Source organism: Medicago truncatula, chromosome 4 (assembly GCF_003473485.1).
Source record: "Medicago truncatula cultivar Jemalong A17 chromosome 4, MtrunA17r5.0-ANR, whole genome shotgun sequence".
Classification (NCBI taxonomy): Eukaryota; Viridiplantae; Streptophyta; class Magnoliopsida; order Fabales; family Fabaceae; genus Medicago; species Medicago truncatula.
In genome coordinates this window covers 38,231,859-38,359,200 of record NC_053045.1, presented here as the reverse complement: position 1 = coordinate 38,359,200, position 127,342 = coordinate 38,231,859, and the positions used below count along the sequence as shown (strand labels likewise).

At 32.9% G+C, this 127,342-nt stretch overlaps 17 protein-coding genes across 18 annotated transcripts; 12 read left to right on the top strand and 5 right to left on the bottom strand.

The window, feature by feature from the left end:
• Positions 1–16,468: 16,468 nt before the first annotated feature.
• Positions 16,469–17,822, bottom strand: LOC11438176 (zinc finger CCCH domain-containing protein 61). Its single transcript, XM_003607445.4, has one exon. The coding sequence runs from the start codon at positions 17,694–17,696 to the stop codon at positions 16,743–16,745; it is 954 nt and encodes a 317-aa protein (XP_003607493.1). The 5' UTR covers positions 17,697–17,822; the 3' UTR covers positions 16,469–16,742.
• A 6,533-nt stretch (positions 17,823–24,355) lies between these two features.
• On the top strand, positions 24,356–30,849 carry LOC11439257 (pre-rRNA 2'-O-ribose RNA methyltransferase). Its single transcript, XM_003607443.4, has 11 exons — positions 24,356–24,986; positions 25,078–25,125; positions 25,765–25,923; positions 26,002–26,048; positions 26,338–26,494; positions 26,629–26,690; positions 26,835–27,027; positions 27,363–27,449; positions 28,203–28,342; positions 28,708–28,834; positions 29,460–30,849. Exons 1-11 carry the CDS (start codon positions 24,507–24,509, stop codon positions 30,564–30,566), a joined length of 2,607 nt encoding a protein of 868 aa, XP_003607491.2. The 5' UTR covers positions 24,356–24,506; the 3' UTR covers positions 30,567–30,849.
• Positions 30,850–31,629: 780 nt separating this feature from the next.
• Positions 31,630–32,855, bottom strand: LOC11444986 (short-chain dehydrogenase reductase ATA1). The gene is made up of 3 exons (XM_003607442.4): positions 32,745–32,855; positions 32,406–32,665; positions 31,630–32,319 (listed from the first exon to the last, which is right to left on the bottom strand). Exons 1-3 carry the CDS (start codon positions 32,795–32,797, stop codon positions 31,775–31,777), a joined length of 858 nt encoding a protein of 285 aa, XP_003607490.2. The 5' UTR covers positions 32,798–32,855; the 3' UTR covers positions 31,630–31,774.
• A 5,164-nt stretch (positions 32,856–38,019) lies between these two features.
• LOC25492910 (protein TPX2) lies at positions 38,020–43,132 on the top strand. Its single transcript, XM_013601217.3, has 18 exons — positions 38,020–38,328; positions 39,167–39,357; positions 39,460–39,528; positions 39,619–39,912; positions 40,006–40,098; positions 40,213–40,329; positions 40,436–40,588; positions 40,687–40,749; positions 40,831–40,911; positions 40,997–41,152; positions 41,241–41,372; positions 41,519–41,596; positions 41,682–41,801; positions 41,881–42,047; positions 42,199–42,307; positions 42,412–42,471; positions 42,560–42,654; positions 42,748–43,132. The coding sequence occupies exons 1-18, from the start codon at positions 38,166–38,168 to the stop codon at positions 42,848–42,850; spliced, it is 2,244 nt and encodes a 747-aa protein (XP_013456671.1). The 5' UTR covers positions 38,020–38,165; the 3' UTR covers positions 42,851–43,132.
• Positions 43,133–46,855: 3,723 nt separating this feature from the next.
• Positions 46,856–54,073, top strand: LOC25492909 (mitotic checkpoint serine/threonine-protein kinase BUB1). Its single transcript, XM_024782645.2, has 14 exons — positions 46,856–47,008; positions 47,105–47,246; positions 47,885–48,042; positions 49,236–49,326; positions 49,499–49,609; positions 49,699–49,786; positions 50,771–50,874; positions 50,962–51,033; positions 51,116–51,205; positions 51,287–51,444; positions 52,827–52,881; positions 52,962–53,096; positions 53,187–53,308; positions 53,443–54,073. Exons 1-14 carry the CDS (start codon positions 46,935–46,937, stop codon positions 53,630–53,632), a joined length of 1,590 nt encoding a protein of 529 aa, XP_024638413.1. The 5' UTR covers positions 46,856–46,934; the 3' UTR covers positions 53,633–54,073.
• A 1,077-nt stretch (positions 54,074–55,150) lies between these two features.
• Positions 55,151–58,034, top strand: LOC25492908 (ADP,ATP carrier protein 3, mitochondrial). The gene is made up of 4 exons (XM_013601215.3): positions 55,151–55,335; positions 55,918–56,385; positions 56,665–57,036; positions 57,501–58,034. The coding sequence occupies exons 2-4, from the start codon at positions 55,939–55,941 to the stop codon at positions 57,795–57,797; spliced, it is 1,116 nt and encodes a 371-aa protein (XP_013456669.1). The 5' UTR covers positions 55,151–55,335; positions 55,918–55,938; the 3' UTR covers positions 57,798–58,034.
• Positions 58,035–60,705: 2,671 nt separating this feature from the next.
• On the top strand, positions 60,706–62,355 carry LOC25492907 (leucine-rich repeat extensin-like protein 4). The gene has a single exon (XM_013601214.3). The coding sequence runs from the start codon at positions 60,852–60,854 to the stop codon at positions 62,124–62,126; it is 1,275 nt and encodes a 424-aa protein (XP_013456668.1). The 5' UTR covers positions 60,706–60,851; the 3' UTR covers positions 62,127–62,355.
• An 804-nt stretch (positions 62,356–63,159) lies between these two features.
• LOC25492906 (transmembrane E3 ubiquitin-protein ligase FLY2) lies at positions 63,160–69,318 on the bottom strand. The gene is made up of 15 exons (XM_013601213.3): positions 68,740–69,318; positions 67,785–67,857; positions 67,222–67,349; positions 66,812–66,927; positions 66,602–66,662; positions 66,357–66,423; positions 66,177–66,254; positions 65,919–66,076; positions 65,775–65,834; positions 65,532–65,625; positions 64,606–64,773; positions 63,926–64,254; positions 63,718–63,834; positions 63,469–63,635; positions 63,160–63,380 (listed from the first exon to the last, which is right to left on the bottom strand). Exons 1-14 carry the CDS (start codon positions 68,923–68,925, stop codon positions 63,534–63,536), a joined length of 1,737 nt encoding a protein of 578 aa, XP_013456667.1. The 5' UTR covers positions 68,926–69,318; the 3' UTR covers positions 63,160–63,380; positions 63,469–63,533.
• Positions 69,319–71,914: 2,596 nt separating this feature from the next.
• Positions 71,915–77,678, top strand: LOC25492905 (RNA polymerase II subunit 5-mediating protein homolog). The gene is made up of 11 exons (XM_024781125.2): positions 71,915–72,252; positions 72,359–72,418; positions 72,674–72,832; positions 73,710–73,788; positions 75,690–75,901; positions 75,992–76,048; positions 76,161–76,194; positions 76,336–76,436; positions 76,969–77,010; positions 77,107–77,181; positions 77,317–77,678. Exons 1-11 carry the CDS (start codon positions 72,046–72,048, stop codon positions 77,371–77,373), a joined length of 1,083 nt encoding a protein of 360 aa, XP_024636893.1. The 5' UTR covers positions 71,915–72,045; the 3' UTR covers positions 77,374–77,678.
• A 675-nt stretch (positions 77,679–78,353) lies between these two features.
• Positions 78,354–84,445, bottom strand: LOC25492904 (switch 2). Its single transcript, XM_013601211.3, is given in 9 exon segments — positions 78,354–79,077; positions 79,496–79,745; positions 79,829–80,104; positions 80,187–80,313; positions 80,600–80,847; positions 81,731–82,652; positions 83,287–83,393; positions 83,998–84,245; positions 84,248–84,445. Coding segments are annotated over 9 exon segments (2,616 nt in total). The 5' UTR covers positions 84,363–84,445; the 3' UTR covers positions 78,354–78,754.
• A 3,142-nt stretch (positions 84,446–87,587) lies between these two features.
• LOC11437766 (early nodulin-like protein 2) lies at positions 87,588–88,476 on the top strand. Its single transcript, XM_003607427.2, has 2 exons — positions 87,588–87,878; positions 87,994–88,476. The coding sequence occupies exons 1-2, from the start codon at positions 87,710–87,712 to the stop codon at positions 88,386–88,388; spliced, it is 564 nt and encodes a 187-aa protein (XP_003607475.1). The 5' UTR covers positions 87,588–87,709; the 3' UTR covers positions 88,389–88,476.
• A 4,744-nt stretch (positions 88,477–93,220) lies between these two features.
• On the top strand, positions 93,221–94,948 carry LOC25492903 (uncharacterized). The gene is made up of 2 exons (XM_024781216.2): positions 93,221–93,383; positions 93,543–94,948. Exon 2 carries the CDS (start codon positions 93,544–93,546, stop codon positions 93,817–93,819), a length of 276 nt encoding a protein of 91 aa, XP_024636984.1. The 5' UTR covers positions 93,221–93,383; position 93,543; the 3' UTR covers positions 93,820–94,948.
• A 3,159-nt stretch (positions 94,949–98,107) lies between these two features.
• Positions 98,108–101,222, top strand: LOC11442889 (O-acyltransferase WSD1). The gene is made up of 5 exons (XM_003607433.3): positions 98,108–98,338; positions 98,442–99,014; positions 100,150–100,503; positions 100,599–100,736; positions 100,843–101,222. Exons 1-5 carry the CDS (start codon positions 98,159–98,161, stop codon positions 101,005–101,007), a joined length of 1,410 nt encoding a protein of 469 aa, XP_003607481.2. The 5' UTR covers positions 98,108–98,158; the 3' UTR covers positions 101,008–101,222.
• A 285-nt stretch (positions 101,223–101,507) lies between these two features.
• Positions 101,508–103,791, top strand: LOC112421150 (uncharacterized). Of its 2 annotated transcripts, XM_039833343.1 has the most exons (3): positions 101,508–101,782; positions 102,057–102,681; positions 102,865–103,791. In XM_039833343.1, exons 2-3 carry the CDS (start codon positions 102,607–102,609, stop codon positions 103,459–103,461), a joined length of 672 nt encoding a protein of 223 aa, XP_039689277.1. In that variant the 5' UTR covers positions 101,508–101,782; positions 102,057–102,606; the 3' UTR covers positions 103,462–103,791. The 2 variants fall into 2 exon arrangements, with proteins under 2 accessions (XP_039689277.1, XP_024637387.1); XM_024781619.2 differs by lacking the exon at positions 102,057–102,681 and having other exon boundaries at positions 101,511–101,782.
• A 6,685-nt stretch (positions 103,792–110,476) lies between these two features.
• On the bottom strand, positions 110,477–111,602 carry LOC120579970 (uncharacterized). Its single transcript, XM_039832764.1, has 2 exons — positions 111,535–111,602; positions 110,477–111,092 (listed from the first exon to the last, which is right to left on the bottom strand). The coding sequence occupies exons 1-2, from the start codon at positions 111,600–111,602 to the stop codon at positions 110,477–110,479; spliced, it is 684 nt and encodes a 227-aa protein (XP_039688698.1).
• A 1,278-nt stretch (positions 111,603–112,880) lies between these two features.
• Positions 112,881–116,790, top strand: LOC25492902 (O-acyltransferase WSD1). The gene is made up of 5 exons (XM_024781616.2): positions 112,881–113,147; positions 113,277–113,849; positions 114,251–114,604; positions 114,698–114,835; positions 116,298–116,790. The coding sequence occupies exons 1-5, from the start codon at positions 112,965–112,967 to the stop codon at positions 116,445–116,447; spliced, it is 1,398 nt and encodes a 465-aa protein (XP_024637384.2). The 5' UTR covers positions 112,881–112,964; the 3' UTR covers positions 116,448–116,790.
• Positions 116,791–119,634: 2,844 nt separating this feature from the next.
• On the top strand, positions 119,635–125,779 carry LOC25492901 (O-acyltransferase WSD1). The gene is made up of 5 exons (XM_013601207.3): positions 119,635–120,072; positions 120,171–120,743; positions 121,162–121,515; positions 122,350–122,487; positions 125,353–125,779. Exons 1-5 carry the CDS (start codon positions 119,890–119,892, stop codon positions 125,518–125,520), a joined length of 1,416 nt encoding a protein of 471 aa, XP_013456661.2. The 5' UTR covers positions 119,635–119,889; the 3' UTR covers positions 125,521–125,779.
• The last annotated feature ends 1,563 nt before the right edge of the window (positions 125,780–127,342 follow it).

Genomic DNA, 127,342 nt, shown 5'->3' with positions numbered 1-127,342 from the left:
TTTTTCTCACCCTACGACTTTCTCTCGCACCCAATTTTTTATTTTTATTTTATTTTATTTTCTTCATAAAAGTCCCATGAAGTCTATTGATTAGACCCATTTTTCAAGGATCAAGTCTTCCCTAGAAAGGACTTCTTATGGGATTTCGCTCCTCAAAATCCAAAACTCTATTGATTAGACCCATTTTTCATTTTTTAAAATTTTTCATATTCTCAAAGAAATCCAACAAATATTTGCATTAGTTTTATTTGATTTAAAGAAATTTTTTGTGGTACTTTTATATTTTTCAGATTTTATTTGACAGTTTTTATAATTTTCTTACCTTGTTTTTTAGTTGCTTTTAAAAACAATATTCAAAATTGCTGAAATGGAGAGAGATTCTGATTTTTGGTTGCATATAAGCATATTTTATATTATAGAATCTGAAAGCCCATGTGCATTTTTGTTAAAAAAAAATGGACGCACGAGAAACGAATAAGGTGGAAAAAGTAATAGTCAAAGAAAAAACACCTATGGGCTACAAGTGATGTGAGCTTGATTCTCCTATGGAGGGAGCCCGTAATACATTATTGTTTTTTTAGTTACTATGATATTGATATGAAGTTTCCGCCACGCTTAACAGTGATTAGTCTTCGCATGAGAATCTTTTCGGCACATAAGGTGTCCCTCCCAATAGATTTTTTTTTTTCATATGAATAAATAAAAAATTGAACCATTGACCACATGCTTAAATAGCTCAAATCTCTTATCACTTGGACAAATCAATTTTTTTTTCCATAATACAATATTCTATTATTGGTTTATTATCCACAAGTAGATATAACATCTCTATTCTCCCTTACGTTTATGCAACTAATTTTTTGCTAATTTTATTTGGCAGCCAAACAAATTCCAACTTTGAATCATCCCAAATCCCCAATGGAGTTACATTGAAGTTGTTTCAAGTTGTCTTGGGTTAAATCTAGAGAGAGAGGCTCTCCCCCCCCCCCCCCCAAATCTTAGGGTTTGGTGGCCACCCCCCACCTTCATGGTGGGTTTCTTCCCCCACCTCTTTGGTGGTATTTCCCTCCTCTTGTGGTAGGAGCATCGTCATTTCCACTCATCTATCTCTTCATCCTTTTCTAGAATTTTTCTCACTCACCGATGATCTCCTTTCTCCGCCACGAGCCGCCGCTAAGTCTTCCTTTCCGCCTATGTGACCACCACCCGAGCCACCACCACAAAACAATGAAATGGTTGTCTCCCCCATCTCAAATTCGAGAACAGTGTTTCAAGCTCTCTCCCTCATGGCTGCTCCCCCACCTTCATGGTTGACACCCACCCGCCCCCCACCAAAACCACCATGGCTAGGATACGTCCTAGATCTCTTGTTTGCTGATGTTTCTCTGGTCCACTCTTTTAATGGTTTGTTTTGTGTTTTATTGTTAATTTTATTTTGTTTTAAGTATGTCTTCATCATGTTTGATGAAATGTCCCAAGGGAGCTTAACTTGCTGGAACAGAATTTTGATTGCAAAACTACTTGCGGCACCCACTGATCTCAACATCCTCACCACCAAACAAATTGATTCTAGGCATGTGGATACTTTAAACAAATTCGAGACCATTTATAGTCGAACCGTGCTTGCAGAAGTCAAAGAAATGATCTGTAACTGGATAAATTTAAAGACTTTGGACTCTCTTTTCAACTTTGCCATAGATCATATGTGGAAGAATTTGTCATGGTTGTTTGGATCTAAGGATGGGAAAGGAGTTGCATCTTTGTATTTGTGTTATGTGTATCAAATCTTGGTTGACTTAGTTTTCATGTTTAACTTTAGTGTGTGGATGGGGTATGTCCCAACGCATTTGTTTGTTAATACTGCTAGTTATGCTGCTCTTTGTTTCAATGATGGCTGTGTTCCAGCTTCTGTTTAATGAAAGTTGTTTAACTTAAAAAAAAAAAAAATTGTTTCAAGTTTCATATTGCTAAGATTTTTGGGTTGTTGGATATATAAATGTATTTTAACATCTTTATCTTTGAGTTAACTTTTAAAATGAAGTTCAAGCTCACTTAACATAATATCAAAGATGGGTTAAAGATTGCAATATGCTAGGTGCCATGGTGGGTATTGAAGTTGTTTGAAATATGTTTGGAGTCTTATATAGTTGTGTGGACACCATCATCTTTTGAGTTAGATTTTAGGATAAGATCCAAACTCATTTAGCACACTGAACACCATCATCATCTGCGCTACCTTTTGGAATAAGATCCAAATCTAATTAACAAATTACATTTTCCAAATTGACACTTATATCGACAAATTAATGAAAATATGTATTACAGTCTAGTTGTCTAGACTATTATTAACAAACTTTGTTTATTAAAAGTAGCTAGAGGTGTAAAATGTTGCTTCCATATTAGTTGCACCATTTAGCGTGTTGATTATGCGGTGACGAGAATTAGTTTTAATTGACTAAGGTAGTTTAAATGCTAAAATTTATCTAGTAATTTATATTTTCTTTATTACTGCAATTTTTATTTTACCTTTATACTTTTTTCTCTTAATACATTTGAATTTTTACTAATATTTATGACTTGAAGGAGTGCCTTCATTTAAAAATTAATTATAAATAAATGATGTGTATACCTAATTAAATGAATCCATATTAATCGCCATCCATTATAGGTACGAGTTGAATCCTCTTAATTATACTTTTGAGTTTAGGAAAAGGAGTCCTTGTAATTTAAAGTTCGGTTGAGAAATATGTAACGGATGAAAAAAATAATTTCACGCATGAATCTCCTTTATTATTAGTTTATTTTGTACTTCATTATTAAAAAAGTTTCCACACCATTATTGAATGTATATAAAAATTATTTTACACTGTCGGTGTTTCAAATTAAAACGCAAATTAAAACATTTGTTAAAGGAGTGAGAACAAATTTTCCACACCACATGAGAGCTTGTACTATAAATGTAGGGTCTAAATGTAGCTGATACTCAGGGTTGGTTTTAGATTTGTAATGAGTGGATTTTGTTCCTTGGTACAAGCTTTAAGCAATCTGCATGTTTTTTCTTTGGTAGAATGGTTTTAGCATTGAAGATTTTTGCTTATGTTATGCTGCAAATTAAATGTGCATTTTTCTTGGCAACAAGATATTGCCACTCCAAATATTGACATGTGAAATATCGTCATTCTTAGAATACTTAGCTTGGGGATATGTTTAGTCTTGTTTTCTTGGAAATATCCTTCTCTTTATTAACCCAGGATGACAAGTTTTGTACATACAAATCTAATCTATTTGCCTCCTTTCTTGCCTGCATAGTAATTTTGAGATTTTTTATTAAATTGTTAGCTTTTCTTTTGGTACAACATGTGTTTCTCTGGAACATCACAGTTCACACGGAAGGTGTAGACAACATCCATAGGTGACCATATGCTGCTAGTGTTATGTTTATATCAACGATGATGAGCCGTATCATGATATTTTATGTGATAATCGAATATCCAACGGAAAATATACTGTATTGAACTTTATTCCAAAAAAATTGTGGGAACAGTTCAAGTAATCTTTCCATTGATGCCGCTGACTATTCATTATTTATGCACACACATGAAAATCTAGAACCTTTAGGGTTCTCTAGCATGATCTTTCATGTAAGACTACTGCAAAGAAGTTGTATCTTAATGATCTAAAGCCATTAAATGTGATAATCATTCCAATTGTGTTCAACAAAAGCATTGATTAATTTCCTTTACTGAAACTATCTAGCCGCATTTTTTGATAGCTGAAAGTATCTCAAGTCATAGTCTGGATGCTCCAAACTCCAAAGACTGAAGCTTCTGGTCGACAGTAGAGGCTACAAACTTCTTCAACCAAAGATAAGTGCATTATCATGCTAACTGTCTAACTGTTTTGCTATTTATGTATTCCCCTACTTCCCTTATTGGAGGTCTTTTATCATCTAATAGTTAGGAAGTTTTTGTTTGATGGAAAGACCAAGTGGGCATGGTACTAACTATTTGTATCTCAAGAGCGTAAAGTTGCTACGAACTTTGGCTGTTCAATTAGTATCATGGATTATTTTTCAAAATGTTTCTAATTTACACCAACCCTTTATTGTTTTAATTTGCCTCTCATGACTTATGGAACCAAGGAACAAATTCTATTGATTGATGAAAAAACAAAGGATGAGGTTTATGGAAGATTTTGAGAGAGTTCTTCTAACAATGCAGATAACCACCTCTGATCCACCTCTGATCCTAAGGCACTGCTTATGCAATATTCTGTATCAAATCAATATCAGGATCCCAGTGATTGGAGAACTTTGCTAACTGAATGTGTTTTTTTTCTTGTTTATTCTGCTTTTGTTGTGACCAGTACGTTAATATGTGTGAGGTAAAAGTGAATCTTATTGATTAACAACATAGATACAAGGCATATATATAGCTAAGTGCTTAGTTAGTTTCTAACAAACTAGCTTACTTGTGCAACAAGTAAGTTCTTAACTAACCCTTAACTAAGTAACTATGAGCAACTTTTAGCATATGCCTAACAATATGCTTAATTGAACTGGCTATGCATGCATGCTTTGGGAGCAAGATAATTTAAAATGGTTTCAAGTTTATCTTTTTGTTCTTTTCCTTTCTCAAACAGGATGCGGCTTTTGTTATTGATGGCTGTGCTCTTGAGATTGCGCTTAAGCACTACCGCGAAGCTTTTACCGAGCTGACGATATTGTAAAGGATTGCTAAATGATGTCATATGACACATCACAAAATCACAGGTTTGTTATACAACTTTATCTGCATGCACCATGCTTATATTATTTGCAGATGACTGTGACATTTCATCTTCAATATGACTCTTTTTCGTCTTAATTTTGCAGAGTTTAGGTTCCTAAAAAGATTATTTCTTGTCCACAGACGACATTCTTACAACCGCACCGCACATCATTTCTTTCTCAGTACCCATCTTGCAAGTCCCTACTCATATGTTTAGTCCAAATCTTGTTAGATTCTGTCAGCGATGGCCTTCCTTTTGTATTATATTTAAGTTTTATTTAAGCAATAAATTATCTGGAAAATAGACCCCCTCCAATGAACTACATAAAAGCCAACCCGAAGGGTGCCCCTGAAATTTTTTAGTGATAACTGAAGAAAAATTAGGACTGTCTATTCTCATGTTTCCTTTTTCTTTTGTGATTCTTCTTAATGTTACTATACAAGAGTTGCATTTCAATTTCTTTTATCTGCCCAAAAATATTTTGCGCCCTGAACCTTTCCAACAAAGCAAAGCAGAAAATATTTGTTAAATTTGCACATGCTTCTAAATCCTAGTAGGGTAGTACATTTGCTGGATGGTTTGGATGATCTCTCTTCTATGTGAGTGTTAATGGTGAGAATAATTTATGCAAAGACCTTGGTAATAACCAATTATCAATCATCATTGGTAATAAAAGTTACCACGAATCGTAGATAATGAATTCATAGGATTCTTACCATCATCAACTAACTGAATCCCAGTTAATAGTTATTTGATTTCAGGAATTTTTTATGCCGGATAATGTTTGTAATTTGTAGGCAATAGTTGTTTTCTAATAAGCATACGCCTATGGCTACGCGTTTACTGTAACGCCTAGTCGATATATTTATTATTTTAATTTAATTAGAGTCTTATACGTGATTTTAATTAATATTTGTGATGTTATGTGGTGTGATATATTTTATTATATGGTTGGTTTTAATATTAATTTAATTAGATGTGAAATAATAATTATTTTGAAGGTTGGGGAGTTAATATAATTTATTAGAATTAAGAGGGAGTTAAGTGTAATAATGGGAAGTTGAGAAGGAAGTTAAGAAAAGAGAAGTTATAAAGCATTGTACGTAGAAACTGTCAAGTTGGGAGAAAAGGGAGAGAAGAGCAAGTAGAACCCAGGAACAAATTGCTGTGCATTTCTTATGCAAATTTAAGGTAAGGGTGAGGTTTGCTTCAGTAGTATAGATGTTAATTTCTGATTTTGAGTTTAACAGAGTTTTTGGTGAGAATTGGGATTTTGGGTTTTGTGATGAAATGATGATTTTAGGGTAGAGATTGTTGTTCTGATGTTAGGAATTAGGTTCTGGTTGTAGACATCACTTAGTTTTACATCTGTTAACTAATTTGGGGAGTGATTTAAGAAAAATGGGCTCGCGAGTAGCTTGTGCTTGCCACGTGAGTGAGCAACTTCATAGCTCGTCTCGCGAGCAGACCAACTCGCCGTGGCGAGTAACCCATATCAAAACTTGATTTTTAAATTGTTGTTATAAGATGTTTTGGGGATAGTTTAATGTGCCTAAATGATTATAAAGAGGACTGGAGCAAGTTTTAGATTAAAAAGATGAATAGGGAGCTTAGAATTGAAGTTCGAGTGAGAAAAATGTCAAAACTCCCGAGAGCCCCATATTTTCACTCGCCTCGAGTTCGCCTTGAACTCGCCATGGCGAGTAACCTGTTTTGCTAGCTCGCCATAGCGAGCAGATGTTCTCGCGAGGCGAAGCTACCCAATTTTGTGTGCTGATTTTATTTATATGAATGGTAGTGATTGATGTTGATGTTGTGAGCATAGTTATGTTTAGTTGTGCATTGTTCTGGATTGTTGAACCACTGTTTGATGATGTTACTGATGGCTGTAATGTATGCTATATTTATTAAATCATACATGTTGTATAAATTGGAGTCATATGAAGAATGTATGCATGGTCAAGTTGTATGTAGATATACACAAGTAGGTCCATAGCATATGCATAAACAGCGGGAGGACTCATGTCCTGGAGCACTAGTTGTTCACAGCGTTGAGGGCTTCGGTCCTGATGAATACTTTAACCATTCAAAGCGGTGAGGGCTTCGGTCCTATTTGGTACCACATGCATATCTGCATTATTGAGGGGTCTTAGTGGTTTTGTCATGTCATGCATGAGTCTTGGTTGTGGGTTGTAATTGCCATATTGATGATGTTGATGATGTTGTTTGATGAGTACATATTTATACATATATGATGATGAATTGATTTGATGGTGATGTTGTTGTTGCTTTGTGAAATATATAATTATATTTACAATAAGATATATTGATGTTTATAGGGTGTTAGATTCAATTGATGATTTTAATATCTATATTTTATTGTTGTGAATCTCACCCCTTCTGCTTGAAAATGTTGCCCTTCCTATGGGTAACTTGCAGGTGATCCTGAGTAGTTGGTGGTGGCTCAAGTGTCGTGTCTAGGGCTCTGATACGTGGGATGGGAATTATTAATGTTTTCTTTCCTATGTATCTTATTTTGGAACTTGATGTTATGGCCCTATATTGGTTGATTATGTTGTTGAGGCTTTATGCCAGATTATTATTTTTGGAGTTTTAAACAATCGTTGTTTGTTGATGATATTATTCCGCTGCTGAATAAATGTTGATTTCTATGGATGTTTCATAAATAGATTTTCTTATATTCTATTTAAGAAATTTTGAAAAATGTAGTGTGACATGCCTGTTGGGTTTTACTCTGATGTTGAATTAATTATTATTTAATTACTTTTGGGTAACGGGGTGTTACATTTACCATATTACAACATCTAGTAATTTGGGTTTGTTTGGTTGTTTTCTATGCTATTATGTTTCGACTGTGTCTACAACCGTCATGTAACTACCTTTGCATATTTTTTAGGTATCCTTCTGATATGGTGGTCACAGACTCACGGTGACGGTTACTCGCGAAAACTTACTTTTTATTGGTAGGACGCGAGTAAGACTACCGACCCTTTTCACTACCAATTAGTAAGAGCCTACTGCATCACACAACTTATAGAACACAAAATACCTGTCATATCCCTAGTATCCTCTCCTGCCTTGCAGGATAAGATTTCACATTCTGATAAAATCTCGTCCCATAAACATAGTAAAGGTTTTATTTAATGTGGACATGGTATATTAACAGACCATTGGTGGTGACATTGATCATTGCACATGTCAATGTCACTTTGTTCTCCACTTTTTCTTTTTGCTGAAATTTATATACATTGCATCGACTATATTTTGATAGAAACTATAATTTCCATACAGCTCACAGTTGCAGCCTGGATGGTCCAGTTTTTGCCATCAGGTACTTCCGATATACATATAGACGAAGCAAAACCAGTACAGTTCAGCCAGTTGAACAGTTGCGAGGCCGATTATTACTGCTGTCCAGTTACCTGATAAACAAAGACAAGCGAATCAACAACATTTGGTATAATATTAGGTGCAATATTATAGCATCTCCAATATAGGTTTTGATCTGGTAAATATACATGTAATTTTTTCGGAAGTCGATCCAGCCCTATCCACCATAGTTCCTAACCATTAGACTAATAATGCCTGTTAAAAAAAAAAAAAAAAAAAAACTCTCTTATTCAAAACAGAATGTGTACTTCATAGTTAGACACTCAAACAGGACACATCACCATCGCTACGAACCTCCACAGTATCCACCTGAGCCATATGTGTGAGTTAACTCTTGATGTTTGAGTTATCAGCAGTAAATTAACAGACTTCAATTTTATTCATCGAGTTGGTTCGTACGAAGGAGGGCTGAGTGCACTTTCCAGATTAGTTTAGCAATCTAATGATTTTCTTTAGGCATTTTACATAGCTTGTATCTGTACTCATAGTTTGAATGTGTAAGAATATCGCATACACTCCTCAATTTTGCTTATGAAAAAACAACTCATTAGACCCACAAGCTAAACACGATATAAGAGTATAAAGGAGTTCTAATCATAAAATTCATGATTTACCCTGAAAATTAACATAAATTGACTACTAATTAAAAATATCTACTTATATACTAAACACAATATTAAACTTATAAAATCACATTTAATGAACTTACTAAAAAATAATTAATCTTAACAAGTAAGAATCGCATGCTGAAGTACTGGCTAACTAGCCGGCCTAAGTATATGAACCACTATCCAAGAAAAGAATTAAAGAGTAATTAAGTTAAGGTCTTTAAAAGAATTAGAAGTTAATGTTCTGTATGGCTGATAGCAACGGTATTAAATCCAAGAAAATGACATCAAAATCCGCATGGCAGCAGTTTTATTCTCTGGTAGCTTTTAAAACACGGTAACTCATACATACAATTTAGGATGTGAACTTTGGAATTCTGTATATATATAGTTACACACAAATTTAGTTACCATTTGAAAGCTATGGTAGGAATGGAATGAGACAACTTTTTTAATTAGTAAATATAATATATGACTCTAACAACCCTGTCAGTCAGAACTCAACCATAGCATGTTGATTGAAAATGAAATGCATAAAAGTTCATGAGCACGGGGAATGTATATGAATAGCAGTTTACATCCAAAAATGTATATGCATGTATCAAAATATTGGTCCTGATGACAAAGAAATGATGTACCCATTCACATGTGTCGGTAGTTTCATTCACTTAGGTAAAGAAAATCTGTAACAAGAGTATGGGATGCTTGTCCCACAAAGTTGATGTTTAATTCATCTTCTAAAAACGAATTTGAAATTATGACACAAAGGTAAAAGGTCAGAGAGATAGGGGACCTCAAAAGCCTTAAAATAGGTCAATTTTAGTATGGGTTGCTCCCCCATTCCCACACCATTAGGTGTGAGTTTATGGTAGTTACTAGCATGCACCTAGCTAACTCAATAGTACCATGGTAGGGTAGTACCTCACCTAACCAACAAATTAACCCCACCAAAAACTTATTCCATACACTTCTTTATGGGTCATTCCCTTCACTGCCTTAGCTGTCTTTCAGATAAGTTTGCTTCCTAGGAAACAGATATTACGCTATCAAAGAATGGTACGTTATCCCACTTTTGATCTGTATGATTTAATGTCCACTTTATTTTAATTAAGGAGTCATGGATCATAGCATGCTTATGTATTAATAGCCCTTACTACCCATTTTGGATTTAAATCCAATTATATAGGTATTAATTTCTAAATATTGAAACACATATTGGTTTTTATCTTTTACATGTAACTATAAAAATGTACACAAAACGTGGCAAATCAAAATTCAAATCTGAAAGAAATATCAACATTTAGTATTTCACACACACACATAAGATATGTGATAGAGGTTTGGCAATTGTACCAAATACTATCGAAGTAGTAAAAATATCGTTCCCACAAGGACTGGTTTTAATCTCAATAATTCAATTACGTTGTAAGTTAGGATGTATAAAAGTTATTTTTGATTTGCCACTAGGCAGTTGATTGGTTTGATTGCATAAAAGTAACGACAGAAAGTAAAGTTGGTTTTAAGAATAAGAGAGAGATGAGTTTAGGTCTTTCCAATCATATATGTTCCCCTAATTGGTATATTGCACCTATTTTTATGAATGATTCGCTAGTTCCACGATAGTTAACAAAATAATCCTAATCAATCCCTTGAATTAGGACCCTCTTCTAGGGTTACAACCCCTAATTCCTAAGGTGGTCTAATAATCTTTGAAGGTTTAAGCACGTTAACCTAATATCACTAATAAAGTATTATTCATTCCTAGACTAACCATGTTTATTAGAACAATTCAATTAGGTCTAATTCAAAAGCTAGGGTCAGTAGTCATTCGTTCTCACTAAATCATATTTATATTTGATTAAGATATAAAAAGCATTACAATTGAGATGAATAAAAACTAGATTGTCATTCATAATAAATAGAGTTTCACAGCAACATGTTTCAACTAGGGTTACAAAGAATCATCTCAGACTTAACCTCTAATGGATTTAGCTACTCATAATGGTGTTTACAAATAACATAATCATTAGAGGAATCAATACATACATGAACAGGTAAAAGGATGAAGAAATCGACATCCTAGCCGTCTTGTAGTCTCAAAATCGCACTTTGCTCTCTTCAATTCGTAACCCTTGTCTTTGGAATAGACTTCAGCTTAAATAGGCACAAAAATTCACCTAAAATCGTGTCACATTTTAAGTAAATCGTGACACGTTTTCTTCTGAATAACAAACAGTTGAATTAGGGTTTTCTAAAATCGTGTCACGTTTTTGCCATCGTGACACGTTTTCCACAATGTCGAAGCATGTTTTTGGTCTTCTAAAATCGTGTCACGTTTATACCAAATCGTGACACGTTTTCTTTCTTTGCATTTTCTTCAGTTTTTCTGCTCTTTTTGTTGCATAAGTTTCCTTGTGAACTCCAATTTGTGATCAAAATACATATAAAATTACGTAATGACGAGATATCATCAATATGACTTCGATTGTGTTTGGCCTAACGTTGGAGTGCACGCTGCCGCATGTTTAGATAAAAGCTAGAATATCTAGCTTGAGCAAATCACGGTGATCACACATTGGAACGCAAGATTCCTAGTTTCCACGTGATACCAAATAGGCTATTCCTCCGGCAAGAGAACTCATGAGAAACGAAAAAAAGTATATATAAAGAAAAATCATGTATAATGACTAAACAAATAGTGCTTAGTCATATTATGAAATGATAATGTTAGATTGATCAATTATCAGAAGCCAATTTTATTTATTGTTTTGATGATCTTAACTGAAAGCTAAAATGGAACAAATAATACCATTTTACAGTTACATAATTAATAATGTCTCGTACACAAGATTCCTTCACCACATGTCCATGTCAATTAATATTACATTTTTTAATGGTGTTTGAAGTTTAAACCCCAAACTTTACATATATTATATATTATTCATAGCAACCGAATTAAGCTCGCAAGTAAAAAATGATATTGTGTTTAGTGCATATGATTAATGCTCCATTATCCCACATTAACATATAAGAAATTTCATGAACATAGAGCCTTGTAAATAACTAAGCATTAGCACATCTATTGGTACAATATTCTTGCCACACAGGCATGCATATTCTAATAAAGTTTCTCTAATATATACACTTCTATTGTTCAAATTTTATTAAACGTTTACGAAAAAGACAACTGGGTATTGTTTGTGTTAAAGAAACTTGTCAAAACTTATTTCACCAAGAAATCTACAAGATGAACAAATAAGTTGTGCATGATGAAATGAAATGACTTCATCTTCTTATTTCTAAACAAAGCTTTGTTGCCCTAATTTTAACCTAATATTTTAACTTAATATTTTAGCAACTTTTCCCTCCTTCAAAACCTAACCATATTCCCTAATTCACCTCCTCCAAACCCTAACTATGATTTCCTAACTTCACTCCTCCTAAAACCTATCTAATTGATTTCCATAAACCATATCTCCTAACTCCCCTCCTCCAAACCCTCACCAATATATTTTAATCATTTCTCCTAAACTGAAATCTCTTTCTAAAACCATACCTTTCTCTTAAACCGAAATTTCTTAATCAACATGGCTTCCAGAAACATTCAGACTTTGCTGTCATACCACTGACATGGTTCTCGCTTATCACTGACATGGTTCTTGATTTCGAAAAAAAATTAACTGAGTATGATGTTACTAAAGGTTGCATGGTATGATACACTTTTCGTGTCCACCTTAACTTCTTTTATTCCTTTTCCGTTTAGTTGATATAAGTTACATGGATTTCTACTTTTGCAGATTCTACTTTACACCGGCAATGTTCCGCAGATGCTTGATACACTCAAGACAACTGTGAATATTATCGACGATTGCGGTAACTTATGGGTGTGTGAGCTAACTTTTGCAACTTTTCCTTATGAACACTTCAAGATAGGACGGCGTTGGAATAGGTTTGTGGAAGCTCGCAGGCTCCGTGAAGGTGTGAAGATCAGAGGGGGTGCTTCGATGGTTGGGTCACATGATACCATCTACCTTGATGTTATTTACAATTAGTCCATGTTTAGATAAATTGTCCAACACCTTTCCACTTTGAATTTTAAGTTTTAGTTTCTTAGAGTTTTGGAAGCATCTATTTTTTTGTCTTTGAATTTAGCAAATGTCCCTTGAATTTCATAAATAATTTAGCCTTGCTTGCTTTGGTTTTTGATTTATATATTTGTGTTTGTGCTCCTCAAACTATATTTAGTAGCATTGCTGTGTTATTGAAGCATTTTAGTAGCATAGCTTATGGTAACATTGTTAGTAACAATTACTACCTTTTGGTGACACTTTTAGTAACATTATTACTAACAATTACTGATCCTAATCTCTAAAATATGTTTTGGGTGGAATCAAACTAAAATCCTAATCATAATTTCTCTCATTCAAATACTAAGAAATTTCATCCACATCTCTAAAGTAACTTTTTGGTGGAAACAAACTAAAATCCTTATTTCTCTCATTCAAATAATTACGGGATTTCATTCACATCTCTAAAATATGTTTTGAGTGGAAACAAACTAAAAATCCTAATTCCTCTCATTCAAGTAACTACTAAAGATTTCATCCACACCTCTAAAATATTTTTTAGGTGGAAACAAACTAAAATCCTAATCCTAATTTATCTCATTCAAGTAACCAAGAGATTTCATCCACATCTCTAAAGTAACTTTTTGGTGGAAACAAACTAAAATCCTTATTTCTCTCATTCAAATAAGTATGGGATTTCATCCACATCTCTAAAATATGTTTTGGGTGGAAACAAACTAAATTCCTAATCCTAATTTCTCTCATTCAAGTAACTAAGAGATTTCACCCACATCTCTAAAGTAACTTTTTGGTGCAAACAAACTAAAATCTTTAATTCTCTCATTCAAATAATTAGGGGATTTCATCCACATCTCTAAAAATATGTTTTGGGTGGAAATAAACTAAAAATCCTAATTCCTCTCATTCAAGTAACTACTAAAGATTTCATCCACATCTCTAAAATATATTTTGGGTGGAAACAAATTAAAATCCTAATCCTAATTTCTCTCATTCAAGTAAGTAAGAGATTTAATCCACATCTCTAAAATATATTTTGGCGAGTCAACTATGGTAATTCTTAAGTCAAAAAAAATGCCCCATCAAAAATATTAATTTCATTTTATTCATATTAATCTTTATCCAAAAATGTTGAGCATAATTTTATTCCACTTCAACTACATCCCTTTGTTCTGCGCCCTTTCCCTATTTACATGCCAATTCTTAAGTAAAACAAAGTGTCCCATCAACAATATTAATTTCATTTTATTCATATTAATCTTTATCCTAAAATGTTGGCCACTTCCTAATTTTGTTCCACTTTTTTGTGCTTATCCTGATAACTAATACTCTTTATTGCTCAACCGACATATCCTACTAACACGTATTGCACCTTTTTCCTATAAATATATCATAACCTATTAGCCAAACCATCTCAATCTAAATAAGCATCCTCTTTCTTGGAAAGGAAAAAACAAGCCAATGATGTCTGTCAAATACACTCCAATCTCAGCTGTTTCTGGAGGAAGAAGGAATCTCAAGATGTGTGTGCGAGTTGCTCACATTTGGTTGATTCGAGAGAAGAAGGTCCCCACTAGCATCATTTTCATGAACATGTTACTGGTCGATGAAAAGGTTTCTACATGTTTGCACTCTTAGCTTTAAAATTAAACTAATGTCATCGTTGTTTTTTAGTTATGTAATTTAACCAGCTGTTTAATGTTGTTGTTTTCGTCAATAGGGTGGACGTATTCACGCCACAGCTAGAAAAGATTTGATGGCAAAGTTCAGGTCCATGGTTGAAGAAGGGGGTACATATCAGCTCGAAGGACGGGTAATATCTAGTTCTAATATCGGTGAGAAGGTGTTTATTTCAAGGTTATCGCTAACACCATCTGATAATAGAATTCCTTTCAAATTTAATCGAAGGCAGTTTCCGATATCTGTCTCATTTGCAATGACTATTAACAAGAGTCATGGTCAGTCGCTAGAACATGTTGGTGTCTACCTACCGTCTCCTATTTTTTCACATGGACAATTGTACGTCGCAATATCACGGGTTACTTCGAGGGGTGGTTTAAAAATATTGATTAATGACGACGACGACGACGATATCGATGTTGCATCAAATGTGGTCTACAGAGAAGTTTTCCGTAATGTGTAGGACTTTTTTGTGTACTGTTCATTTTCTTACTTATTGAAACTATTTGCATGTCAACGAACTTCAATTTTCCTTTCAAAATTATATGTTATTTTATAGTAACAGGAACTACGTGCTAGAATTATGGAACAATAACAAAGTCTTTGGTATTGACATTTTGCTTTGATTCACGACAATTTTTAGATTCACGCGAACTACAGTGTCTTATTTTTCAGTGAATATTATCTTTTTTAAATGACACGTGCGTTAGCACGGGTCAATGATCTAGTTAAATATAAACCAATACCCTGTAGAGTGGTACCGATCGAATTTGTTTCAAATATGTGGTGGACCCAACATTAAGCTTAGCTAGTTTTCTTCTAGCTAATGACCACTAACCATCACTTTTTTTTGTGGTGGATCAAATGAGCAATAAATATCAGTCTTAATTATATATGTACAACAATTTAATAAACTATAAGATTAATTTTTTGTCAATAATTTCATTTTTGAATTACATACTCCCAATTAATAATAATAATTTGGGTGCCTGTCTCGTGCATCCCGAAACATTTTTTGTCAGCTGAAGAGAACATTACATTTATATATCAATATCCATTGTGTAACATGACAAACTTTTCTTTGATAAACAAAGTCATATGGAAATTTAACATTGACAATATGAGTTTTTGATTCCTGTTATGTTTTTTCTCTCTGTTTTATAAAAACATCGATTATTTTAAAAAATATAAAATAAGGAAATGCTAACCGGTGCCCCTGGCAGAAATTATATAGTAGTTAATGCATTGAAATTGTGTAATTAATTTATAATAAAGTCAAAAACAGTTTCCTTTTATGGTAATAATTCCTTTTTATGATATGCTTAATCAATACCCTGGAAACACCGGTTAGCAGAACCCTATAAAATAAACCTTGGAATTGTAATTGGAATAAAAAAAAAAAAAAAAAAAAAACTTGTAATACTCCCTCAGTTGACCTTACTACACATATCAATACATAATTTCGAGCTTTAATATCTTGAATAATATATTATAAAAAATTATGAAAATTTGGTATTTTGAAAATACTCATCGAGACAAATTTAACGATATCTTATATAATATTATTTATCTTTGTATATTTTATGTTAAAATTACATATTTTCAAATGAGTCATATATTGTGGGATCGGATGGAGTAGGTTTGTTATCTAAAATTCAGCTCCATAACATTGCATGGTTGCCATGTGTAAAAATATGCCTTGGACTAACACAGAATCACAATATCCAAATCACACGTAAGGACCTTACCACGTAATAAGAACAAGATAAATCTAAGCTAACAAACATACAATCCCAAAATAAACCCAACAACAAAAAATCTTAATTAACAAAACTTTAACACAATTCCTTACTCATTAGTCATTAGTCCATTCCTTTTCCACACAAAAAACAAGATTCATGAAATCTAATTAAATTAATGAAATAAAAAATTACATAATTTGATTAATTTTCACAAACTTACAAATTCAGAAAGTAATAAACTAGAAATGAACAAGAATTGAATTACAATTGGAAATAGAGGCTAAGCAAGCCAATTAAGGATCATATGTTAGTCACATGATCACATAACCATATCTACACTTAATTACTTACTTTTTTTTTTACTCAAATTAATTACTGAAATAATAAATCACCATGAATTCACATAATTATCATCAACATCAGCAGCTTTGTTGTCATTGTATGATCTACATCAGCAGCTCATTCACCCAACCAAAATCTGGTGTGACATCATTATCAACAACCTTAATCCTTTGTTCATCTCTCAAAAACATGCCACTACCACCACCACTTGAATTATAATATTTTCCACAACCCAATGAAGAATTAGCAACAGAATTAGGATTATTATTATTATTATTAATCCAATTCAATTTGCTAGCAGAAACAGGTGAATTAGCCTCATGAACAATATCATCACCAAAATTAAAACTCTCCATAGAACGAATAAGCTCATTAAGCACATGCACATCTTTGGAATTTGAATTGGACAAAGGTGACAAAGGTGGTGAATTTGAAGAAGAAAAATGGGGCCCACTTAACAAAGTAGAAGTGGGTGAAGAAGAATTTGAACAGCAATGACAGAAAGAACAACATTTTTTGTTGTTTTTTTGAGGAGGTGTAGGAGAAGGAGAAAGGGGTGGTAAAAGCAAAACTCTAAGTTGACGAGGTGTATGAGCAAAAAAACAAATTTTTCGCTTACAATTTTTACCATCTTTACAAGCTTCAGTTCTATACCTTGAAGGGTGCAACCAGCACTCAAAAACTCCGTGGGAGAATTCACAGGCTTCACCGCGGTCGCAGTTTCCGCGGCGGTAATCAGGACACACCTCACCGGAGTACTGATACCTGAGGGGGTCACGACGGCGTGCCTTTTCGCCTGGATGGGCGAAAGGGCAGTCAGTCCAGTCGTGGCTCCGGCTACGGGTGCATCGCCGGATTTTGAACTCGTACATTCGGAAGTGGTCGGAGGAAAAAGGATCCTCGTCGGAAAACATGTCAGTGACGGCGGTGGTGGTAGGTGAGCGGCGGGTGAGTAGCTTCCTAGGTGGGATGTTGTCCATGATAGTGTCCCTTAGAGTGAGAGACTTTTTGAGAGAAAGGAGAAGCTTTTGTTGATCTTGACAAAGTACACTACTCATTTTTGAATAGTTATAATAAATAAAGATATAATTAATTAGGTGGAAGAAAATAATATATGAAGTGAAGTGAAGATGTATAGAGAGGGAATGAGAGTGTGTATATATAGGGTGGTTTCAGGTATTAAATGAGGAGGAGAGAAAGTATAGAGAGAAATGGGTTTTATGGGATATAAGTGTGCGTGGCTGCATAGTATTTGGTGTGAGCATGCAAAAGAGGGTATGTGGCAGTTTCACAATTCATTGCAGTCATCTGGTTTGCCTATGTGTACTGCAAATCTGTTTCTTCGTATACATATGTAGATGCTGTGCCCATTTTTTTTTTAAGGAAGATGCTGTGCCCAATTTTGAAGGCAAGTTTCACTATGCACCTAGACAATTAATTAATAAAAAATGGTTTAAATTTTTCTTTTAAATGTATTTAATGGCTTTAAATTTTATCTCGAGTAGAAAATTCTTTTAATGTTTCTACAAATTTTAATGAAGAATAATTTGTATAACGAAATTTAAGGAGCGCTTAAAACATAGTATCCTCTTAAATAGTTTAAACACTACATTTTCGTTTAAAATATTAATACATGAACCCTCGTATAAAGCATATATGGGTATTTATAAACCGATGAAGTACTTATGCTTGATACTTACTTAGTACTTAACATGTACGGTACTATTCATGTACTCCATATTTCTCTGTGTAATGCTGTAAGTGCAATATTAGAAATTAGAGTTTAGTTTATTTTGGTCATGTCTTGAGAAGATTTAGGGGTATTTATAGCCTGATGTGTGTTTGGTTTTCAGTGACTTAAACCCCAAGTAATGTGGGCTTTAAGTCATTCTACTAAGCTCTAGAAGCTAGTTGAGGCGGCGCCTTTGGAAGGGCGCGTGTAGATTTCAGGATCTCTTCTGGAGAATACCTAAACCTTTCTAGAGGGCAATCAAGCCCTTAAAAATATATTGACAGTCCACAACCCCCCAAACACGAGCTTGGGACAGGCGAAGTGATGAATTGATGAGGTTGATTACTCATAAAGGTTGCGGTGTTTGATATGTTTACTTATGTGTTTTGTTTAAGGGTAGTGCCCCTAGGTATTCAAAGCCTTTTTATGGGGAGTTTTAGCCTTTCTGGATGGCATTGATGCCCTTACAAATAGGTTGACAGTCCACTTTGTTATTTTGTTGTTGGTAAAATTTGTCGATTTCTCATATATATTTATGGGTGTAATCTTTTATTTTGATAAGACTATCATAGTTAACATATTCTTTGGTGAGTATTCTTTAAACCTTAAAATCTTTCTTAGTTTGAAGACGATTCCACCATTCTGAAATTTTGATTAAAAAGAATAAGAAGACGATATCCGATCGTTCTTCATACTTTGAACAATTTTCATATACATCAGTAGACCAAACATAGAACTTGTCGATTTTAGGTGTATACTTTCTTTCTGAATTACGTTAATTTGCTAAAAATTATAGATTTCATGTATTTGGGAATTGTTCTTAATTTAACAAAAATTAAATTTTAGCTTCATTTCTTTTACTATATCCTTTTTTTTCTGGATCTTCCTTTTGACTGTTAAGATGTGTTTATGGAAAAATGTTTCAAAGGCGTGGTTGCAATCTTTGACTGATTGTTCTTTTGAGTTAAAATCTTCAATATTGAAAATAAAATCTTAGTAATTGTTTTCCTTTTCTTATGATAATATTATTATTAATATCATCTCATAAAGATGAAATTATGAGTCTAAATAAAGACATAAACTGTTGAGAGAGTTCCACCTAGGAAGAGGATAGGTTTCTCTTCCAAAAATGATAACGTATTATGAGTTCCACGTTGAAAGGGATAGGTCTTAAACAGGTTTATAAATGAGTATAACTTTCACCTAACAAAAAGATTTTGTAAAATTGAATTAGGTCCAACTCAAATAATTTAAATGAAATCATTGTAGATTCAAGATTCGTTGGACCACCTATTATCAAGTTTTCGTACTCAGGACGATAATGTTCAACTAAAATTTTAAGATGATATTAGAGTATGTTTAAGATTCGTTGGACCACCTGTTATCAAGTTTTTTGTCATCAGATCAATTGGGTCCAACTCAGATTTTAAGATAGTATTAGAATCAATTTAAGATCTGTTGAACTACTTGCTACAAAGTTTCTGCTATCCGACCACTCAGGTCACTCTTCAGATGTCCATGACATGATTGGTGTTAAGAGTCTCGCATTAGAAAGAGATGATTTGAAATGAGTTTATAAGTGAGAGAAATTCTCACATTACAAAGTAATTTTGTAAAATTGAGTTAGATCCAACTAAAAATATAAGATAAATAATAAGGAAAAAATATATTTTGCTAGTATTATTATTTTTGGTTTCTAATAGATTCCTTTCATGAAAGATAATCTTATTTAAAACACTCACACACTAAATATATGTATCTTTTTCAATTAAAATTCGAACATTGATTCGTAAATCCAACCCCGTTGGTATATTTTTCCACCTTCAAACTGTTCGACTTTAGTCAGAAAAAACAAGTGAAGCGGTTGAACCACAAAAGGATGTGATGTATAGTGATTTTTTTTTTTTAAAAAGAATGTGATGTATTGCGATGTTATGCTATATATAGACAGACCGAAACATTGGTTGATTAATTAATTAATTGAGCTGCTATGTGACTAAATTGCAAAGATAATAATTGAAAATTAGGTCGAATTGCATTATTTTACCAAACTACTATAAGACATGATATTATCATTTTTTTTTAAAAGATGATATTATCATCCTATGCATTGCAATTTGCAAGTTATAAGTCAACAAAAGTATTAATTTCTTTCTCAAAAAAAATAATATTAATTTCGGATTGCTGACCAAATATATTGAACAATACGTGGAGTTTTGAGATGCAACATTTATAGTATTAATTTGTTGTAAGTCTTAAAAAATTCACTCCTATCAAAGTTTTAATTTGATGTGCATTGTGTGTAAATTTTGCTTATCTCTAGGTACCGATCATTCCTATTATTTTGCTGACATGTTTAACAACATTGATTCACCGATTAATATTGTCTTTGATTGCATCACGGTAAGTTAGTAGTATCAGCAATTCATCCAAATCATAAAATAAGTCCAAGCTCAGTGATTTCATTTAAGACAAAATGGTGTTAGGCTTGTTAAAGCAAATCAGTCCTTGCCATCATGATGACACAGACCAAACTTTTTAGGACCATCACTGCTTTAAAAACTTGTAACTGTAGTTTGAGATTTATTTCCCTAGAAAGAATATTCAACCAACATAATGGAGGGGGCAACCATGACACTTTTCAAATATTTGATGGGCTGCCTGTTGAATTCCATGTGAAAGGAAGTGGCAACTTCAAGTTTTGGTTAGGTAGTTGCATGCAAAGGGGAACTAAGTTACTGTCTTTTCTTGATTCCTTTACCACCCTCCCAATCCCCATGACAACACACAAATTCATGAAATAGGAGCCTCATGAATTGTGTGCATTTTTTTTACATGAGAAAAAGGCAAAAGCAAAAAATAAAAATACAAAAAGAGAGTACTAACCGTGATGATAAACAACCTCCATGCTATAAGCAACAAAGAAAACTTAGTTGGAGGGTCAAGCACAATTAATAGACCGTTCGTAGACTTTGTATTAAGCTTGGTAAAAAGTCAACACATATATTATCCTATTTGAGAGTGTGACATAGTTGAAAAGCCGGCACACATATCCATAGCGGTGAGCGTAAACACCAACGAATTTAAATCTCATGCATTAATTCAGAGATTTCGGCATGAAGAATACTCGAGTAGTCAATATTATGATAGAAACCACACAAGAATTGTCCATCAAAGTCTCTAATTAAACCATCAAATTCTATCATCCCCATATTCATTTGAGCATCTCCATCCACATTAAGAATATATGAGTCAGAATGTCAATCTTTACCAAAAAAATAAATAAGTTGAGGCAGAATACTAGTAATCTCAAAAGTTATTTTCCAATATAACATTGATATCACAATTTTTTTTTTACGATTAATAATTTTTTTTTGGTAGTTGGAGTTAATAATAATCTATTCTAACCTTAAGGAATGTCCCAACTCTTGATTTATTTATTTATAAAAAGATCCTTTTGATTTGCATTATACTTGGAAACTATTTGTAGTATTCTTGATTTTGAATGAATGAGGTTAATTTAAAGTAAAAAAAAACTTAAGGATCCTTGGAGTGTCTTTGAATTTGGTTATAAAAAATTCTAAGAAAATAACAATTTATGACAGCCAAACGCTTCAATGTATTTTTTTTTCTCCTTCAAAAAAAAAATGTATTTTTTTTCCTTTCATTTTTACATTTTTTTCGTTTCGACGAGTTATTCAAATTCTTGTTCTTAAGCAGTGGATTATTCTCGCACTAACCAACGCTTGATATATGCCAAACATGGATGGAAGTATGACTTTTTTGTTTTGTTTTTCGTATGGCTTTCCTTTCGTGGCGCTGCTTAAACTATGTTGGACAATATTTATAAATTCTAAAGGTTGTGGGTGAGTTAACAATTATGAAAAATAAGGACTAATATGCAAAAAATATAGGGAGTAATTTTCACTCTTTTTTATTAAATTCATAGGGACGAATTGGTAAAATTTGTAATATATAGGAATCAATTTGCATTATTTGAAGGTTTTTTTTATGATGGTGTTATTAGAAAAGATATATCATAACCAAATTAAGTTTTTTTTTTTTTTTTTTTTTGTGGTGGTCGGAATTCGAACCCCAAACCTTGCATATATTATACATTGTCCTTACCAACTGAGTTAAACTCACGAGTACATAACCAAATTAAGATTGTAATGAAGGAATTTCAATGTTTTTAATGATACACGTTGTAAAAGCTAGATGATATTTAAAAGATAGCAAAAAAATTTGCGCTTATCTTGTGCTAAATTTTTTCCAATATACATGTATGTATTGAAAATGTTTATCAAAAAAAAAATGTATTGAAAATGTTAAATGATTATATTAAAAAGATAGGAAAAACTGTACCAACAAAAATAAAAAATAGGAAAAATTATTTTTAGCACAATATGTACGCATAATAGCTCCGAGCAAGAGTCAAAGTATCACCAAAGAAAATCCAAATACAAAATAGGAAGACCAACAAAGGAAAGCATCAAGTAGTTAAATATCCAAGACATTAAGTCGAAGAAGCTTTCCTTTATGTAATTCTCAAGAAGAAGCTTTCCTTCATTACATTAGAGACAACTTAGCTTTAGTTCTCTCTTGCGAGTTCAGGTATGCTTCATTTAGTATCAGTTCTATTTAGTCTATTTACAGGTTTGGATGCAAGACATGTGTCAAAGAATTAATAAAGGGCTGAGATTTTAAATTTCAAAAAGTATTATTTTAATAAAAAAAAATGCAATTTCTCTTCATTCAACTCCCTTCTTCCCCGTTAGTGCGATCTCAAGTCAATCTCCTTCTTCTCTCCTTTCACCGCCACCCATATCGCCGCACGCCCGTTGCCCTCTTAGTGAATTACAATGTCGTACTCTCCCTTATTCCTCTCACAACATCGTCACTCTCCCCTTTCCTTTCATCGTCGTGCTGTCTGGGTGGCGCCGTCACAAAGAAAACCATCACCGCTGCCTATTTTGGGAAGTTATTAACTATGAAATATTTCATTTATGAAAATTCTGTGTACAGTCTGAAAACAAAAACCAAAAGAAACCACAAGATGAGGAAAAAATCCAGGTTTTGAAGAAATTAAACACTCTTAAGCACTCATTGTTCACTTAATAACATCCAGATTGACGGTGAGCGGTGATGAGAAAAAAATGAGAAAGAGATAGAGATCTTGTAACGACAGGGAGGGGAAGGCAAATGAGGTGAGAGAAATTTATTTTTTATTGAACAAAAACATATATATATTTTTATTTTATTTTAAATTTCATACGTTGATTATTTTTTTGTCATATGTCTTGCATCCAAGCCTTAAATAGACTAAATAAAGCTAATAGTAAATGGAGCATACCCGGACTCCTCTCTTGCATGCTCTTAACTTCTCATGTGCCGAGTACTTTTCCAACACGGACTCGATTAGCTGACTCAAATTGAGATTATCTTTGAGTAATGCCAACATACTTGCCTCAGGCATTTGGTGTTCATGGTGTAGTGTAATTGTAACTCTTTTTGCTTCTCCTTCACACTCACTCCTCAATATCATCTTACCATCAAAGCCCATAATACGACATCCACCTTCCTATTTTGCTTCCTTAATTCTATGTATCGGAGACACAAGTATAGACAGGTCAGATGGAACTCACATGGAACACAAGTATTAGTCACTTTAGTCTCTAAATAGGAAATGAGTAGTCACTTTAGTCCCTTAATGCAGAGAAATTGCAAAGAAGTCTCTGAATGCAGACTTTGGTCAATTTCAGACACTAAAGTGACTAACGGAGTCTAATTCAGGGACTGAATTGACTAACAGAGTCTGCATTCAGAGACTGAATTGACTAACAGAGTCTGCATTCAGAGACTATTTTGCAATTTATTTACATCCAGGGACTAAAGTGATGACTCTTTTCCTAATCAGGACCAAAGTGATTAATCTCCCATATTTTTTTTCTTTCAAAAGTCAGAACAGAATATTGGGGCCGTAAAGAAAGTGGACCGGGTTGCACTGGTTGGGCCTTTCCGACCCGGCCTAAAACCCCAAAACCCTAAACCTCTTCTTTACACTCACTCTCTCCTGCGTCTCCATCCATTCGCAACCCTCCTTCAACTTCTTCTCTTCTTCACCAATCCATCAACAATGGGTAAAGCAAAAGCAAAAGGAAAACATCGTTTAGACAAATACTACTACTTAGCCAAAGAACACGGTTACCGTTCTCGTGCATCATGGAAACTCGTTCAAATCAATTCCAAATTCCATTTCCTCGAATCCTCACGCTCCGTTCTCGATCTCTGCGCCGCTCCTGGTGGTTGGATGCAAGTCGCCGTCCAACGTGTTCCCGTCGATCATCTCGTCATCGGAGTCGATCTCACTCCGATTAAACCAATTCGAGGCGCGATTGCTATTCAGGAAGATATTACTAGACCTGAATGTAAATCTAGAGTTAGGAAAATTATGAATGAAAATGGTTACCGTGCTTTTGATGTTATTCTTCATGATGGTTCACCGAATGTTGGTGGTGCTTGGGCTCAAGAAGCTACTAGTCAGAATTCGCTTGTTATTGATGCTATTAAGCTTGCTACTCAGTTTTTAGCTCCTAAGGGAACTTTTGTTACCAAGGTTTTAACCTAATTTTGCTTAATTAACTTTCTTAATTATGAAATTATCATTATCATCATCATTCTAATTGCTTTTACTTTGTTGTGGATAGGTTTTCAGGTCTCAGGATTACAATTCTGTGGTGTGGTGTATGAAGAAGGTGATTATTTTTTATTTTTACATGAATTGGTCTGTATCTGTTTGTGTATACAACTAAATTTGCAGCTTATAGCACAAATGTTTATCATGATAAGCACTTGTGTATAAGTTTTTTCTGGCAAAAGATAAAAGGGTGAAATATGTTTTTAGTCTCTCTAAATATACAAACTTCCTATTTTCAATTTTACTCTCTGCTTTTTTTACATTCGTGTTATAACTTTATAAGTGATAAGAACTTATGCATAAGCTATCTAATCTCTATTAATTTGTCTATAACTTCAAATTAAATATGAAATTGTTAAATTTAATATGAAATAATTAAATTATTAAGCTAATGATACTTCATGAAAAAAGAAGTTCAAACACGGGGCTAAAAGTCATAGTTGTATATTTAGAGGGACTAAAAACATATTTTACCCAAGATAAAATATAGTTAAATTGTTTTATAAGCTAAGCTATCTTGGAGAGCTTATGAAAATAAGCTGAAAAAGTTGTTTCCATAGGTTCTTCCAAACAGTATTACAATTGTTCATGATCAAAGATAAGTTTAAATAACCTAATCAAAACAAGACCTCTGTTGAATTCATTGTGAATGTTGAAAATTGTTTGATGTTGTGGTGGTGGAATTTTTGTATTGCAGTTGTTTGAGAAGGTTGAGGTGGAAAAACCACCGGCTAGTCGTTCTGAATCTGCCGAGATATATATTTTGGGGATTAAGTATTTAGCCCCTGCTAAGATTGATCCTCGCATTCTCGATATCAAGCATCTTTTTGAGGCTTCTGCACAACCAATAGCTAAGGTTAATTTTTATTTTTTTTTGACAATGTTTTTTTGCTTTTTTCATTTGATTTACTTGGTTGTTGAATCGATAATGCAGATGGTGGATGTACTTGGAAACAATAAGCAAAAGAGGCATCGTGATGGGTAACTATCTCATCATTGTGTTTTGGATTTTATATTGTTTCGTTCGGGTTTACGCATTCTTTCTCAAATGGTTCTGCTTGTTATTTTGAAATGGATTTTATTAATTTGTGTGTGTTAGATTCATCATATATGTTTTTTTTGCAAAAGAAACTAATTGCGGAGAATGTATGATATTTGGAGTAGGGAAAACTCTGCAGTTCAACTGCTTATTTAGAGTAGGGAAAAGTCAGTTGTAACTGCTTAATTATAAGGTGTTTGTTGCTATTATTATAACTATTTTGTGCTACAGGTATGAAGATGGAAACACAACTTTGAGGAAGGTGTCTTCAGCTGCAAATTTTGTTTGGACAGATGCTCCTCTGGAGATTCTTGGTTCAGTTACTTCCATAAGCTTTACCGATCCAGCTGATATACCAATCAAGGATCACGACCTAACAACTGAAGAGGTATTTTTTTTTATGTATACAATGATATCTAATTTTTTTAGTAGTCTGAGGGATTTGAACAATGCTCAGTGTTATTGATAATAAAAGCTTTGATTGTGGTTGTAATAAAAGCTTTGATTGTGGTTGTATGCCAGGTAAAATCTCTCTGTGAAGATTTGAGGGTTTTGGGGAAGCAAGACTTCAAGCATCTTCTAAAGTAATTGCACAGCTAGAGCTTTTACTCTTCGTCATTTCTGGCATTATTTTTTCAAATGTTCAATCCTGAAAATGTTTATTCTTTTCTTTTTTCTTTTATTTTATATCTGGGGGTAATTATGTTGTATCTGCTGGTTATCTCTAGGTGGCGGATTAACATTAGAAAAGCTCTATCACCTGCTAAAAAGACCGAACCTGCTACTACAGCTGAGGTGGAAAATGAGCATGATGTGGTGGATGAAGATGATAGATTACTCAACGAAATGGAGGAATTGACAAATGCAATGGACCGCAAGAAGAAGCGTGAAAAAAAGATTCTATCAAAAAGAAGGGCCAAGGTTTGTAGTTTCTTAGTTATCACTGAGTACTTTGGGGTTGGATACAACACAAATGAATTTTCTGATCTTTGCAACATTTCTAATATTTAGTCGGAAACTATAATAGGTTATATCTTTGCAACATTGTTAATATTTAGTTGGAAACTATAATAGGTTAATATTAAATCAATATTTACATGATTTTAGTCCCAAAAATGGTTTCAAGGCATGACCAAGAACACAAGCAGTGTTAATCCTTCCATGTATCATGGCATTCTTAGCTCAGTTCTGTTTTATAATCCTTTTTGTGGATGAGATCAAGCTGGCTCATTGCTTTACCCATTTGGGTTTTACAGGACAAGGCTCGGAAAGCAACAGGGATGCAAGTGGATGCAGTAGAAGATTATGTTGACCATGAGTTGTTTTCCCTTGCTTCTATGAAGGTTTGCTTTAATCTTTTTACTTCTTCCATCTCAAATCAAGTGCTGTTTAAGCTTTTTTAACAATCATTAAGACAAGCAACCAAGGACTTGATGAGTAATTGTCCATTTGTCCTTATTAACAATTGAAGTATTACTCGTTGTAAATGCATAGTGGAGTATAATGACCGAAAGCGCACAATATTTATTTGGGGGGGAGGGGGGAGGGGGGAGATTGAAAGAAGTATAAATTTATATGCTTAAAGCAGGTCAATTATTTTTTCATTCCGGACTCTTCTTTCACTTAGTTAAAGGAGATATGTACGTAGAGGTTGTTTAATTGACATGTTCCTGAGAGTTTAGTGTGATAGGAGATCTACTTGGATTGGTTAATTACTCATATTGCAACACTTTTGAGCTAGTGAGTCTTAGTTGGTCACAAATGTGTGTGTGTGTAAAAATGATGTGTCCAAATGATTGTGACAACCCAAGTATTTTCCGACTAATCCATTACTATTTGGAGTAAGTTACATATTTGTGACATGACTTCTTATCTTAGCATATGTCCTTTTGGCCCTTCATAAGGAAACCAGAAAGAGAGTATATCTTACTTACCTTTTGGGATGGGCATTTTGTTTCTGCTTGTTTATTTGAATATGTTGAGTTCTATCACTATAGCTTCATGGGCATAAGTTTAATTTATTACTCATCTTTAGATAGGAGAAATGTTTTCAACTAGTTATTAATCGTTTCTTGGTTGTTGTCATCGGGTTTCAGGGTAAGAAGGATCTGGTAGCTGTTGACACCACTGACTATGAAGGTGGTGAGGGTGAAGTGGATGACAGTGAGAATGATGAAAACAAAGGTGGCTCGGAGCATTCATCTAGTGACTTAGATTCTGACGAAGAACGTAGAAGGTGAACAACTGGTTCTTTTGATATTGTTCTTCTTGTCATGAGATCAATTACACTCACATATATCTTGTAATTGTTTTCTAACTAGTGTATCTCTTATGCACAAGCCTCAACTCACTAGTGAGGGGTATATTCCTCGGGGATTAAAAGATTGGGGGGGGGGGGGGGGTATGTTACAGGTTTTAAGTTAAATAAAGGAATATTGTGAGGTATGGCATATAAGTGAGAGGGGTATACCTGCCCTCTTGTTCATTTGTTTTTCTGAATTATGAAAACCATTCTTTAATCACATTTGTTCTTACCTCTCTCCACTGTTTTATTCTGTTGGTCTTTCATAACTGGGGAATCTAACTGTATACTCAAATCAGATATGATGAACAAATGGAGGATTTACTTGAACAAGCTTATGAGCGGTTTGTGATAAAAAAGGAAGGGACTGCACAGCAGCGTAAGCGTATCAAGAAATCCTACGATGCAGACTCCCAACTTTTGGAGGTATGGAGCTTTTTTGTGATTGTATATGTAGTTATACGAGTTCGGCTTTGCTCCATTTATGAGAGATAGATACATGAGATAGATTAGTGATTTAGTAGCTCCCACTAATGGATGCCACTAAGCTATCACCTTGTTTATCTCTCATACATGGGCAATAAATGGAGCAAAGCTGAACTCTGATTATACCTTCCGGTATGGCAAATATATAAAGGGAGATGAAATTATGCCTTGTTTATCTTTCATACATTGGCAATAAATGGAGCAAAGCTGAACTGTAATTATACCTTCTGGTTTGGCAAATATATAAAGGGAAATGAAATTATACCCGATTTTTGAAAACTATTATCTTCACATTATATTCCCATTCCTTTAATTCTAGTTTCCTCTGATTTCTCCCCTTCATTCAAATAATATCCTATGTCAAATATTTAATATGAAGCTTACTGGAAATATACACTCGTTTTCATGTTGGTATTGTTAGTTTTACCTGCTCGGACCTCCCTTTAGGACTGGTATTTTTTTGTGATGTCAAATGTGTTGGTTATTGTTGAGAACTGTGGAACTAGACATCCTTTTTATTCCGTGTGCAAAAAGAAATATTTACACGTGTACTGTTACCTTGTAGGCTGGTGAAGATGATGACATTGTTCCGTCCAAATATGATTCAGATGACGATCAGGATGTTCAAGAAGCAAATCCTTTGATGGTGCCACTTACTGATGGTACAGGGCCCACCCAAGAGGAGATCACAAATATGTGGTTTAGTCAGGATGTCTTTGCTGAAGCTGTAGAGGAAGGAGGCTTTGAGAAGGATGACAGTGAGAATGAAATGGATATCGATGGGCTGAAGGAGAAGCCGTTTGTTGCGGAAAAGATCAAAGAAAATAAGCCTGTTGCTGAAAAAATCAAAGAAAATAAGTCTGTTGCTGAAAAGATCAAAGAAAATAAAATGACTACTTCTGTCGAGGCAGATCGCACTCAATCACAAGTATCCAATGAAATGGATTTTGAGATTGTTCCTGCACCTGCTACTGATTCCGATGATTCGTCCTCTGATGAGTCGGAGGATGATGTTGGAAAAAAAGCTGAGATACTGGCTTATGCTAAGAAGATGCTGAGGAAAAAGCAAAGGGAACAGATGCTAGATGATGCATATAATAAATACATGTTTGATGACCAGGGATTGCCCAAGTGGTTTCTCGATGAGGAAAGAAAACACCGTGTACCAGTTAAGCCTGTCACAAAAGAGGAAGTTGCTGCTATGAAGGCACAATTTAAAGCAATTGATACTAGACCTGCAAAGAAGGTGGCTGAGGCCAAAGCACGAAAGAAGCGTGTTGCAATGAGGAAGATTGAGAAAGTCCGCAAGAAGGCCAACGCTATATCAGATCAGCCAGACATATCTGATCGTTCCAAGAGTAAGCAAATTGACCGACTCTATAAAAACGCAGTTCCAAAAAGGCCTCAAAAGGAGTATGTAACTGCAAAGAAAGGTGTCCAAGTTAAGGCTGGTAAGGGAAAAGTCCTTGTTGATCGCAGGATGAAGAGTGATGCGAGGAAAAGTGGTATGGGTAAGGGAGGCAAAAGAGGTTCCAAGGCAAAGGGCGGCAAGGCACCAAAGGGCGGCAAGGCACCAAAGGGTGGCAGGGCTCCAAGTGGCAAGGCTCCTATGGGTGGTGGCAAGGCACCAAAGGGTAGCAGGGCTCCGAGCGGCAAGAAGGGAAGGAAATAACTGAAAATAGGTTGGTGCACAATTTCAGTGATGAGTTTTCCTACTTTCCAAGCCAAATTTTGTATGTTTATTTTTCTTTTGGTTGTTACTGACTGCTATAGATGGATGATAGATAAATTAAATATAGCTGTTTTGTTTTTCATTAAGGCAATCCTATTCCAAATTTGATTGATTTCGTCTGTAATAGAAGATGAAAGTTATTTAGTAATTTAATTGTGGGCGCCAATATACCATTGTTAGCAGAAACAGTTAGAAATGGTTAATGATATGATTTTATGGGTAATATTGGAGGTGAACAATGATTGTATGCTCTATAATCAGGCTTATACTTCAGCATTATTTTGAATTTATCAAGGCCATATCGTGAGATGCACTGGGTTCAGGTCTAAATGCCATATTGTTAAATGCATCAATTTCAGGAAGACATTGCCTTTTATAAGGAGCAGCTCATAGTTTTACTCGTTCTAATGGTTGAGACAGTGGCTTTGGTGTCAATCTAAAATAAAATAAGAGGGCCAAAAGTAGGGTGGCTTCCCTAATCTAATTTTTTAACATAAAATGTAGGGGGAAAAATCGTGGATTGAAAACAAGAAATATAGGAATCAAAAGTTGTATCATCAGAGCCAACGTTACCCATTGTCGGTTGTTATTGTTAAGGCGTATTATCAAAATACCTATATCTAAAGCTGAGGCAAGCTTTTTTCTTTTATTCTCGTCACAAATATTTATGGATATTCATGGTTTTTATTAATTACTGGTGTGCAGACGACGCATGACGCGTCCCTGTTGGTTTTTATAGTGCTTAATTTGTGAGTAGTAATTTGATGTTTTTTTTACTGTACTACTGATTAATTATTTTTGAACTTAGTTCAAACTAAAAATAATAAAAAGGATGCTTCATTAATATTCACAAGAACCTACTTCATTGTTTTGGTGTACACGCAAATTTGGTGACTTTGGTTTTGTTGTTTTAGAAATGCAGCTAGTTTTGAAAGTATTCAAAAGTAGAATAATTGGAGGCAATGTTGCACACTAGGCAATTGGAATATTAACCTATCTATGAGAATATATAATATTGTTTCAGTTACAAATGATATTTTTTTTCATCTGAACTGATATGCTGCTAGACTGCTATATATAGGTAAATTTAGAGTATCAACTTCAATGTGAAAACAACCTATTTCACTTTATTAATTATCATTTTCTCTTCACTTAGGATCTTGGTAGATGAAACTCATAACACTATTAGCAGATGTGATTCCACCATCAACTGAAAGATTATGAGCAGTTACAAATCCAGATTCATCACTAGCCAAAAACAGAGCAGCCTGTGCGACATCATCAGTTGTTGCACCTCTCCCTTTAAGCAAACTTGCATTCATCCCAATAAACTCACTCAATTGTTCACTAGTCATATCAACTTCACCATAACATCTAAAAGCATTCAAAAGCATCTCAGAAGGAACGCCGTGCGGAGAAACACAATTAACGCGAATCAAATGAACACCTAATTCGCACGCCGCACTTCTCATTAATCCATCCATAGCTGATTTTGACATTGTATAGCCATGTGAAGCAAATCCACCTATAGTTGCAGCTGCACTTGAAGTACAAATAATTGATCCTCCTTTTTTACCTTTGATCATTGCTTTTGCAGCATGTTTGATTCCATGGATTGTTCCAAAGAGATTGATTGAAAGTAAATGAGTTAGTTTTTCCATGTCAAGTGTTGTTATGCTTCTTCCTTCATAGCCTGCAATTACGGGCGTTAGAACCAAACCAATGATCCGATGAACCTAAATATCCAAAATTCAAAACAAACCATTCCATTACACCCACCTGCAATTCCTGCATTGTTGAACATTATGTCTAATTGGCCTTTCCATGATATTGAAAGGTTAATTGCCGATTCAATGTCAGATTCTTTGGACACATCACAGTGTATGTAGAGACCATCAATTGATTCAGCAACCTTGGTGCCTTCTTCATCTAGAACATCAGCAATGATGACATGTGCTCCATTTTCTGCAAATAATTTTGCTGTTGCAGCACCAATTCCTCTTGCACCACCTGTTATAACTGCTACCTTACCTAGTAGCCTTAAAAACATATCAAAAGAAAAGAAATTTAATATCATATGATAGGTAAATGAGACTATATATCAACAAGATTACTAACCTTTTTGGAGCTAAATTTTGAGATTCTACATTCTGAATCATACGAGGCTCCATTTTAGTTCTATTATTCAACGATAAGATGGAGATTATTAATTGATCAATGAAATGTTTATAGAACTAAATAAGCTATAATGGTGAAGTAATATTTTGTTCTTTATGTAAACAATTATCATGCATTTTGTACCTTACAACTACTTCTATATATCTCTTTTTTTTATTAGTTTTATCTCCTCGATTTCATCCAAATGTCATGTTCAGAATAAAAAAAGTTTTGATTAAATCATTGTGTGACTCTTACTCGCATTTTATATGCCGTTTATCCCTCTTTTGGAACTCCATACAAGAAGTTTGTTACCTTTAATAAAACCGTCAGCTTTGAAACATGATCGAGGATCAATATATTAGGCTAAAACAAGTAAACAACCACATAATTAAATTGGATACCATTATATAAAGACAATTTCAAAGATAACTACTTTTTGGTCGGAACTCTTTCAAAATACATTAACATCACCCACGTAAACTATCAAATATGAACACCTGGGTTCAAATTCCAGAACCGGCATCCCTAAGTTATTTTTATTTTTATGTTGATGATATCAAAAATGCATTAATTTAATTCTTTCGTCACAAACATTGGTTCCATGGTTTTTATAATAAACTATAATTAATATATTATACTTATTTCAATATTTGTTTAGAAGATATAAAAAGTAAATTATATTTACTAACTGATTGTCAAAAATTCTTTCGTGTATAAATTATACACCAGAACAAATAATAAAGCGTGCAAAAAATATAATTGATGTATTATAATTGTTCTCTCTGTTTTTTTTTTTTTTTTTTTTTCAGGTAGCCTAGTGCCTATAATTCACCTGAATAAGTGGGGTGTCCGGAGTTCGAATTCTGGCCCTGCATATAACAATGCATTGTCCTACCAACTAAGTTAAGCTCACGGACGAAACTAATTGTTCTCTTTTTTATTCCAGAGATATTGAAAAACGTTTTTGTAAGTACTTCTTTAGTGATAAATATTAGTCTCGAATGATATTAAGGGTGCGTTTGGCCTGACTTTTTTTCTCATTCTCTTCTCCTTAAAAGGAAAAGGAGGGCCAAACAAAATTTGCACAAAGCTCTTAACTAATTAAGGAACTTTTATATTGTGTGCAAAATTGAACAAAAGGAGAAGTTGTTGAAACTTACTTTTAAACTGACTTTTTGCTACTTTATTTAATGTTATTCCGTTCGATTCCTACTGGCCACTTTATTTTTATTTTTCAAAATTTTATTTCACCTATCAAAGTTTGTTCGTTTGCCTCAGGCCATTTTTATAACCAAAAACAGATATATAATAAATTAAACCAAAACGACAAAATTCTCCGAAAAAAACTTGAGAGACAGTGGAAAAGGGATAGGAAACTAATTCAATACATAAATACTCTTTCTTTTATTTTTTTTACAGAAATAAATATACTCTAAAATACAACAATATATACATTTTATTCATTCTATTTACAATTAACATAAATAGTGTTCTTTTAAAAAAGAATCAAGTTTGTCTTCTCTACAGACGAAACAAAAACATCACATCCAACTCACATACACAACCACAATGATCTAAATTCAAACTGAAGTGAAGGTGTTCAACCTAATAACATCAAAATTGTCAATTGAATTAGATTTTACGAACAAATAAATTGATCTTTATTTTTAATATAATCATTCATTTATATGATGATACGACAAAATATTAATTTAAAAAATAGCATGACAACAATCAATGTTTTTCTCTTAATAAATTCAATGTTTTATTTTTTAACACTTAACCGAATAATTAGCTTTTAGCTAAAATGACAGTTATTACCAAACGACTTCAACTTTAATTGTAAAGTTCTTTTTTTACAACTTCAACTTTAAAATGACTTTTAGACCTTAAAAAAGTCAGGCCAAACGCACTAAACTTATATAATTGATTAATGACAAACACTTATTTTGTGTATAAATGCATGCTCTTACGCCATTATTTAGTGAATTATTTATAGAAAAACAACGTGAAAACAATGAAGTGTAAAAAATTATAACTTATGTATTGTAGTTGTTCTCTTTTTATATTGAAGATATTACAAAAAGACACTAATTTTTAGGGACATACATTTGTCTGATTTATGATTTTTATAATAAATTTAATGATTATTCTCATCTTTAGAAGGTATAAAAAAATCTAGTTAACAACAAGCAATTGTTCTTCTTTAAAAAAAAAAAAAAACAAGCAATTGTCCTTGTTCTTTCTATGATTTGTGCATTTCAACAATACTCTTTAGTGAACCATTTACAAAAGGTAACGTGAAAATAATAAAGTGATATATACTAAAAAGAAGACGAAGGTGATAAATTACAACTTCACACTTTTAAAATGAATGAGAACCTGTAAGATTAATAAAAGATTTAAAAAAAATTGGAAATTTTAGTGGGCATTTAATTTGTTTTCGTCTAAAGTAGATTAACAATTAATACGATTAATTAAAATTAGAGATTAAAGCAAATTAATATATTATTAAAAAAAAAAAAAGAGCAAGTAGGTTAACTCAAGTCTAGCCAATAAGAATAAAAGATTACAATACTTAGTTCCACAAAAGTAGTAAGTTGGTGATTTAATTAATTGACAATGTGGTTTTAGATTGATTTCGAGGCATATAATTATCTGAACCAAAAATAAAACCACATTCGATTTGGTTCATATGACTCATTTAAAAAATATGATTGCAATTGTAAAAAATTCAATTAATATTATATCAATATGATAAATAGAGTTTAATTTTGGTACACCGACAGTGTAAAGGATCTTTACACACTCATCCAATAGTATTGCAGCATTCTGTCACATCAGTTTAATGAAATTAATTGAATAAAAAATAAAATAAAACCTAAAAAATCATCTTTATCACGTCCCTGGTTGTTCCTTAACATCATATCCCACACGCCCTTCCTCTACAGATATTGGCAACTGCAATTTCTTCACCTTTATATCTTTTTTTCTATTCACAATCATTAAGGATTTTACTCCAAAAGGCTTGCCAATTCTCTGCACCTCTATTCTACTGGTTTTTGGTAAGCTTTTAGATATTTGAAGCGATAATAGTTAGAATTGTTTATGTACAAGAGAGAAAGTGAGCGGTGAAGAACTCGACTTCGACAACGGAGGCATGGTGGCGATCAGAGGTGAGGATGTTGGTGGCGACATCCCAAGTGGCATGAGTTTGAAGAAACTGAATGTTAAAGAGTCGAGGCATCAATTGCCTGTGAAGAAGGTGGGAGAAGGTGACGTTCTGGATTGAAGAAATGATGAACAAGAGAGATGAAGTGTGAGTGTTGTCAAACTCTGGGAATGAACGGAACGTGGGAACCATGGTAGTTCACAGAATCACAGCATTCAGATTTAATTATAGGTTTATTTATTTAAATAAAAAAAAAACATATTTTAAGAGTATATGACATGGCAGAATGCTATTGGATGAGTGTGTAAAGAGTCTTTACAGTGTCAGTGCATCATAATTAAACTCGTGATAAATAACAAGTTTAAAATAACATATAGCATATAGTATACTAAAAATTAACATTATAGAATGATATGACCGATTATGTTTTTTGGTTACATATGACCGATTATGTGTGAACAAATGAAATAGTAGCAAAAAGATTAAATTAAACTAATATGGATATTTTTTTTGGGAGGAACTAATAACTATTATTAAAAACCAACAATTAATATGTGTGTGTATATACATATATTAAACATAAAAAACAATTAATATATTATTTTAATATATCATACTTATAAAAATAAGCATTAAAACTTATGCATGCAATTTGGTTCAATTTGATTAAGTTTAAAAAATCAATTTTTTGTGTGATCCGAATGATTTTTACAATAGATTAATACACATGCAAGTTTGGTTATTCGATTCTCACAATATGGGTCTGTTTGATAACACCCAAAAAAGAGCTTATAATTTATAGCGGATAGTTTATAAACTCGTCTGACAAAAAAAAGTCTGTTTGGTAACACTTTTTCATCATGAGCTTATATCTTATTTCACGAGCTTATAAACTATTTTTCAGAAGCTATTCTAAGTAGCGTTTGAGCTTATAGCTTATAGCTTCTCACTTTTAATTCCAGTTTTACACTTATTATTCTAACTAAATTCCATTTTTTACCCTTTATAATTTATTATAATTTTTTTTGGGACAATTTTAACTAATAGATATAATTACCTTATAAATATCCATTGCCTTCCTTTGTTGTAATAATATATATAATTACGTTTTTATGCAACTGCAATATACCTACATCATAATATATATATTTTTTCATAAATAAAAATGATCATTGCCTTCCGTTTAAATAAAAAAAAAAATTCATGAATTACGTTATAATTTTTCATAAAAATGGCACGTTTAATTTCTTTTTGGTGATGTTTAAATTCTTTTTGTTAGGCTTACATTATTTTTATTGAAGGTGTTATCCTTAAATTGTTTTTCATATATTATTTCACGTCTATATTTTTTGTCTAAATAATTTAAAACACTAGTTACAATAATCACATTTTTTAATACTTTTACTACACTTAAATTCACTAAACTCATTATATTTTTCTAAAAATAATGCATAAAAATATATTAAATTAATAAATTATAAATACTTAAATATTAATGAATATAAATTTAAATATGAAATAAGAATGTCCTTTTATGTCATTTTACATTTATAAGTCAGTTAAACCGCTAATTTTACCAAACATTTCAACTAGCTTATCAGCTATAAGTCATTAGTCATCAGCTATTCACTATTTTTACCAAACAGAGCTTATATCAATTTTTTTTTGCTATAAACACATCCAATCAATCAAACCAACCAAATATATTTTGTATTTTTATCCCTTTACCTCTTTGCATTTATCTTTATTTTGGCCAATTACATATCTTTATTGCTCAAAAACCCAAAACTCACCGAGTCAACTAATTTCACCCTTCCATCAACAACCTGCCAATCAAAATTTATACATAACTTATAATAACAAACAAAATTAGTGAGAATTAAGAAATGAAATAATGAAAATAAATAAATAAATAGATTTTATTCTAAAAAAGAAAATAAATAAAATAGTGTAATTAAGACGAGAAAAATAGCCGTTAGAAAAACATAGATAGATTTTCGTTGCACTGTTCGAAAAGTATTTTCGACCGTTAGGAAACTAACCGTTACACTTTAACAACATTACAGAGCGACACACTCCTTCTTTCTCTTCATCTTTCTCAATTCTCCTCTCTTCTCTTCTCTTCCCTCCAATTACACAAACACGCTCTCTATTCATCTCTACTTTAATCATAACCAATTTCATACCAACCCTAATCGGAATTGAAAATGGCGGTGGAGGAGGGAACTGGCGGTGGTGGCACAACTATCATCGATGAGATTTACGAATTCTGTGCGCCGAGATTCTTTGATTTCTTGAAAGGGGAATCCGATGATGATGTTCGTAGGGCTGAACTTTGGTTTCATACCGCTTTATCTTATGCTCCTTCTCGTAAGCATCATTCTCTTCTTTCAATTATCAATTTAATCCTCAGAAATTAATTTCGTAATTAGGGTTTCTTTTCAGAAATTCAATTGTAAGATAGTAGAATTGAGGGAATATATGGTTTTCTTCTTTGAATCACTGGTTTGTACGTGAAGATTGTTGGAAATTTGGAATTTTTATGTTTGGATCGATAAAGTTGATTTTTTTCTTCATGTCAAAATGAAATTGTGAAAGAGACAGTGAAAGGTATTTAGGGTTTTGTTCTTGATTGATGATTTTGTGTTTGTAAATTCTTCTTTCATTCGCTAGTTAGGTTTATTCTGTAGCTTTCAATGGTTTTCAGATTTTTTGTTGCTTAGGGTGGGTGAGATTTTGATTTTGACTGGTGATTGGGATTTCAATTCTATGATTCATAATTTTGTACTAAAGGAACTCTATATGATTCATACTATAGGAAATTGTGTTTCAATTATGTTAGGTACCCAATCTTTGATTATGAAGAAAATAGGATAGAATTTCTGAAGGGTTTCCCCTTCACAATAGTGTCACTACTCTATTCTTACAAATAGCCTTGTGACAACCTCAACTAAATAACTAACTAACTAACTACTAATAACAAATCTTAACTACTTTAATTACTCTAGTTAGTCATTATTCTATATCCTAATTATGTTGCACCAGCACTCAGAATACATAGATGAAATGAATTACTTTTTAAAGGCTTTTCATCGTCATAGTTTTATGTTTTATCAATGTCATACGCTTAGTTTATCAATGTCATACTCTTTAGTTGTTTCTATGGTGTATAAAGGGTTGACTTGGTTGGATTTTTATTTTGTTGCAGCATTCATGCCTAAAATCAAGGCTGGTAGATCCATTACTGTAGATACCTTATGTGATTTTAGTGAAGCTGACAATATGCCAAAGGTTGAAGACAGTGTTCTTGAATCAAATACTCGGCCACAGAGCATTACTAGCAAAGTAAAGGAAGATGATAGAGCCAAGGAAGAAAAGGTTACAATTGTTCCTCACATGGTAATTAGTGGTGTCATTTTTTGTATTTACATAACAATTTTGTCATTTTTTGTATTTACATAACAATTTTTTGTATTCACAAATCGAATCTATATCTTTCAGAATTCTACCACTAAGAAAGAGGATGCACCATGCTGCGAGGCCGAAGAAAACAGTTCAACTTCTCTTGAGGTAATAAGCGCGGTAATTTTGGTGTATCATCTATCTATGTTTCCTAGTTTTTATTACTATTCTCATAACATCTATCTATCTATCTATCAGGATGGTGTTGGTAAGAAAATGAGTAAAGGGGAGATCTTAAACACAGCAACATCCACAAGGGGAGCATCTGTTGAAGTAGGAAAAGATGCTTGCACACCAAAACCAGCATTGCGAAAAAGTGTCAATGCCACTTCCACTAATTCTAAGAAGCAACAGAACTCTAAGAAGGTATCCACAAATACCAAAACTCGGTTACAATCAGGAGCCTCGAAGAGCGCTGCAGGGACTCTCCACTTCACCCAAGAGAACCAAGCCATTAAAAGGCAAAAATTAGAAGGAGGGAAAACTAGACAGGTAATTGTTAAAAGGTCTCTTCGTTTTCTGGTATTGGTCAAAATACCTCAAACTTTAACTATTTAAGCTTATACATTTTTTTTAACTATTCAGATTCTGAATCTCAAACCTCAAACTTTGCCTCATGATAAGTCAAAACTGGGTTACTCTTCAAGTACTAGCAAAACTCAAAAAGAGGACAGAAAGGTTTGTTTTGTCTCATTCAGTAATATTTCATACATGATCAATTTCCTTACGATCATTTCCTTTATTTCAATCTTTAGCTATTTTGTAAACATTGATTGAACTTTTTATGTAAAGGTTTATGTTCGTGACACACCAAAAACACCAGCAGCACCATTTAAATCAATGGCAGAAATGATGAAGAAATTTGAGTCTAGTACGAGAGACCTGCCACTGCCCAACACTCTTTCCCATGTAATGATCAATCACAATCACATTCACTGTTTTACCTTTTTGTTGCACCTTGGGGTGTTTAAGTACTTTTTGACTAATTATTTGTAATTATACTTCCTTGATACAGACAAAACCGAAACTAACATTGACCAAGCCTAAGTCACCTGAATTTGAGACAAATCAGCGGGTTCGCCCTGCTAGAGTGAAGAGCGCTGCTGAGCTTGAGGAAGAAATGATGGCTAAAATGCCAAAATTCAAGGCTCGAACACTAAATAAGAAGGTATGTTTTTTTAGTGATTTAATTAAATTATTATTTACTCAGTCAAATTGGTGTTCTTTTTTAGTGCTTAAATTTATGTTTCTCTATTTTCTCTATAGATTCTGCAAACTTCAACCTTGCCTCCCATGCCAAGAAGTACACCCCAACCACCAGAGTTTAAGGTAAACTAGACCAAAGAATAGAGAGAGATTTTTATTAACAAATATGTGAGTGTGTTGAACTAACATTTCCATTTTCATCAGGAATTTCATCTAGAAACACTGGCTAGGGCTCATCAAAATACAGATTCAGCTTCAAAAGCCTCATCAGAGGTGTCTCATAAGGTATTTTTTACTAACAGGATAATCAAATAGCTTTTTCATTCATTTTTGATCCACCATTAGTAACTTATGTTTTTTATTGAAACAGGAGAACTCATCGAAACCTCATCTCACTGAACCTAAACCTCCACTACTCCAAACATCACTAAGGGCCCGCCCACCAACAGTGAAAAGCTCATTAGAAATTGAGCAAGAGGAACTTGAAAAGATTCCTAAATTCAAGGCAAGACCTCTAAATAAAAAGGTAATAGTGACAAGCTAACTACGATGGTAACCTTTAATCCTAAGATTTTCATTCTATCACTTAGCTGACCTATTAGTATATCTATCAGATCTTTGAAAGTAAAGGGGATATTGGATTATTCTGCCATATGAAGAAACATGTTACCGAACCTCAAGAATTTCACTTTGCAACAAGTGAGAGGTTTCCACCTCCTACCGCAGTGGCTGATTTATTTGACAAGGTGGGTGGTATAGACTAAAATGTACAACCAGCTCCCAAGTTTTTTTTTCTTCTTTATATTATAAAGGATTGTAATATGCATAGTATATCTATGATTACTTCTATATTCCAAAATCATTTACTTCTTTTTTTCTTTCCATTTTGCAGCTTTCTTTGAAGTCTGAACCTGCACGTAATACAATTCCAAGAACCACTACTCCAAATCCATTCCATCTGCACACTGAGGTTCGTTTCTTTCCATTTGGTTGAAACTTGACAATACATTGATTGGCCAGTTCTTCTAATACCAACATTCTTGATCATGTGGCAGGAAAGAGGAGCTGAGAAAGAAAAGAAACTGTACATGGAACTTTTGCAAAAAGAATTGGAAGAGGAAGCAACAAGGGTTCCAAAGGCTAACCCATACCCCTATACCACCGACTATCCCGTGGTACAAAAGTGTTCATTTTGGTGGTTCATAATATACTATTTTTTACAACATTATTATTAAACCTACCGATAATTTGCAGATCCCACCAAAGCCAGAACCCAAACAATGCACAAAACCAGAGCCTTTTCAATTGGAGAGTCTAGTGAGACATGAGGAAGAAATGCAAAGGGAACAAGAAGAAAGACTTAGAATGGAAAGACAAGAAGCACAGATGAGAAAATTTAAGGCGCAACCAGTATTAAAAGAGTGAGCAATCAAGACTTTTTTTAAGCATGCGTATTTTCTTCAAAAGAAATTTAAACAACCAGGACTTTTTTTTCATTTCGAAGCATGCATATTTTCAATGATGATACAAGTAGTGAGCCTAAATTTCTTTTCATCTGAATGTACCTTGCAGGGACCCAATCCCAGTTCCAGAGAAGGTCCGCAAACCCCTTACACAGGTTCAAGAGTTTGATTTACATTTGAATCATCGGGCCGTGGATAGAGCACAATTTGATCAGAAGGTAATGACATCAGTCCGTTTTTGTCTTCAACTTTAAATGATTTAGGATAGCTGGAAAAAAAGTATTTATTTATAGTTTAACCAATTCTCGATTAATTTTTATAGATTAAGGAGAAAGAAGTGGTATACAAACGATACAGAGAGGAAAGTGAAGCAGCAAGAATGGTATGAATAAATTCATTGTTACTGTCAGAGCATGAATTTAGTTGCATATGACTGATGTTGATTTTGCAAACATGAATGAACTTTGCAGATAGAGGAAGAGAAGGCACTGAAACAGATGAGAAGGACAATGGTCCCACATGCTAGACCGGTTCCAAACTTTAATAATCCTTTTTGCCCACAAAAGTAAGTCATGCAACTGAAACTGTCCTAAACTATATCCCCATTTTTCAACTTTTGAATACTTATAAAGCTAGCTGCACTCTATTGTTGCATCAGGACTTCTAAAACAACAAAACCCAAGTCACCAAACTTGCGTGTACTCCAAAGAAGACGGTTCAATGGTTCCACAACTTCGAGTCCTGCTACTAGCATGAGATGAAGACGGTATCAGATCTGATCAAAGTTTTTGGTGTTCAAGAACTCTTGAATCCTTGACACCTCCCTCTAGGTGTCACTGTAATAGTGTAATAGTTAAATCTGTATTCTTTGATGTAAATTTTTCAAAATTGCAGGTAATGCATCTGTATAAACTATTTGTGATACCAATTCAACATTAATATTGGTAAATTAAGATTATGAACTGTTTGAGGAATAACTGAGGAATAACTCATGAAGACTCTGAGTTAGTCCATATAAGTTTATGATACTTTAAAATTATGAATTCTTTTGGTCAAAAAATTCCAAGAAAATGAAATTCATGCCAAAAGAAATGAAGTTGATGATGCTCAAGAAAATGCTCCAACCACCCTACTGCTACTTATTTGAAAAGCTTTAGGACTTTTCTAGTGAGCGAAGAGAAGAATAGCAGAAAATTAAATCGAAACTGTAACAAACTTTTGAGATACACAGTAAACTTTCCAGTATTATTGAACTACAATTTGTTAAATTCCATATGTACATAACTGAAACGAAATTTATATAGTTCTTACTATTTTATTTCACTATTTTCAGCAAAGTTTTTTTTTCCTATTTACATACAGAAAACTATCTACAATGCTCTCTCCTTCCCCCTCTAAACCAGAATCTGAAGCTACGTAAAAAGGATAAAAATTAATCATTACGTGAAAAACCATTAAGCTCATTTTTAGTTGAGTAATTGGATTCAAGCCATGTCAAAGATTCACGCCCTTGCTGTACTTGTCATTGCAGCATCCTTTAAATCATAAAGTATAACAAGATGTTGTAATTTATCAACTATGTAATGAACTAAACTAACTAAGCATTTGCACGTCATTAAACTGCATTAAAAATAAAATAAATAGTGCTCTGTGTCAAAAAATCAATATAAAAAAAATACATGATACTATAACCACCAGCTATATGTAAAAGATTTGTGTGAGTAACATTTATCAAACTTAAAAGGATATCAGAATTTGCTATAACATTGCACTATTTTACTTTTAGCTGTGTCCCAAAATAATTAATCAAGAGTACAACAAAATACGTTAAATTAATACAAAAATAACTACGATAGAAAATAGACAAACAAACCAACAAAAAATTGATTCAAGTGATAAGAGACTTGAGCTCCTTAAGCATGTAATCAGGGTTCGATTTCTAACTTATGTATATAAAAAAAATTGATTGAAATGGGAGAATCCACCTTATGTGTTCCATTTCTGCTAAGGTGAAAACTTCGTACTAATATAATGGTAACAAAAAAAGAATAGACAAACACATACTACACGGGAGTGGTTATGGTGCATAAGGAAATCCTTATGCACCGTGCATAAATCCCATTTGAAATATAATTGCTTCCATACACCTCCAAGCGAAACCAAACGAAACAACACTACAACCGTGAAAATCATCATTTTAGTTCAATAATGATTTCATAGTGATGATTTGGTTCAATGACAGTCACAAATGTCCTTATTATAGTAAGTTTTGTATAAAATTATGTCAAAACCATTTTGCTGTGGAAATGGTTTCTGTGAGTTGTACTCTAAAACCATTAGATGTACTTAATGGTTTCCGACAGTTGAAAAAAAACTAAGGACCTAGAGCCATTGCAATCATTCAGTTTTGGACTGACACAATTGGAGGAGGAGGAAAGAAATGGTTTCTGTGAGTTGTACTCTAAAAACAAAACCATTTTGTTGTGGGAATGATGTCCAGAAATTTTTGTTGTGGAAATGGTTTCTGTGTGTTGTACTCCAAAACCATTTTGCTATGGGAATGATGTCCAGAAATTTTTGCTGTGGGAATGGTTTTAGCAATTTATTTTTTGAGCTTTCACTACAAATTCATCAAACACTTTTCCAGCAAACAATCATGAATCATAACACACTACAAATTTCGAATTCTTCTTTTCTCTTCTATCAATTTCGAATTCTTCTCTTCTATCAATTTCGAATTCTTCTCTTCCATGTCTTTTTATTTTTCGAATCTTTGAAGTTAGATCTAGGCATATGTGTTTGCTTTTCGAAAATTTTAAAGGTGGATTTGAGTTTAAAAAGAAAATGGATGTCGGATTCTTGATTTTTTTTTTTTTTGAAAACGGAGGTTTTTGCTATCTCCGGCGCGACGCCGCCGTCCTGTTGGGCCGGCAGCCACCGCGCCAGCGCTTGAAGAGGAGGTCGGAGAAGAAACTCTTTTGCATAGCATCTCTCTCTAAGTTTCAGATTAGAGAGAGAAAGAGTGTTGGTTTATGACTTTTTTTTGTTTGAAGTTGTTTTTATACTGCCTTTTCTTATGTAAATCCAATGGTTGTGAAGTGTTTATGCACGGTGCATAAGGAAATGACTTATGAACCATAACTTTTCCCATCGTACACTATTAACTAGCAAAAAGCATAAAATATGTGAATTGATTATGACGAAAACTAAGTTGAATGTATTGTAAAGTGATTTGTGGTTTGATACATTTATGTGTAAAAATAAATTATATAATCAAAAGCTACAGATCATAGCTTCAATTAGAATCAATTCAAAGCACAAAATCAATTATACTGAAAAACAACCAAATACGTCTAAATCAATTAGATAATTTAACTATAAATTTGTGTGTAAAAATCAATTATATAATCAAAAGCTACAAATCACAGCTTCAAGTAGAATCAATTCTAAAGATAAAATCAATTATACTAAAAAAACAACCAACTACATCTGAATCAATTATACAACAATGTAACCAAACATACACTTAATTATTTATCACTACATAGTCCCAATTTTTCAAAAAATTCCCACCACTAAATGTATATGCAAATTAAATTAGAGTAAATAGTAAATTTCCCCCCTGAAATTGTAAGTTTCATCAATTACCCCCCTGAAATTAACAAAACTTCAATTAGCCCCTGAAATTTCACAACATTAGTCAATTTACCCCCTCCGTCAAATTTTTCTGTTAGTGAACATGACGTTTTGCAAATACCCCCCTGAAGTTTTGCACTTATGTGCAAAATGCCCCCCAAACTTAAAAATTTATATTATTTTTTTCTTAAAAATAAACAATTTATAGTTAAATATTAAAGCTAACTATTAATTTTGGAGTTTGGAAAAACTACATACATATATACTTCAAAATAGGGAAAAATGTGTATTTTTAAAGTGACAATAATGATTATTTCTAATAGACAAATTATTATTTTTAGAGGTTTATAAACAAATTAATAATCAGATTTAAATTTATAATTTCTCCTTCACCATCTTAGTCTTTTAACTCCTCCAACTCCTTAAACAATTTGCTCAAACTATTTAAACTACACAACCCCCAATATTAATCCACAAATCATCCCATTATTGTCACTTTAAAAAATACATATTTTTCCCCATTTTGGAGCCTATTTTGATGTATATATGCATGTAGTTTTCCCAAATTCCAAAATTAATAGTTAGTTTTAATATTTAACTATTAATTGTTTGTTTTTAAGAAAAAAATAATATAAATTTTTAAGTTTGGGGATTTTGCACATAAGTGCAAAACTTCAGGGGGTATTTGCAAAACGTCATGTTCACTAACAGAAAAATTTGACGGAGGGGGTAAATTGACTAATGTTGTGAAATTTCAGAGGGATAATTGAAGTTTTGTTAATTTCAGGGGGGGTAATTGATAAAATTTACAATTTCAGGGGGGAAATTGACTATTTACTCAATTAAATTGATTCGTAAGATATTGTTAAATCTATTTTGATCCCTTGCACCTCAATTTAATCTTGACAAAAAATAATACATAATTAGTCATTGACATTTTTATACATTAATGACTAAATTGGAATGCAAGAAAATTTGTGAAGGAACAAACTGAATCTCCAGGTGAAAAATATTTCAGAAAAATTCCAAATTCAATCAAAATAAAATATAAAAAATTAACTATTTGAACTCAAATGTAATTGATTAATGATTAATGAGTTTGGTCTAACAATTATTTGAATTTTCGAAAAGAACAAAGAAGAAAAAAAAGGATAAATTCAAATTGGTGGAAGTACCGCGCTTGGTTCATTACTGAAACTCAACAACTCAATGGCCACCACGCTCCTCCGCAACTCCCCCACTTTCACAACAGCCATTGACGATCCTCTCTTACCCTTTCTCCGGTTCTACTCTCTCTCTTCTCTATTTCCATTTTCCTCACATACTCGCACAATTTTTTACATTTTCACCAATTTTCTGCATTTTGTGAATGAATTCAGGTCAATCAAAAAAGCTCTAGAAGATTCCACCACTTCCTCCACTCAAAATCTCAGCAAGTTACTCAGAGATTGCATCAATAAATTCAAGAACAATCACAGCTACCGAAATGATCCCAGATTTCTCAAGATCTGGTTCCTATATGTAATAATATTTCAACTCTTTCTACCCAAAATTTCAATTAACATGCTTCCTTGCTTCCTTTATAGTAGTAGCATTTTCGTTTTACCATATCACTCCATTTTTTTTTAGTGTGGTTTCTCATTGAATTTCAGTGTAAAAATGTTTTACACTAACATGATATGTTCACCAAACTCATGGTAATTACTGTTATTTTGTCAATTAAACTATCATTTTTAAGATTTAGTTTGTATAAAACTTTTTCACACATTCATCCAGTCATGCTATTTTTATTAGGTTAGTGCCTAAAATGTATCTACAAATAACTATTTCTATTTGGTGTGTTATAATTTTATGCATGTGTAAAGATAATTTACACAGTCAGTGCATAGAAATTAATCTCATACATTATCTACTTTAATAATAAGAGAGACATATAGGGAGTAGTATATTAAAGAGACAAAAGATTTAGAAGGAAAATAAATTGAGATGTATAATTGGCCCATAAAAATGGAAGAGTAACAACTAGCTATTGTATGCAAACAACAAACTGCTATATTGTTTGAACGGTTTGCCAGCTTGGACTTGATGAGCACATGCTGCTTTGAGGAACCTTGAAATTGAAAGGTTCTCAACTTGGTTTTGTTGGTTTCTTTATGCAGATGGATGTTAGTGCTGATTTTGACAGTGTCTTCAAAGGAATGCTGAATAGTAATATATGTGCCAACGATGCTTCACTTTATGTGTATTCTGCATGTTTTTTTGAAGCAAAGGGTAGATTGCTCGATGCCGACACCATCTACAAGCTCGGCATTTCCAAGTTAGTGTTTTGGATAAGAATTTGTAACCTGCTTTTGATATTGCAAATTGTAGCATAATGATTTGTTGGGAAAATGACTTTAAATTTCTAAAGCTCCAAATGCAGTGTCTCCTATAATTGCTATGGTATTGGTTAGAATTCATTCTTGACTTGTGGGAAACACACCAATCTCACAATTTATCTTTTGAAAAAGGAGTTAATGAGTTTCATTTTTCAAAGTTATTTGAAACGGGAGAACAATTAATTAGCATTTATCAGTTTGTGGAAGAAGTCACACCTCACCACAATGTAAACTAGTTTCATTAAACACCGAGGCTTTCCAAATCCATGAGAAGTGAGTGAATCTTCAAACAGAGTGATTGCTTGAATAGTGAGTGTTTCTTGTTGGTGAGTATATACTATTTGTAGTAGATCTTGAGTGGGGTATTTTGGTGATACACATCTTGGATGGGTTTATTCAAATTTCATAAACTTGTATACTTATTAGGATTCCGAACCTGTGCAACTCACAGGGAGAAGTTGCGCAATGAGAAAACCATTGTTTGCGCTATTAGCAACTTCTAAACACTGGGAGGATAGTAAAAATAGAATTTATATGATAATTTTGTGGTACATTTGTCAGAATATTCGGTACAATATCTGAACTTAAACACCTATCCCATCAACAAGATCCTTGCCCATCAATTGAACCAGTACAGTCTTTTAATCAAATTTAATAAGCCAAATTTATTAGTTTCCCAGATACATCTACTTCATTACGATCTTTATGATGCAAAATGAGCCAAGACTCTTTAGGAATTTACGAAGTCAGTTGAACTGATCATCCAACATTAGCAATTCTTTGAAAATAAAAACATTCCCATACATTCAGAATTAACCAAAGCTTTATGTCAAGAAATTGTGAACTTGATCCTGCAAATTATACTGTTGATAAGCCAATTACAGGATTGAAGAGTAACAAACTTGCATCCTTAGGCTGTGAATAAATACTACTTCATTTAGGCACCGATTTGCAAATTCGAATCATAAATACAATTATTTTGAGATGGTTGGTTTACATAGACGTGGCCTGAAGGTGACAAAGACTCCATTTTTTCGTGGTGTTTTATATCTGTTTTATTCTGATTTGTTGGTGTGAGATTTTTTGCATTAGGATTGTAATTCTAATTTTATGTTTGGTCCATGTTTGACAGAAATGCAGAGCCAATTAAATGGTTGGAGAAGGCACATACCTTATTTCTCAGTAGAGTTTCTGAAATATGCAATGTTGCTTCAAGCCAGAAGGTATGAAATTATATTGAAAAGGTGAACAATCCCATAGTTAAAAATTGAGCCAACCTTTATATATCACTATTCTTTATGGTCTCTGCCACTTGTCTCCTCAACCCTGTTTCAGTTCAATTTTTTAGATTTCTAAATATCAATTTAAGAATTCTTATGTAACTTATAATTTCAGGTTGATTATAAAGAATCTGCTACGTTGGAAAATAATGACATTAATCCATGGGATGCCTCTACTCTGAATGACCTTTTGAAGAAGATAAATCCTTTAATTACGAAATTTGACGTGAGACATTTTGATCCTTTGTTACATGCTTAAACTTAATACATTTGACAAAGATCATGTTCCCTTACATGTCTTTAAATACATTTCAGGGGTACCATTCGAGCACTAAATCTTATACAGGAAAAATTGCCTTATCCACTTTGAAGAATGCATCAAGGAATAAAGTTATAGAGATAGGTAGATGTCTGAACATGATCTCAAGTATTGATCATATTTATCTTATATTTGTAGTTGTCTGACTGTTTTTCCGTTTTCTGTGTATGCATGATCAACTCTCCAAGAGTGAGTTTTATATGAATTTGCTTGTTTATATTTTCTGCGTTATACCATTTTGTAATGAGATCGGGTGCTTCTTCCTGACAAAGAAAAAAAATGTTATGAAGAGGAACAGTTTGTATGTATTTATTTGTTTTTTGCATGTCTAATTCATATCTGGATGCAAAAAAGTATGTATTAACTCTTCTTATGGCACTAAAACTTTATTTTGAAACGGTAAATTTAGATCATAAATTTTTTAGCATTACTTCAAGAGTACACAGTGTTATTGATTGCAGATGTCAGGGGGCAAAAAATCTGCCATGGCCACTATCTGACAACACTAATAGTGTGTTTAATTGAGTTTATGAGCAGAAGAATAACTTATTTTTAATTCATTACCTTAACGTCTCGTAACCTTGGCGCAACTGGTAAAGTTGTTGTCAAGTGACCGAAAGGTCACGGGTTAGAGTCCTGGAAACAGCCTCTTGTGTAAAAAAAAAAACAGGGTAAGTAAAGCTGCGTACAATACACCAAAAATGGTGGGACCCCTTCTCGGACCCTGCGTATGCGGGAGCTTTAGTGCACCGTGTTGCCCTTTTTTTAATGTCTCGTAATCTTTCAATTCTGTAGTTATCTTATTGGTCCATGTAACTGTAGGATCTTGTTTTCTTGAGTATGAAATGCTAAAAAATCGAACCTACTATGAAATGGGCAATCTTTGTTTAGTTTGAATTTATTAAATACATATCCCTTGTTTTTTCCGTTCATCTTCTAAAGTTAATCATGTTTCAGAACAGTTTCTAGAAGATTTAGGTTTATTATTTATTTCCATAAGCTGCTTCCTTGGACAAAAGTTCCAGTTAAACAATTTGCTCATGTTTGTCCTTGTCATGGCATCCAAAGGTGGAATTAAGTACCATATCAAGGGCTGTGCTGGACAGGGAGGTTTTGCTCAAGTATACAAGGCAAATGTCGACAGTGATCCGGATGATGTTGTGGCACTAAAGGTGATAACGGTTTTACAAGTCATTTTCCCCCTATACATAGACATATAAACATATTGTCTCATCAGATTGCATTTTGAAACTTGGCAGATACAAAAACCAGCTTTCCCTTGGGAGTTTTACATGTATCGTCAACTTGATCAGCGCATCTCTGACAGAGAAGTATGTCAATATCGATTATACCATCAACCTGCTTTTCTATGAACATCTACTTATTCTGAGTTCTGACATCTTAATATTTCAGAGGTCAAACTATGGTTCTGCTCATAGAATTCATCTCTATTCTGATTGTAGCATACTCGTCTGTAATTATTTAGCTCATGGGACACTACAGGTCAGTAATTTCCTTTTGATTTCCCTCATTATCTCGTTCAACATCACATGTTATTAAAATTCAACAGAAAATTCTATGCAGGATGTCATCAACTCATATGTGGTCATAGGAAAATTCATGGAAGAAGTATTGTGCATTTATTACACAATAGAAATGTTGCACATGATTGAAACTTTGCATGATGTTGGTTTGATTCATGGTGATTTCAAGCCAGATAATCTGCTTATTCGTTATGCTAGGTAAATTTCAGCTTCTATTGTAGTTCATGCTTGTGTCTCTTTACTTTAACAAACCTCGGTTTTGTAAAATCAAAATTCCAACACTTCGATTATCCCTTGCCTTTTACCTCGATAATTTCTCTCTTTTCATTGTTTGTATCTTGTTAAACTGCAATTGTAAACATTTTCCCGTCTTAATTTTGAGGGTATGCCTTCTATATCTAAAAAAAGTAGGGATATTTTCAACCCATTATTTTTGTACTGTTATTATATTATTTTGTTTTTAAGGATGTGGGGTTTGTAAAGTCCCTCTGCATCTAGTAAAGTTTCATCCTTATTTTGGATAGGACAACTATAGTAATAGAATCGAGTATTGCAGTACAGGGGTTCCCCTGTCCAAATACACCAAGATATGTTCAACGAATTACAGTAATAAGAAGACATGCATAAAAAAGGATTTGATCACCACTCATAGAAAGAGGGAATGGAATTTCCAGTGGGTAAACCACCATTTTGGTCCCAGAAAGTGTACGATGCTGTCACTTTTGTCCCTAACTGGGCTATAAACCCAAATTAGTCAAAGAATCATTAAAACGTCAATCAGTTAAGTCCCTGACATTATAAAGCTCAGGTACTGTTTTGATAATATGTTTTATCTTTCATGGACTATTATGATAGTTGTATCATTCAGGGACTATTTTGATGATTCAAGGACCAATTTGAATTTTTAGCATAGTCATGGACCAAAGTGACAGCACACTACAGTTTCAGGACTAAAATGATGGTTTACTCTCTTGCATTTGGCCACAACCAACTTCTTACGTTGATCATTTCTATCACTTCATCTAAATTCAGTTGTATGGAGTGGAAACAAATCTAATTTCTAAGCATCCATGTGGCATAATTGTGTCTACACACAACCACAAATAGCATATATGCCGGATTCAATTAGAGACATCACAATTAAAAGATAAATTATTTGTGGATTCTACATCACTCTTACAAAACTTGTGCAGCAGTTTATCATTTTGAATTTTTTCAAAAAAAGTTTAATATTTTGAATGAAGACTCTTCTAAATAAGTTCGACTTTGTTGAGAGCCTCTCAGTAGATGCTTTTGAAGCAAAAGTGTTGATCTTTTACTGGAGGGAAAGTTAAAGTATGGTGGTATAGGCATACAAACATTGTTTCCACTTTTACTAGCAGAAGGATTTACTCATGGTGTTTTATGACCATTGGTTGAGATAAAAGCTACTTGCAAATGCTTCAGAAATTTCCATTTTGACGTGCATTTGAATGATATCATTGATGTGCAATGCATGTTCTAATTATGAAGCATTGTGTCTAGTAGCTTAGATGATTACCATTTGTGGTTGGTACTCATTGTTTCTCGTTATTTTGAAGGGGTAACCTCACTGAAGATGGGTTATTAGACCGAAGCGGTTGTTGGCATGATCAGGTCAGTTTTTCTCTCAAAGATACAATCATATATTTTTGCTTTATTACTATGTTGTGTATACATTTTTTTTTATCTTTCAGGGTCTTTGTCTTGTTGACTGGGGAAGAGGGATCGATCTTAATCTCTTTCCAGATCACACGGTATTTAAGGGAGATTGCAGGACTTCTGGTTTTCGATGCATTGAGATGCAGGAGGATCGGCCGTGGAAATTTCAGGTGAGTCACTACTTAAATTACACTACAAATGCAATTTAGCTCATGATTTACTGCCTTTAAAGTTACTCTTCTGTTATCACTTGTCAACAGGCAGATGCATATGGCCTTTGTGGTGTTGTCCATACAATGCTGCATAATACCTATATGGAAACCGTTAAAAAAGAATCATCTGATGGGGGTTCTGTGTATCTTCCCAGACTACCCTTTAAACGGTATATTTCTCATTTTTTAGTTTCCCTCAAGCTATTTGCTAAAATCAATTTGGAAGCTATGGTGCCACAGCAGATCCTTCCTTTTGTTTTCAACTTTAATTTTTATTCTGATAATTTGGTGTTGTATCAAACAGTTACTGGAACGTCGAGCTCTGGAAGACTTTCTTCACTAAGATGCTTAATGACTACCCTGGCCATGATGATAGGAAGTTGTTGCAGGAATTGAAGAAGTCCTTCCAAGACTATATCAGCTCCGATCCTCAACATATAAAGAAACTCAAGGAGTTACTCGCGAAGCAAAGGGTTTCTCTGTGTTCTGCATAGTGTTTTACGTTCATTATGCATCCACTTTGGCTTTAACTGTCTATGCAGCTGCTGAGTACATACAAAAACACAATGCAAGCAATCAAAGACAGACTAGGAAGGTACACTTCATTCCTGTTTTCCATCACATGCTCCTTACTCACGGACAAGACTCTTCCAATGTGAATTTGTTTCCGGGCGCACATGCAAGTGTATGTAACCTTGATTTATATTGGGTTAAAGATTACAATACTATAAAGTGAAGCAAGGATAGATCTCCTTATTTGCTCACTTTAGAAACAAACTAATGTTTTTATGAGTTTTTCCTTTTAATTGCCATGTATTATGTAGTTTGAGCAACGGTCTGGAATGTAACTTTTTCAATAGTGTATGTAAATGTTGTAATTTGTAAGCGAGTATGACTATTTAGTGTTTAGTTCCACTCGAAGGACATTTCATGTATATGAACGAATTCAGCAAATAAGATTTCTCAAAACGATAGAGTGGCATCATAAAAGCCTATTCACCAAAAAATCATCGTAAAGCCCTACTAGTATTCTTTAACAAACACTTGTGGGAAAATAAAAGTTAAAAGAGTCTTGCAATGATCATTGGTCTTCCAAGCAATAACTATTTCAAACTATTATGATTTTATTAAATTTTTCAGTACCTTTTTTTTAGAGGATTTACAATACCAATTAGGTTGTACGCCATCGGCTCAAGATGACCTTCACTTTAGCAAGATTTATTGATGCACTGTACCTAAAAGTTCTGCATACACATTTAATGATATTTAAATAATGTGTCAAATTCTTGTTCAAAAATGATGATGGTGATGATGATCCTAACAACAATAAAAATAAGACAAATTTTATGATACACCTAATATATTTGAGTGTACGGTACACTCACTCTTTAAATTAATGGTTAAATGAGTTGCTTTTTGAAGAAAAATATTATTTTCTATCATTTATATTTATAATAATTAAATCTTATTCATCAAAAGTGTTAACGAAATAATTTTTTTTTTTTTTGAATTTTTAGCAATCATAATTGAGAATATTGATTATATTTTAGGATAATATGAAAAAAAAAATTATTATGATTCTTATAAACAATGAACTGATGTTTTTTGTTATGAAATGTTGTTCTATAAAATATAAATATTGATATATAGTTATTTATTTCATAAAAAATGATCGTTAATTTATAAAATTATGAAGAAAGAGTACCGGTACACCTCATTTTGTGATTGTACCGTAGTAGTTCCCTAAAAATAATGTGTGACATTTTAACATTTATTTACTAGGAATAGTCTTTATATAGTAACAAATTTTGATTCGACATTATTAGTACATAAGTCATTACAATAATAGATTAAGATTTTTTTTTTAAAGAAGATTAAGAACTTCTTTTTAATCATGATATGAAACTCATCATTACCATAATTACATTTGACCATCTTCCTCCTACTAAAACGGAGTAAATAATTGAAAATCTTTACTAATTTGTATGTTTGTCATGCGCATCGCGCAGACACCTTCAGTATAATACAAAAATGTTTAGGAAGAAACAAAAATAAGAAGGGTAAATACGTCATTACAGTCAAAACCCTAGTCTCTTCATTTCGGTGCTCCCATTTATACTACTGATTTTTCATTTCAGTCATCACTCTCATTCACTTCTCGACCTCTCTCGCGATCTGAACGGAGGCCTCTCTTCTGGTATATCACCTCTTCACGCTCTCTTTTTTCCTATCACCATTTCCATTTTCTCAACGATTTTCCATTTCTTTTCGTCTTTATGTTTTTTTTTTATTTTTATTTCTCAGTGATTTTTACTGGAATTTGATTTTTATCGTTGTTGTTATTAGTTACTTATTTTTTGGCGGTGGTTAAGTTGATTATGAAGCTAAAATTTTAAACTAGATTATTGTGTCATTTGAGTGTGATTTATGTATATACTGTAGTAACAGTTGATTTCTGCTTTTTCATATAAATGAATTTTGCTAGGGTTTAAGGTTTAGGATCTTTATTAATTACATTCGTTAAACAGTGATGTTGACACCGATAATAATTTGAATAAAAATTGAATAATTGAATGTATTCACATGTGTCGGAATTATTAGAAGTGTCAGTGCTAGGTATAAGTGTCCTAGTGGTATACTTACCTCCCGGCTGAACTCCGGTTTACCAGAGCCCCCTTTCCACCGAGCACCGGAGTCAGTGTTAACACAAACAAAAAGTGTCCTAGTGCTTCAGAGAAGAAAATGTTTTTGAATCGTTGGTATGTTTTGGTTTTCGCAGGTCACTTTGTAGGCTGCAATCATGGCCGATGGACCAAATCATCCATCAATTGCGCAGAAGTTAGGTGGATATTCTTATTTGGTGTCTAGGCTTAGCTCCAACTCTAACTACAGGAATTACTCTACATCCGGTACTTTCACCAATGGAGGAGTGCAGACTTCTGGTTTGGCACTTGCATCACCTCTGTCGTCCTTTACGGTGCCTTCTCCAGCAGAGAAAGGACCAGCTGGATTTTTGATCGATTTTCTGATGGGAGGAGTTTCTGCTGCTGTGTCGAAGACAGCTGCTGCTCCTATTGAACGAGTTAAATTGCTTATCCAAAACCAGGATGAAATGCTCAAAAGTGGCAGGTTATCTGAACCATACAAGGGAATTGGTGATTGTTTTGCTCGAACCATGAAGGATGAGGGTGTAATTGCTCTGTGGAGAGGCAATACTGCTAATGTTATCAGATACTTCCCTACTCAGGTGAGATTTTCCCATTTGTTGTCTTGTCTGGGTTTTGTTCATGCTGTCTTATTATATATTGAGATTAGCTTATATTTGGAAGGGCGTGGATTTATATGATACCTATTTTCACATCGTTCTTGCTATTTACCTTTATATTCACATCCCTAGACATAAGAAACATTTTCTCTTTTTTATCTGAATTTGATGCATGTGAATGTATTTGTGGTGATTGACGGTCGGTTTTGTAGTTTTTATGAGCTTTTCCTTTAATTTCTAATTTCATTCTTTTCCTTTTAGGCTCTGAACTTTGCTTTTAAGGATTACTTCAAGAGGCTTTTCAATTTTAAAAAAGACAGAGATGGCTACTGGAAGTGGTTTGCTGGGAATTTAGCATCTGGTGGAGCTGCTGGGGCTTCCTCACTCTTATTTGTCTATTCTTTGGATTACGCCCGTACCCGTTTGGCAAATGACGCAAAGGCTGCAAAGAAGGGTGGTGAGAGGCAATTTAATGGGATGGTTGATGTTTACAAGAAAACCTTACAGTCTGATGGCATTGCTGGCCTTTATCGTGGATTCAACATCTCGTGTGTTGGAATTATAGTGTATCGTGGTCTTTACTTTGGAATGTATGATTCTCTGAAACCAGTTGTTTTGGTTGGTGGGATGCAGGTATGTACAAAATTTGAATTTTAATGGGAAATATGGTATTTCTTAATCTGTTCCGTGTTAGATTAAACTATTCCTCTTTTATTGGTTTTACTTTGATTTTATGTTTGTCAGGCAATATTTTGTTGATTGTAAATGATTAGCTTGAATATTTGATTTATGTCTTCAATATAATTTGAAAATGATGTTTTTAGAATGCTAATGAGCTAATCTAGTTTTGTAGAACATTGTCTATAAACATGTTAGTATTCAGTTACCTGCAATGTGTATACAGTATATACCTTCCTTTCTATTAAACACCATTTTCCCTAAACATATTTCTATTAAACACCTTTATTTCCTAGACATAATATGATTGCTAAACTTGAAACTTCAATTGAACAAGGAAAATTTGTTCTTCTATAATTTTGACTTTCTTTTAGCCCTCATTATCATTTTCTTATTTTTGGTACTTTTGTTGTTAACAGGATAGTTTCTTTGCTAGTTTCCTGTTGGGATGGGGTATCACAATTGGTGCTGGTTTGGCCTCTTATCCCATTGATACTGTGCGTAGAAGAATGATGATGACTTCTGGAGAATCTGTGAAGTATAACAGCTCTTTGCACGCATTCCAAACCATCGTTGCAAAAGAGGGTACTAAGTCTCTTTTCAAAGGTGCTGGTGCAAACATATTGCGTGCAGTTGCAGGTGCTGGTGTGCTTGCTGGTTATGACAAGCTGCAGCTGGTCTTGTTTGGAAAGAAATATGGTTCTGGCGGCGGCTAAATAATGACGATAATAATCACCCGGAATCCTTCTGTTTGTTCCCTTGTGATTTGGATAATTTTGGATCAACAAGTGTTATTAATATTTTCCAGAATTTAGGGTCTTTCTATTTAGTGATTATAGTTTTATGAACTTAAATTTCATTTGGTTGTTACATTTCATGACTTAACCAAGTCCGTGCAGTTTGAAACTACCTTTTGGTTCAGTGATACTCTGATTGCTGATATTTTGTTGAAATGCAAATTATCTAGCACGAGTGTTTACATTTGGTAAAATGAAATTGACTTGGTTTAATTTTTTACAAGTCTTAATCGCAGTAGAGTCTCATATTAAACACGTAGCTGCCTAGTTTAATTTTCACACATTTATGTCGTAGTGATGTTTGTAGTTTGTACTAGCCTACTAGCATATATTGCTGGATAGTTAAATATTCTTTGTTGGAGAACCAACTATAAATATTGTGGTTAATAAATTTTTTTGGTTGTATTGCTTTTTTGTATAAAATTAACGAAAAATTTATATAATTTGATAATCTAAAGATCAGAAGCTTCGCAATTGTTTTTCTTGTGAGAAATTTTCCCTAACTGTATTCGGATGTATTTATCGAATGATTTGTAGAAGCCCTTTAGCTCGTGGCGGATTCAAGCAGTGACTCTGATTTTATTTGTAATTTCGGTCGGTCTACTATTGTTGTGGCTAAACTTTGGGGTTTATCATGGTTTGAAATTGGAGGGTAACCAAGGTCTTAATCCAACTATCATTATTGGGATGATTCTCTTATAGTGATGTTTGCTAAAAGACTTGGAATCTCCATCTGAAGCCTCTTCTTCTACTATTATTTAGATGATTCTCTCACAGTGATGCTTGCTCAAAAGACTAGAGTTGATGTATATTTATCGTGAGGGAACCGGTGCGTTGATTTTTTAAAGAATATGGGTCATAGTGGGGAGACTGGCTTGTTATATCTTCCAGTTCTCCCTCCTTTAATCCTTATCTTAAATGATTGTAGAGGGACTTCTTTCCCTCGTTTTGAACCTTAGTCTCGTTGTAATTTCTTAAAGAAAAAAAGTCTGACTCTACAATATTTCAAAATTGTTCAAATTAAGAAATGTGTAGTTACTCAAAATTACATTCAAAATGCGTCGAAATGGGGTGGGTTATGAACAAATCTAAATTCTACGTATAATGATTTACGGTTCTAAAAATATGTTCAAATAAATAATTCCATCAAGTCACTCTCAAATTTAATTCTAGTAGGACACGTTTGAATTGGAAGCTATGGAAGTGAGGTTTGTTTATAATCAGTTTGAAAATGCTACTCATTTCAGGTCAGTCTCCGATTGCTGATGAGCACTAATAAAATTCTGAGTTGATTTAGTGTTTTGTTGCGACAATGTTGAGAATACAATATGCCATTTGTTGCACTAGAGGGTTCAAGTATTTCTTAATGTAACACACAAACACACACCGATTTTCCCTATGAAAAGGCAAGAATATAATCATAGTAATCAATTCTTCTTACATTTTAAGTGTGAGTGATTAAATATTATATCACCTATGAATCGGTGAAATGCATGTTGAATGAATAAGAGAGACGGTCAGTATATTTAATGTCTTTAAGGTTTTGGATGGAGATGTGACGTCTCTCTCTTGTGATCTTGAAACATTGACCCGTTGTTGCTTCCGGCATTTACCTGAACTCTAACAATTTCTTTGTTAGACGTTGAATATGAAACCTTCAGGCAGATGTAGCCACACATATGATCTTAAAAATTTGAATCTAATTAGTGAATTTGGTACAAAATTCTTCCCTTTGGTTTTAAGTAACCGAATTTCTCTAAACTCCACTCAAACTACTATGAAAACAACATGGAAGGAGATAAGTCCTTATAATGCGCTTGGTCCTCCTCTTAAAGTTTCATAGTCAAGTGCAAATAGAATCAATAGCACTGTTGACTTTGTATCTAATCTAGAAGCTCATTGGTAGAGAATAATCCTACAACTATAAAAATAGTGAACTTCTACGGTACACCCGCAAATTACGGTTTACCGCTACTCTCACTTACAATTTTTATAAATTAACTATCATTTTTTTATGAAGAAAATAGGTGTTTGTTGACATATATATATTTTAGAAAATATCATTTTATAAGAAAAAATATTATTTCATTTTTTATAAAAATCATACTAATTTTTTTGTACATTTTACTGTAAAAAATAATCAAAATTATCTATTATGAGTAATAAGTATTCAGAAAAATCAAATTTTATTGCGTTGACGTTTTTGGTAAATAAGATTTAGTTATTTTAATTATAGGTGATAGAAATAATTTTTTCCTACAAAAAATAACTCATTTAACTATTAATTTAAAGATTTGGTGTACCAATACACTCAAATGGTTGGGTGTACCATATAATTTGCCATAAAAATAACCCAACATTGGTTCGTAGGTTCTTGTAACGGTTGAACATCACTTTAACATGGTTGTTGTGATTATTTGATGTTGTCGTTTTCAAGATTCAAATTAACATTAAGAAATCATCTTGAGTTCTTTGAACATCAAATACAAACACTATATGTGACAATATATATTTATCTTTATTTATTTCTTACTTTTTATCTTATACAACCTACACACGTTTAAAAATACGCATAAAAATCAAAAGACATCATATTCGACATCAAAATTTTGATATTAAAAAAGTACTTTTTTTAAAAAAAAAATACATGCATTTACACGCATTAATCAATCTTGGTCATTGATTTTAGATTGGTCGACTCATATTAATACTTTTATCAAATTATCTTTAAATAATTTACACATTTGATTCAAGATTAGACAACCAACATTAATTATTGTGCTAACATTTAATGGGTGAAATCTGAATCCATCATTTTCAACCCATTTTGGATTATGCTAATCTGAAACATGTACAAAAGACAACATGATTGAACAAAAGACTATGCTTATATGGTTTGAAAGTGAAAGAGCCCTAAATTCTCCTACATAAATATATACATTGCTTCACTCATTTTAGTAATCTCACAAAACAATGGCTTCAACTTCATCTTCTCATTCCTTTACCACTTGTGTGTTATTCCTCTTTTTTCTATATTTGTCTTGTTTCTTCAACAACCTTGATGCAAAACACAGCATAACCAACACTCACAAGCACAAGCACCAACACAATCACAACCACATCCATAATTCCCCATTAAACCCAAGACTCTACCGCGCGTTTCTTGCACTGCAAGCATGGAAGCATGTGATCTACTCAGACCCAAAAAACATTACTTCAAATTGGGTAGGTCCTTCAGTTTGCAACTACACTGGTATCTACTGTGCTCCATCTCTTGATGATCCTAAAATAACAGTTGTAGCCGGCATTGACCTTAACCACGCAGACATAGCCGGGTTCCTACCCGACGAATTAGCCTTCCTATGTGATCTTTCACTTCTCCACCTCAATAGCAACCGTTTCTGTGGCATCATTCCGAAAACCTTCTCAAACCTAACTCATCTCTATGAGCTTGACCTTAGTAACAACAGATTTGTCGGACCTTTTCCTTCGGTCGTGCTTTCCCTTCCTTCCCTTACTTATCTCGACCTTCGTTACAATGAATTCGAAGGTCCGTTGCCTCCTGAGCTTTTCAACAAAGCTTTCGATGCTTTTTTCCTTAACAACAATCGCTTCACAAGTTCTATTCCAAGAAATTTAGGAAAAAGCAAAGCATCTGTTATGGTTTTTGCTAATAACAAATTTGGAGGATGTTTACCAGAAAGCATAGTGAACTTCGCCAACACTTTGGAAGAACTTCTCTTAATCAATACAAGCATCTCAGGTTGTCTTCCACAGCAAGTTGGATTTCTATACAAATTGAGAGTGTTGGATGTGAGTTTCAACAATATTGTTGGTCCTATACCTTATAGTCTTGCAGGGCTATCTCATTTGGAGCAGTTAAATTTAGGACATAATATGATGAGTGGAATAGTTCCTGTCGGAATTTGCGAGTTACCAAACTTAGTGAATTTCACTTTTTCTTACAACTTCTTCTGTGAGGAAGAGGGAATTTGTAAGAATTTGACATCAAAGAAGATAGCTTTTGATGATCGCCGCAATTGCTTGCCGGAGAAGGCACTGCAGAGGAGTGAAAAGGAATGTAGTGCAAAACTTGAACACCCTGTTGATTGCTTTGAGCTTTGTTGTGTTGAAGGAGGTCTTGGGAATAATGTTAGTGCTGGTTCTATGGCTATTCCACCTTCTGCAACTGCACCAGCAGCAATGCCTCTTTCTGCTGCACCTCTTGTTGCACCAAGCCATCCTTGACATTGAATGAAGGGTTTATGTTGATGTAATAAAGGTCCAAATTTAAATTAGGTAATGATATTGTACATACTTTGTTTTTAAAGTGGTGTGATAGTTCATGTCTCTGTATTGTATCATAATCCTCGTTACTTGGAAAGTGTTATGTTCGACAGAATTAGAGTGTATGTTTTGAGTGTGTTTGTCAAACTTTGAATAATTTGATTTTGTAAAATTATTTGATCAAAATTTAGTCTAAAGTGCATAGTTTGAGATTACATATATTTTTTTTCCAAATATAAGTTTGATGTAAACTTATATATGAAGAAACGTTTGATTAAAACTGTAATTCTAAGCAAAATGAACAATTTGTTTTGTTTATGAATGTGTGAGGTGTTATCATTATATCCGTGAACATGTCAAAATTGCAAATACATTCTAGAGGATCTCTTTTGTTCGAAATTTATGGACTAAATTGAATAGGAAAAATACAATTTGAAGATCAAAATGATTGATAAGAGGAAAAAAATGACTGACTGAAGAGACGCTTTAACATGTGTCTGCAATTTCGATACATTTAGATGCTAAAATTATAGTGTTGCAGACATTAAGAGACCGAAATGACTTTTACCCAACCTTTTGACCACTTTTAGTCAAATAGAGATTTAGAGGTAAAATTGTTTTATACAAAATATTCAGATGAAATTACATATTTTAGAGGAAGATCACTTTTCACATATCCCACCTTACATACATCCAAACATGCACTAATACATCACCTTGTGGGATTCTTAGGTTCACTAAGGGTTAAGGTATAAGGAGTTTTTTTTTAAAATTCAGAAATGTGATTATTTTTTTCATTCAATATTAGTAAATGGCGAGTCATCCATGTGTTTTTAACCATTTTATTGGTGTTAAATATCTAACAATATTATGATCAATGACCAATCTCCGATTTAGTGGAGTCTCCTTTCCCAACCACGTAATTTGACCTAAAAAGTGTACTGAAATTATAGCATATATATGGAAAGTAAAGAGATCCACTGAAAGGCAGGGGTGAAATTCAAAATATTATCTTATGGAATTTCTGATATACTATATTATTGATCATTGACACAACCACTACCCAGTTAAAAAAAATAAAAAAAAAAAAAAAAAAAAAAAAAAAAAAAACTATTGATCAGCTATAAACAAATTCTGCATGATACAATTATCAGAAGTGCCGTATTTCAGCTTTGTGCTGAAGCTCAATTATACCAATTTTGATTATATCCCAACCTGCCAAGCAAAACAAAGAAAACTTGTAAAAAGTAGAAAACAATCAATAAATTAAAAAAAATAAAAAATAATCCTTTTCGAATATTACCGAAATTATATTTGAGTTGGGAGGTGTCAGTTGATCCTATTGATATTAACATTTCGAAAATCTATTCATGCAGGTGGGAGCGGGCGCCGACATGTTGGGCACTCCATCTTTATATCCATCCATCTTTGTAAGCAGCCAGTGTGGAAAAAATGATCACAAGGCGTCACCTGCATATAACAGTTGGTGTGTCTTAGACTTGATCAAGATTGCAAATATTAATTCGAATGCACAAAATTGTTATTTATGTACCATGCAATCATTTGATCGCGGTGTGAGATCAATGGCTGTCATGCAAATAACACAGTCCGTGGCATGATTTGTATCCTGAGAAGACCTCCTATAATAGCTGTATTTCTCAGGTAGAATCTATAAACCATGAAAGACAAAGTTAGATTGTTGGATGAAGTCGAGTTAGTAAAAAAGAGGTCATAAAATATCGAGATGAGTTAGGCCCTACCTGATGAGGAATGAACCAACGGGAGCCGAGGTAATGCTGAAGAAGGAGAACTGTGGCTTGAAATCCAGTAAATAAAACCAAACAAACACACCAGCTCTGATCTGGTTCTATGCGCAAGAAGTTGTTAGGACAACCAAAAACGTATAATGGGATTGCTAGCCGAGTAACGGTGATGCCTAATATATAATGAGGATGCAATGGTTTGCGTGAATCGCGAATAACATTGGTGATTATCTGAGGTATCCAAAAGGAGTATACAAGAAGCAGAATAGGTCTCAAATAATTATGGAATTCGTACATGAATAGAATACCGCCCAACAGAATCCCATCTGCAAGAAAAACAGTTTAAGAAATAAGGCACTGGTTGGATAAACAACGCATTTATAACCTAGGTGCTTATGTATAAACTATTTCTATAACAAAAGATAGAATAAAGTTAAACTGTTTTCATATAAGCTATAAACTGTTTTTCATAAGCTCTCTTGGAGAGTTTATGAAAATAAGCATAAAACAGCTTATGGACTTTCCTAAACAGTCTCACAAGTGTTTATCCCAGTAGATAAGCTCAAAAAAGTCAATTCCAACAAGCCTTAAGACCCCATGGCAAACACATGATGAGTAACAATGAGATCACAAAAACAGATTGCTAACAGAAAATTTGATTCTATACGAGAACTTACAGAAACGGCTGTATAAAACGGAAAGCTCGCGCCTCATTGTCTCCCAACCTTCACCGTTACTCAAAGGCCGACTTGCTTTCCAAATGGCAAGGAGATATCTCATCTCAAATATTGAGAAAACTACAAACTTGAAAAATGCAGCGGTTGCAAAAGCATTGAACAAGGACTCTGCATGGCAGGAAGTAAAGACAATTATCAGATTATCTAACTTAAAGAGAATAATCAACAACTGAAGTCATATCTATTGTAACAATTACATCCATATACTGCAATTAATTTGAACACGATAATATTTATAACATTCTCTTTCAGTTGAAATGAGAGCCATGACTTTGAACCTACAACCTACCGCAAACTAAGTTACAATATGCTTACACTGGTATAAGTAAATGAAAATGATTGATCTCTTGACACACACGGCATAGATCTAAAGAGTGTGTATACTGTAATTTTCTAATGTGTTCTAGGAATTGGATGTTGTAAATAATAGGATCTAGAATATGACAGAGGAAATTTGAATTTAAGAAACCGTTTGTTACGAAATATAAAATGATGATTTTGATATTCAATAATTTAGAGATTAATTTGTAGAGATTTTCTTTAAAAAAAAAATATATTTTGTGTTTGTTTACCACGATCAAAATCAATTTTTTAAAAGGAAACTTAGTTATCAAAAATGATTTTCAAGAGAAACTACTGAACAGATTCTCATTTGAAGCAGTTTTTAGCTTCTTTTTTCTTCATATTCTCATTTTTTTAAAAATCTATAACTAACAGATGAAAATTCTAAAAATGATTTTTTGAAAGAAAAAAAAAAAGTAACAAACGGAATTTGAATCACAGGGGAAAATTTTAGCGAGGAAAAAGTTTGTTGAAATTATTTAAATGATTATATGAAAATCCCAGACACTTAATTCAAAACTTACCAACTAGTATTCCTGCAGTCAGATGTACAAGGCAAAGATAAGCATCCACTATAGCTTGCTGACCAATCATTATTATTGAAACCTTCGCTGCCCCCTGCAGTTATATAAGTATCGTATTCAGTTTTTATATTCATATATCTATAAACTAATTAATTGAACATTCTCCAGCATATTCATTCAAATATTGAATCATCTATATCTATAACGTGGAATTTTAAATAAAAATTGGAAGAAATTTATTACAGATTGTGTGTTGCTATGCTCCATTTGCCGAATCAACAGAAGAACTTGCAAGAATGAGACCTAATATATACATTAAGGAGCTAACACAGAACAGACAATCATGTTGGCTTAAAGTTAAAGAGAATATTGATGATGGAAGGATACAAAGGTAACCATCAAGGTATAGTTCACTGCTTTATTGTAGTAGACTCCAATATTAATAGATGTTGCATTTAATTGTAATGGTGAGATGCAATCTCCATCGTCATCCACAGACGGACTTTCCATTAATCCTTCCAGCTGAAAAGAATCATGCTCCCCATCTATAAGAAAGTGTTTAACAAATTGGTTAATAATGAAATTAAAATAACAAACCATTTAAATATAAATCCTTGTTAATGCTCAGAGAACTCATGTACATACCATGTTTTGACGATGACAAGCGTGAAACCCGTGCTGAAATTTCAACGTTACAGTTTTTCTCCATGCCATGCAATGGAGCTGCGGAGAGGGCAAAAATAGAACAAGTTAGTAGTACAACGAGAAACAACCAAAAAGGGAAGAAAATTATTCAATATATACTAGTAAAAGCAGAAAACTAACAATGCTTTCTTCTCCACATTGTATGTCGCGAAGATTCTTGGAATACTTGAGATGAGAAAACTCCAAGCTGTATAGACCAAGCCAAATATATAGAAACTAAGCATTTTGAATGTTCATTGTACTTCCAAAAGTAACAGATCATAGAATGATCACTGAAATCAGACATGCTTCTTAAGATGACTGTATGCTATACTAAGTTATAACAAATGCCAACAATGAATGATACATCAAGAAAGATGCAATACCAGATGATATGGATTGGATAAAATATAATCTCCATCTTGATTCAACCCTCCCTCTTTTCCGCTGCAAAAGAAGAAAACAAAAAGAAATTCCCCAGTGCATTAGATATTATATACTTCCTAGTTCTACTTCAATTGTAAATACATTATGGCCATAGCAAGACATGTAAATGCAGTAAGGTAATATATAAGCTTCAGATGCATATTGTTCACCTGTTGGCTACCATTCGAAGTTGTCTAAAAGGCCATATATATACACCTTCTATTTTGATTTGGGCACCCCCAACATTGTATTCGTTGTCGAACACATCGTGGAATATAACAACCCCCTAATAAAAACACGAAAAAGAGAAATAAAACTTTAGAAGAGTAACAATATGTTCAGTTGAGATGTTACACAATCTAAACTTTCATTTGCAGTGAGTTAATTTAGAGAGCTTTTTTTCTGTTGGATTTAAATTTGTAATGAAAAAAGAAGTTCTTGGTGCAAGTAGAACCAATTGCTTAGGAAGTGAAAAAATTTAACATCATTTTAAAAACAAATAATAAAGCAAAACAGGAAAATGTGTTGCGTACAAAAGCCAACTTCCTTATGAAACCAGCTATATAGCTCAACATCTCACCTGCACATAATGTACACCAGTTATCTTTGTGGGTGTACTAACTAATTCAATTACAGAGTTTCCATTTATTTTTCTGATGTCCGGAAATTTAGAAGAGCCATTGGTAGTATCTAAAAACTTCCACGTCCCTGCATTCAACCATTCCACAAAAAACTTATTCAACAAAATTTACTAGAAGATGACACAATCACTTAAAATGAAGCATATTTTAGTAAGATAAGAGCACTTCTGAAAAAAAAATTGAGGTGCAAAAGTTTATTTCAACTTGTAAAGAAAGCTATTATTTAGAAGACTTGTATTCATTGCAACATCATTTTAACTTTTCTTTTCCTATTAGTGCTTGTTGAAAAGTTTGTCCAAATTGGTTCTAAGTTTATTCTCCAATCATATATGCCCCTTATAAGACATCAAATCATGCATGAAGCAGATGCTCAACAATCAATAGTGCATCCAAGTAACCATCTACACAACTGGTTATTGAAAAATGTGCATACCAGACTGAAAATATAGCTCAACACGATCAATCTAAAATTCAAAATATAGATTTCTATAAGAATACCAACCTCTGTAAGTTCCAGTTATATTCCATTGTGAAAATGGACCTATGTCGCTTTCATCTTTTCCAGAAAAAATCCACTGAAAAAAGCAATGCCAATACAAGAAAATGGATGTAAGTTGCCACAAACATTAAAATATCAGTTTAGCAAAGTCTATTAGCAGTAGCACTAAAGACATGTCTTTTGGTAAAACAAAGTCCTCGAGGAATTCCAAAGGTATTGAATCTAAACCACATATCAACATTAAATGGTCCTAAAAGATCTAATTTTCTTTTCATTTGTGGATTCAAAAGTGTTTCAGCTATTTATAAATGCAAGTAGAGTCAACGCACACAACTACAAAAAAATAAAGGGAGCAACTAATTATTTGAAAACAAAGCAATGATTGTTAACAAGTACAATAACATAGTGAGAATTGGTTGTGAGAATCATATGAAATTTCTCTACCCTCAAGCAATTTCAAGGTTCAGCTAAAGCCTAAAATGCACTTCATCAAAAGGGAAGCACAAAGTCGATCCAAATACACCTAAGTACATTTTGACACAGGAATCCGATAAAGAATACTCGAGTACTATTTTCCTAATCCACTAAAATTCAACCTGATTCTCTCTTCAAAAGAAGTTAAGCGCACTTAACCAAAGTGCAAACACCTTTGGCCCTTTGACCAAACCACATTGTTTTGTTTTATTCTAATCTGACCTTAAACACCAAATATCATGTTCCCAAATTTACAACAGGACAAAATCAAAAGAGCAGAGAAAACAGTGACACCTAATGCAAATCAAAATGCAACTGGAGTGAGAAATTATCATCAACATTAATACCAAAACAACATCACTAATTATGTTCTAACTTGCTACAATATTCATCCACAATTACCAGAATCCATAACAATAAAGTAAGATAAACAAAACAACTACATCAAATAGCACTAAAATGAACTAGAATTTAACAAACAAACCTCATCACCCCATGAACCAGTTTTATCCCTTAATGGTCTGAGACCAGTCACAGGACTAAGAAACAGCAGAAACACCAACAAACCAAACACAGTCCTCAACAAAAGACCAACTTCCTTCCTCTTAACCAAACAAAGTTCCAACCTTTGAGCTTCAACCTCAACCATATCAAACCCCAAACAAACCATGTCTGAAAAGAATGTTATGTCACAACCCAGTTCCCAATTGAATTAGCTGATTCCAACAATAAAATTCAAAACCCATCAAGGGAAATAGATTAAGAAAACAAAAGGGTTGCTTCAAAAGGAGTCAAACGAGTGAATCAACGAGTCGCAACAACGAGTCACGAGACAGTGAAAGCGCAACGACTTGAGAAAAATAACGAAATTCGCTTCAACAACAAGGTTTTCAACCAAATTGAAAACAACTTTGTACTAATTAAAAATTGAGAATAATAATTGTGATGATGGAAAAGATTAATTTTTTTTGACTGGATTAAGGAAAAATCAAAAAATGGAATTGTGGGTTTTGCAGTAGTTGACGAGGTTTGGTGTAACTGTGTTGTTTGCAAGTCATGCTGGCTTTGGTCTCCTACAGCTGGGAGGTTTTATATACGCGCCCTTTTGGGAGGTGTTCACACGCGCAGCCCAAAACAAAATTTATAACTATTTTTTTATAAAAATAAAATAGATAGTTGGCCTTGAATTCCTTCACGGCTTGAACAAGACCAAAGTTGAACTCACATTTTTGCGAGGTATGAATTAACTTCTTACCAACTAAACTAATTTATATTGGCAAAAGATATCGAGTATAAAATTTTTCTTTTTCATTTAAAAAAAATAAAAAAATGACTGGAATATTTTTTTTTGGCCTTAATGCAAAAAAAAATTCCAAGTGTGACCCCTTTGATATTTCTTTACACAAATGATTCACTTTTAGAGTTTTTTGTATCATTATAACATAAAGAGAAAAATACACTCGCCTCCCCTAAGATTTCTCTAAATGACATAGACACTCCCTATATTTGTCACATGATACAAACCTCCCCTCCTGCTATAAACAGTAAGAGCATCTAAAATGCTAGAAAAAAGCTTATGTTCTTCAAGCATTTTGGTGGGTCCATCATTGCCACATGAGGATTCAAGAACAATCATATAGTTTTACTCGAATGCAAAATACAATGTTTGTTTTTAGTTTATTCTAAGTGGGTCTCTCACATCAGTGTTCTTCAATGTTCTTCAGGGAGAACCGTTCTCCAACATGGCATCCATGTCGTTCCACTCCAATGGCATAGAACATAAAAACAAGTTTTTATTGCCTCAAGAACATAGTAAAGAACAACATTGGAGTTGCTCTAAGTTTTCGTCAAATGAAAATTAGAAACACATACACACCTCTTCTCATTACTTTCCCTCTAGTTATGAACCACATACATACCTTTTAGTTTCTCTTTTCAATGTTGTTGTAACGTGTTCTCATGTTTTTCATCATCGATGCTTTTCCTCCATGGAAGCATTGCACAACAGCTAATTCATTCGATATAGTTGCTTTCGTACTTATCCCTGTTCATTGCATTGTGCATCATTTCTTTCATCATCATTCTCATCCTTGCTCGTTGTTGTTTTTTGCAAATATGTGATGTTCTGATCAATATTCTTTTCTGCTCACCATTGTTTTGGACTCACGTTTTCGTGTCGTTGCTGTTGTTGTCTCGCCACTGTTTTTGTCTGTTTCATTCTCATTGTGAGTTGGATTACCTCCAATCTTCATTCTATACATATAAATTATATGTTTGTTTGATTAATTTTAATAAATTATTACGATCATCTGCCGTTTCAAATTTATACGAGTCTTAATTTGTTAAGCCAACTGAATGTCTAAATGCATATCAATTCAAGTGTTCTGTTGCAGGCAACATATTTTATGTGAAGTGTTCGCACTTGCATTCAACAAAATAGTTTTTTACATATTTTTTACTGGTTCCATTCATATATTGTATGTGATAGGACAAGAATATATATATATATATATATATATATAGATAGATACATGGATATTGAACTACCGAGAAGGACTCTAAATTATTATATTGGAAACATAAGTTATAAGAGATTAGGAAATAAAAATGGATTAGATTTATTATACTCAAGGATTGATAATGGACATGAGAAAATAAAAGATTTTTTTTTGAGAAAAAAAAAAACAGAAATTGATAACGCCTTGTTGAGAAGAGACATTATCAAATTATTTTTTTTAGTAACAATAATAATGTTAAACCATATTTAAGAAAACAACAATAACATCAAGCTAGTAAGGTTGGTTTTTCTTATATATTTTAAGAGACTTTAGGAATGTTAGTGTCAAATGTAAAATTAGAGGGATATTTAACGGTTTGATTAACAATGTTAAGTTTAGAGAGGAGGTTTTCATATATTTTAAGAGACTTCAACGAATTTTTTTTTTATATATATATTTTAAGAGACTTTAGAGGAGGTTATATATTATTAAAATGAAGAGGTGTCTGCGTTATTTAAAGAAATCTTGGGCTGATGAGTGTATTTTTTCCTAAATTTAATTTTATCATAATTAAATTAGTGTAAGAAGTTGTCTAGAAGTTTTAAATATGTTTTTGGTCCCTATTTAAAATAGGGACCTTTTAAGTTCAGTCCTTACTTAATTTTAATAGTTTTTTTAGTCTTTAAATTTTTTTTCTACACTCAGTATTAGTCCCTCCTCAATTCAAATTTGTTTAATTTATGTTTAAACTCTTGAGTTTTTGAACAATTTTTTACAGGCGTGTTAAGAACATTACTAAAAGTTCCTATGCAAAAAATTGTCGCAAAATTTGATTTCTACGTCCAGATTTTGTTAATTTTATCTTTAACTTTTGCCGTTTTAAAAAATTCATATTTAATTCGTTTTATGTTAAAAAATTCTAAATTTTAGTAAATGAACCTTTCATAGTGTTCTAAACTTGTTTCAAAAAAATCGTTCAAAAATTTAAGAGTTTAAGAATAATTAAACAAACTTTGTTGTAACAGGGACTAATTTTAGAAGTAATTCTTTTTTGTAGGGACTAAAAAAACTATTAAAGTTAAATAAAGATTAAACTTAAAGTCCATATTTTATTTTATAGAGATCAAAAATATATTTAACCAAAAAAAAATTATTGTGAGAAGCTTCAATTTCGAGTTTACAAAATAACGCACACTAAACCCTCTACTCGTCTTTCTTTGTTCGAAACAGCCACCGTCGAGAGCCACCACGCGAGGCAGAGAAACCGCACAGTAACGGCGGCGTCTAGAAGCATGGCTGGGCCACGGAGGAAAGGGACAGTGACACCACTCGAATCACATTTCTCCCCAGAAGAAGTTCAAAAAGCCACCAAGCACATTCAAGATTCTATCGCCGTTAAGAACAACGAACTCCATCAACTACGAGCTTTCGTCGATGACAACAGCAACCTTATCAGCCTTGTTCAGAAACTTCCTGAACAACTCTCTCACGATATCATGGCAAGTCAATCCTTGTTCTTCTGCTTTTTTTTCAACTATTTTTAGATTTTTGATCACCCTTTGTGAAAAAGTTTCGAAATTTGAAATGGGTTTTTTCAATTTTCAGGTTCCGTTTGGGAAAGCAGCGTTTTTTCCTGGCCGTTTGATTCATACCAATGAGTTCATGGTGCGCTTTTTCCGTTGTTGAATGGGTTTTTTTCAAGTGTTTTAACAAAAAGCAAACCCAAATTAGTCCCTCAGACTAATTTGTGAGAAAATGTGAGGGACTAACTAGGGTCGTCTCCGGTATGAAAATGTCAGAGACTAATTTGAGTTGACTTTTTTATGAGACTAAATTGAGCTGCGAGAAAATTATGAGGGGTATTCGTTCTTTATTCAATTTTTGTTTCTGAATGGTGAAGGGTTGTTTTTTGGTTGTTAGGTTCTTTTGGGAGAAGGCTATTATGCAGACAGAACTTCCAAACAAACTGTTGAGATTTTGCAAAGAAGAGGGAAGTCATTGGATTCACAAGTTGATTCTCTTCAGCTAATGATCAACAATCTTAACTCGTTTATCAAAGTGGCAGATTCTGAAGTAGAGGTTTGTTTTACCATTTCCCTTATAATTTTAAGAATCTTTTATTTTTATTTGCATTGTGGTAATTTTGACTTCACGCATGCATTTTGTTGTTCTAACGGGTTAAATATGTGTATGTGTGTTTGTGTGTGTGAGTGTGCATCATGGTATGAGAAGATTAAGTGTGCATGAGATTGTCAGTAACTAAGTTGAAGGTTTATAATATTTGATTAAAAAAATGGTGGTCTGGTGGTGATATGCATACCACATTTTCAGTTCAGGCGCTAATGACTAGTGGCAGGGATGTTTTTTATGGCTATATAATGAGATGCAAATTGGTCTATTTTGATTAAGTGATATCAACTTGATGGAGATTATACACAGCTTGATAGCATTGCGAAAGTGGCGTAGTTTATGTTTCACCAGAATGACCACGCTGGTATACCCACATTGTGGTTCAGTTTTGGAACTAGCAGATTCGGGGACTGTTTTGTGGAGACTTTTTTTTATCGGTATTGTAATATTTGGGCACTGACATGATTGTGGTGTAATCTTTGGTTTTGATATTTTTTTGAGCTTTAATGCTCTTTTTGAACATTACTTTGTACCCTCTTGTCCTTCCACCACACCTTGTCCTTGGATGTGATTTTCTTAATTCATTCAATTTTCCTTTGCAAAAAAAGAAGAAGATAGAACCGGTTAAATTTGTGGTCGAACTTGGGAGTACTATGCTGCAATGTGTTTACTTCTCGTGCTACATTGTCTGGTGGGGACTAATTGTAGCTTCTTGTTGTGCTACATTTTTCCTCCCATTTTTTAGTATGCCTTAGTTATCAATTGGTGTTAATAGTTTTGAAGTTCACATAAATTATTAATTGCTGTTGTGGTTTAATTGGTGCAGGAGGGTCTTGTAGAAATAAGGGAAGAATATGTGGAGGACGAGGACAATGACCACTCTGACGAAGAGGAATCTGAATCAGGCATGTTCCTACCTTCTTGCTTTCCAAAATTTTAGATTTATATATTATAGGGTGATAATCTATGTTCATTAACCATTATAAAAGGAAGCTGGTAGGGAGGTCTTGAAAGTTTAAATTTTGTTCAAGTCCTTTCTTGAAAGATTTTTTATTTTTTAAGATTATTCAGATAGCTATAATTTACTAATTGTAACCTTCTGTTAAGTCTTAGTTCTGTTTAACTTTGAATTTTTACATTCCATTATGTTGGCATCATAAGCATGTATAATTAATTATTTTAATGTTTCTGGAAATGAAGTTTCCTGGTCTCTTATTTTAAACACTAAACTTTCATTTTACATTTTGTTATATACGATTTTCAGTTTGCACTACTCTCAACTTTTCTCCCAACTCCCAGCTCTCTGATACCACTTATAGGTTAACACAATGTTTAATCCTGCAATTTTTTATTGTTCAAATCAGTTTTACAGAACATCACTAACCAAATGAATACTCAGGCTCAGTAGTGGATACATGTATCAAAATACATGTGGATAAACATCCATGTGGATAAACATCTCATGGGATTAGTTTCTCGTCTTATCTCTTAAGATTAGTTACTGTATCACTGAATTATTATCATAATCTGTCTCTCTATTCTATTAGGATTAGGAGTGACCTTCGTTTGATCTCGTCGACTGTCTTGCCCAGTTTCTCTGTTTTCTTTTGTTTCTCTATTCATCACTGTCAAGCGCATGATTTACACGCTGACCTATAAATTCTATGCTACCCAACCTTGCCTCACTTTGATCACTTCTGTTTTGTCCATTTCAGCTTGTGCTCTGTCTGGTCACAACCCAAACGAAACAATCATCTGTTTGTCTTGTTTCTAGTTCCAAGTTTTTTGCTGACATCTTGTTTGTGGTCATTTTTCCAATTCACTTGAAACAATCATCTTGTCTGTAAAGGCTAAGTCACCATCACCAGTCACATGAAACTTCTTTTTCTCCCCAATAGTAGTTATGGTTTAATATTTCTTGTTTTGGGCCGACCTATTTCAGTACTTTCAGATGTTTCTTTAGTGCTATTGGCATTCTTTGGTTGCACCATAGTTGATATTTAGGCTTTAGCTGCTACTTTGTCGTTTCTGTTTCGTTCAAAGTTGCAACACTTTCCAGGACCATTTTAAAGGTTTTACTTGAAACAAGCTTGAGGAGGAGTGTTAAGAGTGTTAAAATATATGAAAAAGTATTATCTTGAATTATCTCATTGGATTAGTTATGTATGTTACCTCATAGGAGTATGTCACTTGGTTATGCTCATGATTTGTTTCCCTATTCAATTAGGATTAGGAGTCTTGTATCCTATGAAGCACGGACACTCCTCGGATTAGACGTGTCCCGGCACGACACCGACACTTGTAATTACACTGAATTATGTCATTTTTTTCAAATTATTAGCTGTGTCGGCGTGTCAGTGTCCGTGTCCGTATCTGTGCTTCATTGCTTGTATCCCAAAAAAAAGAGGATAGTGCTGAATCTTTTGGTATCTTCAAATTATGAATCATAGTCATATTCTGAAGTCTTTATTTTTTTTATATATAAAAACTCAACTTCAACTTATACATGTCACATATATTTTTTACAGTAGTTTCTGTTAATTTTAAGCTTTGCTTCTAAGCGGATTAGCACATATTTTTCTTCCCTTGAACAGAATTTGTTAACTTCCTCACTTTTAAGTTTCCTCTTTTCTTGTACGTTGAAGTTGAAAGCGAGCATATATTTATCATTACACTTTTTTTTTTAATTTAAACTGTTTCATAAGCTAGGTTAGATCGATGCACCAACCAATGACCATACTTGTAAGGTTGTTGCCTTGTTGGTAATATTGAAATTATGATCGAATATGTCAATATATTTTTTCAGATTTACCCGTGGAAGATGCTACTAGTTCTGGGAAATCAACAGCCAAAGAAATGGACTATGCTGCTTTTTTGTCTATGATGGATGAACTTGAGAAAAAAGAAGAGCTTGCTGAAAAAAATGGTGATTACAGCGATGAAGACGAGGAAACTACTGATGATTTTAATGATAGTCCATATCAGAGACCTGTTGTTAACAATCCCAAAAATCCAGAGGTAGCATCTTGATCAATTTGTTGTTTCTGGCTTATAAAAGCTATGGGCACAATGAACCGTGTAACTTATGGTTTATTTTCTATGAAGCAGGGTAGTAATCAAGCCATACCGCTGAATCATCAAGAAAATATAGCTGATCAGTTGAATGTAAGAAAGTATCTTCCTATTATCTTATTTCAGCTTTTAAGTTGTTTAATATGTTACATAACCACTCAGCTGAAGAAGTATAAGTTTTTGCGTTCTAATTTTGAAAATGCAGTTTGAAAGCCTGGCTGTTCAATCTCAGGTCAGAGGTTAGTTCTCAATAAGTTCTCTGCACTCTCATTTTCTTTGTACATGCTTGTTTCATGGTTCCGTGTATCCATAAATGGTTGCCTGTGCTGTTTGCATCCATTTTAGAATTGAATTTCTGTTGTGTCTGATCTTATCTGAAGGGAAAATTGCACAAAATGTGAAACCCATTGATCCTAGTGTAAAGCCTCCCATACTTCCTAGAGAGAAGACATCTCAAGCAACTTCTGCGTCGAAAATTGAGGTATGCAAATATTTTGAAGAAATATTATCTTGCTTTGACCTGAGGTTACAAACTACAGTAATGTTTATTTTGTAGTTGGAATGTGACTTTCTTATTTTTCGGCATGCCTTAAACTATATTGAGGTTTCATACAAATTAAGAAAGTCAGTTAATTTAGTTGCTTTAAATTAAACAACAATTTGCATTATTTTTTAAATATTACCTCTCTTGCCTAATAAATTATCCACTGCTTGAATTGTATTGTGACTCATCACCCACCTCTTTTCTCCAATTCTCCTCACAAGAGAGAGAGAGGGAGAGGGAGAGGGAGAGCGAGAGAGCGAGAGAGGGAGAGGGAGAGGGAGAGTGAGAGGGAGAGGGAGAGGGAGAGGGAGAGGGCGAGGGGAGGGGGAGGGGGAGGGGGAGAGGGAGAGGGAGAGGGAGAGAGGGCATTTTATTTTTAAGAGAAAATGTTTCAATGATCTTGGCAAAAACACAGCTTAAATATTTCAGGAGAGTTGATGCTTGACATGTATAATTATTTCCTTTACAGGCTCAACACCAAACTTCACAACCATCATTTGATAGTCGCAAGGTTTGTTTAATCTTTATAATTTTTTCCATGAGTCATAATGCCCTGCAACAAATTATGCAGCAGTTGAAAATTTTCCTGAATAAATATTTTCTGCAGGCTTTTACAGGCTCCATCGTAGAGCATGCTGAGAGTTTACCAAAAACTTCAAGAGAACAAAGTTCAAATTCACAGGTAGATTAACTGAGTTATGTGTGGTGGTCATAAATAAAATAATCTTTCTTGTAAACGTGGCTTTTGTACTATGGTCCTTTGCAGTTTCATCATTGACTTAAATTTGTGATGATCATGGGTTTGATATTTTAACAGGTTTCCAGTTCTCAACCTTCAAAACCAGTCTCCAGATTCAAAATGCAGAGAAAGTAGATACAGGATTGTGAGAAAGTTGTTTGAAGCTCTTTTTATTTTTTATTTTATTTTTTATGTATAGTTGTTTGAAGCTCTAGGATCTGCTTGTGTTATTACTATCAAAAGCAGAAAAAGTGAAAGATGGGATAAGCCGTTTTGAATGAATAGTTGAAATTATTGTGCTCTCCGTATAGATTGAAGAATCCAAAGAAACGAAGGCATATTTGTACTACTTTCAAACAAATATTACAACTTTTCTGCTTTGCAGTGAATTGGAATTGAAATGAGGTCTTTTTTTAATGAGAAATGTTACTTGGACATGATTTCTCTTGAATATATTTTTTACAACTCAATCATGAACGCTATTATATTAAAATTTGAATTCTCTCATGTTCCTCATCCCACCGTGAGAGGGTTACGTTCATTATCTCACCGTTAAAACAAATTCAGTTCTACAATTTTAAAAATATATAAGTCAGTCCAATGTGTTTTAGCGCTCGTTTGTTATAACTTATTTTGAAGAAAAAAAATAATTTTTTAAATAATTAATTTTGGAAGCTTATTCGTTTTGTTATAAGCTAAAACTTCTTCAAACAAAAAGTTATTTTAAGTAGTTTCTTTTCAAAATTAATTTTATAACTTTTTTAAAGTGATTTTCATTTTGAAATTATTAAGCATCAAAATTAATTTTTTATATGTAACAAACATGGCCTTAATGGTGAGATGATGAACATATATACAGCAAAGAACGAATTGTTCGTGAATGATTAATGAAATTCAGCAAATGACGAATCGTTTGAGAAAACCCAAATTTGATTTTTGGGTGGAATAATTCTTGACTAGATTATACTTAGCTCACAACCGAACTACAGATTACCAAAGTACCCTTTCCCTGGGAACCGGAGGGTTAGCACAATTTTTTTTTGCAACATATGATAAATATAAAATAAAAATTATTATAAAATGTCCAAAAAATAAATAAAATATTGAAAGATTAATTGAATTTTGATCATAAAATGTTATAAACAGAAGCATTTAAATAATTTTTTCGTGTGAGAATACTAATCTTTGAGCCTAATATGCAGATGTAAGAAACATTACGATTCAGAACCTAAAAAAACGAAACATTACGATTCATCAAAAATAAAAGTTATAATGTTTGGAAGACAAGCTATATCTTTTTTTTTTTGGTCAGGTAGCCTAGTGGCTAGAATTCACCTTCTAAGGTGAATAAGTGGGGTGTCTGGGGTTCGAACCCCAACCCCTGCTTGCCAACTGAGCTATGCTCACAGATCTAACTAATTCAATTTGTACAAGGAAAAATTGAATATCTACACATTTCACATTTACACAATTTTCTATTGTTTGCATTTGTTTTGTCATCTATGATAACCACTACTCAACCTTTAAGCTTTTTCCTTTTGTAGTCTATAAGCACCTTTTCTCTCTCTACTGGAGTGGCGGATAGCAACCATTTGCTAAATGCAAGGTCTTCCATGCCCATACTCTCAGCGAGCAGGCTAAATTGGGCTCTCTTCCTTTCATCGATCAAAAGAATTTTCTGTTTTTTAGGTACACAATCTGATTTCTTCCTTTCATGGACTAAAGTGCTGCTTGGCTCGCTTTGGCCGTCGCTTGAAGAGGTGCTGCTGGTAGATAACTGCCTTTGAATCACTGGTCGGGAGTTGACAATGTCTTCATTGCGATGAGCGTAGACAATGCCTAAAGGGACAAATTAGTTGATTAAATGGAAATTCCACTGTCATCTACCAAAATTAACAATAGATAAATCTTAGAAGCTTTACTCCCTAATTTCAATGGCCACAGTTACAAAGCAAAGATTCAATGCGAAGAAGCTGGTGTATCCAATTACCGATATTCTTTTGTCATGGTATGGTGAATTAAAATATGAATTTGGACAATGCCAATAAAACAAATTGTTTTACCAGCATTTTTGTGCATATGTAGACATGTCCATGATCGCCTCATAAAAAAAATGTTCCAGTAAAAAGCTGATATATCTTGGAAGGTAATGAAGTTATCATTTCACTAACTTCCTAATTGTTTCGTTACTGAATAGATTTATGAGGAAAGAAAACAAGGAATTTCAGTATGTGAAATAGGATTGCGTGAAACATACCGACGTCTTCAAATTCAATATCTGGTTTACTTGTAGTCCTCACAGATTCAGAACATGACCTGGTTTCCGACTCTGATACTAACAAATTTGTTTCTTCTGAAATATATGTTTTTTTCTGCTGTTCTGTTTCAAGCCCGTCTTTTTTATTCGTCTCATGCGATTCAACGATCTCACTGGTAAATAGTTTATCAGATAAATCTCGAAATAAATTGCAGATTCCAAAAAGCTCCCCTTGAAATGCTTTGCAATCCTGCATGGAAATTGATTAAATTTTAGAATTATTACAAAACAAATGAAAAGAATTGCAACATCAAAATATATAGGTTTTGGTACCTGGACACCTTCAAAATATCGTTTTTCCATCTTCCCAGAGACAGCAATGTTTGAGAGCTGCTGCTTGTACACCTGACGAGAATAAACTAGTTCTTCAAGTGAACCAGCTGAGAGAAGACGGAATACCACAACATGCCGTTTCTGTCCATATCGAAAGGACCTGTCCTGAGCCTGTAAGTCTTGTGAGGGATTCCAGTTGGGATCAAATATTACGACACGGTTCGCACTGACAAGGTTCAATCCGAGCCCACCAGCACGAGTTGATATCAGGAACACCTAAAATATTAAACAAGAGCCCGAGCCCGATTACAAATTGAACCAGAAAAATGCTTATTCAACTACTAAGTTTGAGCTATACTTGTTTGCTTGGACTAGAGTTGAAATCATCAACCAGAGACTGACGTAAATTAGTTGGAGTGGACCCATCAAGTCTTGAGAAGCAGTAGCCTTTTCTTATGATAAATTTCTCCAGTATGTCCAGCATCCTAGAAAGAGTAGCTCAAGTTAAACAGCAGGAAAATACGGAACATAAAGATAGCATGTTCAATCACCCCAAGACCAAAAGATACAGCTATGGTCTTGAGGCAGTAGATAAGAGGAAGCTCTCTATAACCCTAACTTACCATTTAAGTTTGAAACAAGGAATCTAAAATGACAAAAAAGAGAGTATAATACTAAAAACTTCAATCAATATTATGGTAAATTTATCCTATCTTATAAGATACCCAGAAAAAGTATCAGACATGATCTGATGGTATGCCAACTATTCACCTTACAGAATAGCTAAACAAAAGAACTTTGTCGCCATGTGAAAACCATGACAACAATAGCTTTTCAAGTGCTCGCATTTTGCCACAATGTTCTGCATCACTTAGACCCAGGAAACTCTCATTCTGCATGCTCCCACCAACTAAGTCAATGTCTGGGCCATAGACAGCAGCAGCAAACTTTGCATCTTTAACTTGTTTGTCAGGGTCATCTTTGGGGTTTGGCTTAATCAGCTCAAGGTGATTGCTTATCTGGCAAAAGAAACAGTAATATTCAAGATAATGTGAAGAAGCATCTTGAGCATGGTCATAAATAAGTTTGTTCATGGGAGTAGACCACTGAACATAGCGTGTGGAAACAGAAAGGCAATAGTGCTCCCCATGGCTTAATTTGATTGTCTCCTTTTCTTTAAAAATAATTTTGAGGACAAAGCAAAAAATATGGAGTGTCGGGTGGCAATGGCAACAGTGGTGGGTAGAGGGTGTCACAACTCACAAGTGATGTGCAGGAACAAAAGTAAGGAAATAAAAAATGAAAACAAAACAACCCTAGGTTGCTCTAATTTTAATTTTTTTTTTTTGTAAAAACAAGGAAAACAAAAAGTATTGAGAACAAGAAAACGAAAATACCTAAATAAACAATTTCTTTTTTTAAGAATGGAAAAACAGTTTTTAAAAACAGTAATCAAATAGGCTCTAATTTGTTTTATTCTATAACACAACAAACAGACAAATCCCTCCAGCGGTGTGGTTACTAAGAGCTACGAACAACATCAATCAACATGTAGTAGAGAGAGAACGAGTTTCATTTTAATGATTTAAATTTATTGTCAAACCACACCCATATTAATTTGAACATCCATATCCTTGTCCATATCTACTTTCATCTTAACAGATAACAAATGTGCCTTCTTGAGATAATTCACGCCTCTCTTTCTCATCCCCGTTACAACTACTGACCTGAATCATAATAAATAGTTTCCTACAATTACAAGATAGAAACTCGTACTAATGAATAAAGCTACAAGCCTACAATAGATGTCCAGTGCTATAAACAAATTAGCTCTTAAAGATGTTTTGCAATGACACTATATTCAAAAAGAGAGGTAAAGAAACTTAAAAGATCTCACTTAACCTGTTGTAGCTTGACAAGGCATGGAAGGACAATACAATAGGGGCATGAGTCACATCCATCATCGAGGTTATCTTTGTGAAGGTAAGGCCAAATAGCTCCATCTGGTACAGTCCTTTTGCAACATTCAACTTGAGTGAGAGGGCTACCACAACTACAAGGTAGGTCCTTGTTTATAAGGCACTGAATGTCAGGAAGCTGGATCATTCTCCTATAAATGCGTTTTTGCAAATCACTCATTGCACAAAAAACAATGTTATCTTCCTTCCCCATCATAAGATGCCCTATGGTCTCTTCCTTTGTCCTTCTCAACATATATTTATTAAGAACTGATACAAGGTGTTGTTTTCTCTTATTAGCAATTTGGACAAATCTATCAGGAGCAGTTGACCTCTGACCATGTTTAAGGGGTTCATCATAAAACTCACGGAAGTGTTCACGCGTTCCAAGGGATCCAGGTGCAACTAAATCAAAGATATTGAACAATTCTAAGATCTTATTTTGCATTACGGTCCCGGTAAGACCATATCGTCGCAGGGTTTTAATTTCTAAACATGCTTTATAGAGTTTTGATTTCTCATTCTTAAGCCGATGAGCCTCATCAATAATCACAGTGTTCCACTGTATATCTGACAAGGAACTGTTTCCGTGAATCCTGTAAGTGTCAAAACTGGTAATAAGTACCTCCACTCCATTTGCTTCCAATTTATCATATATCAAATCCCGGTTTGCGCCGTGATAAATGGCAACGCTGAAGTTGGACCACTTAGAGAATTCACTCTCCCAGTTTTGAATAATGGATGATGGGCAAATTATTAATACAGGGTCTCTTTTCTCAACTCGCGTCTCACTAAGAATGGAGTCTCCTTCTTTACCAAATATGGCAGCAAGAAATGCTATTGTTTGAATGGTCTTTCCAAGACCCCTGTTTCAAATTTGAATGTGCAAAAAAGAACTTAGACTTAATAACTACAACCAGAGTTGAGATAAAAAGAACCAAATCTTATAAAAAAAAAAAAAAATAGCAGCAAAGTATACCAGCAAATAATATACACACAAAACAAAAGATAAAGTACAAAAATTTATAATTTATAGGGCTTGAATACACATAGTAGCAGAAGACTTACACTGAGATTTTGGAAGTTTCAAAACGAAAATGCAAAGATGAAGAAGAGTGCAAACATTTGTTAATTTAATGACAAAGGCCGACCTGAGAAGCAAAATAGAAATCTGCACACTACTAAATTTCTTTAAAATTTTAAAAGAAGCAGTTGACTCAAAATAAATAATTCAATATAAATAAAACCTAAATTCTTGTATCCTACTATCCTAAAGCATTTCCAGTAAAAATCAATCATCAAGTGGGTTGTGATAAAAAAGAAAACTTTAGCGGCTTAAGTTGAGAAAGTGCGATATTTCAGAGAGGTGATATGTATTGTACTCATCAATGTATCTGTATATACTATACATATTATGGTGCAAAACACCGGATGAAGCTAAAAAGTAGGAAAAACAGAAGAGGGGAAAAGTGAGAAGAGGAGGATAAATGTGTAACTCACATGTCATCTCCAAGGATGCCTCCCTTATTATTCTTGTACAAATCATACAGAAACTTCACTCCCACTCTCTGATGCTCAAGCAGTCTACAGTTTATAGATGCAGGAACCTGAAACAGTTCTCAGAATTTAATTTTGTTACGAATTTCAGTACTTCGAAAAACATTAAATGCTTTTTATTTACAAACTATAAATGTCTGCTCTGCAGAATGCTGATAGTACAAAGTACAATCATGTATATAAAAACTACAACATTAAACAAATTCATAAACTCGGTTCAAAGACCTAATCTGGGGGATCAGTCCCACTGTCCACTAGCAGACGCCCAATTGAAGCCAGAGCAAGGTTCAGTATGGACTTGCCCGAGGCATAAATAGTTAGCACCTGGAGGATTCGATCCTGAGACCTTGATGAAGTAAAAAATAAACAGCATAGTATCAAAACGAAACAAAAAAAAAAAAAAAAACACATATGATGTCCCAGTTGAACGCGCCATTGGGAAATCTACTCAATACTATGAACCTATGTAGGACATACATTTTATATTGAAGGTGTCCAATGTCCAACACACACGTGAATGCATTCAATTATTCTATTTTCTCCAATTATTAACTGTGCCGACGTGTCAGTATGAGGTCTGCTAATATAAATAAATCCATGATTGCATTGATACAAAATTAACAATAAAGAGAAAGTTAGAATAATAATTGACACCTGAACCAAAGGAAGTTCACCGTCAGAAGACAAAAGCAAAGGCTCAAAGGGTCCAGTATGATCGAATTGAATCTGAGAGGATTTAACAGAAGTAAATTTCACAGGCACACACTTTATCTCTGGCTCTTCCTCTTCTTCTTCTTCATCATCTAGTTTTAATTCTTGTTGTTGGGAAAGGAAATCGTGGGGCTGAAAAGGTGGGTCGTCAGGGTCATCAAGGAGACGAAGGTGATGGGCAAGAGAGGATTTGGGGGTTTTCTGTTGATTGGGAGGTGTGAATCGAAATCGCGGAGAAGGGATTGTGATGATGATTGTTGGGTTGAGCAGTGTCTCAGTGTTAATTCCTTCAGAGTTTGCAGCGACATCGAGATCGAGAGAGAAAGATTTTCAAATTCGATGATTAATTCGTCTTGTTTTGCAAAATTTGCTGCAATTGTTAACCGCGCGCCGCTAAATGCAAAATCAACGAGTTAATTCAAAAAAAAGAGTAAAAGACAATTACCCTAAGTTTCATCAACTACCTCTCTGAAATTAATAAAATTTTAATTATCATTTCACAACATTAATCAATTTACCTCATCCGTCCAATTTTTCTGTTAGTGAACATGACGTTTTGCAAATACCTCCTGAAGTTTTATACTTATGTGCAAAATGCCCCCTAGACTAAAAAATTTATATTATTTTTTTCTTAAAGACAAACAATTAACGATTAAATATTAAAACTAACTATTAATTTTGAAGTTTGGAAAAACTACATGCATATATACATCAAAATAGGGAGAAATATGTATTCTTAAAGTGACAATAATGATTACTTCTAATAGACAAATTATTATTTTCATATGATTTGTTCTTGTTTACACAACCCCTAATATTTTCATATGATTTGTTCTTGTTTACACACTTTATAGAAAACTTCATTCTAACTTCTTGTCTGTGCTTCAGGCTGGGACAATCATTCATCGTATACAATCTAGCTCACGCCACAATACTATCAGACCGACATATCATATATAACATATTAAGTAATATTCATGTAAAAAAAGACACAAATCATCATCAAATGAAATATGTGATCGGTATGTATAGAGGAACACTTATTGAGAAATGTCAAACACTTAGACATATATTTCTTTACCTTTGAAATTAATCCACAAATCATCCCATTATTGTCACTTTAAAAAATACATATTTTCCCCCATTTTCAAGCCTATTTTGATGTATATATGCATGTATTTTTCCCAAATTCCAAAATTAATAGTTAGTTTTAATATTTAACTATTAATTGTTTGTTTTTAAGAAAAAAATAATATAAATTTTTAAGTTTCGGGGGCATTTTGCACATAAGTGCAAAACTTCAGGGGGATATTTGTAAAACGTCATGTTCACTAACAGAAAAATTGGACGGAGGGGGTAAATTGATCAACGTTGTGAAATTTCAGGGGATAATTGAAGTTTTGTTAATTTCAGGAGGGTAATTGACGAAACTTACAATTTCAGGGGGGTAATTGCCTATTTACTCATTCAAAAAAGTTTAGGCGACTTTGATCCAATCAATTAAATCGACCATTTGAAAGAGGGGCAAAATAAGGAATATATATATATATATATATATATATATATATATATATTCTAGAGGAGGGTGCCTCCACAAATAGAAAATCTCTCCATTTTTTCCTTTCGCACCGATTTCCGACTCACCAATAGAAAATTTTTTCATTTTTTATTTTGACTTTCACATCGGTTTCCGACCCACCAAAGGTGGGCGACTAATTCGGCTCGTGCGTAGAGGCATTCGTACTGGCCAAGCGTTGTTCCCTCTGAGAATCGAACCTGATATTCCCCGAGTACGTCCTTAAAAGGAACTCCTTGCCACTGAAAATGTTAACATGATAATATGAGATTAGAGAGGGGTTCAAAAATATTCCTTACAATCCAATTTACTTCTAAATTTTAGCAATTAAACACATAGAAAAATTCATTTATGTTAAGCGAGAGTTACATGTAGAAGAAGTGAGTATCACGAGTTTATCCGTATCCCCTCAACAATGAATGATTCAACTCTTTCCAATACTCTCTTACCCATTGCATCATGAAAAATGTGGGACATGTTCGCAGTATAACCTAAATGATAAAAGATTGTATAATTGTTTTATATGGTGGTGCTCAAAAGTTTGAATACGTAATTTTTCATTTCTTTGTGCATAGCACGTATGAATTTCGTCAGAGATGATAATCAGTTAAATACCACACTTTTTTTCCATAAATTTAATGCTGCAAATACTTTTTTGTATATATAAATTTAAATATATTTTCGATCTTTGCAAGAAAATCATTTTTTGCATTTAGTCATGATAAGATTTTTTTTCTTTCTATATTTTGTCATTGTAAATATATGACTTTGTGTTTCTGTTGGTTGTTGTTTTTTTAGTTTTGCAAAATTTATTCATATTAACATTGATTTTTGTAAATTTAGAATATTATATTTGATTGAGATGTGTTATTTAAACACCCATTTCGAGATAATTTATGGACAACCACATATACACAAGACAATATGGTACATAATAATCAAATAAAACAAAAAATGGTTAAAAAAACCATGTTGCCTTACATGCATATCTTTGGTTGTCCTATAAGTTGTCAAAAGATACTTATCAAAAAATAAAGATAGATATAACAAAAATTAATTTCAATGTGAATAAATTTTATGAATAAAATAAATATCAAAGAATGAAAACAAAAAATGGTATATTTATAATAATTAAAAAGAAAAAAATCTGTAAAAGTTAAAAAAATGATATATTTATAAAGATTAAAATATATTTAAACATTTTTCCATATCCGAGAACTTTGCAAGGCTCAACTAAACATAGAGCCTCTTTATTTGGGTAAATAAACGAAATGACAATAGATAACTGAGAGCTCACATATAAAAATTTATGATCGGAGGGTAATTTCGATTGGGGTAATAGTCATATTGGTCCCTGAATGTATAATAAGTAGTCACAAAAGTCCTTCAATGTATCAAAATTTTGAAATAGTGCTCCCTCCGGTCCTTTTTATAAGAAACAAATGGGTCAACAAAAGTTAATGAACCAAATACATAAACTTTAGTTGACCAATTTGTCTATTGTAAAAAGGACCGGAGGGAGTATTTGATTGTGCACTTCGTTAGTCAAAATATTATTTAACGCTAAAATGCATCGTTAATATTGTCATATTAGTCCTTTAATGTATTTATTTATTGTCATGTAAATTCTTATAAGTATTACTGTCATATCAGTCTTTATTTAAAAAGAGTTATTGTGAATATTAAAAGATTATTTTAGCGTCAGAGACTATTTTGAATAACATAATGCATAATGAGAAACTATTTCAAAATTTTATTATATTAAAGGACTATAGTGACTATTAATCCAATTTTGATTTGATATAAAATCCGCTTATGTAAAAAAAAAAAAAAAAAAAGTCCCATGCATGTCGCCACGTGTAAATGTAACTGTGGTAGAAAAATATGGCTTTGGAAACCCTCACAAACATATTCAGTACATGATGCCACTGCCAGCTGCAATCATATTGTTACCACCCTGTATACGCATTTCCCATGCTCAACGGGTAACTAGTCTCTCTCTCAATCCCCACTATATATATCACTACTTCTACATATCTTTCTTCACATAACAATTCAGATTCTTGAGAGTGTTATCAAATGGCTTCTTCTAGCATGTTTCTAATTGGTCTTGTGCTTTTATTGACACCAATGTTGCTTGAAGCAAAGGAGTTTCATGTTGGTGGCAAAGATGGTTGGGTCGTGAATCCTTCTGAAGACTACAATCAGTGGGCTCGAACACATAGGTTTCGAGTCAATGACACTCTCCGTGAGTCCAATTCATTGTTAATCCTCAACATTACAATCATTTTACGAGTATTATTTATTATTATATACTCTTTTAATAACTTGTAACGTTGTTTTTATTTTGAAAAATGTTGCAGATTTCAAGTACGTTAAAGGGAATGATTCGGTTCTTGTGGTGAAGAAAGAAGACTATGATTCTTGCAACACCAACAATCCAAAACAAAAATTGGACAATGGTAATTCCAAGTTTAAGCTGAGTGACTCGGGTTTCTATTATTTCATCAGTGGCAATGCTGACAACTGCAAGCATGATGAAAAGATGATTGTTCAAGTCATGGCTGTTCGCCCTAATGTCACACCTAATGTCACGGCTGTGCCACCATCTCAGCCTCCGGCAAGTGCGTCACCTCCTAAGATTCCGTTGACCTATGTAGATTCTCCGGCACCGTCTCCGTCCAAAGCAAGTTCTGTTGGGGTTGTGGTTTGGGTGGTTTTGATGTTGTTTGGTGGCTATGTAGGGTTTGTTTATTAGTCTATTGCTATGAGCCTATGAGAGTTGTAATTGGATCTGATATGATGAGAAATAAATTGTTTCGTGATTTATGATTTTTATGAGGGTTTGAATTTATTCTTTTAATTTCTTTGTTAATAATTGTTCTTTAAATTTGTTCGAAGGTAAGTACAATCGAATCATTAATCGTTCTATTCATAAATCGAACTTAGATTCTGATGAACAATCCGTCATTAGTGAAGTTTATTAATCACTTGAATTCGATTATCGGTTATATCGTTATATTGGATTTAGAGAAGAAAAAAATTGTAAAATTATCAATTGTGCATGAACCCCACTGAGCAATACATCGGCTACAAAGGATCAAAATCTCAAATTTGTCGTCATTGATTCCATCTACATCCACGATATTATCTCTATCCAAACACTTTGCGCATCTTATTTACCTTTATCTTAATGGCAATTTGGAATGTCTATCGTAAGGGATGAGTGTAGTCGAGTCATGGACATTGATCTAAATACTCTTGATTTGTAAAAATGATAAAATCAAAATAATCTTCCGGGGGGCGTATATTTCACGCACTCAAAAATTATTCATAGAAACAACATATTCGAGAATATAAAGATGGGAGTTTTATTCCTAGGGATTTAAAAAAAAAAAACTGATTGACACACTCTTGAATATTACAGGAAAATTGAAAGTTATTTTCTTTTTAAAAAAAGTATACAGAATTTTATGTGAATCGATTTTCTCAGCTTTTAACTTGGAAATAATTTCATAGGAGTGTTGGAAGTTATGAGAAGTTATTTCATTCCCATGAACCTTGATACACATGAATAATGATTTCTATATTCATTTTCTACCCATGTATTTTCATGAATGTAAATCTTGAACTTAAAACAAACACCCCATTAACTTATGATTTGCTCTCCACAACCCACTTTATCTCTCTCAATTATCCCTTTTTCACACCCTTGTACTTTAGTACTAATGAAGCGATATGATGAGATTGTACTCGTACTTGACATCCAACATAAATCAAGTGAACATATTATTTGATATACCTTTATATATATTTTACTATTTACACTCTATATGGAAGAAGTAAAAGTCGAAGGAAATATTATGAGAGAATTGAAAATACGTAAATTGAGACACAATTTGATAATCATGTTATACATACGAAGTATTTGAATCATTTAGAAATCACTAATATTTGTCTAGATTCTTTTTTTAAATTATATTGTTTATCTGTAATTGTTAGTGTCACTTGTATTGATTTTTTTTTACTCATAATGTTTGACTGAATTGTTAGTATCACATATGAAAGAAAAATAAAAATGGGTGTTGGCCCCACATGTTATTTCCTTTCCCGATAAAATTGTCTCGGAAGTTATACCAAAAATTATCTCGGAAATTGAGATGCATTAGAGACTATATTTTGTTCTCTCTCTCTCTCTCTCTCTCTCTCTCATTTCTATCCCATATTTTTAACGCGCTTTCTTCTCATATAATAATATTTATGACATTATTTTAGATGCATCTCTCTCTCTCATTTGTGTAATGAAAAGGAGTGATTAAAAATACTCTTGAATCAAACCATATCGAGTCGAATCAAAAATAACTTAACCTATTATGGGAGTTCACAAATCAAACCAATATTTTAAGCATAATTTACTAACTAGAACTGAATTACAAACAACTAAATCGAACTACATTAGGAACATAACCACAAACCTTGAAAATTTCAATAAATAAAATTGGAAACAAACATGAATGGTTGAATCCACAGAGATTTTCGTTTTCTACTAGACAATTTGATCGCTCCAAACAATTAGATTTTCTTGCATTTATTCAATTATGAAATGACAAATCGGAAATTCTTTAAATTTGACATTTGTGGGGCACCAAACACTCGAATTTTAACCCATTATTTTAAGCGAAGAGCAGTTTGAGTAACGAAGCACTTCGAAGAAAAAACATGTCAAGATAATTAGCAATCTCAACATAAAGATTCAAGTCCTACAACTTCTAGAAACTGCCACTAGTAGACCGCACAATAAGTTCCAAGAGCAGCAATTATTCCCTTGAAGTGCCAAAGATCAAAATTCAAAAGAGAAGTTACAACAGGAAGCTCTTGGAAGTTAAAGGACACATGGCACACATGCAACAATTTGTTAGTTTATTTTCCTGCGTATATAATGTAAACTTAAACTCCATGCAAGCGAGTTTATTTTCATTCGACAAAACTACGTCTATTAGAAACACATCCATCCTCACAAGATAATGTTCATGTTCTTACTGCAACGTTGAAAGAACAATGTATGAAAATCACAAATTGATTTTTTTTGTACTATTCTCTTTTTTTTTCTTTCATTTTATATGTTCAAAATCCTGCACGTTTCTTTGATTCACAAATTAAGGCGTGTTACACGTAGACCTGCCGACTAAGATATAATAATTTAACTTGTATTCTAAATTGCTCGTCGAGTTCATTTGTCGTTGAGAAAATATTTCGAACTAACACGACGACCTCTCCCCCCCAAGTATGATCACCTCACTCACTCAATATTCACTTACTTGCTACCAGTATAATTGCCTTACTTTGACATAAGAGTGTCTATTGCAAGCTCCCCTCACTTGGAGATGGAGCGTACGACTAGCCGCGACATATCAAATCACCAATGTAAAGACTACACCTTATGGTTAGGAGGTACACCCCACTTGTGCATACAAGAACATAAGCCCATAAATAAATATCCGACCTATTGTTTTTAATATCGGATTGAACTGAACCGAGAGGTTGGTCGAACTAATTCAACGGAGGTTGGTTCTAGGTTGGCAGAACATTGAAAGTTGATGTATAACTAAGAAGAAATTGAATGAACAAATTTAAATCGAAAAACTTAATCGGATGAACCTTTAAACCTAGGTGTGTAACAATTCAACTTGGTTTGGTTTGCAATCAAAAAACCGTCAAAACTGACCAAATTTACACTCGTTTGGTTTGATTTTAAGTGGTTTTTAAAAGTTAAATCAAATCAAGATAAATCGATGATATAAGGTATAGTTCAGTTGTTTAGTTCGCTTGAAAATGTAATTAAAAAACATTTTTTTTAAATACTATAGGTAGAAAATGTGAGGTTCCAAAATATTATATGAATACTTATATAGTTGAACACACATAAAGATAGGAAAAATGTTTTTAGCTTATTTGTTAGTAGTTATTTTCTAAAATTTTAAGTTGAGATAACATAATTAAAGATGAAAAATGTGAATACCTATTTGAACAACTTAAGTTATCTGTGACAATTATCAACTATTGAAATATTTAAATTCTAATAACAAAAAATAAAGTTGTCATTTGTTATTTTTGGTCATTTCGTTCTATTTATTTATGCACGGGTTCAAATCATACAAACAACTTCTTATATAAAAAAAATATAAGACTACATACGATGCACAAAATATTGAGACCCCTTTCTAGAAATCTTTAATCTCAAAGCCACCACCTCAATTTTTTTGGATCAGGCGTTCTATTTAAAAATTGAGAGCAAACTAATGGCACAACCATAACATCCTAGTTTATTAATAGAACCGAGGATGAGTAGGAATTTAATCTTATTTCTTAAAAATAAGTAGAGTGATGAGGAGAAGTCAATGAAGAAAGATATTAGAAAAAAAACTTAGAAATTGAAACAAATTTACTTGCATATCGATATGCACCCCTATCCAAAACCCCATAAATTGGAACAAAAATGAAAACTTTGATCTCTCTCTCGCTACTTACATGATTGAGCGAATACACTACTTTAATCGTATTAAAATTTTTTCTCCCTCTACTTACATGAATGAATACGCCACTTTAATTGTATTAAAAATTGTTCAATTTCAAGACTCGAACAAGAGCAAAAATTAGAGCTCATAAAAATATGTAAGATCAAATTATGAACCGGGGAATATGAAATTGATAGAGATATTTGGAATTCAATATTAGGTCAAGCATAATGGGGAGATAACACGCATCAATTTCTTCTCGCTATTGTAGATGAAGATAGAATGATTATTAGTGAAAGAAAATTATGAAAAAAATGTAGAGAGACGATGAATAGAAGATGAAAATGTATTTTTTTTTTTTGGATTTAAAAATGATGAATTTTTGGTTCGAAGATGATGATGAAGAAGATAATTTATTTAATTTTTGTAATTAAAAAAAAAAATACAATTTGCAGATTTGGATCCACTACATCAGCAACGAAATTATCATATCATATTTATTGTAACAAGCGTTACATCAAAAGGTTAGCGTCGCAAATAAGTAGTATAAACAAAAAAGACTAAATTGAAGCAAAAAATAAATAAAAGGAGAAATGTATTACAAATATGAAATTTAAAGAACCATAATGTTTTATCTGACCACTTTGTTCAGTTTGTTCACATAACATGTGGGAGTAAGACGACAAAGTTTTTTCTTCAACTAATTTGGCTACTCTGTGTCTCTGTCTTATGGACTGAACGTAACAATAGGTGTTTTAATAATCATATGACTCCTTTGCCCAGGTTGCTTGACAAAGTAAAATATTTGTCCTTAGGTTGGTTGAAAGCTAGAAAAGTCTCTTTTATGTTTGGCACTCATTGGTGGTCAAACCCTTTACAATGTTTGGATATTGGCTGAGTTGGTGTCGTTGTTGTATTGACTTCTACTTTTTGGTGTTTTCTTGACGAGTCTTTGAGGCACGCCTTGTGCTAACGAGACTCTTGTTGTTAATATAATTCCATTTTTGATTGTTAAAAAAAAAAAAAACCATGTAAAAAAAAATTAAAAATAAAGAAGGTCTCCTTTTTTATCCCAAAATTTATTTGATTTATTTTTTTTGTTGAAGAAAATCCCTAATTCTTCTCAGTCCGGTCCAGTTGCACCCCGTTTTCTTTCTCACAAAAACAGAGAGAATCTCTTCTTCTCTTAGCCCGCCGCCACCCCTCTCCGGCGACGCCCACGCAGTTCACCTGTCCAGGTTTGTCTCCTCCTTCTTCTCTGTTTTCTCTGGATTACAAAGCTTAAATGCATTTTCTTAGAATGAAATTTGATTTGTTTTTAATTAATTATTAATAATCTATTAACTTAATGGATGCATTTTCAATTTCTGTTTAAACTAAAGTTCGGTGTGTTGCAGAATGGGAAAGGGTTTGATATGGGCGACGGCAGAGGATCTGCATAGGAATAGGGGTCGAGTTCTGTCGCTATATCGTCACATACTTCGAAGCCTCAATTCTCCTTCGTTGCCACTGACATTCGCTGCAAGATTAGCGAAGAAAGCAGAGGTACGTGCAATGTTTTGGGTTGGTTCTGATGAAAGGTCTTTGCATAACATTGCTGACTTAATTGATGCTGCTGAATACTCTCTTTCTTTTCTCAAGAAAGGTCAATTTCCTCCTCGTCACATTACCTGAACAACACCTTCCATTTCCCTCGACGCAATTTAGTATGAACTTAATGCAATCATGATATTTTTTTTGGTTGTTTATATGTAAGAAATATGCATAAGATATGATTTCAATTTTCATTATTTTGTATTGGGGCGGTATTCAAAAGCCGAATCCAATGTTAGAGTATGTTAAGCTTAAGCCTAAATTCTACCTTATTGTATGCTTATAATAAGAATGATTCCTAGTTAGAATTGAAAATCAGGTTGTTTATGTGTTGTTTTGCATTGTAGATAAATACAAGTTTTCGAGTTGAGAGAACAACTAAAGGGTATATTGTTCGTAACTTGGTATGGTCGGACTTCCTGTCAAGGAAAAAAATTAGCTTTGAACCAATGTAAGCTTCATCCTTGTTGTAATATTATGAACATGGCCTGAAATTCAAGGTTGGTGCTTTAGTTTGGGAACGGTTTGGGGTGCTTAAGCTGTTGACTGAATCAAACAAGCCAAGTGTGATAGAGTCCAAGATCGCATCTCCAAAGTAGATATAGGTCAAACACTTAGATCAATTCAGTTATGGATCAACAATAAAAGAGGAGGTTATTATACCGACATTTTCCTTTTATTCTTGCTCTTTCAAAGTAGATATAGGTCAAATGCTTAGACCATCAATTAAGTTACGGATCAACAATATAAGAGGGGGTTGTTATTCTGATATAAGAGGGTGTTCTAAGTACTGAAGACAGTTGGTTATTTTAGATTCTGTTTCATATATACAATGGGGATGAAAATGACTCAAACTTTTATCTAGGGTTTCTTTTTAGAAATTTTCAAGAGGCAGTTTAGATTCAGGAAAGACTAGAAGACTGAAGAGCAATAGCATAGGACAAATATTTTTATGGATTCAGATGAGATAACATATTTCACTGTTTGGCCTTGGAACTGTGAGACTATAGTTGTAATACACACAATGCAAATACAATCAAAACTAATTGTCAAGAGTATTCTTGCTGTGAAGTATTGGGAAACCTGCCTGGCATTCTGGAATCAGGATACTGTCATGCAATTTCTTTTACCTGTAGCCTGATCTCCAACTTAGGTCAGTATGGGATTGGGAATGCTATTGTTGGATAATGCCATGTTCTCTTATTATTCATTGTTTTTGTGGCTTGTGCACACTTTGGATTTAAATTGATCAACTGTCTTTTCCAAGTCTTAAAGCTGATGCCAATGTGAACTATTTATTTGATACAGTAATTAGTGTTATTTCCATTTCACCAAAAATAATAAGGGGATGTTTTTGATAAGCAGTATGTCTGGATCAGTTAAACCAAATTATGTGCTTTAGATTTTCTGGAGTACTTGTGAGACTTATATTTCTAGAGAGAAGAATAGAAGTGGTAATGGGAATCTTAGAATTTAGGTTGGTTCTAACTCAACCATACAAAACCGACTTGATAGGCGAATAACGTGACTCTATAAACTCTGTTTTGGACTTGTATTTTTTCAACGTGAAACTTGAATTTTGTTCCGCATGCACCTCCTCACGCCCAACTCAATACTATTGGACTTGGTGCGTGAGTAATTTAGTGGGTGATCTAAATGGATAGACTCTGATGTCCTATGCAGTTTTTATTGTGCATCTAATTCTTGTTTACTAAGGCTTTGTTTCAGAGATTGGAGGGGAGAGGAAAGACTTTGGGAGAAATACAAGGGAAAATTGAGAAATCTTTCACATTTTTTTAATGAGTATTTTTTTAGAGAGTGAAAAATAATGCTTATGATTAATATATTTTTAATTTTAAGAATATTACAACAGCATATATTAAATTTGAAGAATTCATATAACCCTCCTACACCCCCCAAAACCCTCAAATACAATTTTTTAGTTCCCCCAAATGAGGAGGATTTTATATTTTGAAGAAAAGTAAGTCCCTCAAAGCCCCCCTCCTTTCAATATCCTCTATTTCTTCCACTTACTCCTTCCTTTTTTTCCAAGTCTTTCCTTCTTTTGCCCTCCAAACTCGCAAACAAAGCCTAAGTAAACTTGACTTGGAACAAAGGTAAATTTTGAACTTGACAAAGTTATATGCTCTAACTTTACATAGTGAATATAGGGTTTTCTGGTACATGGAGATAAATGTCACCAACTTGGCAACATCTCACCTTGTGACACTTCAATATATCTCTACATGTTGATAAATGTCACCGACATTTTATATATAATAGAACTTATAGGTTTACACAGAACTAAATCAGCCATGTGTTGTTATTTTCATTCATCTAAGCGACTAAGCCTAATCCTACATAACGATAACGCTTTGAGTAATATTGACGCATGACCCCCAACGAACCAAGGTATTATTGTCAAATGTTACATTAATTTTGCTTCCAAGTTGCAAGTCTTTCGTTGAAAAGTAGTGACATTCACTTGTTAAAGAAGTTCTGATTTTTTTTTTTTGAGGTAGATAATGAAGTTCTGATTTTAAAGCTGGACAAAAAAGTAGTTAAGAATAATTAATAACATATGTACAATAAGAGCTACCGATAGACATATGTGAGTTACTGAATGATTTCCATACTCTAAGTTAGTTTGTCCCATGAAGAGTGGGACAAATAATAATGGAAATGGTTTATACATCAATGAAGATAAATCTCCAACCTATAAGGTTAACCTTCTCACTTCCTGTGATGTCTATCATATTGCAAAACTTCAAACACACAACATTTTTTTGAAAATAAAGTTCTAAACAACTTATCCTCTAAAAAAAGCTCTAAACAGTTTTTTTTTTTAATTTTTTTTATAAAAATAAAGCTCTAAACAACTTATGCATTACATTAATTTTTTGTAAAATCATCGTTCCAGTCCCCTATTGCTCTCCCTCGTAAGAACAACACATGCGGCACGAAAACGATCCTGGGTTCAGTATAACAAATGAACATTTGCAAACAACGACAAAGTTCTAAAATATAACCCTAAACCAATATCAATTATCATATTGAGTTCAGTATGATATCAATTTTGATTAGTTGTGTTAATAAAAAAAAAAAATAATTCATAAAGATTGATTTCAAATAATGATTTTTTTTTTTATTGTCAAAAGAGAACTTGAATTCGATTCCTCAATGAAATAATTATTGGCTAGATTTTACCTACTCCCAATCCAACTCTTGATTATTATGACAATTTTCTTATAAAAATAAGAGGGTTGACAAAAAAGATTTTTTTTTTTTTTATGGTGGCCGGGATTTGAACCCAAACTTTATATATTTTATGCATTGTTCATACCAACTGAACTAAGTTCACTGAGATTAAAATATTTCATACTTTTATGGAAGATAAAATGATACTTTTTTTTTTGGTCAGGTAGCCTAGTGGCTGGAGCTCACACATTTTAAATGTGGAGAAGTGAGGTGTCCGGGGTTCGAACCCCAGCCCCTGCATATAAAATGCATTTGTCCATACCAACTGAGCAAAGCTCACGGGAACGATAAAATGATACTTATTGATAAGTAGGTATTGAATTTGTCACCCGAAATTACACACTCATAATGGGCACCGGCCACTTTCACTTTAGATCTAAATGATATGATTTCATCATATCAATTATGCACGGATTTTTTTTTTTACTTTTTGATAAAAATTATTTAAGGATCTTAAAAATTCTTTTATAACCGAAATATTATTAGTGTGTCTCTTGTGTTGATGATCTCTTAGAAATCGTGGTGAACCTAACACAACTTTACAAAATCGACTTGTGAGATGAGATTATTCAGGCCATATCTCAACTGATGCGGGATCTTTAACACCCCCCTCACGCCCAACACTATTGGATTTGGTGCATAAATATAAATGTTGGGTGGTCCGATAACGTAAACCAGATAGCAGGTGATCCAAAGGATTTTGAAGGAGGCTCTGACGCCATATTAAAAATCGTGGTTGAGCATAACACAACTCCACAAAATTGATTTGTGAGGTGATGATTACCCTCACTATTCAGAAAATCTCTCAATCGTGGTGGGATTTAACACAATCGTATCCTAAGAAGAGGTGGGGCGTGAGACTTTGTAAACCAAATTATCTATTAAAAAATAGCAATTTTTGGTGTATCTTTTTTTTCTTCTTCTTTCATTTATTTGAGTTCTTTTATTTACAATTTTATCATTCTTTATCTAATTAAACAATTAATTTTATCTTTTAAATTTAAATAAAATCAAACATCATACTTTAAATTTTAAATCAAATCTAAATCAATCCTAACAACTTCTTTCTATAAGTAGCAGATCCCAGAGACAAGTTTTCATTCTTTATATAGTCAATTTAATATTAGTCTCTACTTTCTAACACGGTGCTTATAGTACTATAATGGACAACTTTGAAGATGTAACAGAGCCAGTAAGTCCAAGTGGACAATTCTTCAATACACCACCCTTATGTTCATATGTTTTCGGATTTTTAGAATTAGAAATTCCAATGGACGACTCTCAAACAATGTATTTGTTCCAAAATTTCTTACCTATCAATCCACGCTTCTCCTCCATAATGGTACTTTATACGTGTTGTTTATTTTTTCTTACAAGTTTCATATAATAAATACTAACATGTACTTGTACTTATATATTCATATATATGCTACATGTTTATATAGGTGAGAGATCAAGATGGCAAAATGATGTGGAAAAAAATAGAGGCGAAGCCTGAAGATCATATGAAGGTTCCAATATTCCCTAAAAGTGAATCAATTGAATTGTATGATCAATATTTTGATGATTATGTGTCAAAGATTATGATGGAAAGAACACCACAAGACAAACCACTTTGGGAAATGCATTTAATTAAATATCCAACAAGCAATGCTAAAGGAACTTTGATATTCAAACTTCACCATGCACTTGGTGATGGTTACTCTCTCATGGGTGCTCTTCTTTCTTGTCTACAAAGAGTTGATGACCCTTCTCTTCCTTTGTCTTTTCCTTCACGCAAACCATCACAATTGTTATCTCCCAAGAAAGGCTTTTTCAAGTGGTTCCCTTCAACCATATTCCCCTTTTTCAATTCCTTCTCTGATTTTGGATGGAGCATAGCCAAAAGCTCAATGCTTAAAGATGACAAAACACCTATATGGAATGGTGAGGAAGGAGTTGAGTCTCAACCTTGTGTACTATCAAACCTATCGTTCTCTCTTGATGAAATCAAAACGATCAAGTCTAAGCTTGGAGTGGTAAGATTAATTTATATATGTTTACAATTTGCAAATTAAATCCTCTATCGCTGTAGTATGGTGCTGTAGTTGTATCGATCGTTAGTTTGAGAGAGATATTTTTTTTTTAGGAGGTGGGGAATCTAGGCTTAACCTATTAGAAGGGAATTTTTTTTGGAATTCCTAACTTTTTAGGTGTTATTTGAAATTCTCTAAATTTAAGTTGGATAAAATACTTCATAAATTTTCATTATTTTGAAAATTCTTCAAAAAATCATCCAAACACTAAAATTTATCTAAAAGGATTTAAATTTCCTACAAAATCATTACCTCAAAACATACATTCATCCAAACACACTCTAAAGAATTTCAAGGTCAAAATCATTCCGCTCAAAAAGCAGTCCTCTCTAAACTTAAGAGTGTGTTTGGATGAGATAATTGAGAAATTTTAAAGAATTTAAAATTCTAGGCAATTCAAATGATTCAATTAAACTACCTTCATTTCTAAATATTTTTGTTTGGATGGAGTAATAAAAAAAATTCATTCTCATCATTTTTGGACAACTTTATAAATTTTAATTTTTTTTGGCCAAATTTAAAAATTAAAATTAGAGGTCAATTAACAAATTTAAAAAATGATGAGGATTCAATTTATAATATTTGAAAATTGAGGGGTAAATTTGAAATTTCAAAAAAGGGGTCACTTTGCAATTTTTGGAAATTTATTAAGGTCAATATGAAAATTTTGGAAAATGTAAGGACCAAAATGTAAAATTTGAAAAATAATAAGAATGAAGAAATTTGAAAATTTTAACTTTTATGCCTCATTTGAAATTTTCTAAATTTAACTTGATCAAAATAGTTCATAAATTTACTTTATTTTGAAAATTCTTCATATTATCATCTAAACAATATTTGAATTTCGTCAAAACATTACATTAACTTAAAACATTCTCCTATCTAAAAACACTCTAACGGTTTGATACAACCGAAACACCATACTACAAAACTCTCTCTAAATCTTATGGTATCTAGAGCTGCATCACCATATTGGGTCACCTTAATTATAATTTTTCACTTGTGGTACTATATATGTTTGATCAAATTAACCTAAATTATTTGAATTTTATTTTTTTTATTTTTTTTGGTACTGCAGACAATAAATGATGTGATTACTGGGGTAATTTTCTATGGGATTAGGCTATACATGCAAGAGATTGACAATAAGGCAACAACATCAAATTCTACAGGATTGGTGTTGCTCAGTACCAGGAACATTGGAAGTTACCAATCAATCCAAGATATGACAAAGGCTGATTCAAAATCTCCTTGGGGGAATCATATTTCTTTCTTACATATACCAATCCCAAAGTTGTGCCAAGTCAGCCTATCTAACCCCTTAGAATTTGTCTGGAAAGCACAAAATATAATCAAGAGGAAGAGAAATGCTTTCACTGTTTTTCTTATTGAATGGCTCTTAGATATGGAGCTGAAATTAAGAGGACATGAGGTGTGTATATATCTAAATTACATCCCAAGTCTTTTATTTATTTTTCATGTTTTTGAAATGCTTGAGCTTGCTATATATAAACATGTTTTAAGCAGGCTGTTGCTAAACATATCTATGGTACATTGAGAAACTCAAGTGTTGTAATATCCAATTTGATTGGGCCAGTGGAACCTATGGCTTTGGCAAACCATCCTGTTAAAGGCTTGTACTTTACAATGACCGGTGGACCTGAGGTAACCAACCATCATCTTAGTTGGATTACATTATAAAAATGTGTTACTATAACATCCTCTTAAAAAAAAAAGTGTCACTATAACATGTTATCCTTTGTGGCTGCAGAGTATAAATATTGCAATTATGAGCTATACAAGAATATTAAGAATTACTTTGAAAACACAAAAAGGGTTTATTGATGAGCAGAAGTTCAAGTTGTGCATAGTAAGAGCCTTTGAGGTCATATCCAAGGAAGTAATGGGGATTCCCAACAAGAACAAAGATTTATAAATAAACTATCTATAAAGAAGCTGAGGGGCATGGGAGGCTTTCAGTGTGAGTTTGAAGAGGAGTTTTATTATTGTCAAGTTTAGTTTCTGTTGGATTGAAAAGCTATGAATATACTATGTGAGATGATAAATTATTTAGAAGAAGAATGAGAATACGAACGAAAACTTTGTAATACTTTATCGAATAGAGAAGAATGAAAATACAAGATGCATTAACCTTCTATATATATTATGCTACAAACTACGGTTACTTGACTAACAAGTAATCATGTGATCAAGTTATTTCTAACTAACTAACTAACTTACTAATTCAGTCTTAATAGCTAACTTGTTGCTTAATAACTAACAAACTATCTAGTCATGATTTGAATTATACAACTAAGACTTTGTTTGGGAGTTGGGTTTTGGAGGGGAGGGGAGGGAAAGGAAAGGCTTGTGAGTGCTAAACCCTTGTTTGTGAGTTTTAAAAAAACAAAGGAAAGGTTTTGGGGGGTTTTGATGGGGTTAATTTGTCCAATTTTAGAGTTCCCCCAATTTGGGGGGTTTTGGAGGGTTAAAGATACAAATTGACCATATTACCCTTACAATAATACAAAATTCCAATTTTAGCCCTAACCTAATTTCATCTCATTCTAACGACTCATTTCACTGTAACTGTGCACGCTCTCTTTTCTCCCGACGGCGACGTGAATGGCGATCTCAACCTGAACGGCGGCGAACGACGGAGAAGGAAAACAACACAGTTTCCTTCATCTCTCTCGATCCTCTTTCTTCTGGTATCAATCTCAAACTATCTTCCATTCTTTTCCAATTTCTTTTCCTTTTGCTATTTCATTCATGAATTGATTTATGTTTTGCTGTTTGATTCACGATTTGATTTATGTTTTTGTGTTTGATTCACAATTTGATTTCTGTTTTGCTATTTGATTTTTTAGAGTGAATCATATCTACTCAATGGATACTGTATAATCACTATTATTATGATTTCACTATTATTATAAATAAATGTTGTTTGTTTCACAAAAATGTATTATTTTGTGTTGGATTCAGTTTAAATGGATCATGAAATGGCTCGTCAAACAATTATGGAATTGATTAGATGGAGAGCAAGACTTCGAATGACACTTGTTCATGTCATATGTCTTGTAGTTTGTTACTATAGGATTAAAATCCATTCTCAAAGTAGGATAGTTGATCGTAGTTTGACTCTTGAGAAGGATAGAGTACGCAATAAGATAATGAATATAGTTGCTACTAGTGAAGGTCGGAAGATAATAAGAATGAGTCCTAAGGCGTTTTTGGACTTATGCTCTATATTACAACAAGAAGGTGGTCTTCTACCAACACAAAGGGTAACCGTAGAGGAACAAGTTGCTAAAACTCTTTACCTTCTAACACACAATGTTAGAAATAGAGAGATTCAATTCTGGTTCCGACGCTCTGGCGAAGCTACTAGTCGTCATTTTCATCGGGTGCTCCGATCAATAATTGAGATAGGGCGTACCTATCTCAAACAACCAGATGGATCACGCATTCCGGTAGAAATTCTTGGAAATTGGTGAAAAGAAATTTTACTAAATGTCATGACATTTTCAATGGCATGAGCGGTTTTGCTTGGAAATCAGACACACATATGTGGGATGCTTTACCTGAAGTTTGGAAAACATTAATTGAGGTACATACTTATAACTTACATTAATTGAGTTATTGGGTTTGCTTGCTTATATATATGGCCTGAACCTATGTCAGCATGTGCACTTATTTGAATTGTATAACTTATTTGATGGGAACTTATTTGAATGCATATTAGCATGTTCTGAAGCTTTATAACATAATTTTTTATAATTTTTTTTGATAGGCAAAACCTGAAGCTGCACAATGGATGAACAAACCTTTTGCCAATTATGACAAATTGGTTATTGCTTGTGGAGATGAAAGGGCCACTGGAGGAAAGGTTATGAATGATGAAGATATTCGCCAAAATCATCCCCTCAATCGTGAGTCAGAATCCATTGGTACTAGTGACCAGGTGACACTAGAGAGTTTGCAAGAGGGCGGCAATGAGCAGGATGTCACTTCTCCTGAGGTCCAAATTCCCCCAGAACCTAGAGCCAAAAGATCTAGAAAGTCCCGAGATGAAGATGAAGTTGAAGGGATAAAAGCTGCCCTTTTGAACGTTGCTGATGCTTTTAGAGAGAGTACTGCATCTCATGATAAGTATTTTAAAGACAGCATTGCAGCTTATGAGAAAGCTAATTTAAAACTTCCAATTTCAGAAGAAGAAGTTTTTAAACTTCTTGAGGAATTGCAAGTGGATAGTCATATGATCATTCGGGCATATTCTTATCTTCTAGAGTTTTCTGAGAAGGTTAGAGCTTTACTTGGACTTCCAAAACACTTGCGGAAGAGTTTTCTATTAGAATCGATGGTTGGTCAAGGTTACTTGTCAAGGTAATTTATCCATTTTCTCATCAAGTCAAGGTTATATCTTGGCATTGGTGTATGAGTAGGTTGAAGATTGCAGCTTGTTTATTTTATGAATAGCTCTATTAGCTCTATTGATAGTGTTTGTCTATCACATATTAGAACCCACCTATCATCATGGTACTAATGGTTGTTTCATCTCTACATATTGTTTTGGTCTCTAATGAGGATCTTGAAGTCCTAGATTATGACATTAGTATAGAATTTTGTAATCTTGTATTGGGATTTAGTTACTAGCATATTTGACACATTTGTCATTTTTATGTCATGTATTGATATAACAGGATATGTTGCATTTTCATTTTTAAATGTCTTACTTACAAGTAAAATATTTGTCAAAAACTTTCTCTAATTTAATTGAAAATAAATAAGTTGTTTTGAATAAGCGGTTTTTGAAAAAGATGTCGTAATAATCTGTTTTGTATAAATAAGCTGTTTTGAATAAGCTGTTTTTTAAAAAGAGGTTGTAATAACCTATTTTGCATAAATAAGCTGTTTTTTGAAAAGAGGTCGTAATAATCTGTTTTGCATAAATAAGCTGTTTTGAATAAGCTGTTTTTTTAAAAGAGGTTGTAATAAGCTGTTTTGCATAAATAAGCTGTTTTGAATAAGCTGTTTTTTGAAAAGAGGTCGTAATTAGTTGTTTTGTATAAATAAGCTGTTTTTGAAAAAGATGTCGTAATAAGCTGTTTTTGCATAAATAAGCTGTTTTAAATAAGTTGTTTTCGAAAATGATGTCGTAATAAGCTGTTTTGTATAAATAAGTTGTTTTGAATAAGCGGTTTTTGAAAAAGATGTCGTAATAAGTTGTTTTGTATAAATAAGCTGTTTTGAATAAGCTGTTTTCGAAAATGATGTCGTAATAAGTTGTTTTGTATAAATAAGCTGTTTTGAATAAGCTGTTTTCGAAAATGATGTCGTAATAAGCTGTTTTGCATAAATAAGCTGTTTTAAATAAGTTGTTTTCGAAAATGATGTCGTAATAAGCTGTTTTGTATAAATAAGCTGTTTTGAATAAGCGGTTTTTGAAAAAGATGTCGTAATAAGCTGTTTTGCATAAATAAGCTGTTTTAAATAAGTTGTTTTTGAAAATAATGTCGTAATAAGCTGTTTTGTATAAATAAGTTGTTTTGAATAAGCGGTTTTTGAAAAAGATGTCGTAATAAGTTGTTTTGCATAAAGAAGCTGTTTTTGAAAAAAGAGATCGTAATAAGTTGTTTTGCATTAATAAGCTGTTTTGAATAAGTTGCTTTTTAAAAAAAAAAAAAAAGATCGTAATAATTTGTTTTTCATGAGATAAGCTATTTTTTAAAAAGAGACCGTAATAAGTTGTTTTTTATAAAGTGATTGTAATAAGTTTTTATTTATTCTTTATATGTATTGTTTTTCATGAGATAAGCTCTTTTGAATAAATTAGAAGATAAATTACAAAGTATAACATAATGTATTAATTTTAAGAGAAAAAAAGGGTAAAATAGGAAAATTATAACATAAGCCCTTCATCTCCTTTCCTTATTGGTGTTTTAACTCCCGAACAAAGGGAAGGTTTTCCCTCCTTTCTCCCTTCCTTCCCTTTCCTTCCCTTCCCCTCCTCAGCCTTTCCTTTTCTTCCCCTCAAAACTCGCAAACAAAGCCTAACTGTCTCAACAAAGAGTAGGGAACCTATATAGCTAAATTCTAATTTGTATGTAACTCTAACGTTTTTCAAACATTTCAGATTCAATTCAACTAAATTTGTTTTTGTTAAAAACAATTAAGTATGTTTATAATCCTTATAAAATGGTAAGTGAAATAATGCTTAATTGCTGTTGAAATATCATTGGATCGACATAAATTTGTAAACATAATATCATTCAATCAAATTAATCTTAATGGTTTATTCACCAATTTTTTTATTTTTTATTTTAAACTGATTCATGAACTAGTTATGTGTTTAATGTACTGACCATGTACAGAAAAATGAGGGTTCAAAGAGTTTGCTTTTTTTTTTTTTTTTTTTTTTTGTATAAAAAAGGCAATATATTTTTTTTATTGGAATGTAAATAAAGATGATAAGAAAGTGCCCCTACAAAGTAATCCCTCCGTCTCAAAATATAAGCAAATTTTACTTTTTAGGTTCATTCAATTAATGATGTATGTGGTCTATATTATGAACCACATAGATCATTAACTGAATGAACCTAAAAAGTAAAATTTACTTATATTTTAAAACGGAGGGAGTATATAGTAAAGTAGGCCAAAATGAATAATTTGTTGTCTAGATTTAACATCCCGTTAACATTTCTTATAACGCCTCCCCTCTATACAACTAGGTCTTACCGCACCATCGTTGTTATCGCGATTTTCGGGTGTCAAGTCATAAATTAGGCTTGAACCTTTCAATCTTTGATATTCTCTATTTTTTCTTGGGAAGGGCGAAATTGAGAAAAAACCCTTAGATTCTAAGTTCGGGGGTCGTTTTCGCTACGGGAAGGTGTTAGGCACCCGGAACGATCATGGTATTCCATAAGAACCGTTCTCCTAAGTTTATTTCTACGCTTTATTTTTAATGCTACTTATGAAAAAGGAAATTTACTTATGTTAAGAATGGGGGGGAGAAAGTGTTTGAGGTTTTATTTTAGTGGACTTGGAGAGGTTTTGACCTCATGCCTACATACCCATTTAAGGGATCAAACTCCATGTAGTTCTCTCTCAAAAAATGTTTTTTTGTGTGTTTGGTTGATTTTAGTTTTTGTTGGAAAATGGTTTTGAAGAAGAGGAAGAGGCCTTAAAGGCATAAGAGAGAAAAATGGTGAATGGTTGGTTCAATTGTTATTGAAAAAGTCTAAGTAGAAATTAGGATTCATTTGGATTTGTTTAAGAAAATAAAAGAAAAAATTCGATGGAGTTTTGACTCCAAGGTTTGTTTGGAAAAATTTGAGTGATGGAATTGGTTTATTATTTTCTTGAAAATTGGCATTTGTCTAAAAATCGCGTTTCCTAAGCATACATCTAAACGGTAATCATGGAACGTGTGTGCGTGTCGGTGCTTGTGTCGGTGGACATCCCTTATAGTGTCCATAGAGTCCTAAATACATGTTATGGTCTTGCAAGGAATTTTAAAAAAAGAACTAATCTATCTAAAATTATTACAAACCCAATTGATATAGAAATGAATAAAAAAAATGATGCTAAAACTATGGGATGAATGAAATGTGAGATGAAATGGTTAGTATCATAAGGCATAAAAATAGTAGAAAGGTAAACAAAATTGAATAGAATAGCAAGAGAAAAAAAAAGTAATGAAATGAAATAAAGTGGCAAAATATACCTAAAATTGGTTATGACACTTAGACATGCACATGGCTTATAATTCCCTCATCATAGCCATTTTTAAAAGAGATTTGATTTTAAGCTACAATGTGAGGATCATAAAAACACACAAGCAAAGCATCATACCATATTCCTAGGGATATTTTCTACACATTATTTAACATGTAAAAAAAAAAGTCACAAAATGTCAAAAAATGCACCAAGAACATATAGGAATTTAATGAGCAAGAATTAAAAAGAACAAATGAAGAAAATAAAAAATATAAGCAAGTAAATTCTAACATTTTGAGAAAAAATTAAAATGATAGGGAAACATTTTTAGAAAATTTTTAGGAGCATAAAATGCCAAGAAAGTGTAAAAAAGTATTTAAAACACAATTAAAAAGCAATTAAAAAGAGGCTCAGCAGGATTTAATCTGGTCCGCTGGATGAATCCAGAGGTCCAGATCTAACTCCCAAGATCACATCACAGCCACTGGATCAAAGATCCAAGGGTCCAAAAAAAAGCACAAAAGATAGTGTAAAATGCAGGAAGCACAGTGACCGTTAGATCAAAGATCTAACGGTTCAAACAGAAGATATAACATATTCCACACAAAAAATCACACACAGGATTCAAAATCAAACACACAGCAGCCATCAGATCTTGGAACAATCCAGATCTGATGGTTCACAGAGCGAAGGAACACCACAGAAACATGCACGCGCGCGTGGGAACGGAGGGAGTATATAAAGGAATTTTCACACAAAAAACACATAAACCTCTTCTCCTTCTCTCTCTAAAACTCAAAAATCACAAAAATGCTCTCCCTTCTCTCTAGAAACTCGCCGCCGGCGAGCTAAGTGGTGGTGGTGGCCGGCCGTAGCGCCGCCGCGTCGGAGCGTTTTTTTTTTTTTTTTTTTTTTTTTTTCGAAATTTTTACATCAAAAGTTCCGTCACCACCTCCTCTACACAAATCCGGCGTTAGTTTTAGCGAGAACGGAGCGATTCAGACTAGATCTACGTTTTTATTTTGAAATTTTTTTCACACTTTTCGCAAAAAAAACTACGGATCTAGATATCCTTTTCTCTATAGAGTCCGAATCCGGTCTCGGAATTTCTAAAATCCGAACGTACAAGCCTAGATCTACAAATACATATCCGTAACAAACTTTTTCACACTTTTTCTACACTATATGCGCGCGCGAAAATGAAGAAAAAGAGGAGAGAAATGCGTTACCTCTGTCGTAGAACGGAGAAAAATCTTCGGAAAACTTCGAATCTCCCTTTTTCCCCCTCCGTGCGCGCGCGTTTCAACTCCGTTTGTGGTTGTTTTTGCTCAAAAATCCGGTACGTTTTGGTGTTGATGTGATGATTCGCGGTGGTTTTGAGTGAATCCGGTTCGGATTTGTTGATTTTGTGGTGATTGGAGTTGATTCTGAGCAGATCCGGTTTAGATCTGTTGATTTTGGTGATGATGTGTTCTTGGTGTTCTTCCTCTTTTTTTCTGAGATTTTTCTGTTTTGATTCTGTTATGGATGAGAGAGAGAAAAAGATTCTGTTTGAGACTGATTGTGATTGATTCTGATTTTTCTGACTCTTTTTTGTGATGGATCTGACACATTTACTATTTATAGCCTGCCATGTGTATTGGAGACCCAATGGAAAATTGACACCTGGACTGGGACCTTTCTGCAAAATAAAAAATTTGAAGGACTGGACAGCAATAAAAAATGAACTAAAATGAAATTTTTAAAAGTTTTGGACCAAAACGTGATTAAAAAATAAAATTGGACTAAAAAGTAAATTTGACGCAACGTAAAGCGAAACCAAAAATAAAATTAACAAAAGGACTAAAACGAACCAATTACTGTCGAAATTTTGACAGGAAAAGACCAAAACGCCCCTAGGGACTAAACTGACTCAGATGCAATTTTTGAAATGACTTTTTAAACAAAGACTCAACAGTGATTTGTACAGACAAGTTGAAAAGACTCAGAGGCAAACACAGGGACTAAAATGGGTTCCACTGCAGGAAATGACCAAAATACCCTTTTGTATGATTTTTTGAAATAAAATGCAAGAAAAGTAATGCAATGATTCAGAGAATTTTCAAATGACTTGTAATGCAAGAAAAGACAGACAGAGGCAGTAAAATATGTTTTAAAAAGAGAGTAAAGATTCAGAGTAAAATAACAGAGAATTGACAAATATCAGTGTTAAAAAGAAATTTGAACGAGTATTTTTAGGTCCAAAATCAGGGTATAACAATCGTCATTATCTCTTTCATAATTATTTCTCATTAAAACAACTTTATATCGTAGTACTTCGTCTCACGTTCATCGTCATCTATAACACCGACCATTCCTATAATCTTAACTTCATTCTAATTTAAAGTTATTATTTCACCTTATCATTACTTTCGACGTCATCAACTTTCCCACTAAAACTTCATTATATTTTAGGGTTTTAATATCTCGTTACCAGTCGTTATTATTATCGTCAAACATTATATACTATTATCTCTTATCTTCTTTTTTATTCATCTTACTCTCTTTTATTCGACTCCCGTCTTACTCGCCGCTATTATTATCCTTAATATCTTTCATTACTTAATACACAATCCCCTATCTTCATTTACATTTTGTCTTAATGTCCATTTCATCGTCCACAATCATCTAAATTCGATCGCACTCTATTCTTTATCCATTTTTACACCTTATACATTCCTATCTAACAATCATCTTCGCTATTACCTGCCGCTATTACCTTCGTTCATGATCATTTCCTCATCAAAGTTTACAACATAACAACAACATCATCTTAAGAATTAAACAACCCCCGTCATAGAATAAGTTACCCTAAAGTGAAATGATTCTCCCACTTACCTCGAATCTCTGAAATCACTGCTTCTGGCTCTCTTCTCCGCAACTAGGGTTTTCTCCTTCTCTTCTCTTCTATTCTCTTCTCTTGTTTCTACGTTCAACAAAAGTGACACTTCTAACTCCTAATGTTTCTACTTATATTTGGGCCAGCCACTTGCTATAATCATTTTCTCCTCTATTCAGTATTCTTTTACTTCCCCCCTCCCCCACTTATTTAAAACTTATATTCTACACCTTCGACTCTATATTATTTTATTTTGATTCCTCCCTTCATTTTATTTAAACTCTCATAATATCTTTCGATCATCTTCATAATTCTATTTTCTCGACAATAAAAAAACACTCAAGCAAAAAGTAGCATCATCATAATAATAACCAATACTTCACCTATTAAACCTCATTGAATTAATTAAAATAGAAAATAAGTGTGTTACAACATACACCGATACTCCCTCAACCACATTTATAAATAACTTTTGCTTTTTTAGATTCATTGAATATTTGATATATTTAAAATATATAGCCTAAATACATCACTTATTTAATGGATTTGGAAAAAAAAAATTATTTATAAATGTTGCAAACTTTTCCAATCATGACCCCTAATGCAAAAATATCAGTTTATTGTCCCCAATGACAATACTGATGTGATTTAATTCATTAAAAATCTTAATACATTTAGCCTTTTTTTTTTTGAACAATCAAAAATGGAATTATATTAATCACCAAAAGCAACTCTTCTAGCATAAGATGTGCCAAAAGAGCTACTCTACAAAACTTAGAGTCATACAAACAACCAAAACAAACCATTACGTGATGCCCAAGCATTGTAAGGGACTTGAACACCACATATCTGAACCAAACCTAAAAACAACCTTATTGGCTTTCAACCAGGCTAAAGACATATATTTAACTTTATCTAACAATCTGGGAATAGAAGTTACAACATTATTGAAAAACCTGTTATTACGTTCGTTCCATAAAACCCAAACGCACAAGAGCCAAATAAGCTGAAAAAAATCTCTAATAGCTTTACCTCCACCTGTCAAGTTCACAAACTGAAGAAAATGATCAAGAAGAACATTGATATCAACACCAAGAATACCCAGCCAATAGTGCACCAGAGGCCATAAAGATGAAAAAGCGTCACAAGATAGAAACAAATGTTGCGCTGTTTCACTCATGCCACAATCTGAAACACACAAAGAAGCTTCTGAGTCAAGCACCCGTCTTTGAACCAAATTAGCTTTAATAGACAATCTATCACGAAGCAACCTCCAAGCAAATAAAGAAACCTTCAACGGCACCTGATTATGCCAGATCAAAGATGATGCAGGATCCCTAAGAGGAACGTCTCTAGAAGTCAGCATGTGATATGAACCACGAACAGAGTAACCCACAAAAGGGTCTGGCAACCACACCCACCTGTCTGAAACAAAATCTTGCAAAAAAATATCAATCAATAAGGCCCTACATTTAGCCTTAGTTTAAATATAATTCATAAAAAGTCTTAATACCAGTAGCACAATTCCAATTTATGAACAAGAACATATCACAATTCGGTTTGCAAGAGAAACAAAAAATACAGTTGAGTTCAAAATTTTGATTTAGGATCGGTTCGTAGGCAGCAAAACAGTTAACCCAAACCACCAACAATTTGGTTCAGTTTTTTTGAACCGTTAGGACGGTTTGGTTCATAGATAACAAAACGGTTAATCGAACCATAACTCAGATTCTGTTTATCCCTAACTACAAACGGTTTGGTATGGTTCAATTTAGAGAAAACTATAACACTTGATTTTTTCTTTCTTTCTTTTCTTCTGTTGACAAAATAACACTTAAAATTGATACATAACCACCAACGAACCAAAAGGCATTGTTATCAAATACTCGATTAATTTTCCTTGCAAGCCTTTCGTTGTTAAGTAGTGACATTCACTTATTGATAAAAAATTCTGATTTGAAAGCTGCACAAAAACGTAGCTTATTAATTATTAATTAATAACGTAACAACTGAGAGCTACCTGTAAACATACATGAGCTACTCAATGATTTCCACACTTAGTTTGGACCATTAAGAGTGGGGCAAATATTGGATTATTACTACAACTGAACGTATTTAAAAACAATTTTATACATATAATAAAAGACATCAGAAATCTACCAAAAAAAAAAAAAAAAAAAAAAGACATCAGAAAACGTCAATTATCATTTCAAAACTTTAATTAGGCCACAATATTGGTTGTAGGAATTAAATGTTGTCACTACCATCGCCAAAAAAATGTGTTTTTATTTATTTTATTTTATTTTTTATAAAATCAAATATGGTCTCAATTATGAAATTAGTGTTTCTAAACATAGAAACTACTACAAAAACTAAGGTCATCCCTGTCAACTAAAAAAAAAAATATTGGCAAAAAAAAAAAAACTCAAAAACAAATACCTAAAAAAACGAAAAAAAATGAAGACCATCCCAATGAGTTTTTGACTATTTGTTTTTCCATCTCACATTTTTAAGAGGCTATTCATTTGTTCGGATTTTAGAATTAAAACCTTTTTACATATTTCGATTCTAAAATTCAAGAAAAATGAAGGAGTTTGAAGAAGTGTGGGGTGGAAGAAGAAATTCACATATATATTTTTTTGGATAGATATGAAGGCTTAATCTCATGAAACACAACTACATTCATAATCAAGGAGAGAGTAAGAATCCTAGTTAAATATGAGTCTACACTACTAAAAAAAGATCAAGATCACAATCAACATTGAATAAAACAATAGGAGTGTTGAAATCTTGCTAGCCTCATTAGTACGGAACATGACCCAATCCAGAGAGAGACTTCCAACCAATGAGTTTTTCTATTTTCTTTGATGCATTCAATTATGTAAAATAAATATATTTTAGATTTTGTTTCGAAAAACAAATATGTTAAATTACTGACGATAGAATTGGCAAATTACGAAAGCGGGGTTATGTAAAGCAAACTATTAAGAAAAAATTATCAATAACATCTTCTGTTCAATATGATCTCAATTAAAATTGTTTCCCTCAACAAAAAAAAAATCTTTATTTTTGAACAATAAAAAGAGAGAACAAGAAGTTTGTCTAAAAAATTCTCACAAAATGATCGTTATAAATATCATTAGCAATTGTCTAATCGACTACTTGTGCTTTGATGTGACCTATAAATAGGAGTCATGTTATTTGCTGCTATAAGTACAAGAGACAAGTTTCAATCTTTATACATTCAAAAGTTAATTAGTCTCTACTTTGTAATAGGGTGCATAGTGCATATAATGGACAACTTTGAATATGTAACCGAGCCAGTAAGTCCAAGTGGACAATACTTCAACACACCACCCCTATGTTCATATGTTTTCGGATTTTTGGAATCACAAATTCCAATTGATGATTCTCAAACTATGTATTTGTTCCAACATGTCTTCTTACCTATCAATCCACGTTTCTCCTCCATAATGGTACTTTATAAGTGTTGTGTTTATTTTGCCTTAAAAGTTGCATACAATAAATACGAACATGTACTTTTATTTTGAGGAATACTAACATGTACTTGCACATACATATATATATTTTACATGTTTATATAGGTGAGAGACAAAGATGGCAAAATGAAATGGAAAAAGGTAGAGGTGAAGCCTGAAGATCATATGCACGTTCCAATATTCCCTAAAAGTGAATCAATTGAATTGTATGATCAATATTTTGATGATTATGTGTCAAAGATTATGATGGAAAGAACACCACAAGACAAACCCCTTTGGGAAATCCATTTGATTAAATATCCAACAAGTAATGCTGAAGGAACTTTGATATTCAAACTTCACCATGCACTTGGTGATGGTTACTCTCTCATGGGTGCTCTTCTTTCTTGTCTACAAAGAGCTGATGACCCTTCTCTTCCTTTGTCTTTTCCTTCACGCAAACCATCACAATTGTTATCTCCCAAGAAAGGTTTTTTCAAGTGGTTTCCTTCAACCATATTCTCCTTTTTCAATTCCTTCTCTGATTTTGGATGGAGCATAGCCAAAAGCTCAATGCTTAAAGATGACAAAACACCTATATGGAATGGTGAGGAAGGAGTTGAGTCTCAACCTTGTGTACTATCAAACCTATCATTCTCTCTTGATGAAATCAAAACAATTAAGTCTAAGCTTGGAGTGGTAAGATTAATTTATATATGTTTATAATTCGCATATTAGATCCTCTTTCGCTGTAGTATAGTGCTGCAGCTGTATCGATCGTTAGATTGAGAGAGAGATTGGTTTTTTAGGAGGTGGGGAGTGTAGGCGGTCAAAGCCTAAAGAATTTCAAGGTCAAAACCATTCTGCTCGAAAACCAGTCCTCTCTAAACGTAACGGTTGGTACAGTTGCAACATCATACTACAAAATTCTCTCTAAATCTTATAGTATCTAGAGCTACAAAACCACATTGCAGCAGTAGAGGATCCAAGCTCATACAATTTGTTGGGGCCACTTTAATTATAATTTTTCAATTGTAGTATTATATATGTTTCATCAAATTAATCTAAATTATTTATAATATATTTTTTTTGTACTGCAGACAATAAATGATGTGATTACTGGTGTCATTTTCTATGGAATTAGGCTATACATGCAAGAAATGGACAAAAAGGCAAGAACATCAAATTCCACAGGATTGGTATTGCTTAGTACTAGGAATGTTGGAAGTTACCAATCAATTCAAGATATGACAAAGGCAGATTCAAAATCTCCTTGGGGGAACCATATTTCTTTCTTACATGTATCAATCCCCAAGTTAAGCAAGGCCAGTCTATCTAACCCCTTGGAGTTTATTTGGAAAGCACAAAAAATAATCAAGAGGAAGAGAAATACTTTTACTGTTTTTCTTATTGAATGGCTCTTAGATATGGAGCTGAAATTAAGAGGACATGAGGTGTGTGTATATCTAAATTACATCCCAAGTCCTTTATTTATTTTTCATGTTTTTGAAATGCTTGAGCTTGCTATATATAAACATGTTTTGCAGGCAGTTGCTAAACATATCTATGATACCTTGAGAAATTCAAGTGTTGTCATATCCAATTTGATTGGGCCAGTGGAACCTATGGCTTTGGCAAACCATCCTGTGAAAGGCTTGTACTTTACAATGACAGGTGGACCTGAGGTATGATTATTAAGATTAATTAACTAAGAAAAGAAATAGAGGTATGATTATTAAGTAAAAATCTCAAGAATTTGAATGAGATGATAAGAGATCATGAGTTTGAATATAATCCTATAAATACAACAATGATAAATTTTTTAAGAGAGTTTTGCCGTCCATTGTAGTTCTACCCGACTCGATGAATTAGTCTTTGCAATGACACGTAAAGGATACTCTATTAAAAAAAAATTAATGATAGTTTATTCTAAATGATTATGCGTTGGAACATTTTTCATCTATATTTTGAGGTAAATACTAGTGATTAAGAAAACCAAAAACATGCTAAAGATACACAAAAATATTTCAAAAGTCAATGAGAAAATAACAAACAAAAACCTTATTCCTAAAAACCCAATAAATTTCTATAACATATGGCCAATGATCAAGAATAATGTAAGATCCACAGTCTTTAAATTCATCTGTCTTTGAAAAGAAATTATTTGTTGATGTTCGCTCACACGACTATAAGTGGTCTCTGAGACCAATCGAACCACATGTTGACAAATAATTTGTGAGGCTAAGAGATGTTGAGTTTTGTGATAGCTCCCATAATTCCCTTACTTAATATATGGTGCTGACAAAACGAACCATTCTTAGAAATTTCATGAAACACATAAAGTACAATCTTGAAATAAATTAAAAATAACGATAAACTACAAGCAAAGAAACATAACATGAAAAACCCCATCACAAACGGGCAATGATGGAGTGATCAGAACACAAGGTTGCCATATGGTGGCTTTCTAGGGGCGCTTGGTTGTCCTTTCTGCAATTGAGGTAGAAACCATAACAACTTTAGTTAGAGGTGGAAGACGATTAATTATCACTACTAAAAAAACAAAAATTAGTGAGGGAAATTTAGCGAGGGAAAATGTAAAATCTCTCTCTAATTCCGTCACTAAATTTTGCGACCAAATAATTTGCGAGGAATTTCATTTTTTCCGTCACTGATTTCCCTCGCTAATTTTGCTTTTTCTAGTAGTGTATATTGGAGAGAGTTTCAAACAATGAGCGTGTGTTTTGGCATCACAATACAATAGGGTGAGAAAAGAGAACAGAAAGAGGGAAGGGTTAATCATTTTCTTACTGCACACAAAAAGGAAACATTGCTATGAGAGGAAACATTTTATATTATCACAAGAAAACATCCAGAATATGTGAGTAAACCAAAGGAAAACATAATCTACGTTATATATAGGTTTCACTGTTCATTCCGCTTGACAAAGCATTTCCCATAAAAATTGCGGATAAACGTGACATGCTTGTCTTTTCAGTAGTAGTTTATATAGGAGGAGTCTTCTTATATTGAGGTTTTAAAAAAAAAAAATGCTAGTTAGCTTTACCTGCAGATAATATTAAATTTTATTCAGATATATACATAGATAATTGTGTTTATATAACATGCTCTCTTTTGTGGTTTCAGAGTATAAATATTGCAGTTATGAGCTATACAAGAATATTAAGAATTACTTTGAAAACACAGAAAGGTTTTATTGATGAGCAAAAGTTTAAGTTTTGCATGGTAAGAGCCTTTGAGGTCATATCCAAGGCATCAATGGAGATTCCCAGCTAAAACAAAGATTAATTAAACCATCTATAAATAGAGGGCCAAGGGAGGCTTAGTTTGAAGATAAGTTCTATTATTTGTCAAGACTATTTTCAACAATAAGTTAGAAACCTAAATGCTATTCTAATTTATAATAACTCTATCTATGTTTTATGTGACATAGGTTCTAGGCCATATGCTTGCCCTAATGAGCTACAGAATCCAACCCATCTAATTATTTATTCAACATAAAAGTTTAAATATATTTATAGTACTTGTAAAGTGTCATAATTTCATTTTTCGCCCATATTGTAAATTGTTTTGCAAACTTTTAGACACTATAAATATAAGAATTATATTTTTTATTCTTATTGTTAAATCATCCATGCATTGATTACTGAGAGTTTGTCTTGGCTATGAGGGTTTGAAGCGGAGGTGATTCACCGAAATGTTAAGAAAGGTAATTAGAGACGTGAGATATTATTGGACAAAGGTAGATACAATGTGTAATCAATTTAGATAAATTTTTGATACATCATTAGACAAAGGTAGATCTGTTGCAAAAATAGTTGTAGAAAGATATAGTTGAGACCAAGGTTTCTGTTAGGACCAGGTCTTCTGTTAGTTTGTCTAGTCAGCAACAACTTGTCAGGAGGGATTAATGTATAGAAAATGGTGAACATATAAAGGACCAAATTTCTTTCTTTTAATAGATCAGAACCAAAAAGCAAATGAGATCATTTGTTTTAAAAGAACACTCACTTGATTTTATTACATGATTGATGATGAAAGTACATTATGAACTCTTATCTACAGGAGAAGGAAAACTAATGGAATTACATGCAACAAGCTAACTCTCAAAGAGTTACATGCATCAAACTAATTGTTATTCGTACAATAAATCTAGTGTATTTCTTGCAATAAGGTTAGGTGTCATGTCATTCAAAAGACAAATGCATCACATGCAAGATAGTAATGTACCAAGTATTGGTTCCACAATGATCTAGGCTTGGATCATTATTAGAGAGTATGTCACTTTTTTTTGAAAGTTGCTCAATACACCGCTCAAAATGTTCACATATCTCTCAAATTTCGAAAAGAGCCCCTCTCAGTTTGTAACTTCCGATCCCTCTGATTATCAGGAGTTAAGACCGTATATGCCCTCAATTCAATTTAATCTTGGATAGGAAGTAAAAGCCCAAGAACAGATCGGTAGTTAGAATCTGATACACTCTTGTATTAGACTTAGACAAAATTTACAGTACCAAACACATAATTCAACAAGCACTTGTATTTTCAAGAATAATTAACGTACAACACGCATAATCCAACATCAACACCAAAACTCATAAAATAACGCAACAAAATTGAAGAAAAAAATTTACAGGGGATGATTGGTTCGGGAGTTAGGACCTGGACCAGGACCGAGTCTTATCTCATGAATAATGTCTTGTCAGGTTAAAAAAACGCAAAGCAACATTGTGATCGGTTTATAAGAAGCAACACATGTTATTTAATGTTAAATGAGTGTAGAAATCTTTAGTTATTGCACTGTAATAATTCGAGAAACACTAGGTGGTGGAGAAATGTAGTACAAGTGAGTAGGGATGACAATGAGGCGGGGTGGGGACGGGTTTTGTCTTCCCCATCACCATCTTCTACTCCCATATACTTACCCGTTACCCTACTCATATCCAACAGGGATGAGAAATTGAATCCCATAACCGTCCCCAATGGGTTCGGGTATTCCCGCGCCATCCCTGTCCCAACAATGAATCAATTTTTTTAATAAAAAATGAGTTTTTTTTAAGCTTCAATGGTAATATTGTAATGCATTATCCAATAATTTGCGCTCATTTTAACATTTCCTTACTGAATAATTCGGTTGCTTCCTTTAACCATCAATGAAAGTTCTTATATCATGATAGTTATCAAACCAAATAACATGTCATATCATTATCAACCCTCTCAACAAAAACAAAAACACGACCTTTCTACATTCAGGTAGGGTTTGGGTATGGGTTCGGGGTGGATACATATATCCCCGTTACCCGTCCTGTACCCGTATTATGAAATCGGAAAAAAACCAAACCCAGTCAAATCGGAGAAAACCCGTCAAATCGGGGTTGGTTTGGGCGGGTACCCATGTGCACGGGTTTTGCCATGCCTACAAGTGAGGGGCTTTTGGACGGGTCGGGTAGTAACTCTAAAAAACGAGTGATGAAAACTTAGTCCTCAAATAGTTCGGAAACTACAAATTATGACGGGCTTTTATGGAAATTCGAGGAGCACGGGAGCATTTGGCCCCTATTGAGCTGTTTTTCATTAACTTTTATTAAATAAGATTATCCAAGTCAATTTATGATGAAATAATTTGTGGTTAAACTTTACTTACCTCTCAATATAGTCTCGTTACCTTGAAAACTGGAGGGTAAAAAAAAAAATCCAAAATGATTTGGTTGATAATAATACAAGACAAGAAGGGGCCTGATTCAGACAAATCATACAGGGTCTAGTTGTACATTAATGCTTTCGCTGCAGCAACCTAAATAAAATAACAAACATTGTACCCTTGAAACCATTTAAGCGGTGCTCGAATTAATGTCCAAGTCGATCGGCATGAATTTATAAACACAATGTTTTTTTTTTAATAATTATAAACACAACATGTGAAGTCATAAAAAAAAACACAATATCATTCAATCAATTGTTTTTTTTAAGGGATCATTCAATCAATTGTTAACAACATAAATAAAAATAAAAATAAAAATTCAAGTAGGGTTTCATAGTTACGTGTTTGATGACCAAAGATAGAAAAACAAGAGTTTAATAAGAGGTAGTTTTATCACATGTTAAGGATTCTATAAATAGTAAATATTTATCACAAAACATTAATTTTCAATATTAAAAAATTAAATTTACACAATTTCCTGCACAAAATTTTCATTTTAAGTTCCTTAATATGTGTCATAAAGACACAAGCTAGGGTTTCCCTTATTTTTTTACTTAATGTAAAAAGAGGTATTAAAACTGTACATGGTGTAAATTTTTGGTTGAAGCAGGTCAAAATTAATCATTTTCGTACAAATTGCCGGCTACATTTATCACAATTTATTGACATATTAATCACCATGTCAGTCGTGTGACCATACAATTAAGTACGAATGTGGCTCATTTACACATTACTAGCTACCAGTACAATTTTTACCCGTTCAAGAGCCACGTTTATGATCAAAAGGAAATGAAAATATATTCAAATTTGCAAATTTTATCTTCTTTTTTATTTTAGGACAAAAGAAGAGGTGTGAGACTATGTAAAACAAATTATGGAAATATAATGAAATTGTGCTGGCATGAATGTCACACCAGATGTGAGGATCCAATCAAATTGTGCTGGCATGCTATAAGTAAGTACCCAGTGCCAAGTGCCAACATTGAAAATACAAGTGCTTAGTGCATAGTATAATCAATGGACAACTTTGAAGATCTAACTGAGCCAGTAAGTCCAAGTGGACAATATTTCAACACCCCTCCCCTATGTTCATATGTTTTTGGATTTTTGGAATTAGAAATTCCAATTGATGACTCTCAAGCTATGTATTTGATCCAACATTTGTTCTTACCTATCAATCCACGCTTCTCCTCCATAATAGTACGTACTTTTTTATGTGTTTTAGTGTTTATATTTCCTTACATATTTATCATATAACAAATATTAACATGTGCATATGCATGCAACCATGTATATAGGTGAGAGATAAAGATGGAAATATGAAATGGAAAAAAGTAGAGGTAAATCCAAAAGATCATTTTAAGGTTCCAGTGTTCCCTAAAAATGAGTCAATTGAATTCTATGATCAAGATTTTGATGACTATGTGTCAAAGATATTAATAGAAAGGACACCAAAAGACAAACCCCTTTGGGAAATACATGTTATCAAGTATCCAACAAGCAATGCTGCTTACACCATAATATTCAAACTTCATCATGCACTTGGTGATGGTTACTCTCTCATGGGTGCTCTTCTTTCTTGTCTTCATAGAGCTGATGATCCTTCTCTTCCTTTGTCTTTTCCTAACCGCAAGTCATCACAATTGTTAACTCCCAAGAGAGGCTTTTTCAAGTGGTTCCCTTCAACCATATTCTCCCTTTTCAATTCAATCTCTGATTTTGGATGGAGTATATTGAAAAGTTCAATAATTGAAGATGATAAATCACCTATATGGAATGGTGAGGAAGGTTCAGAGTTTCTGCCTTGTGCACTATCAAACCTATCATTCTCTCTCGATGAAATCATAACAATCAAGTCTAAGCTTGGAGTGGTAAGATTAATTTATATACAATTTGTATATTGGTTGATCCTCTAGCACTGCAGTACGGTGTTGTAGCTGTATCGACACAATGTCCCTACAACGGCAACACCCTACTAATAGCGGCAGAGGATCTATATATATATATATATATATATATGTTCATACAATTTGTTAGGTCACCTTAGTTATAGTTTTTTAATTATAGTCGTACTATATATATTATTTTTTGGTCAAATAGTCGAGTGACTGGAGGTCACACATTTAAATGTGGAGAAGTTGGGTGTCCGAGGTTTGAACCCCGGCCCTTGTATGTATTATACAATGTCCTTACCAACTGAGATAAGCTCACGAAGACTAGTCGTACTATATATATATTTCATTACATTAAGCTAAATTAGTTCTAACATAGTGTTTTTTGGTATTGCAGACAATAAATGATGTGATTACTGGGGTAATTTTCTATGGGATTAGGCTATACATGCAAGAGATTGACAATAAGGCAACAACATCAAATTCAACAGGATTGGTGCTGCTCAGTACCAGGAACATTGGAAGTTACCAATCAATCCAAGATATGACAAAGGCTGATTCAAAATCTCCTTGGGGGAATCATATTTCTTTCTTACATATACCAATCCCAAAGTTAAGCCAACCCAGCCTATCTAACCCCTTAGATTTTGTTTGGAAAGCACAGAAAATAATCAAGAGGAAGAGAAGTACTTTCACTGTTTTTCTCACTGAATGGCTTTTAGATATGCAGCTGAAATTAAGAGGACATGAGGTGGGTATATATATGTAAATTAGTCTTTGTGAGCAACTTTACCCATCCCATATTTTTTTTTTTTTTTTTTTTTTTTTTTTTTATAAAAAACACATGATTTAAAAAGTACACATCCAAACAAGTCAAAAGTTCTTGATTTGTTTGAAAGTATATATGCATCTAGACAGTACAAATTTTTTTTTTTTCCTTCAGATGTGTACATCTAGACTAATTTGGGGTGGGAAAAGTTCCTCTTTAAGCTTCTTTATTTTTAGAAAAAAATTTCTATAGTCTTTTAAGAAATTGTTTATTTTGAATTGTGAACAAAGAGATGGAAGACTCATATAGTATATAATTGTAATAGAGAGTGAAAGACAAACTAAAAAAATGTGTATTTTCATAAAGAATGAAAACAATGTTTGAACATTTTGAAAATTTCTTAAAATGATAGATCTATTTTAATATTTTTTAAAAAGGTGGTGAGTAAAACATTGGATCTATGTTGTCTTATATTTATAAGTTGAAATGAGAACAAAAAACGTGAAATAATTATGTGAATAGATTTTTACGAGTGTGTGGGCAATTCATGTATCTAAATCTTTGTAAACAAACCCTTAATATTTTATCGAGTAATGTAGACCATACCTATTTTAACACACTCTTTTTTATACTCGGTCTATTGTTAAATGAAATATATGCGAGTCACACCACTTTGAAAATGAATACAACTCACGTGTATTTCACACAATAAAAGAATGAGTATTAAAAAAATGATAAAATAAATGTTGCTAACATTATTCTCTTTTGTTTTTATTCATGTTTTTGAAACACTCAGCTACAAAATATGTGTTGCAGGCAGTTGCTAAACATCTATATGGTACATTGAGAAACTCAAGCGTTGTCATGTCCAATTTAATTGGTCCAGTGGAACCTATGGCTTTGGCAAACCATCCAGTTAAAGGCTTGTATTTTATAATGTCTGGTGCACCTGAGGTAACCATCATCTTTTCTCTCTGGTTTGCTGGTGCCTTTCTTATAAAAAGCCTAATTAAGATGAATAAAAATTTAATAGTTTTTAATAGAAAAAGTTAATACTTGAAAATTACAGTAAAGAACAGACCCATATGTATAGTAGGAGTTCAAGAGTAAGGTGGATGCATATCATTGTTCCAAATTTTTTGCAAGAATGTTACTCCATTCTTTTTAATGCATGTCACAATTAACCACTGAATTCTATGATTTTAGTTAGAATCTTATTCCATCCGTTTAAATATATATCGTAATTGACTACTTCAAACATATCAATGCATAATCTTGATCATTAATATCTTTTATAAAAAAATTATTAAAAAATAATATTTTATAAATATTCATTAAAACAAATCAAATAAACATCTTATATATTAAAATTTGTCTTCATATATTAATTTTTTTATCAAAATAAGTTATGTAAATAATACATATGATACAACATGTATTCAATAACGAAGAGATTAGTTGAGAACATTAGAATGCAAAAATAATTTTCTTGACAGCTCATAATAAAAGGACAATATCTTGTTTAAATAATGTTAAACATCCATGGATAATATAATTGTGTGAAAAATGCTATCAAGTGTCCTAAGACACTTGTTAATAAATCAAATATAGTGTACTCCATTAAGTGTCACATTTAGGTTTATCATGGTTCTTAAAAAATGTTAGTTATGTTGATTTCAATAGTAAAATTAACATTTTTTTTCCGTCTTAAATTATAACTCGCTTTGCAAACAAATTGCCCAAAAATAAAAATGAACACTAATTACTACTTTTCATATTATCCTTAACTATTTATTATTGTATCTTCTTTCCATTACCCCCTCTGTTTCAAAATGAATATCGTTTAAAGTTTTTACACACATATTAAGAAATACATTAATTTAAAGAAAGAGAGATGTTATTTTACCAAATTATTTTAATCAACTATTGGTTTGTTTTTCATTAAAGAAAAAATAATACTTTGAAAGTAATGTATATAGTATTAATTGAAGGGTACAATTGAAAAGAAAACATTATTATTGCATTGGAAACTGAAAGTGACATTCATTTTGAAACAATTTTTTTTGACTAAAACGACACTCATTTTGACACGGTTAGAGTATTTAATTTATCTTTTTCATAACATTAATAAAGAATAATTTTGTAAAATAACTCAAAATTCATCTTTTTCATACAAAATTAATTACCTTTCTCAATTTGTGTGAAATGGTCCAAACAACCTATAATTTGGGACGGAGGATTAACGTTTATTAAAACATCTTATTAATTGTAATTAGTAGAGTAGTTAAGTAGAGTGAAATTCAATAAATAAGACTATATTAGAGAAAAAAAGATAAATGTTGCAAAGATAAAATTATTTTGAGACAGAGAAAAGAAATCTAAAAATGATATTAGTATATATATAAAGTAAGGTTTTTATGCCACGTGACAGTTCTACGTTTATTCGCTATATTTTTATTATATTTTTATTTTTTAAAACCAATATTTAATTTGGCATAAATATCTCAACAAACTTTTGATCTTATCTATTAAATATTTTACTTAACTTTTTTTTTATTGAATTCCTAATATTTTATGTAATAGAAATATCTCAACAAATTACGTACGATATCCTTCAACTATAAATCATCAATCAATCAATAGTATAAAGTAAGGTTTTTTATGCCACGTGTCACTTCCACGTTTATTCGCAATATCAATGGTATATATATAAAGTAAGATTTTTCATGCCACATGTCAATAGCTCCAAACCAGGTATTCATAAATTACCAATCAAACAAAAATCTTTAATTAGGAGATCCAGTTATATATTATTTTATGTAACACAACAATTGTATAATTTTATTAATTTTATAACGAATATGGATTTATGTGAGTCCGAAAACTTAAAAAAAGTTAATTTTATTCTATATGTGTTAATATTTTTCTAAATTCCGTTAATTTTATCTGTATGTGCATCTATAAATTTACGAGTATTTATAATATGGTTTATTTTATTATATTCGTGTGTATTTATTAAGATATTCGTGACATACATATCCGTGATAAAATTTATTCGTGGATATCATACATAGAATTTTTTGATTTTCTTGAATATGTCTAACCCGGACAACGCTGGTAAATACACTAGTAAACTATGAAAAAGAGGCAATATAATAGTGTCTTGAAACTTGTGCAATTGATTTTTTTAGATGTTTAAGAAATGTTCATTTCAACGTAAAAACTCTTTTATTTATTTATTTATTTTTTTTAAAAAAAATATATATAAAAATTCCTTTTTTAATTCCTTAACAAGTATTCTAAAGACATAACTAAAGACACTTGATTTAATTCATATTACCATTAGTTTAAATGTTTTAATTTGTACAATGTCTATTAGTCATGATTGTGAGATCATTAAAAGTGTTTGACTTTAACATAACAGCATCTAAAATCACACATGAATGGTAAAATATTTTATTTTGAAATTGTATCGAAATTCAACTATAACATATTGTTCAGGTGATAACAATTTGCTAGGTTATTCAAAAGAAAACCATTTGTTAGGAATACAAGGGTAATTAAGGGATAACAATTCCCACATTGGTTAGGACTTAGGATGGACTAAATGAAGATAATGCAAAACTATATACACATGCCAATTGTTAGTAATTTTGAAGTTCCGTTTTATTTTTGAATAAGAAAATGCAATTTAGGTCTTTTTTTTTGTTTTGTTGAAAGAATATGCAATTTAGCTTTGTCTGCATGTAATTAGCGATTATTATTGAGATACGAATCTATAAATGTGTTACCCTAACAAGCTATTCTTTGTGGTTGCAGAGTATAGATATTGCAGTTATGAGCTATGCAAGAATATTAAGAATTACTTTGAAAACACAGAAAGACTTAATTGATGAACAGAAGTTCAAGTTGTGCATGGCAAGAGCCTTTGAGATCATATCCAAAGCAGCATCAATGGAGATTCCCAACAAAAAAAAGATTAAATGAACAATCTATGGAGAAAGAGAGGGACCAATGAAGGTTTCAATGCCATTATCTAGGAGTTTCATTATTAATTTGTCAAGTTTGGTTTCAGCAATAAAAAGGGAGCTTAAATTTTAATTTCTTTGAATAATAATTCATTATTTATTGTTGGAATATTTATAATATACCCCAATTGGAGGAATGTTATGTATGTATATTAAGTTTTTGTGGACTAAGTTTGGAAGTTCACGGTCTAAACCACTTGGAATTTCACAACACCTTATTTATAAGCTATTTTAGTATCACAATTTTGGGCTCGTTTGTTATAATTTTTTTTAAAAGAGATTTTGATAGTGTAATGTAATTTTGTTATAATTTTTTTAATAAAGAAAATTTCAAGGAAAGCTTCAAATGAAAACAAATACAGTGTTGTCTTAAACCATTTTCATTGTTAATAAAGCTCTCTTTGTAGATTGACAAAAAAAAGAAGAAGCTCTCTTTGTTGTTGTTTAAGATATATTAAAAGTATTAAAATAAGACGAAATACATCTATGAAACAAGTAAATATCTAATAACATTTTTATGTCTATTAGTTATCGACAAATAAACTAGTTATATATATATATATATATATATATATATATATATATATATATATATATATATATATATATATATTATAGAGATAACTGCTAATTAATAAATATACTAACATTTTCAAATAAAATAAATACTTTTTGGGGTAGCTTTCCCATAGCTTCGCCCCTGTCCATGCCGACTAAGATATGGTGCATGAGATCGCATGTTTGTTGTTTAGGTTGATTGAAAAATTTGTCTTTTTTTTAAAATTACACTCTTCTTTTAAACTCTTGGGCTATGTTTAGATTGATGGTAAAGGATGGAATGAGATGGAATGAAGTGGTAATTAATTAGATTTCATTGTTTGGATTTGCACAAAATAAATGGATAACTAAAAAGTGGTTAAATACATCCTAAGGTGTAGCTTTGCTAAAATACTCCTTCTAAAAATGAATAACCATATTTTTTAGAAGGAGTATTTTAGCAAATGAATAATTTTTTTAGTTATTCATTTGCTAAAATACTCATTCTAAAAAATAAGTGGGTGTATTCTAGCAAATGCCTATAGGATTTGCTAGAACACACTCACTTGTTTTTTTAGAATGCGTGTTATAGCAACATACACCTTAAGGTGTATTTATTAACTTTTTAGTTATAACTTGCTAAAACACTCCCACATAAAAACTAGTGGGTGTGTTCTAGCAAATCCATATATATATTGAAATAAATAAACACCAATAAAATAATATTATGGTTAGATTGAGAATCAAGTCATTATGAGACAATCAAATTAATATTTCATTCCATTATTTATGTTATAGACTTATTTTTTTTCCTTTTTTTTTTAAGCAGAAAAAAATTATATAAATAAAACTAAAAGATACAAAGATTGGGGGGACATCAGACCCGACCTAGGTACAGCCCAAACGGGCATACATAGTGTAAATAAAACCAAGTAGATCAACCCTACTATATCATTCCAAATAATCACTCATCAGAAGCGCAGTCCAGCGAACCCGCATACGAGCACGAAACCATACTACAAAAAAAATAAAAATGAGGAGCGAACATTTGCAAATAACAAGTAGGGTATAAAACTGGTGTATGAACCGACCGCCAACACGGAATCCAAATCCACGAACAAACAACTCCCTAACCAAAGCAGCAAGTATAAAAGCTCTTTCGAGCATAACAGTATCGGAGTAAAGCATGTCTGACGCGTCTTGATACTTGCGAATGTCAACAGATTCGGAACATCAGAGAATCA

Bases quoted from the DNA above. Each gene is read 5' to 3' on its own strand.
- LOC11439257 (XM_003607443.4), top strand. From the start codon at position 24,507: ATGGGTAAAGCAAAAGCAAAAGGAAAACATCGTTTAGACAAATACTAC. The intron at 25,126-25,764 runs GTGATTATTTTT...TTTGTATTGCAG, and splicing joins TGGTGTGGTGTATGAAGAAG to TTGTTTGAGAAGGTTGAGGT. The intron at 26,691-26,834 runs GTAATTGCACAG...GGTTATCTCTAG, and splicing joins GACTTCAAGCATCTTCTAAA to GTGGCGGATTAACATTAGAA.
- LOC112421150 (XM_039833343.1), top strand. From the start codon at position 102,607: ATGAGCGGTTTTGCTTGGAAATCAGACACACATATGTGGGATGCTTTA. The intron at 102,682-102,864 runs GTACATACTTAT...TTTTTTTGATAG, and splicing joins TTTGGAAAACATTAATTGAG to GCAAAACCTGAAGCTGCACA.
- LOC11438176 (XM_003607445.4), bottom strand. From the start codon at position 17,696: ATGAGTAGTGTACTTTGTCAAGATCAACAAAAGCTTCTCCTTTCTCTC.
- LOC25492905 (XM_024781125.2), top strand. From the start codon at position 72,046: ATGGCTGGGCCACGGAGGAAAGGGACAGTGACACCACTCGAATCACAT. The intron at 77,011-77,106 runs GTTTGTTTAATC...TATTTTCTGCAG, and splicing joins CATCATTTGATAGTCGCAAG to GCTTTTACAGGCTCCATCGT. The intron at 77,182-77,316 runs GTAGATTAACTG...ATATTTTAACAG, and splicing joins AACAAAGTTCAAATTCACAG to GTTTCCAGTTCTCAACCTTC.
- LOC11437766 (XM_003607427.2), top strand. From the start codon at position 87,710: ATGGCTTCTTCTAGCATGTTTCTAATTGGTCTTGTGCTTTTATTGACA. The intron at 87,879-87,993 runs GTGAGTCCAATT...AAAATGTTGCAG, and splicing joins TCGAGTCAATGACACTCTCC to ATTTCAAGTACGTTAAAGGG.
- LOC25492908 (XM_013601215.3), top strand. From the start codon at position 55,939: ATGGCCGATGGACCAAATCATCCATCAATTGCGCAGAAGTTAGGTGGA. The intron at 56,386-56,664 runs GTGAGATTTTCC...TTTTCCTTTTAG, and splicing joins TCAGATACTTCCCTACTCAG to GCTCTGAACTTTGCTTTTAA. The intron at 57,037-57,500 runs GTATGTACAAAA...TGTTGTTAACAG, and splicing joins TTTTGGTTGGTGGGATGCAG to GATAGTTTCTTTGCTAGTTT.
- LOC120579970 (XM_039832764.1), bottom strand. From the start codon at position 111,602: ATGTCACTACTTAACAACGAAAGGCTTGCAAGGAAAATTAATCGAGTA. The intron at 111,093-111,534 runs GTTCGTTGGTGG...TGTTTCAGACAG, and splicing joins TTTGATAACAATGCCTTTTG to GTGGGTGTGGTTGCCAGACC.
- LOC25492909 (XM_024782645.2), top strand. From the start codon at position 46,935: ATGGCCACCACGCTCCTCCGCAACTCCCCCACTTTCACAACAGCCATT. The intron at 49,787-50,770 runs GTAGATGTCTGA...TGGCATCCAAAG, and splicing joins GAATAAAGTTATAGAGATAG to GTGGAATTAAGTACCATATC. The intron at 53,097-53,186 runs GTGAGTCACTAC...ACTTGTCAACAG, and splicing joins ATCGGCCGTGGAAATTTCAG to GCAGATGCATATGGCCTTTG.
- LOC25492907 (XM_013601214.3), top strand. From the start codon at position 60,852: ATGGCTTCAACTTCATCTTCTCATTCCTTTACCACTTGTGTGTTATTC.
- LOC25492902 (XM_024781616.2), top strand. From the start codon at position 112,965: ATGGACAACTTTGAATATGTAACCGAGCCAGTAAGTCCAAGTGGACAA. The intron at 113,148-113,276 runs GTACTTTATAAG...ATGTTTATATAG, and splicing joins CACGTTTCTCCTCCATAATG to GTGAGAGACAAAGATGGCAA. The intron at 114,836-116,297 runs GTATGATTATTA...TTGTGGTTTCAG, and splicing joins CAATGACAGGTGGACCTGAG to AGTATAAATATTGCAGTTAT.
- LOC25492903 (XM_024781216.2), top strand. From the start codon at position 93,544: ATGGGAAAGGGTTTGATATGGGCGACGGCAGAGGATCTGCATAGGAAT.
- LOC25492910 (XM_013601217.3), top strand. From the start codon at position 38,166: ATGGCGGTGGAGGAGGGAACTGGCGGTGGTGGCACAACTATCATCGAT. The intron at 39,358-39,459 runs GTAATTAGTGGT...TATATCTTTCAG, and splicing joins TTACAATTGTTCCTCACATG to AATTCTACCACTAAGAAAGA. The intron at 39,529-39,618 runs GTAATAAGCGCG...TCTATCTATCAG, and splicing joins ACAGTTCAACTTCTCTTGAG to GATGGTGTTGGTAAGAAAAT.
- LOC11444986 (XM_003607442.4), bottom strand. From the start codon at position 32,797: ATGGAGCCTCGTATGATTCAGAATGTAGAATCTCAAAATTTAGCTCCA. The intron at 32,666-32,744 runs GTTAGTAATCTT...TATGTTTTTAAG, and splicing joins CAAAATTTAGCTCCAAAAAG to GCTACTAGGTAAGGTAGCAG. The intron at 32,320-32,405 runs GTGGGTGTAATG...CCGTAATTGCAG, and splicing joins CAACAATGCAGGAATTGCAG to GCTATGAAGGAAGAAGCATA.
- LOC25492901 (XM_013601207.3), top strand. From the start codon at position 119,890: ATGGACAACTTTGAAGATCTAACTGAGCCAGTAAGTCCAAGTGGACAA. The intron at 120,073-120,170 runs GTACGTACTTTT...CCATGTATATAG, and splicing joins CACGCTTCTCCTCCATAATA to GTGAGAGATAAAGATGGAAA. The intron at 122,488-125,352 runs GTAACCATCATC...TTGTGGTTGCAG, and splicing joins TAATGTCTGGTGCACCTGAG to AGTATAGATATTGCAGTTAT.
- LOC25492906 (XM_013601213.3), bottom strand. From the start codon at position 68,925: ATGGTTTGTTTGGGGTTTGATATGGTTGAGGTTGAAGCTCAAAGGTTG. The intron at 64,255-64,605 runs GTAAGTTCTCGT...TTTTTCTTGCAG, and splicing joins CGTTTTATACAGCCGTTTCT to ATGGGATTCTGTTGGGCGGT. The intron at 63,636-63,717 runs GTACATAAATAA...TGTTATATGCAG, and splicing joins CGCGATCAAATGATTGCATG to GTGACGCCTTGTGATCATTT.
- LOC11442889 (XM_003607433.3), top strand. From the start codon at position 98,159: ATGGACAACTTTGAAGATGTAACAGAGCCAGTAAGTCCAAGTGGACAA. The intron at 100,504-100,598 runs GTGTGTATATAT...TGTTTTAAGCAG, and splicing joins TGAAATTAAGAGGACATGAG to GCTGTTGCTAAACATATCTA. The intron at 100,737-100,842 runs GTAACCAACCAT...TTGTGGCTGCAG, and splicing joins CAATGACCGGTGGACCTGAG to AGTATAAATATTGCAATTAT.